The following is a 144,179-nucleotide window of genomic DNA, read 5'->3' as shown; positions in this document are numbered from 1 at the left end:
CATTCCTAGTCTTCGTGTTGCTACTCAAGAGGGTTGGGATGGTAATCCCTTAGCAAAGCGTCTATACATCCTTGAGCGGCTAAACGAAGAAAGACAATTGGCTGTGTACAATGCCCTTGTGGAGAAGGATAGAAGGAAAAAATGGTTTGATCGCCACCTAAAGAACAAGGACATCAAGGTTGGGGATAAAGTCCTAATGTATGGAGTGCGAAACGAAAAGAAGAAGCTCAAATATGCTGGTAATAAGGGACCGTATAGAGTATGTGAAATTACCCCGCAAGGTACCATCCGAGTGGAGACTCTCGACCGAGTTGAAACCATTGGATTCCTTAATGGGAGTAAATTCAAAAGATACTATGACCCCCTAAGCCAAGAGGAGTTACATGCAATCCATCAAAAGAAGGCAGCTAAAGAACAAGCTGAGCTTAAAAAGATACAAGCGAGAGTCGAAGCCAAAGAACGTCAACAGCGTGCTAGGCGACAACGAGAAGCCAACTTGGGAATTACGCAAGTATTCTTTGAGGAGACAGAGGAGGATTCAATGGAATCTGACCCACCTCTAAGATACCCAATTGAGTTAAAGAGTCCTTATGGAGAGGTGCTGTATAATGCATTATTGGATACAGGAGCGCAACACAATTTGCTATCATATGGCGTGTGGTGTCAACTTGGAAAACCACCTTTATCCAAGAGTGCTATCCAAATTCAAGGTATCAACAAGAAGAAAACCCCTGTCTCAGGAATTTTGCACACTCCGGTTGCCTATGATAAGGGGACCGTAATTCAAAGCTTTTTGGTTATGCCTGCTGGTACTATGGAAGGCACTGTAAACTTAGGGCACAAATGGATGATGGCCACCAAGTGCAATATCGATTGGGCAACTAGATGAGTCACAACGCAAGAACCACACTAGGTCTGATTGCTCAAAATCCCGCTCCTAAGCCATCAACCCTGGACAAAATGTTAGATAATGAAAAATCACAAAATCTAGTGGCAAAACCATCTTTGATTGTTTGCCACCCTCTAACGCTTCAACACCAAGAGTGGAAACATGCAGGGTGGTCTCTAAAGCTCCGCTTACTATGCCAAAAAACACATACAAATGGGTCCCAAAAGCTTCGTTAATAGCTACTTCCCCTGCTCAATCTCGTTCAGCCACCAAGAAGCCTCGTAAAAGGAAAGCAGCTACCCACCCGAGAAAGGGCAATGTAACATCGCGATGGATCCCTAAAAAATTATTAGTAGCCCAAGGGTACTACGAGGGGAATGACCAGATTTGGGTCCCTAAACATAAGGTGAATCCCTCTACATCACCTGTAAAAACTTGCAAACCAATTGTTGCCACCCCAATGACAATTCAAGACCGTGGTAAGGGAAAGGTAACAGAGTGCTCCGCACCACTTCTTCCAGAGTTAGTTTGGATTTCCAAACGATATCGATCAATACCACCTAGCTCAGGAAGGGGGGAGCCACATGAAGCTTCTAGCTCCTCATGCTAGGCACACATTGATATAGAAGTGTCTACATGCTCTACACCTACTCTTGTCAACACCCAACAAAAAATCGATGAGTCTACGTCTCCCCTTGTAATAGTATTGTCGGAAACCATTTCCTCCATTCGTCAATGGGAGCGTACACTACCATCTCTACAATTGGATGTGGCCACAAGGGTCATAAAAAGCTATCTACCCACATCACAACCTATGACCCGCTCGACAAATTGGTTCCAAGAGGCTGCAACATCATTGCAAATAATATGATCTACCCAAGGAAAGGGGGAGCATGTACTCACGCTCGACATTCTAATGCTTCCTCCTTATAACCTTCTCCCCCCTGACCATGTAATTGCCAAGTTCAAGGGGATGTATATATATAGCTTCATACATATTTTTTTAAAAAAAACAAAGAAAAGAAAAACAAAAAATAGTAAAAAGAGCAAGAGCACAAAAAGAGGAGAAATATCCGTATATACAATCAAGAACTAGATTGACCTGTCATAAACTTACTGATGCTATATCTGTGTTTGCAGATATGGCAGATGCACGATCATCATACACTTCATCCACTCTCACCTTTGGTGAGAGGTATCATCTATACCTTTCTCAGATATTTCACATGTGCTATCCTGTTATTGAAACTGAATGGGATCATATAGATGTACTAGCCAGAGAGGAAAATGTTGAGGAATTAGAATGGCTAATTCGCCTATTGACCATGACTGACCCCTACTCCGTAGAGGATATATCCCCATTAGCCCAATGCTTTCCTTTTCCACAAGATGACTATCCTCGCATGGTTACATTCTTGATGAGTTTATGTGGATGGGAAAATGAAAAAGAAATATCTGACAATGATGAATGGACGGATGAAACTCATGGCACTACTGAGGTTGACTTTATTTATTTGGATGATGCGGATAGAGGCTTAGTCTTAGGGCTAGAGCCAGGACTCTACAACATCCTCTTACCATATCCTCAGTAGTAGTGTGGTGATTGGTAGGTAGGTTAGTGTTTTCAAGTTGTTTCTAGTTTGGAGTCCTTAAACGAGTCTTGAATTTTTCACACTGATGTGTCTCTCGAGGTATAGTGCTTGTTAGTTGATTGTACAGGTTAAAAAGTTTGAGGTGGGTTCGCTTTCAAGTCCTGAGACTGCCGCAACGTTCATCAAAATATATCTACATCAAATTGCAAGCTGTCTCGTCAAATCAAGGAGATCTCCAATTTCAGGTGTAATTCTTCCATACCCACTCTCTTTAATTTTTTACTCTTCAATTAATTGCATAAACTATAATGCATGACCACATGGAAATTGTCAATGTACTACTTAGTTTTTGAAGTTGCTTGCATGCTAGTGTAAATCATTAATGAGCTTAACTTTATTGGAAATATTTCTAGGCAGCATGACGTCTTTAGTTAACCTTGGAATACGATTGTCTTAGGTCTAGGGTCAAACCATCTTAATGTTTGACACCTGGCCATGTGTGTGTTGACCCCTAGGACATAGCTTTTACCCCTTTGTCGAAAGGATGCAAGACAAAAAAAGTTCAGGAGCGAAGATCAAAAGAAATAAATATAAAAAAAAAAGCCTACAATAAATGGCAATACAAGTCTATGATGTGCTTTAATGTTGGCCTATCGCCTTATTGATACTTGGTAGGCGAGGAGTATTCTACTCCAAACCGATGCCTTGGTTGGTAGGGGGTAGCCTTGCCTAAGGTGAACTAATAGATTCCTGGATAATGCCTTGTGTTAAACATGGTACCAGGATTGATGTTAGTTTTGCCTTAGGAAGGTCGCCATTGTGTGTAAAAATTGTCACGTGCATCAAAAAAAAATAAAGGCAAAAGGCTCCTATAACTCTAATGTTTCTTGTGTCCCTAGACTCGTGGTATTAACTTATTCTTAGAGTAGACACAGTGTGGTCATCTGTTTATTTATTAAGCTTGGTTATTTCCCTTGAACCTTGATTAACCTTTGACACCTTGCTAACTCTAGATTTACTTTCAATAATTATTAAACTCTTGTTAATTTGCTACACTAGCTCATTCATGTGACCCCTTAAACTAAGTTCTCATAGCAATATCCATTGTGGTCTAACATGCTTGAATTTATCACTTTATATCTTTTGAATTCCAGCACACTTTCACCCTACTTCCCTGTTTTGCAGACGGTCTACCACAACAACCCTATCGAGCTTACCATACCATAGCTTCCGAGGACGGAATCTACATCAGGAAGGGGGGCATGTTAACCTATGATGGACATTGAGACGTACTATGTTTTACGTCATTAATTTAAATATTCTGAGTCATGGGCCGGGCTTGTCGGCACCATATGTTAAGGATGAAGGGATTGGGTGATCGCCGATGAGAGGCGCACCTTGAATATCAGTAGGATAAGGGTTAGGGTCGGCCGGCCATACATGGGCGCCCAAGTGTGAACGGCCAAGTCACCTATAAGAGTCAAATGTAACCCTAAAATCCTCATTCTCATGTGTTGTGAATAGAAGAGTGCTCTTGCCTTATCTCCTTGGTTTCCTTCTCTTGCGTGAGAGAGAGAGAGAGAGAGAGAGAGAGAGTGAGAGAGCGATCGAGCACTATGTAGCGGCACGGCGGCGGAGAGGCGGTAGAGCGGTGAGGCGGCTCCTCCTTCACTGCTGCGACGCGGGAATCCTTCACAGCGGCGGTTAGAGCGGTGAGTGACACACCCTTGCATTCTGTTTGAGCTTACTTTTCTGGTTGTATGCTTGTAGTCATTCGTGGCTCGCATACGGTGTTCGGCAAGTCCCTAGCTACGACCTGTGCAGCAAAAGCGCACAGCTGCTATGCCACCAACTTCGTCCTCGTCTGCTACGTCTACCTCCGTCGGCCACCTCAGATGTCGTGGCTTTCTCTGCTTCGTCGGCCGCCTTCACAACTGCCGGCCAGCCTTCGCTTCTTTGCTTTAGGCCTTCAACGGCCAGGTGGCCTTTTTCTCCTTCTCGCCTCCTTCACCTCGCTTACAGTCAGCCACCGCCTCACCTGACTTCTCTTCGCTTCCTTTCTGCTGCATCTACCTCCGCCAGCGACCTCAGATGCAGCCGGCCACCTCTGCTTCGCCGGCCGCCTTCTCTTTCTCCCGCCGACGTGGCCTCCGCCTCCTTCACCCGTGCCTGGTTTACCGCGGACGGGGTCGGCTCGCTGGGCGCTTCCGGCAGCTGCCTCGGCTTCTACGCAGCGGCCTCCGCCTCCTTCACCCCCTCGCTCTCTTTTGCTGCTGCGCCACCGCCGGCCACGTTCGATTCCTTGCGGCCCTTCACAGCTACAGCCGCCGCACCTTCGCTGCCTTCACCTCCTTGCAGCTGCAGCCACCGTAGCTTTACTTCCCTTCTCACCTTCTATAGCAACCGTCACAATGCATGGTTTCTTTGTGTGTTTAAAAAAAATATATAACAAAAAAATAAAAAATAAAATTTGCGACCTTATCCGGCCCCTCCTTTGTCTTTGTAATCTACCTTTTTTCTCTTCTAATCACTAGCTCCGAGATTCCACACTCGTGCTAACCCTAAACCTAAAAACAAAAAGAAATAGTGGTAGTAATGCAAGCTTCTCAACCGGTTTTGAGTCTTCTCCCCGGTGGCAGCGGCGCCAATGGAGAGACGGAAGACTCTCTCACTTGTAGCAAGAGTAGCATGATCCACATATAGCTCAATCCAATGGGATTTGCATCCCTTTCGGAGCTAGGGATTCGACCCGTACCGGTGCACGGAAGCTTATCCCTTTCGGGAGAGAATGCTATGAACACCACTACCTTGACATAGACTTTACACACACAAGCTCAATCTTGCCATAACTCATTCACTCATCATCCCACTCATTCATGCATCCAATACAAGAAGAAAGCTAAGCTAATGCATACACAAGCTCAAAGCATACTTCATTCTCAAGCACTTACTTCCCATGCACACAAACCTTGAAGCTTAATGGAACTTGAAATAAACATGCATTCTCATTCACTACTCAAGCAATGCCTTGCCCATGGATAAGCTACAAGCTATGGAGAAGCTTAAGCTTGAATCCACTACTACACAAAGCCTAATAGAGAATCCACAAGCATCAACAAAGAAGCATGCACACTAGAGAATAGAGATGAGAAGAGAGAAAAACATCATCTCATTGCATTGAAATAGAAGAGCATTGCTCATACAATAGTGTAGATGGGGAGAGAGAAGAGCTTGCACCTCTATGAACAAGAGGGACAGCTAGTCTCAAGAGAGCTCAAGCATGAGTTTAGCCCAATGTGTCCTTAAGCTCTCAAATGAGCCACTTTTTATACTAAAACTCCTAAAACTCCCAAAACTTCCCATGTGGGATTATTCTCAAGCCCACTCCCACACTCACCTACAACTTGGAACTTTTTACAAGAGCCCTAAATAAGAATGTCAAGTCTCTTGTTTTCCTGCTTGCATCTTTGTGTTGCATCCTTGCATTGATCACCATTCGTCATGCAACACATGGCATGCCTTGAGTGTTAGTCATTAGGAAGTGAATGGGGTCTTCTTGGGCCCTTTAATTTGCCCAAACCTAATCAAGGTGATTAAGGAATAGCCAAATGGGGGGTTGCCATGTGGACTGAAATGTTGGGTTTGTAAGAGAGGTGTAAGAGTGGTCAAAGGGTGCACTTTTTCCCCCAAAAAGGGGGGAGGCAATTTTACAATTTTCGGACCTCTATAACTTCTACATACAAGCTCCGATTTGAGCGGAGATTATAGATCCGTGATCTACGCATCAAGAGCTTTCCATAGATATGTTACATGATATGGTTTTGTCCGCTAGATTTTAAATTCCATTTTCCCTCCAAAATTTAAATTCGAATAAAGTAGCCATTTTGAAGCTTCTAATTAGAAAACGTTTCTTCTTAAGAGAAAAGGTTTGACTCCTTAAGCTACCAAATAAAAGGGCCCAAGAAGCCTTCCATTGAGGTCCTAATGCCACGAAATCCATTCATGAACCTGCAAGATAAGCTTGCCTAGACAACGCCATAGCTCATATGTCATGAGATTGTGTTTCCTGTAAGGATGGATTTAAGATTAGATGGTTTGGACTCCCAAGCTCATTTCAAAGCCAATTTCTATTCTAGGAATCCATTGGAATGGTTCAAGTTCTGGAGTCTTAGGTTCCAAAGCTTCACATTGTTGAGCTTTCAGCTGTTTTGACTTTGGCAAGAGATGTTCAGACTCTATTGTCTCACTTTCAGGTAAGGACTCCTCTAGTCATGAGAGCAATGCGAAGGATGTTTTAGGGGCTTCCAAGAAGATGGTTTTATTTCTTTCGTCAATGGAGTACCATGTTGACCAACAAATCACCACCAAGGATAACCTCTTCCAGTTCCTCAGGGGGTAACTTGAAATTCACATTCGATGCTATCATCCTAGGTAAAACATGTGTGAGAAATAACCCAGACTTTGACATCCTAGACATTAGCATGTAGCACATTCATTTATCAAAGAGTGAGCATGGGTTAGTCGTCTAAAGATGCGCAAATTCTTCCCAAAACAGTATTGTGAGTAGTGTTGAGGCTAATGATTGCTTGCTTGTGTTAAATGTTTTTGCCCACTAGGAAATCTGGCCAAATGTTAATTGGATCCTCAAGAGGTAGCATAGATGTTTCAATTATTGATTCTCCCATTCAGTTTCAAATTCATTCATTTGAATTTTTACCTTTTTCTCATATTCTCCTAGGGCATTGTCAAGTCTGTATTTATGCATCGAGGGTTGATCAAGGGTTTAAAGACCATTGTTAGGGTCCATAACACTAAATTTGTACAAAGATGCAGTCACTTGTTTACCCTCCCCATTAGTTGTGTTGACATTTGTGTCTCCTTTGCATGGACACTTTCATTTGCTTCTAGCTTATCATTTTTCCACCTCCTTTACAACATATTGAGTTCTTCCCAATCACCTTATCTTAGAGGTTGAGCTTGATTTAGCAAATCTAGCTCATTTTGAAAGGGAAATTGATAATCCTCTGATTGGTTACATTTCTCTTACGTGAAAATTTGGGAAGTCAATGGGTGACTCAATCCGCCATTGTACCGTCCTTACCATGCTCTCCCACATTTCACTTCCAGAATTTCCAATTGTGACCAATTCTTCTTCATTTTGTTAGAAAGGTTCACATGCTTCTAACCCCTTTTTTTCCCATGTGGTGGCATAGGACAAAAGTTTTATTTGGGTTTTTTATGGATGTCCCTCTATGTAGCACCTGCGTCCTAGTTTCTTTATCTTCTAGCAAAACTTATTTTTTGTTAGCATCATCAATAGTTTCACATGCAGGTTTTGATGTTCCTTATATGCAACGGATGTTCCTACATTCTGAGTTGACTTAAGTCCCGTTGGGAAGATTGTTTTGATTTTCCTATCCTCATTTGAGCTCGTTTCAAGCTCTATCTTTTTCTTGTCCTTGGTTTTTTGTTTCTAAGGTTTTAGATCCCTTTTCTTTGGTTGAGATTTTGGCTGGTTTGAGGCTTGTTTGTCTTTGTTTAATTTTTGTTATTATTCATTGGAATTTATCTTTCAACTTTGGATCCTCGTTGGTTTGATGTGTCACAACATTTTACTCGACCCATTTTGAAGTTTCAACATTGGCAGCTTTTGTTTTGGTTCACACCTTAGTTTGTAGCCTTGTTAACACATTCAATGGTATGGGGTTAATCGTCCATTATGCACACTAACAATGTTAAGTGGTGCAGCTTCTATTGTGTCTGGTTTTAATGTGTTTAGTCTCGAACAATCTTTGAACAAGTGGTGTAACGCACATTGCTCACATAGGGGTTTCAAAGCATTGTTGGATGCTAGAGACGGAATGTTTCAGATAGGACAATCTACTATCTTGTGGGGTTCACGACTAATAATAACACTAGAGTTACGATATTGTCATGTCCTTAACAATTTCTACCCCTTGTTTGTTGGTTTCATTCTAGGCCAAAGGCACGAGACTTTTTAGTGTGAGTTCTTGGATTTACAGGGTTTGAGGGTTTTGTGTCTCATGCTATTTAATTTGTATAGTATTTTGTTGAGTTAAAGATGATTTAACAATCAAACAAGGTTGGTGCATGACTTGTGTTTATGATTTAGTTGGTTCAGTTACGTAAACCTTAGGACAAAGTTTAGTTTTCATGGCCATCCTTGCAATGATTGCAATATAAAAGCATTGACTTTATACCCCAAGTGGGAGAGGTTTCATATTTCGTTGATCTTGGATTTCTCTCCCCATCAAAGTGATGTAAAGTTGTTGAGTGGTGAGTCCCGAAATCAGTTTATTTACAACCCTTTGTTTAGTTGAGGGATTCTCCACTTCTAGGTTTGAGGGATTCTCCACTTCTAGGTCATAATTTAACATGTTGTCATCCAATCGAATAAACTCTTTACAACATTGATCAAAGGTCTTAAGATTTGATACAAGGATCAAATCATGCAAGCCATTTTTCTTTAGCCCCATCATAAAAATATCGTTTCAATTGAGCATCGTTCAAATTTTCCTATGGTTCACACTACCACGAATCCAAAGTTGTTATCCTAGGGATAAAATCTCGTACGGTTTCATCAATTTTCTACTCAATTGAGTAAAGTTCACATGATGCACACCACCAACGACCTTGCCTCGAGAACCCATAGATAAAAGCCACCTTCAAAGTTCTGAAATTGACTTTGATCTTGGGTTGCAGTGTGATAAACCATCAGCTGGCTTTAACCGCGTTAAGCATAATATGAAAGCTTAAACCTTACACGGGCAGTCAAAAGCTCTAAAAGCATCACAACATTGTTTAAACACTTGCATGAACTCATATGGGTCTATGGAACCATCAAATTTATTCATACATTTGGATATTTACCAGGAAACATGTTTAAGGGCATCCCTTGAGCTATGTGTAGCTCCTTCTTGGCCTAGGACATCTTTCAACCCATTTGTGACCCCCCTTCCTAAATTGTTCAACATGTAAAGAGTTTGCTTCTCTAAAGGATAAAGGTGTTTAAGAAGTGATTGGGTTGGGAGTAGTTTTCTACTACAAGGGACTTAAGATTGGTAAAATTAGGGTTACTATAGGTTTGGTGAAACCCAATGGAGCACTCATGTGTATAGTGTTCATCCAATGTGGGGTATAAGTGTGAGGCCTCAATGGGTGGCATGAGTCTCAATGGGGGCTGGCTTAAGGGTCTAAATCAAACATCTCAATGTGTAGGGTTAATATTTGAACTCCTAGACTAGTAATAATTTCCTCTTTTGATCTTGTTCTTACAAGTCTCTTGGCTAAGGAGCGCCCCTTTCTCTCAGGTTTCTAGCATATGGGACCCTAGTTTCAAAGTCACACATGACTTTGAGATACCTCTAGGTGACAGAGTTGAAACTTAAACTTGCATTAATATTTCATAGAAATTTGAATATTTTTAGGTGCAAGTAATTTAGAAGTGTAGCACTTGTTGAAGTGGTCAGTTTGGACCCCTAGATGACAAAAATTGGACTTCTGGTGCAAAACAAGGCCTCTGGAAGCTTTCAAACAGGTTGGGATTCTTGAGCCAAAGTGCAAGATCCTAGCTTATTAAAATCTTCTCCCTACTCCCTTTTTCTATTTTAGGCTTCATCTACCTTCTTTTGACCTTGTTCTCGCACCATGATTTTGTAGGTTTAAGTTTACACGGCCATGATTCTACAAGTTTGCTCGTACACCATGATTATGGTCATGTGACTGTGATCCATGGTCACGCCAATTTTTTTCATGATTGCAGAATCACGTCGCTTGTACACACCGTGATTATGGTCATACAATCATGATCCTTGTGTGATCGCGCCATTTTTTTGTGACTGTGCAGAATCATGTCGCTCTTACACTGTGATTATGGTTGTGAAACCATGATCTATGATCACACCAATTTTTTCCATAACTATAGAATCACACCAAATTTTCATGTAATCACGTCACTTGTACACTATAATTATGGTCATACAACCATGATCTGTGACCACACTAACTTTTTTCGTTTTTACAAAATAATGCCAACTTTTCCCGTGATCATGTTGCTCGTACACCGAGATTATGGTCGTATAACCGTGATCCATAATCACACCAATTTTTTCCATAACTATAGAATCACACCAATTTTTTCCATGATCACGTCGCTTGTATACCATGATTATGGTCATGCAACCATTCATGATCATGCCAATTTTTTTCGTGACTCTAGAATCACATCGATTTTGATAAGATAAGGTTTACTATTTTTTTCGTGACTCTAGAATCGCATCGATTTTGATAAGATAAGGTTTACTATTTTTGGGCCTCATAATCTTGAAAATTGTAGTGGGAATCTCCAGAAGATAATCACAGGTGTGATCGGTTGGAATAACGGTCGTGATTCTACAGGTTTTTCCCAAAACGTGAATTGTAGAAATTTTAAATTTTAAATTTTTGGGCATTTTTTATTTATTTGCTTGACCAAAATGTCCAGTATGGGTCTCCTAAGCAAAAAAAAAAATCATGAATATATGTTCAATGGAGCCTAATCTACCCTCTAAATTTTTATGATTTTTGTCTCAACTTCAATAATTAAAAAAACCAATATATTTATGAAAATTAAAAAAAATCAAGAGTTCATTTTTATTTTTTATGAAATTTTTTATCGATTAAGCTATCTAGTATGAATGCTAACATGTTAATATAATCAAATACGATAAAACCCTACTTATCATGCAAAAATTAAGCATCTAAGGTCTATATTAACAAATAAAAGAGAGCAAAAACCATACCATTTCCACACAAATCTCCATCAATTCCCACTCTCGTTCGTGGCACTCCACTATTCAAGAGTGTGAGCAATGGGTAAACCATAGATTAGAGCAAAATAAATGATAAAGCCAAGGGATTTCTCCCCAACATAATGGTGCCAAAAATGTTAAGGTTAGGAGGTAGCAAAAAGGGAACCACTAACCTCTACTTATCTCAACGTGTTGTGGGGATCTTTCTGATGGCAAACTCATAATCCTTGAGGCCTCCAAGCTTAACACTACCATGGGTAGCTTAGTATTTACCTTCTCATGCGAGCGTTGTCACATCATCGCGTTGCACTATGGGAACTACTTCCTCCTCTCACCTCAAATCACTCACACACACTCACTAGAATGTATTAAACAGAAGATTAGAGAGAGGTTTAGCAAGAGGGAAAGCTTCATTGCACAATGGGAGAGTCCCCTTGCGTTATGAGAGAAATTACCTTGTATACATGGCCAGAAGTATTCACACACACTTAAACTGTGGTGGTTGGGCAAGTGCCCAAAGCTTCTATTTAGCCTATTGCTCATACATCACTTCATCTCATAATACATTGATAAATTATAACACTATGGAGCACATCCTAGCTCATTACCACATGCTCTTAGAGCGGGAATCGCTATTAATAGTCCATCGGACCTTTGCAGGCACCTGTCGTCCAAGTTTGAGATTTGGACACCTTTGCTTCATGGCTTGTTTGTACATGAGTTTGATGTGTCCATCCTTATAGATTACTCATGCTTCGGCATATAATTAGGTGTGTTAGACCTTGTTAACCCTAAAATGGGCTAACAATGAGTTGAGGAATCATTTTAATGGATCATTTTATTGGCTCTTGTGGAGGTGGAGTTGGTGGCATTGCTTGGTATCTTCTCTATCTTTGGCAAATGCCCATCAAGGTGACAGTGTGGTGCCTTCAATGCTAATGTGTGTACCTCTCATGTATCCATTAGTGGTGATCTTCAAGATTTGTTGGATGGTCAACTGTTATGGGCTACCACACCTCCAAGAGGGAACTCAATGCATAACCTAAAGGAAGAGCAATAGAACATAACTGTCATAGGGCACTTACCAATGCTTCGAACTTGAGTCCCTTGAGGCCTCCAAGCTTACTTGTTAAGCTCCACCTCTACGCTATCACCGTAGAGTCGCTTACACCGTCACATAAGGCAATCACTCTCTCTCACTCTCCCACACAAGCATGGATCAAACAAGCCCGTCACATAAGGCAATCACTCTCTCTCACTCTCCCACACAAGCATGGATCAAACAAGCATGGGAGAGGCACAAATGCTAGAATGCTCTCTCTCAATCTCTCTCAAGACACAAAGAAGAGCTCTCAATAGCACAAAGGGGGATTGTGTCTTTTCATTATGAGAAAATGCCTTATATACAATTGGCCCTTATTCACACTTGGGCGCCCATCGTAGAGTCGCTTACACCGTCACATAAGGCAATCACTCTCTCTCACTCTCCCACACAAGCATGGGAGATGCACAAATGCTAGAATTCTCTCTCTCAATCTCTCTCAAGACACAACGAAGAGCTCTCAATCTCTCTCAAGACACAACGAAGAGCTCTCAATAGCACAAAGGGGGATTGTGTCTTTTCATTAACTAAGGTCTTGGGTGGCCAATATCTCATAATGTATAACTTTTATAGTGCCTTTTCATATGACACCTATTAATGTCCTCGATTGGAGGAGCATACTTGTTAATCCAAAATGGGATTACATCCCCCCTACCTGATGTAGGTTCTATCCTCAGAACCTGTTTTACCGAGGTCAAAAGACTTGGTCCTTGAACTCATGACAGTAGAAGTTTCGGCATGATTGAAGCTTTTTGAGGGTTCTTCTGAATGCTGAGTGTGAATGCCAAAACCCTGTGTCCACCATATCCTCGAATGTGACATGCATGTCTGTAGGAAGACACCACAGACGATGATAATACAGCATCATACCCCTGTCATATAGACCTTGATTCATGTCGAATTGTAATTTTTCAACTTCATATCCATCATATGGCTCTTTGGGTTAATCAATCAGGACCACAAACAATTTTAAAAAACTAACACTGGCCACGATTGCTGGGTCCGAGGGATACGGCGCCATGCCTATATCCAAGTGAGCATCTATTTTCTTTGCTCTTGTATGTCTATAAATGTTGCTAGCATGAAGATTGGGAAATTTTAATAGACATGCGAGTCGCGCTGCTTGTCCTGAAACTCTAGTGGAGTCCATCTTCTCTTTAGTGGCATGTATAATGGGTCAACTCGTTGTGTTGGTGGCGCACACATATAGACATGGTTGTATTCTAGAATTGTAAGAATTATAATGGGTCAACTCGTTGTGTTGGTGGCGCACACATATAGACATGGTTGTATTCTAGAATTGTAAGAACTCCTTTCTCTAGTCCGGCTATATTCCAAAATCTTCTAGCTTGGGATGTGCATCATCTCTGTGATAGTGGCATAGCCCCCTTGTGTGTGGAGTGGGGGAACTTTTCTCCACCTGCTGCGAAAGAAATAAGTGATCATGAAGGTAACTATTCGGATTTCCAACAGGTCGGCCAATTGTGGATTGGCTAATTTTGTTTGCCATGCCACATTAGACCACAATGTACCCTCTCCAGCCATAGGGAGTAGTTCTTCTAAATCTGGGCAAGGTGCTCATAGAGGGTATGGTATATAATGTTGTTTTGTTGGCATGACCTTGGACTAGGCCTCGGGTAGAATTCTTCGAGATGGCTCAAATGGTGTTATTTGCATTAACACCTTAAACATCAACTTTGGCTTTAACAGTGGATTGCCAGCTTGAATGAAGCCTTCATATTCTCCTGAGGTTGCTGTTGGGGAGACGGGTGAGGTGCCAGTATCTCCTCGGGGGCGAGAGGGTTAGTGGGAAAATCTATATGTTGAGGAATGAGAGTATAAAAGATGCAGTCGGCTTGAGACTTGTTAGTAGGTGGGGCATTAGGATATGGATTAAGTAGTTTACTAGTGACATTAGAATATACAAGGTAAGTGGAGATGAAAGATGAAGATGGTGTCTCTTCCTGACCCCATGACCTGAGCTTGGGGGTGGGTGGCTAGGTTTGTGAGATTTCATAAAATCTTGAAGGTCAAGGATATCCTTTGGATTTATGTTAGGATATTCAATATGGGTAGCATCAAAAGTGTAAAGTACACTGGTTAACATGCATTCTAAGTGTTTGTAGATATTAGAGTATAGTTTTAGAATTCCAAAAAGGTGATATAAAGAAGACTCACATAAGTTTAAATGCTAGTGAGTATTGTAGATTTCTAGCCACCCATGGCTTATAATCCATTGGATAAGTTTGTTCTACTACCTCGTAGTTGGCCGGTGTCTCGAGAATATCATTTGGAACAAATAGGTCTAATTTTTTGACACTATTGTCTAGAATTTTAGAGTTTGCAGTACCCGACACCAACTACGAAGGTTTAACACAATAGGATGTAATGGATAAAAGTAGATATCCTGTGGATTAGTTAATACTATGTCTCGCCGCCGCAAAATTCCCATTATGATAGTGGGGTGAGCATCACGCTCCGTATTTTGTTTAATGAGGGTTAGTTCACCTAGGCCTAGGTCCTCATACAGATTTATATCGTATTGAATCAAGGAGAGGGTTATTGTAGACAAAAATAGAGTAAGAGTCTGAGGAGGGCCACGAGGGGTTACCAACAACAACGGACCTATCTCCGAGGCTCGCTCAAGGAGTACGTGCATTTCATCCATAGGCTCTTGTCTTTGATTGCGGTCCTGTATTGATAATTGGCATTCCAATTCTTGTAGGCGTGAGTCATTGGTGCTGATATGAGGAGGTTTGATATGGCTGTTTCGCGGACCATCCATGCAACATCCAACTCCTCGAAGTGCCTCGTTGCGTCCTCCTAGGCATGTCTAGTAGTAGCCTATCTTTCTTGAGCCTTTGTGATTCTCTAAAGTCTTTCGGCAGCCAGTCTTTAGCTGTCTTGTAACTATTGAGTGACTTGTGCCATTGCCTCTTGGTGTGCTATCTCCATTCTTTGCATTTCAATTTGATTAACACTAATGGTATCATTAAGGGCTCTCACTTTCTCTGCATGTGCCTTGTTTGCTTGTTCTCTTTCTTGTTGTAATTTAGTAGCCCTACTTCTGCTTCCTTCAAACTTGAGGATAACTACTGGGGCTTTGCAGGTCTTTTTCTTTGGCCATGGACATGTGTTGGAGCTCTTGTACTTGATGGGCATGAATAACTATGAGCACATGGTTGTGGGCAACCTCCTTCTGGAGTTTCTCCTTAGCCTGTTCTAGCTTTCACTTAAGATCTGTATTCTCTTTAATTCTTTGAACAATAGTATGGCTTCGAACCAAATTATTGCTTTCTAGTGACCTTTAAGTTGGCTTGAAATTCTTCATGATTACATCTCGATGCGTGGCCTCTACTACTATCAAGTGTTCCTTTAAGGTCTATAGTTGTGTGTTTGACTCTTGAACTTGCTTCCAAAGTGCAGCATTATGATAATGCAGCATGTGTGTAGTGAGGAGATGGCAGCGCCATACCCTTTGCTCCTGCTCCCATAGTGGTGCACTTGTGCCTGCTGCTGCGGCCCTTCCAGTCCAGCATGTGGCAGGTTTAATAGTCCATCCAAACCTTCCATAGTTTCCTGCATGAACTATTCATAATCTATATTCTATAGGAAGGACAGTTGGGGTAGGCTTTCTTCATCCTGGAGACGCCTTCTTTTGCTCGGAATGGATGTATCTTCATCCCTTGGTCTTTTACCTGTGTCAAGTGGTGCTACTAGATCTGTAAGATTTCTCCCTCCAGCTTTTGAGGTGTACATGTGTAAGAACCTCCCCTTTTGATCTTATAATTATTCCCCTCTCTGAAATAAAAGAAAAATCCTGTCTTACCCTGTTTTAGTCTAGAGAGAGAAAATATCTAGAGGGAGGTAATTCAAAATTGAGATATTTTTGGATATAAAAATCCTCCTAGTGTTTAAAATGATTTTCCCTGAAATAGAAATTCAAAAAGAACTTTCCAATGTGCAATTGGAATTAACTGAAAATAGGTAAAAAGGACCTTATCCTGAGGGTCCAGATTTTCTGAAAATTTTGGATTAAGGTTCCTATGGACCAATAAGATTAATCCAAATGTAGGGAGGAGACAAATTGAAGAATAAAAGAAAATCTCCCAAAAATGAGTAAATACTCACATAAGATGAAGAGTTGACTAAGGACAAGGTTTATTAGTTAAAAAAGAAGAGATATTTAGAGGAAATGATGCATTTTTGACACCTCAGTGTGGGGAATTTTCCTCATGAAGGAGGCACCTATTTCACATGTGTGGATGAGTTTTAAATTCATAAATAATGAGATATTTTCATCTCTCCTCTCTCGTGTTTCAACTAGATCCAAAAAGTAAGCTAAACTGACCTAAAAATGGTCAAAAAGTGACCAAACTGATCTGAAAAATTCTAGAATCAGTTTGCTTAGTTAGAGGCTCACTTTTTCCCATAAATAGAAGCCTCCCCCTTTGTAAAATCTTAACGGTGTTTATGCACTGTTACTCTGCTCTGTCCTGAGCCATTTAACATTGAATTTCTTGATAATTCAATTGTTTTTTGGCCTGATCCTCTCCAAGTGAATTTGGTGGCCACTCTTGCTGCAAACAAGAGTAGAACCCTCAATCCCTCAAGCCAAAGGAAAACTTACAAGCTCTATGTAAGCTTAATTCTTACTTATTGTGAATTTTTAAATCTATGATTTTCTCAAATTTTATGCTTTGTAAATGTTGAATTAAAATCTGATGCTATGCCTTGATGGAAAGGCCACCCCCTCCTTTTCTTTACAATTCGCCCTTCTCAATCCTAGAAAGTTTAATTAAAAGATTGATTAAACTCTTTTCATTGTTTACTCTCTTGATTTTTAGAAAATGGAGTAGATTAGAGATATTAGAATTCAAATTGGATTAGTTCAAGTCATAAATTGAATGATAAAATTGAGAAATGGTCAGCCATACAAAGGAGGTTATGGCAAAATTTTCTTAAATTTTGTGGAACTAAAGTTTATCATTAGGTTATTCTAAAAGAGTAATTCCCTCCGTTTGTGCATTCTAAAAGAATTATTTTTATATCAAAAGTTCTATTCTCATTAAAATCGAATTTATGCATTGAAAGATGCATAAAAGATTTAGAAGTGTCATTCTCATTAAAATTGAATTTATGCATAGAAAGATGCATGAAAGAGTTATTTTTATTTCAAAAGTGTCATTCTCATTAAAATTGAATTTATGCATAGAAAGATGCATGAAAGAGTTATTTTTATTTCAAAAGAGTCATTCTCATTAAAATTGAATTTATTCATAGAAAGATGCATGAAAGAGTTATTTTTATTTCAGAAGTGTCATTCTCATTAAAATTGAATTTATGCATAGAAAGATGCATAAAAGATTTATTTTTATTTCAAAAGAGTTATTCTCATTAAAAATAAATTTATGCATAGAAAGATGCATAAAGGATTTAATTTCATTTCAAAAGTGTTATTTTCCTTAAAATTGAATTATGCATAAATAGATGCGTAAAGAATCTTTATATCAAAAATTAGAATCCTCTTAAATTCTATGTTTAAATTCTGTGAATAGAGGTGATGAGATGTGATGTGAATTAGATAGATGTGAATGAATGGATGGATGGGTGTGATGTGAATAGAGGTGATGAGATGAGAGGTAAATAGATGTGATGAGATGTGATGTGAATGGATGGATGGGTGTGATGTGAATAGAGGTGATGAGATGTGAGGTGAATAGATGTGATGAGATAAGATGTGAATCAGATAGATGATTGGATAGATGGGTGTGATGTGAATAGAGGTGATGAGATGTGAGGTGAATAGATGTGATGAGATAAGATGTGAATCAGATAGATGATTGGATAGATGTGATGTGAATAGAAGTGATGAGAATATGAGGTGAAGAGATGTTATGAGATAAGATGTGAATTAGATAGATGATGATTGGATGGATGGATGTGATGTGAATTAGATAGATGCGAATGGATGGATGGATGTGATGTGAATAGAAGTGACGAGAATATGAGGTGAATAGATGTGATGAGATGTGATGGGAATTAGATAGATGAGAAGAATGGATGGATGGATGTGGTGTGAATAGAGGTGATGAGAATATGAGGTGAATAGATGTGATGAGATAAGATGTGAATCAGATAGATGATGATTGGATCGATGGATGTGATGTGAATTAGATAGATGTGAATGAATGGATGGATGGATGGATGGGTGTGATGTGAATAGAGGTGATGAGATGAGAGGTAAATAAATGTGATGAGATGTGATGTGAATTAGATAGATGTGAATGGATGGATAGATGTGATGTGAATAGAGGTGATGAGATGTGAGGTGAATAGATGTGAGATGTGATGTGAATCAGATAGATAGGAATGAATGAATGGATGGATGTGATGTGAATAGAGATGATGAGAATGTGAGGTGAATAGATGTGATGAGATGTGATGTGAATCAGATAGATGGGAATGAGATGGATGGATGGATGTGATGTGAATAGAGATGATGAGATGTGAGGTGAATAGATGTGATGAGATGTGATGTGAATCAGATAAATGTGAATGAATGGATGAGATGTGATGTCATGTCATGTGAATCAGAATGTAAATGAATGATATGATATGTGAGTGAATGTGTATGTGAAGAATGGATGTGAATGAGTATGTGAAAGAATGGATAAGGATGTTTATGTGAAGAATGGTTGTGAATGTGTATGAGAAGAATGGATGTGAATGAGTATGTGAAAGAATGTATGTGGATGTATGTGAAAGAATGGATATAGATGTGTATGTGAAAGAATGTGATGTGATGTAAAGAGATGAGATGTGACATGAATATATGTGGATGTGAAGTGTACATATGAATGTATGGATAGATTCGAGTAGTCATACATGTGAACGATTGGATGGATGCGGATGAATGAGATGAGATGTGTATGAGTGAGATATGATGTGGATAGAAGTGATGTGATATAATGGTGATGAGAATGAATGTGATGGATACGAATGAAAGTGAATGTGATGGATATGAATGAATATGATGTGATGGGATGTGAATCGGGATAGATGTGAATGAATGAGATGTGAGGTAAAATGAATGAGATGTGATGTGAGTGAGGTAAAATGAATGAGATGTGATGTGAGTGAATGTGATGTGGTCTGAATGGATGAGATGTGAGTGAATGTGATGTGGTCTGAATGGATGAGATGTGAATGAATGTGATGTGATGTGATGAGATGTGTATATGGGTAAATACGAGTGGATGAGATCTGACGAGGATAAATTGAGGAAAGATGTGATGAGATGAAAATGATGTGATTGGATGAGAATAGGAATACTTATAAAATGGTTGTGGAATTAATTAATGTGGTTTGATGTGGAGCAATGTGGAAAGACGAGAGTTTGTTATAGAAACTGTATTTTTAAACTATTTTTAAATGACTGTTTTATGTCGAGAATGCTGGAGAAGCATTTTGACCATCTTGTGAATGAGGTCGTGGAGACCTAATCTGATAAAGTTGCAACAAGTGACGGAGAGTCATTGGAGGACATCTCGTGTAGCAAGGTCGGCCAGCCTCGGTTCGATTAAAATGGTGAGCTTCCGGTACGGTGGATGAGGAGACCAAGGAAGCGGCCTATGAGTGAAGCGCTAGGTCACCTACAAAGGATCCTAGAGGGTGCTGACCATACGCTGCTCGGGCTCTGGGTCGCCGACGATACCCACACGTGCATCATGGAAGATATTAGAACAAGGAGTAAGAGTTGTTTTCTGAATTTGGGCATGGATCTGGTTGATTGACCTTGTTGGTCCTCAACGGATGAGTCCATGGCTCTTTTATATGGATCCGTTGGTTGATCTTGCTGATCTTCAATGGAGATTCCATTTTTGATATGTGAATATATTGCCGGTACTATGAGCTAAGAACTATCGAAAAGGCCCCTGAGTGGATAGGTGGTGAGCATTTTGGTTGCCAATGATGCCATAGGTACACCTATGAAGGAATGTTTGGAAATAAGGATTCAACCAAAGATTTTGAGGATTATGATCAGTGACACAATGGTTTCATTAAAAGATTATTTTTAAAAGATAGCTGATTCTGTTAAAAAGGCAATTTCATATTGGGTGTGTAAGTGGGATGACTAGTTTTAAGTTTGCATGAATATCTGGCTAGGGAGCCTGGGAACTCTTTTCCTTGGTACCCGAGACAAAACCTAACCAAATTCTTAATTAGATCCCATCACTACAATGGTTGGGTGGCTGGCTAACCCATGGGACTGGATGGGGTTAGGCTGGACTGATGGATCCCTAAATTGAGACGACTCAATTCTGTTATAGTACGATAGATGAAGTAAATCCCGGACAAAAATTACTCTATGGAAAAGAATCAACGGCTGTGCCTCTCAATGAGGAAAAAAGCATTGGTCTCTATGATCCAAGTGTGATCTTTTTCCTGATTTGACTATGGGACTTACGAGTTCGGTCAGATCAGTTCAGTTAGTTAAGGCTTTTGACTACGTTAGAGAAAAATTTATCCTGGAGGAATCGCCCATGCTTTCCGGGCAAGGGAAGTTTTTCCGAGTTCGGTTTTGGAAGAACCGATGGATTAGTCTCTTGTTTGGATATCCGTGGGCGAGGACCCGTGTGTGGGACCCTACCCCGTGCAAGAAGTGCTACTTCCGCCTGCTAGCACCCCTGAATTCATTGCACGGTATGGGGACAGGGATCTTACAGGATCTTGCACTGGAATTGATGTTGCTGTCTCAAGTTCTTATGATTCTTCAGTCTCGGCAGCACTAGGATTGATGCTGCTATCTTTGGCTCCATCTCCGCAAGTGTGTCCGCCATGGTAGAATCCTTAAGTGAGGACAAGTTTGTGAATATAAGCTGCGCTGGGCTCTGAGGAGGGAGTAATCTGCTGTGTTTGCTCTTGAGTGGCTTGACTGATAGTGGCTTCTTACAGTGTCAGTACTTCCTGGTATGATCTAATCTCTTGTGCCAGCTCAACCTCTATCCTTTGTGATTCCTCAGCACGTCAGGAATGATGCCCTCATCTTCCTTTCTATTTTCTTTTTCCTTCTTTTCTTTATCTCCTTCATAATGTCGTGTTTTTATGAGTACAGCTTGGCCTTCTTGCATCTCTGTAGTTGTCAGCACTGGTTGCTCTAGAAGTAGTGCTAACTGCATTTGCTCTGCTGGTTCAGGTTCTGGAAGGGTCCTCTTTGCCACATGGTTTAGGACCTGTGTTAGCACAGGTAGGGGTTGCATAGCTTGGACTGATGGGCCTTGAGGTAGTTTTCCATCTCCCGGTGTACGTAGTATGCCCAGTCCTCCTCCTTCTCTTCATGGAATTTTACAATTCTGTTTAGTGGCACCTTGTTATACGGTCCACTGGCTTCACTTGCATTATCAACGACATCGCCCTGCACGCCTTCTCTATGGCCTCATCCCAGATATTCTCATATTCAGCCCCATTGGAGTTATATAAGCTCTTCTTTAGCATAGCATCTAAGGGCATCTTGTCAAAGGCATGGGTATGTACCTTGACTGGTGGAGGGAGCTATAGAGCTTCACGGATTAGATCCTCTGTGATCAGGACTTGCTTTGTTGTGCCATCGTCCTTCGTGACTGTGCCCCGCTTGGTAGCTTTGTCATAAGATTTAATGTACTCAGCACAAAGCTCTGTGTTGATGTTCTTGGGAAGAATCTATGCCATTCTATCGAGGCCCACTTTCTCCAGCTTTTCTTTTACTTCTGCCTCTTTCAAGATTTTGAGGCACTCCAGGCTGTGATGCTGCAGCGCCACCGTTCCATGGGACGTATGGATCTCCTTGCTGATGATGGCACCATGAAAGTCTTGGGCATATGGGCCCAAGTAGTTCATCTTGGGTCCCTACGTCAGCTTCTTCTTCTCACTCATCGAGGAGCCTGTAGCACTGGCCTGTGTTACTACTGCGGGGGTCTCTACGACTTCGGGGTCCGATGTTGATATCTGTACATGTAAATAAAATCAGTCTCCAGACTGGTGGGGCAGGTACCGCTCCTTTTTTTTGGCAAGATGGTTAATCAGGATGAGAAGGGTATTAGTGGTGGGAGTAATAAACCAGGTGTGTTAATTGAATAGGTCAATTATGTAGCATGAAGGTACAGGTTTTTGGTAATTCCGTGAAACTGCAGGTCGTGAGGAGGGATCCCATGAGAGGGATTGGGATTTCTGGTGCGATGGAATCCCGTGAGAGCTAGAAACATGAAAGTTAAAACCGTGAAGGGGATTTTCGTGAAACGGAATCCCGTGAGAGTTAGAAACATGTGAGTTAAAAATGTGAAGGGGATTTCCGTGAAACGGAATCCCATGAGAGTTAGAAACGTGAGAGTTAAAAACGTGAAGGGCATTTCTGTGAGACGGAATCCCATGAGAGTTAAAAACGTGAAGGGGATTTCCATGAAACGGAATCCCATGAGAGGGATTTCCATGAGAGTTAAAGTCATGAGACTCAAAGACGTGAGGGGGATTTCTGTGAAACGAAATCCCGTGAGAAGGATTTCCATGAGATGGAATCCCATGAGAGTTAAAGACGTGAGACTACAGGTTCAGTTCCATGAAACTGCAGGTTTCTAGCAGTTTCGTGAAACTGTAGGTTTTTGGTGGTCATGTTTTTATGTTTTTTTTTAATTTTAAGGGATCAATTAATGCAAGTGATGAGTCTACAAGTCGAGTTTAGAAAAACACAAAACTCGTGTGATGACAATGCAGACGGTTTTACTGTGCAAGACATCAAAATTAAAAGAGGATAAAAATAAAAAAAAGAATACGAAAAGAAAACCAATGAAGGGTCCAAGCTCCCACCTTAATGTGTGAATGTCAATTAGAGTTGGAGTAAGTGGGGATGCGATGCAAGATTGATTGCAAGAGTGCACGATGGAAGGTGGTTTGCGTTGGAGAACACGATGCAAAATGATGAAAAAAGAAAAGATTTTTGAATTTATAGCACAGCCGTCGGACTGGGCGACTGCCTTAATGAAGAATGCCATGTGGCATCTTACGATTGGTCCGTGAGAAGTAAGCGTTTCACGACGTGAAGCATTTTGAACTAGTTCACGGCGTGAACTTTTTTGGATTAGTTCACGGCGTGAACCCTTTAAGATTGGTTCATAACGTGAACCTTTTTAGATTGGTTTACAGCATGAACTCTTTCGAATCATAAGTGTGCAAGATTGATACCTTCTATTTCTCTTCATGCTCAGTCATTCAAACATGCATTAAATGAGTGAATGATACTCAGTTTTACCTTGTATCCATTGTGTGACTAATGGATACCTTCATCTTTTATTGCCATGGGAACCAAGGTGACACCTTGGCACTTCTGGGTAGGTGTTGCTGCAGCAGCAAGCATTTTAGTTCATTGTGGGAGTGTTTGATTATTCCTTCTACCCAACTGAATAATGTTATTACTGATTCCTATGGTTTGGGGATTTTATCATTGTCCCTTTGGTGAAATTCTTTATTTCTCCCTTTAGGGTCCTTGTCCAGCTCCTTGATCGAAGTGGTAACTAGTATTGCTTTGGCAATACTCAACCCATCTTGTTGAGTTGTCTTCTTCATCCATACCAGTGTTTGTGCAGTTTGAGCATTGGTTTTAGTTGGAAGTTGGTTCCACATGCATTTACTACCCTTTCCTTTGTGTTCGAAGTGGTTTGTAACAGCGGCCACTAGGTGGGTTTTGGGCACCCACATTGCCGTATTGGCTTGGTAGTATCCTTGTGCCAGTAGTAAATCCTTTTGGACCCATTGCTTTACGAATGCCTTGTGGGGTGTTGGTTTTGTCTGGAGTACTACTACTAACCTGCTTGTTGTAAAGGCCATTTTTGATTTTTGGCCCCTTTTTGAATCCTTCTTATGGGTTCTGTATTAACCTCCTTCTCCTCCTTGTGGGGCTGGTTTCTGAGTTGAATCTTGGGCACCCATTATTGTGTACCCTATGAATTTGGATATTGTTTGTGTGGGGTTTGCGGAACTGATGCTTTTTTTGCTTCATGAGTTGATGTCACCATGCTTGGTGTTTCTTTCTCCCCAATTATGGCCTGTTTCCATGTGTTTGTCATGCTCCATAAGAGTACAGACATGACATTGTCGCCCCCATTTAGCAGTGCTATCCTCTTCTCCCATTAGATATTACAATTGCTGGTGCAAATCTAGGATCGTCCTAGGATTATTTCCTCTTCCATGGAACCTATGCTACAGGCATGATAAACACCTTTCCAACCAAGGAATTATTTCTGATGGAAATGTTAACACTTAAAAATCCCTCAGCTTTCGTAGTTATCAAGTGCACGCTACGTACTTGTGCATTGGTGGGTTCAAGGTGCGGTCTGTCAAAGGCTACACACCTCTCATATGAGATCAGGTTATAACTTGATCCCGTATCTATTAGTGCAGTGATCGTTGCATGGCATTTAGCCATAGAGAGTTCCACCCTTAGTCGTACTGGCTCAATGTTCAATTCTTGTTCATCCAGGAGAGTCAAGGAAGCCATGTTCATGTGCAACATTCTTTCCTGGAGTAATTGTTTGGCTTTGGCCTCCCTTGCCTTAGCCTCTTCTTGAGCTTGCTGGATTTGTTCCTTTGCAAGCTATTTTTGTTGTTTTAAGAGATGTTCTTGCAAGAGTATCTCTTAGTCAGTGGTCCAAAATATTTTTTGAGTTTGCTCCCATTGACATAACCCTCCATCTGTACGCCATCAATTGTCTCAATTCTAACCGACCCCCCCTGAGGTGTGATCTCAGACACTCAAAACGGTCCCAGGCCTCTGTATTTGAGTTTCTTTTCCCTGGTGCTATCTATACCATACATGAGGACAAGGTCCCCCATTTCTAAAATTTTTTTTCCCTCTTAAGGAGGTTTTTTCCCCCGGCTTGTATATACGCCTATCATTCTAGGGCTAACTTATCTTTTGTACATTGACACAATCTAATACATTGTGTGTTGTGTGCATTCTTGCTTCTTCTTCTCCAAGCTTTGTGTGCTTTCCTGCAACCCTAATTCCAACAATTAGTATCAGAGCAGGCATCGGCTCCCAGGGCTACGTCGCTAGCACCCTCCGACTCACGTTCTCCGATTGAGGTGAGCTTTCACGAGCGGTTGCAAGTCCCTATACTCTGCAGATATGCCCATAGGGCTTTGCGTTCCTAGAAATTGCATCTGAGGTCGTTTCGGGCTCCGTTTTTGCATTACAAGTTCTGTACAGGTGTTTTCGTCATTTTGTGCAGAAATTTCAACAGTGCAGTTTTTTACAAAACAAGCATACGTATTCTATTGTGGACCGTGCTACATAGCACGAGTTATTTTTTGTTCAGTCTTTGCTTCATTACAGGTAGCTTTTGCATCAGTTTCAGTTAGTGGCCCTGGCTGATAACAACAATGATGTATTTCGCATGTTGTCTGTTGATTACAAACTAGATGGAGACAGAACTACCCACTTTGGGCATACATGATGCAGCATGTTTTGGTTGCAAAAGGAGTGTGGAACATTGTGCAGGGTATGGATGTACGTCCAGGTTCTGTGGATGTAGGATCTGTTGAGGATGTTGCATGTTCTAGCAGCTCTACTGTTGCTGCTGTTTTACCCACTGCTGAACAAGCTCGTTGGAATGGTAAAGATGCGCAGGCTCATGCCTTGATTGCATTTTCTGTCAAACGTAACATCACTCCATATATTCGTTCAGCTAAAATAGCAAAACAGGCTTGGGACATTCTAGCTGGTTTGTATGCAGGTCGTAAACGAGGCACAAATCTCTTACCTGCGTAAAGAGCTAGAATCAAAGATTATGCAGGAAGATGATGACATGAATGTTTTTCTTGTTGAGATTAAAGATCTCAAGAAACAGTTGATTTCTGCAGGTGAGATTATTCCCGATCATACTCTTGTGCAGACTGTTCTTGATGCTTTACCTGAGTCATATCAGACTTTTGCTTCCACGTGGAGACTTGTTACTGAGGACAGACCTGATGTTGTCAAGTATGATACTTTAGTCAACAACCTCTTGCAAGAAACGCAATCCAGGCAAAACAAGGCTAGGCAGCATGCAATTGATCAAGCATTTGTTTTTGCTGTCCAACAGAGAATAAGTGGTAAGGCAGCCCCTTCCATTGTTTCTTCTCCTATTAGTAGGTCTGCAACTTCTTCTCCTTCCACAGGTAGCAACAATAGGTCTGAGAAGGCTCTTGATAAAGACAAGAAAAAGATCAGGTGCAACTATTGTAAGGTAATTGATCATGTCATTAAGAATTGCCCTAAGCTAAAGGCTAAAGAGGCAAAGAAGAAAGAGTCAAATGCAGCCACAATAGCGGATGCTTCTACAAATGCAGATTCTGCAAATGTTGTGCAAGATACAGAATGGGTGTTTAGCATGTATTGCCAGTATGACCCATTTGTACATGATGCATGTTTGGCAATTTCTGTTGACTCTGATATATGGTATTTTGACAATGGTGCTACAAAGCACATTACCTCACATCGTGATATGTTCACTTGTCTTGAGGCTGTCTCTAATGGAAATACTGTCACAGGTGCCAATAATGCTTCTTACCCAGTGAAGGGCATTGGTAAAATTATGCTTACTACTGCTGCAAATGGCAGCGCTTTCACACTTTCGGATGCTTTGTATGTGCCAGGGATAAAGAAGAATCTATTGTCTATCTCTGCGCTTGCTAGACTTGGACTTGTAGAGTCAAATTTGTGGATGACAAATGTACTGTTCATGATTTGACTTCTGGTGATACGATTATTGCATCTAGCACCTTGTTTCGTAGGCTGTATAGGCTCAATTCTTATGACAAGTGTGTGGAAGATTCAGCAAATGCAGTTTCTGATGAAAAGGCAGTTTCAGATGCAAAACTATGGCATGCTCATTTTGGTCATCTGAACTTTGCTAGTTTGCTGCATTTGCAGAAATTTGATATGGTTGCTTCATTGCCCCCTCTTGAGGCACCATTGAAACATGCTTGTGAAGGCTGTATTTTGGGCAAAATGCAGCGTTCTGCGTTTCGAAAGGATGGTTCTGTGCAAGCCACTCGCAAATTGCAACTTGTACATAGTGATGTATGTGGGCCTATGCAAACTCCGTCATTTGGTAAACACTTGTACTTCTTGACTTTCATTGATGATTACTCAAGGCATGCAGGGGTATATCCACTGAAGGCAAAGTCCGAAGTGTTTTTGTGCTTCAAGCAGTTTTTGCTTATGGTTGAAAATGTATCCAATTGTACTATGGGCACCCTCCGTTCTGATCGAGGGGGGGAGTACATGTCTAAAGAGTTTGATGCATTTCTGGCTAGTCATGGGATAAAACACCAATGTACAGTGCCGTATACCCCTCAGCAAAATGGTGTTGCTGAGAGGAAAAACAGGTCACTTATGGAGATGGCACGATGTATGGTCAAGAGCCAAGCTTTGCCACATGCGTTTTGGCTTGAGGCTGTCATGTGTGCTGCATATGTACTCAACAGGTGTCCCACTAAGGCCTTGTAGTCTCTTACTCCATATGAAGCTTGGCATGGCAGGAAGCCTTCTATTGGTCACTTGCGTGTCTTTGGTTGCTTGGCCTATGCTTTAGTGCCTGTGCAACAACGTAAAAAATTGGATGATAAGGCTGTCAAATGCATTTTTGTTGGTTACAGTGCTGAGAGCAAGGGTTACAGATTGTATCATCTGCAGCCAAAGCGTATCTTGATTAGTCGAGATGTTGTTTTTGTGGAAGATGCTGTGCAGCCTTTGTTATCATGTACCAAAGAGACAAGTATGAGCCACGGGATGTATTTGATACGTTGTTGCCTCTGTTTACAAGTGGGAATCAAATGTAAGTCCTAATGAGGCAAATATAAGTCTTTGTTGTTTTTGTGGAAGATGTTGTGCAGCCTTTGTTATCATGTACCAAAGAGACAGGTGTGAGCCACGGGATGTATTTGATACGTTGTTGCCTCTGTTTACAGGTGGGAATTCAAATGTAAGTCCTAATGAGGCAAATATTCAGCCTATGCAGATTTCAAACGACATCATAGATCAGCCTATTTCTGATGCGGATTTACAGGATGTAATTTATGAGGATAGGGCTGAAAATGAGCAGGCTAGAGGTATGCCTAAATGGCTGGTGCAAACCTTGCGTGATAGTAAAATTGATGCACCTATTTCTAGTCGTACTCGTTCAGGTTTTCAGCATGCCTCTTATGCATCAGATTGTTATGCTTTGGCTGTGTCGAGTATGTGTGAAGAGGAAGAACCTCTTTCATTTGATGAGGCACAAAAATCAAAAAATTGGTTGGCTGCAATGCAAAGTGAATATGATGCTATAATGAAGAACGGTACATGGTCTTTGTGTGATTTGCCTATTGGTAAAAAGGTCATTGGATGTAAGTGGGTTTTTAAGTTGAAACGAAAACCAAATGGCAGTGTTGATCGTTATAAGGCTAGACTTGTTGCAAAGGGTTATGCTCAAGAAAAGGGCATTGATTTTGATGAGACCTTTGCTCCCACTTGTTGTATGACTACCATTCGTAGCATTTGTGCATTGGCAGCTCACAATGGTTAGAATGTACATCAGTTGGACATAAAGACTGCGTTCTTGAATGGAGATTTGCATGAGGAGGTGTATGTATCGCAGCCTCGTGGTTTTGTTCAAAGAGGGTAGGAAAACAAGTGTACAGGTTAAAAAAGGCTTTATATGGTTTAAAGCAAGCTCCACGAGCTTGGTATGAAAAGATACATGCATATTTGACTGCACATGGTTTTCAGAATAGTCCAACAAAAAGCACCTTGTATGTTAAACGTGTGGATGATGTACATCTAATCATTATTCTCTATGTCGATGACATGCTGCTCACAGGACCAAATGAGAGTCATATTGCTGATTTTAAGGTTGATTTGAATGCCTCTTTTGAGATGTCAGATTTGGAGCATTTGCATCATTATTTGGGGATACAATTTAAGCAGTGTGATGGAGGTATTGCTTTGTGTCAGACAAAGTATATTGAGACATTGTTGCGGAGAATTGGCCTTGAAGACTGCAAGCCTATTGCTACTCCAATGGAGACAGGTTTGAAGTTGTCTTCATGATGCTGGAGATCACTTTGATGTCACACTCTATCAGACAGCTGTTGGTTGCCTCATTTATGTATGCATTATACGAGGCCGGACATTCAGTATGCAGTCTCACAGGTGAGCAGGTTTATGCATAGCCCAGAGTCTCAGTATTGGAAGGCAGTTAAATGCATCTTTCGCTACTTGAGTGGCACCATACATCTTGGGTTGTTTTATCCCAAGGGGGGATCGTTGCCACCAGATTTACATGCTTTTTCGGACTTAGATTGGGCTGGTTGCTATGACACAAGAGTGTCCACAAGTGGTTTTTGTTTCATGCTCGTGGTAGCTCATGCATATCTTGGTTGAGCAACAAGCAACCTACTGTGGCCACTTCTAGTTGTGAAGCTGAGTACAAGGCAGCTTTCACAGCTACGATTGAGTATGTGTGGCTCAGACGGCTTATGGGACTGACTTGGGTGTTGGACAGGAGTCTGCCACCACTATCTACACTGACAGTCAGAGCGCATTGCGAAAAACCCAGTTTTTCATGCTCGCACAAAGCACATTGAGGTGCATTATCACTATGTCAGGGAGGAGAGAGTCTCAGCAGGAGAGATCAGCTTGGCCTATGTGCCAACACAAGACAACCTCGCCGATCTTTTCACAAAGGCGCTTCCTCATGAGAAGTTTGAAGCTTTCCGCAAAGCTTTGGGCTTGCTCCCCTTTGTGGACTGATCTACTTCGGGCATGGCACTTCCCTATACATGAGTGCCAGCTCTCGTTCACACCATCACTCCCAGGGGGGATTTGTTACTATATATATAGGTGATGTGTGTGAACACACTTAGGACCGCCGGGGCACTTTTTCCCTCTTTAGGAGGTTTTTTCCCCCGGCTTGTATATACGCCTATCATTCTAGGGCTAACTTAACTTTTGTACATTGATACAATAATCTAATACATTGTGTGTTGTGTGCATTCTTGCTTCTTCTTCTCCAAGCTTTGTGTGCTTTCCTGCAACCCTAATTCCAACATCAATAACCTCATTAATGAAATGTGAGCCATGACCACTAAAACTAATTCTAATGGGGGCAGCCGAATCTCGAGATAATTTGTTCATATAAGAATTTTGTTGTTGTTCGTGCATTAGCTCGCTTTGAGGCCCTGGCTTCTGCCTATTTTGTGAAATAATCTATGGTCACGATCACATATTAGGCTTGTGTGATGGATGTGCCGCTAGACTAATAGGTCCAACAAAATCTACTCCCATTTTTCGAACGGTTATCTTACAATAATAGGAGTGAGCAGCATCTTGTCCCTTTGTTGTGGGATAGCAAATCGCTAACATTCCTTGCACCTTTTGACAAGTTCTATGGCATCCCAAAACAACATAGGCCACCATAATCCTACTTGAAGTACCTTGCGAGCCATAATCTCTCGAGCAAAATGTCCTCATGTTATTCTTGAATGAGCTTCATCCAATATTGTACGAACTTATCTTCTCTTACACATCTTCTTAGGACATTGTCTAGCCTAGCTTATAGAATTCTCCCACAATTAATTGATAAGGTGCAGTAAGCTTGTAAGCAGCTGCATTTTATCTTTGTTCAAGGGTGTTTCCTGCGAAAAACCATAAGTTGGATAGTCCAATATCTCCTCGCTCCATTCGGGTACCATGTCCAGTTTAAACAAACAAGCATCAAGGAGGTCATCATCAACACCAGTTGTGGTTCCCCATTTGGAATTCTTGACATATGATCGGCTAACACATGTTGTGTCCCTTTTCTTCCCGTAACTGTAAAGTTAAATTCCAACAGTAATAGTAACCAGCGTGTGATTCTTCTCATGGTGCAAGGCTTATTCACTAAGTATAATAAGGCTTGATGATCCACGAAGGATACGAATTTGTTGGCCAATAGGTAATGTCGATACTTCTTGACAGTGTATACCATAGCCAACCCTTATCGCTCGGTGGTGGTGTACTTCACCTCTGCATCATTCAATTGATGACTACCAAAGTAGACTGGATAGTCTAATTTGAACTTACCAGGCTGGGGCTAGTACGTATTTAATAGCAAAGTTTGATACATCAATATGCACATGAAATATGAGGTCATAATTAAGGGGTCTTAGAATTGGCGCGCTAGCCAATTCCTGCTTTCAATCGATCATATGCTTCCTAGCATTCCTCGATCCATTTAAAGACAATGAGTAGCTTGTACAATGGCATGGCGATTTCAGCATAGAAAATTATGAAGCAGTGGTAATACCCAACATGGCCCATAAATCTTTGCACACCTTTGTAATTAGTGGGTGGTGGCAGCTCCAAGATCAACTTGACCTTGCGGTCATCCATGGATATACCATTCTTTGAGACAATGTGTCCCAATATCACACCATTTTTGACCCAAAATTGGCACTTTAAAGGGTTTAGGGATATACGATATAATCGACATTGCTCAAACACCTTCCTTAAGCAAGCCAGATGGTCTATCCATTGAGAGTGTACACATAGATCGTCAATGAATACCTCCAACCACTTCTACAAGTAGTCCTTGAAGGCTGTGCACATCAATCGTTGGAATGTTGTTGGGGCATTGGTGAGACCGAAAGGCATGACTCTATATGCAAACATCTCCCACATTGTATTGAAAGCTGTCTTATGCTGGTCTTCTGGTGCTATTGATACCTGATTATAGCTTGAAAATCCATCCAAGAAGCTATAAGCTTCTTCACCAGCCACTCTCTCCAAAACATGTTCTGTATAGGGAAATGGATAGTGGTCTTTCCTAGTAGCTGCATTGACCTTTTTAAGATCGACACATACCCTAAGTTTCCCATTCTTTTTTGGCACTATTACGATTGGTGATGACAACCAATCCATGTGTTCTATCTCATAGATGAAATCTACAACAATGAGTCTTTCTATTTCCTCCTTCACAATTGCCGCATACGTAGGATTCATCTGGTATGGTTTCTGCCTGGTTGGTCTTGATCCTTCCATGATTGGAATCGTATGTTGCACTACCTCAGGTGGTACACCCTTCATCTCCTTGTAATTCCAGGTGAAACAGTCCTTAAATTCCTTAAGAAGGTAACGAGCTCATCTTCTTCAGCTGAAGTCAAGTCCTTAGCAATATATACGAGTCTGGCTTCCTCCCCTGGTCTCGCAATATCAACTTCCTTGACTTCAGTCGGTGGGCCATCATATGATGTGGACAACCCATCCTCCTTAACCCTTTTTTGCGTCAATCGGACCACTTTCCGTTCATCAACAGTGTATGTTTTGAAGTGGTCTGGTACTGAGAGCAAGTCTGGTTTATCCTCATTCTCACTTTTTGTTTTAGCCATGACTTTTTTAGACTCACGCTCGGCTTCAGATCTTTGTTCCATTTTCGATACCCAGATTTCATAAGCTTAGGTGTTTCTAGCTCTTGAAGGATGACTTTATCCTTATGTTTCCCCTCCAGTGATATCTTACTCAATTCCTCACCCCAATCCTTAGAAAACTCATCGTGTACCTTAGTGGCTTCGAGGTATCTTAGCCACTGGGCATCCATGGGCTTTCTTCGAGCATTTCGTCAGGCAATATATTGTTTCTGCTTTCTCCATCTTCTGAGGCATTGAGCATTGGTACGGCCTTGTGTTACAGTCCCTTCTATGCTAGAGGCCTCCTCTTCTGATTCTCCATCAATAGTTTGCCAATTAACCATATAAACAAAGGTCATGGAACAGTTCCAGATTTTACTTATTTGGTCCCTCTGGGTTGCATTGCATCTATGGTAGCATCTAGCACATGCATCCAGTTTTCACTGAAATCCGGAGGAGGAAGTGATGCATATATTTTCATTTCCTCTTCCTCTTTGGAATTTTCCACCATGGGCTGGCATATTTGTACGGATGTGGTCCGCTCCGTTGTGACCGAATCATTACCAAACAGCTGCCCTTCCATGGGGAGTGTGCTCTCCACGTTCTCAGATCTATCTTTAAAATTTGTAAATCCCTATGCACATACATGTGACCTAATGCCCAATCGTGCACCAATTTGGACTCCCTCATGAAGGGTCTTCCCAATATTATATCATATGAGTCGGGTTGGCACACAGGAAGTCCATTACCACAAATGTATAATGGTAGCGAAACGTAAAGACCTTAAGTTTCACATTCTCCAAAAGTCCAATGCGTCTTGAAGATGTTTCGTCTACCATTTTAACGATTAGATCTGCTCTTTTTCGATCGGGTTTTCCCCAGTTTTCCCAACAACATTTTGTGATGATGATAACCCCCGCCCCACCATCCAGGATAGCCAGCGCCGCCTGGTACCCGTCATGATGAATCGGGATTGTATCATTTGTGTCGTCACTTTCGTAATAATAACATCCCAATTGATTAACTGGTATCTTGGCAACTCGGGTTTCCCTTGTGTGTTTTAGGGTTCTTTCTGCCAGAGGTGGCAGAACCTCCTTTGTAGTGTCGATTGGCCTTAGTCCGCACCTTCTACCCATTCCTTTATGTCTATCCATAGGGTTGGTGAACTGCGTAGTAGTTTTTTCCCCAATGGCATTTACACAGGCGTGGACAGTACAGCTTGAGGCTTCCTATGTCCCTAGGTTCTCTGGCGACTGAGGGTTCCCTCCATGTGTGTGTCTCATATTCATCCCTAGGGAAGGAATGGATGGACTCACTTTGCGCATTTTCCTCAAATAGCCTGGACATTGTGTTAGCTTAAGATCCCTCTTCCATTTCTTCTGGAATTGGAGTATGTACATCCAATTCTCTTTCCCTTGTTGGCTCGTTTCTTGGATACCTTGGTTAGCCCTTATCTTGGCTTCATGAAGCCATTGATATTATTTTACTAAGGCCCTAGCGTCTTCGAGCTTCCTTGCCTCCTCTTCGGCATTTGGGTACTCATTGACTCCTTTAAGGGTTGATGGTCTTTCCCTTTGCTCCTCTAGATCAGGCTCTTTGTGATTGATTGCTTGAACCCCTTCTTCTCTCGATTGGGTGGATCTGGTGTGTGTCGATCGTATCTTCTTCGGATCCATCTTGGATTGTGACCCTTGTGTCACCCTTACCTACTTTTTTCACTCTTCTCTTGCGGGCCAGTTCTGGAAATGGTTGCATCTGCTCGTTTCTTGGATTGTGACCCTTGTGTCACCCTTACCTACTTTTTTCACTCTTCTCTTGCGGGCCAGTTTTGGAAATGGTTGCATCTGCTTGTTTCTTTCCTTGTCTCCCAATTGGGCCTGGGCTCGTGTCAGGACATTGAGTGGTGTGATATTTCCAGGCTACACACTAAGGGTTCAGATGGTGGCCTGATTAGAACTGGAAGTCGAACCACTTGTGCGGTATGGACAATCCTTGATCAAATGATCAATACCACATTTAGTATAAGTAAGTATTGGCATGTCATTGGGTGAAGCAGTCAATTGTTGGGGTTGGTGCGTATGAACCACATTCTTGTTTAGGCACTCTCAGTAATTCTTGTTTAGGCATTCTTGTTTAGGCACTCTCAGTAATTCTTGTTTAGGCATTCTCAGTAATTCTTGTTTAGGCATTCTTGTTTAGGCACTCTCAGTAATTTGATGCGGCCCACCACAACCAAAACATTATAGCGGTCCTCTCCTCATGTTTGAGTTCATGTCCTTACCCCTCCAATGTACCATGGTTTGAAACACAGGTACTAGCATGTTATTCTGTAGGACATAGAATTCAGATGTGAGTGACCTCTGCAACTTCCTCATAGTACTTTCCACAAAGTTCTACTTCACGTACCAAATCAATATCTTATGATGGCTCTTCAATCAATACTTGGTTGATTTTAGCCTGCGATGGTAGAACATGTGGTGGTAGAGGTGAAGTGTCATGTACCCGGAACATCCCCCTAGGCAAATAGGAAGAGTTGGGTTGTCCTACAGCTACAATGATTTGTCTAAGTAGTGCTAGTAAGCCCAATAGAGTTCTAGGTGCCAGCAGCTGTGCAACTATTTGGAACCTTGGATATCTGCACATTGAAGTGTCATGATTCCCTAATTCTACACAGTGTGCACAATAGAGTAGTAGCCTTACTCTTAACTGTGGACATTTGGTGGTAGTGTGATTCAATCTGCACATCAAGCACCACACCGATTCCCTATGGGGGGATAAAGATGGTTATGCCCATGCCCAGATATTTCTCTTCCCTCCTTTACCTTTGATTTCTCTAGTATTGCATTACTGAACTCGTCCATAGTCATGTTTCTGACTTGCTTGCTCCAAGTTCCAATCTCTTGGTGACTCGAAACACACAAAGGCATTGTTGCCGAAGATATTCTGACATCTTCCGATTGTGGTAATTCTTGCACATTATATCTTCACATATTCAATTGCCAGCTTGCAACATGCATCTAGTGTGGCTGGCGGGCAAGTACCAGATAAGCATGCATCTTGTGGTCTCTAACTCCGCTTTGGAAGCAAGGCAATAACTAATCGTCAGTTAACCTCTCCCGTAGTTTGCACCTTGAATTTAAGTACTTTAATCGAGACACATAGTCTCTCATCGACTCCATTTCCTTTTGTTTGATATTGTGTAGTTGTGCCATAGGGCTCCATCTGTCATCACCACTTCTGGCAAAGATGGGCACAAACACATTCTTGAGTTGTGTGTGAAGTTAACCTTATCCTCGGGTTTGAGGGTTTGGAACCATTGATGCGCTTTCCCTTCTAGGGTCAGTGAGAAAGCATGAATCATTGTCACATCGCTAACCGGCCCGCAGGTTTCGCATGTGGATTAAAAAATCTCTACATGTTGAATAGGATCCCCGTCCCGAGAGAATTTTTGGACGAACTTAAAAATGATGTGTGGCTTCATCTGGGAGGGCCAAGATTCTAGAGCAGTGCCTAGTTCCCTGACCATTCCTCGGCCCATTTATGTGGCCATATTCAACAGATCCATCCTTATGGCTGCATTAAGATCAATGGTTGGATCTACCCTTGGTCTTTGAGGAATTGCTCCCCCCCTACCTAGCCCTTGTCCTCTTCCTGTGTTGGCTCTTCTAGGTATCTTCGGTCTATGGGATGGTCCTGCCACCACTGCACCTTGGAGTGGCTCATCATTAGTTACCTCTGTACGCCTTTGTAGACTCAAAAGTTCCATATCCTATAGGAACGTAGGATGATTGATCATCTGCTCGATGTCCTTTTTAGTGTACAGTCGGTCCTCCACTTCACCCGCCGCTCTTGCTAGATTATCCTCTTCTTCTAGGGTTACAAACCCTTCCTCAGCTCTGGGCTCTTCATTTATGGGTTTTGAGTTTGGAATTTCTCCTTCACTTCTTCGCATGACTATTTTCGGCTCCTTACCCCGTGATTGGAGTAAGTTTAAACTTCCCATCTCCTTTTGTTCAGCTCTCTCCCTTCGAGTATCGAGCTCTTGTTTCCTTAAGCTCAACTCTCATAGAGCTGTCGTTCCACGTCGATCCTTTTTAGATCTAACTCTACTTCTTCTAAGGTTGGGAAGAATACTTGACCCATCTTGGCTACACTTTCCATGTCCCATCTCATTCAGGGGGGTGCCGATGTTTGACAATCTCGAATTTGACGTTTCGATGGGAACTTCTTGCCTTGGGCCAAGTCCAGTGCTGGTTGACGGACCCATGCCCACAAATTGCGCTTCTTCGCCATGACTTGTTTGCAGACCAAAAAATCCCTGGGCGATATCAATAATACCACTAGATCTGGTTGGGGAGGGTGGTTTCTCCTCTTCCCCAAACCCAGAGTACCTCAGCCCCTCTTCCATGGATTCTTCACTACTAGTTTCAATGGTGGTCAGATTACTTAAGCCACTCAAGTGAGTGCTTACTGAATGGCCTGAACCCACACTTTTTTAATAGGAAGATCCTGGGTGATTTGTCTCTAATGAGCTTTCCAGACCTTAAATGCATGTATGTATGATTTGATGCACTATTGTCAGGTGCAAGATTGTCTCTAATGAGCTTTCCAGACCTTAAGTGCATGTATGTATGATTTGATAAGCTATTTTGCTATCCCAATTAAGTTTTAATCAGATTCGATCGACCTATTTCTGAGGCCGTGAGATTGCAGAGAATAGTTCATGGCATGAAGTGTTAGAAAACAATTCAATCGTAAACGATTTTCTACACTTTCACGTACTTAAAATTTTTTATCCTTGGGATCAGAATTCCACGTTACCTTATTATGGGTGTCAATTTTTAACTTAATGTGACTATACCAAGCTCGTGAGTTTAATTTGATTTGATTAAGGTGTGAGATTGCAGAAAAAGTTCACGTCGTGATTGAATAGATAACGTTTCACGTCGTGAAAAATAATGGGTTCACGTCGTGAAGGTTTCTAAAATGGTTCATGTCATGAACAAAAATTGGTTCACGTCAAGAGTTCTGAAATAGTTCACGTCGAACGTTTTTCTACACATTCTTCATTCTTAATTTTGTCATACCTCATGGTGTCAGGATAAGGCTACCTATTTTTGGTGAGGTAATCTCGTGAATTGTGGTGTTAATTGTGGCGTTGATGTCAGAAGTGATTCACGGCGTGAAGTTGCAGAAAACGGTTCACGACGTAAACGATTTTCCTGCAGTTTCACGTGGGAACTTCTTGCGTCGACTAATGTGATTTTGGGTGCAAAATACTTATCCAACTATTTCCAAAATAATTGTGCCCCACCTAAGGAGTGTAATACAAGTTCAAGGCATAGTCAATGGCTCCTTATTTTTTTAATTTTTATGAATTTTTGAAAAGAAGGAAAAACAGAACACCAACCTGCTCATTCACGTTGATGATTCCAGTGATGCAAATATCAAAAACAGTGAAGCTCTCTTCCAAGACCACTCCACCACACACATACACAACAAACACAACCAATTTCTCATGATTTTTTACTACCACACAAATCTTATCCATTCATTTTCGACACAATGCACTACCAGAATGCAAAGGAAATCATGAATCTTATGCAATGGGAGCTGAAACTCCAAGAGGAAGGAAGAAACAAAGGTGTTTCCCTGGCAGTGGCGCCAAAAATATTATGGGCTACCACACCACCAAGAGGGAACTCAATGCATTCACCTAAAGGAAGAGCAAGAGAACACAACTGTCATAGGGCACTTACCAATGCTTCAAACTTGAGACCCTTGAGGCCTCCAAGCTCACTTGTTAAGCTCCAAACCTCCAAGCCTAATTCATATAAAAAAAGTGTGAGCCTATAGACGTGAGCCTACATACATGAACCTACAAATGTGAACCTGCATACATGAGCATACATGAGCATACATGAGTCTAGAGATGTAAGCATGCAAACATGAACCTGGACATGTGAGTTTAGAGGTGTGAACCTAGAGAAGTGAGCCTGGCAAAAAAAAAGGTTTAAAATTTTAAAAGAACTTCACAAAATGTTTTTTGTAGCTAAAGTAGAATAGACATATTAGCTCCAGACCTACTTCAGGAAGAACTAGAGACCGTTTCACAAAAGTGAAACCCTTGATGCAAACTCGATCTAGACTAACTATTGGAAACAATAATTATACAGTCAACTATAGTTCCAGACCTATTAGACATATTAGCTCCAGACCTATTAGACATATTAGCTCCAGACCTACTTTAGGAAGAACTAGAGACCATTTCACAAAAGTGAAACCCTTGATGCAAACTTGATCTAGACTAACTATTGGAAACAATTAACTATATAGTCAACTATAGTTCATCAAACCACACTTCCTCAAACCCACCCTACCTTCCATCCCAGAGAAAATGACCAGCATTATTTAACAAAGCACTTCCTTGTTAAAAAGGAAAAACTCCTTTAGATCCACATCAACTGAGGAGCTTTGGGAAGAACAAATAAGCCAACTGAACGACCATGAAGGGAAGAACAACTCAGAGGCCTACCCCCACTGTAGGGCCTTATGTATAAATCCTATTCTATTAGGTTTAGGGCCTCAATATGTGGTCCCCAATCCAAATATTTATCAAAACAAAGGTCAATACTAATTATGCTTGCACAACTAGTTTGAATAATAAGCAAAGACTTAAACTTGTTGGCAAGACTAATGGAAGGGGCTTTGGGTTTGGGAAGCTCAAGAATCTCAACAAAGTAGACACTTTAATCACTCTCAACTATTATTATAGTTCCACGTGCATTCCCTTCATAGAAAACCATTGGATAGCATCATCATTTGAAGAGTTAAGGCAGTACTATCATATGCATAGAAGCCACATAGAGCCCTTTGTTGGGAGACACTAAAAATTATAGAATCTAACTTTATCCCTCGTGTTTCTTCTTATGGTAACACATTGGTGGTGGACGTATAAATGTTGTTGGTTTAGCAACATATAGGCCAGCATCAAGTTGGTGGTGGAAATATTTCCATCATGCAATTTCAAGGGATTACAAAACTTCATGGGACATGTGATATATATCAGCTTGAATTCATCTTGGAGTTTGCCAAATTGCAAGAACTTTGAGTGGAACAAGGATTGTAAGAATTCTAATAATGAATTAGAGCAAATGCATCAATACTTAGGCCACCATAGTGAGGAGTTCAAATCCTTGTTCAGTGTTGCAATTTTGCTGGCATGCTTGCTATGGGTCTCGCAATGTCTTTCTTGTAGTTAAGTGTTTTCTTTCTCTCACCAAGAAGAATGAGACTTTGTTGATCCTTGGAGTTTCCATTTTACAAATTTTAAGGGATTTATCTAAGGTCTCTTGTCTCCATACTTTACCAAACATTTTCCATAATTTAGATTTCCCAACGCAGCTATGAGCTATATTAAAATGTGATGGGTGGCACACCAAACATGGAATTGGTTTTGTAAAATTTTGGACTTTTTTTAAATAGTTGTATAATGTATTTTGCAGTCTAGGAGTTTTTTTAAACCAATTGGAGCATTGTGTCTCACGTTCTGCATATAGTGTAGCTGGAGCATGCTTTTCACGGGGTTAAAAGCATCCCTCCACTCCCACTCACTGGGGTCCCAATGTAAGTATTTGATAGGACATCCATCATAAAACCAGAGGCTCCTAGAGTCTGTAATCATCCCTTTAGATGGATCAATATAAATGTGCTTTCTTACCCTACCCACCACTCTCACCAACCAGACCACCAGATCCTCAATGAGATCTTGCTCAACACTTCTCTCCAAGAGCCATCTATCCTGAATGGAGTAGAAGACTGGTACATCATCCTCACCCAAAGTGGCGAGGCACTTGACCTAAATAGGTACCCCTATTCCTGAGAACACTCCAAATGATAAGTGATGAGGCCCTTCCATGAAGTTCCCAGTGATCCAATGGTTAGGTATGGATGCATTCACTTGCATAATCCTCTGAATAGTTCCTCTCAAGTGTTGGGTGCCTCTAACTAGTGCCTATCAAGTGCATGATCCTCTGACTAGGTGCATGTGTCCCTGCTTCTAGATTGTATTTGGAGGCTTATGGGATCACCCCTTTTTGGCGGAGGTTGTGGCACTCATACATGGAAACGAAGATTTCCTCCTTTATTTGGCTCTCTACATGGCGGACGTGCCACCAATCAGTGGAGATTGGTCATTGGCGCTAGCCTAGCTTGTCTCAGATGTGCAACAACTTTAGACACATTTTACTATTGCTTATGGGAGTGCAGGGAGGCGTAGAGGATCTAGATTGCAATAACACACCTTTTTGGAAGGACGAGGAGAGACACCTACATTTGTTTTGGTGCTATTGTTTGGTTGACATAGTCGAGCCCACAAATCAAGTTTGAAGAGAGTGAAAGAGATATGATCTTGCGGGTTACCCAGGGAGTGGGTTGACAGTGTCTACTTCAGGACATGCTGAAGTTAGGCACCTCCAGGGAGTGGGTTGACGGTGTCTACTTCAGGACGACATGCTGGAGTTAGGCACCTCCAGCACAAAGGTTGGACACTGCATGGGAGATTATTGTTAGCATCATAGCGTGGCACATCTGGAAGGTTGGAGGGCACTTTGGTTTATGATACCCAATGGATATCCACACGCTCATGGCCACTTGGGCTAGGATTCAAGGATCTTCAAGGGCCGCAAAGAGAAAACGTGGCCAATTTATGAGAGAATGGGATCATGGCATTTTTTTCACTCGATCTCATATGGGGCCTTGCCAGTAGGACAAGGAACCCGACTAGTTGAGATTTCCCCCTTGCTTGGTCTCAAATCTCTCTTTTTTGTTAATTTTTTTCATATTTAATAGAAGTCTCTTTTTTGGGAGAAAAAAAAGGTGGTTTTAGTCTTAAACGTTTACTCTGCATTCTCCCGACGTTAATACCTCTCTCTCTCTCTCTCTCTCTCTCTCTCTCTCTCTCTCTGCAAAAAGCTTCGTTCTCCTCAACTCTTTCAATTTTTGACAACTAATTCAAAAAGTATTAGCCTAGGCACAAATTTGTGGGCTAGTCCTGTGATGTCTTAAAATCTCATTTGAAAAATGTTACAATTCTATGTATCGGCACCACGTAAACTTTTTGGTACAACTTGGGAAGCATTGTCCCACTTATTGACTTCCCTAGCTATTGTAGCATCTCTTTAACTCCATGCAAGTTCTTTACACGTGAATCCAATGTAATTCAATCATCAAGTATAAGGAGACGGTTAAAGGGGATTTACATCTTTGACACATCAAATGAAAGAATCAGCACAGCACAGGATTTGGATAGGGATAGCCATCGCATGGATAAGATATTGAATGCTTTCTTTTACATAATCAAATGTCTTTTAAAGGAGAGTCCTTACACAAGCTGCATCAACACCTTTATTTTTCTTAACTTTAGAATTGATCACATTAGATGCCGATGCCTTAATATGTAGTTTAGTCTATGGTTAACATGGGTTTACCTTGTTGGTATCATGCTTGCTCTCATGGTTCAAGGAACATCGGGTGATCCATGGACATTACAATGGGTGATTTATGGACATTACAACCTAGTCTCCCTAGTTTATCATCCTTGGTACTTTGTAAGCTGTAACTGCAGCCTGAGAAATGCTCTTTCCAGGCTTGTAGTAGTGTAGACAGGGGGCCATCAATCAATTTTTGTAGAACTTCTTTACAACCATATTTTCTGTCAAGCTCTCAGAGAAACATCAGGATTTTCAAGGACTAAAGCTCTTCAAACATTCATAATTGCTAACATCAATTACATTTACATGAGCAAGGTGATTTCGGCAAGCGCTTTACTTGGATCATTCATTACATTATCTGATGGCTTATTGAAACATGATCCCCTAAAGCAACGATTGGACACCCGCATGGTCGTGATGTGTGGTGACCTTCATGATAAACCATCTGGCCTCTCACAAACGTTGCTATGACTCTCCCATAAAGCCTGTTTCCTGCATACGGCGTAATCTGCAATACATAGCATCAATATCAAGGGTCTACACATCGTAATCTGCAAGACATAGCTTCAATATCAAGGGTGTATACATCTTACATACATGCATGAATGGATTTATAGATACATCCATACACACAATCATATTGCTGAAATGTTTCATGTAAACGTAAAGACAGCCATACTTTGTGTTTGTGATAGATGACAAAATCTTCATTGACATCAAAGGACGTCTCTGGATCCCATACTACAAAATCTGCATCTTTTCCAATATCTATGGATCCCTGAAAACAACTAAATGAAGCTTACTTTGCGAATGTTCATCATTAGCCACTTTGTGCACCTACGAATATCACAAGATACTCTGGGCACTCAAATTTCCATGTTTTATGACAAATCACAGTAAAACTAAGATGTCCCATTTTATGGATTGAACTGTGTGACAATTTTTACCTTGCTATGGAGACCAGCAAACTTGGCTGGCCTTGAGCTCCACCACTGTGAAATGAGGTCTAGAGAAACATCGTGTTCTTTGCCATACGTCCACGTTATAGGAAGCACAAGCTGCAGTCATTGAAGAGCTTAATTCAATATTTCAAGCCATGACACAAGTATTACAGTGGGAACTTCTCTTCTAGTGCTCCTATCCTGATCTAGAGAATCCCTTACTCTGGTATAACAAGCTCTTAAGGTATTATTAGGGCAATCAGTAAATTTTAACCAAGATAGAATACCCCGTACATTTAAGTTGAAAAATATTTCATAAGATTTGAAAATTAAAGAAAGTGCAAGTTAAAAATGTCTCCTCCATAATCTCTTGATAGCCTGGCCTCCTGACATGCCAAGCTGCCAGGCTGCTTAGTGCTCCCATGAAGAGGATGCTAAGGCAATCCTCAGTGAACAAACCTGCTGTGCCAAAGGCACCTCATCTCATCTGAGCTACATGCTGCATACATACTCAACATGGCCATCTGCAAGGCTAAGATGAACTGTCAAGCATAGAAGGAACATGATCTTAGTGGCTCCATAGGCATCTCCTAAATTCCACGAGTATGGCTTAGCCTACCCCACGGCAGCAAGTGCTGCTGTGTGCATGGAGTGTAACCTATCTGGTGGACTTGGATCCATCGCCTGATGAAGTAAACAAGGGATACCTGGAGTCGGCTGGTCATGTTGTTTGATCACTTTCCTGGGTTTCACTGCAATCTACCAGAGCCTCCAAAAGGGATCTATGATGACTACAATCCTTTTACAAGGTCTGCTAAAGAAATGGAGTCGTTGCATGGGGGCATAAAGGTCTCAGTGGCCTTCTAGGTAAGGAGAGAGCCCAGCTGTCCAAGTGAGAAGGGAAAATGTGAGAGGGGGGTGTGCCGTCGTTATCGCGGAGCCAATGTGAACGAATGTCATGATGAGGATGTAATCCTAGCTACTGTGCAGCCTTTTGAAGCCACAAGCAACCATGCTGAAAGGCTCTGCCTGTCCAAATCAGACTCATGGAGAGTCATACACAGGAAATGCCTCTAAATTGGAGTTAGTTACCCCGAGAGATGGGCACTGTGGAGCTCCTACAAATTAAACTCACAAACAGCTGGAGAGTGCCTGCTGACTCATAAAGGGTTTGACGCCCCCAGCTGCATAGCCACAGTCTCGGAGGGAACCCACAATGCCATCCACACCCCTTGCTAAGGATCTCTCAGTACAGGCATCCCCTCATAACCAGCTTGCTCTCCAGATGGCCCCTGGAGCTGTTGAGATGCTCCTCCCTGCCTTCTGCCCACTTCAGAAACGAGGACAATGCCTCAACACTCTGCCCCAACTGAACCACACCCCCACTAACCACCCCCCCCCCGCCCCCCGCCCCCCAACCCCTCACCAATGTTCCCGTTCTCCCTCCCACCCACCACCCCTTATCTGCACTCTGTTAGGTGCCGCTCCATTGAAGGGTTTTCGAGCTCAATAGAGACCATCATAGCTACACTCTCCCTCCAGAGTCCAAGGTAGTCCCCATTCACCATGATGTAGAGCCCGCTGTCTTCACCTTGAATGTGGCTCTGGACAGTACGTAAGACTGTTCCTTCCTCACCACCACAATTGGCGACTAGGCCATCTTCATCTCCGAGATCCTCAAAAGATATTTCAATCACAAACAAGACCAGCCATGCCAGGCATAAGGCGAGGATGGAGCTTGATTGATCTAACTATTGAGATGGATGGATCCTACTCGCTGGAGTCACCTCTTCATCTTCTTCCACATGGGATTTGCTGCTGAGCGCGGTGTCTACAGGAGGATCACCTGCATGTACTGCGGGATAGGGCATGGGCCCAAGTGGTCCTGTCATAATCCTCTCATTCCAAGGGAGACTTAAGCAGAGCATGAAACCTCCTCTTCTCCTAGTCATTTGCATTCTCTCTTGGAATGTGCATGGACTAGCAGGGTGTGCAGCCTCCTGCAAGATGATTGTTGGAGGGGGGCTTCAGAGAGTGCTAGTTGATGCACTTAGGATACCAGAGCACCACCTTACCACAGGGGAGATCTGCATTTCCGTCAATATCCAGCTACTGTCCCTAGTGGGTGTCCTTGCCAATGGCCAAATGCAGTGGGTGATAGTTCTATCGGATGAGAGACGTATTGGCCTCCTCAACATTTATGTTCCCAATTGGACACAAACCACACAAGTTTCCCCAAATAAGTGAGATATGGGCTTCCCCAAGAGGATGTTAGGGGCATGGGAGACAACTTTAAGAGGATTGTCAAAGAGGCAGCATGGACTCTACCATCTCAGGGCAGGAATGTGTGGCCTAGGAGTCAGTCTTCTCTATTAGCGAACAAGATGCCTAGCATTTTCTAGAGTTTAGCTGCATCCACCACAACCTCCTCTTCTCCAGATTTGACCACTGCAGCATAGATACCAATCTTGCCACACTCGACCGATTTTACCTCAACAAGTGGGCCTATGATGAGGGAGGCTCAGTTTGACATCTTGACAAGCACCATCTTCTTCAACCACGCCCCTATGTCTCTTCACTTCGGAGACCTGTAGCAACAAGATAGTCACCAGATAGCCAGACTCTAATTGCATTACCCAGGGCCCCAATATTTGCCGACGTGTAATGTACCTAACGTGAATCCTTGGGATTAGGTCCTAACCTGGGCAGGGTTGGGGAGCCCTAAGATTAATCCATGGTTACTATTGGATGATTATTTATGGCAGCAGATAAAATAGACCATCCTTAAGCTGCAACCATAGCAATTATTGCTTTCACGATTGCCATCCTAGCAACCAAGCTGAAAGTCTCCTCATACAATGCCATAGATCTGTGCATATCCCTCGGCTACCAATCTAGCCTTGTACCTATGCACAGACCCATCTTATTATGCTTTACTTTGTAGACCCACTTGCATCCAATTGCCTTCTTCTCCTTGGGCAAAGACACCAAATCCCATGTCTCATTTGCAATCCAATGCAGCCATCTCTTCATCCATGGCATCTTCCCAATGAACGTCCAAGCGCCTCCTCAAAACATGTGGGATCTATCTCTTTTATTGCTTTGATCATATATGCATATCCAATGTACATAGGGAACACACCCAAGCACTTTAAAGTGTGCCAAATCTGGTTTTCTACAAATAAACTTCTGTTCACACGTCATGCCATGAATTGCTATAGTGAGGGTTTTGTTCATAATATTAATTGTAGTTGCTACTACTTCAGTCCAAAAATAGTGAGGCATTCCTTTCTCATTCATCAATGCATGAGCAACTTCTACAATGTGCCTGTTCTTCCTTTCTGCAACCTCATTTTATTGCGGGATGTACATCCCAAGCTCTCTTAGATAATCTTTGAATTCATTGGAGAAATATTCTCTCCCACCATCTGAACTTAGGCATTTTATGTGTAAACCAAGCTTTGAAAGTGCGTAAACACTTCCACTTTTCTCTTTCACAAAGTATACCCACACCTACCTAGTGTGGTCATGTGTAATCCTCATACGCTACCATATTATTACCCGCCTCCTTTGGGTATTTTGAACTCATATTTCAATTGCTTCATTAGTCTGTTAATGAGATCCGGGTCCTCCTTTTTCCCTTCAGACTTCCATCCATCAGATCTCTCACTACCTGATCCAGCTTTGAATGAAGCTTCAGAGCCAAATATTTCTCTGGGTGGATCCATGAAATTGTCACTATAATCAATGGTGTCTAGAGCACATTCATTGAAGGTCCTATATCTTCTAGCATAAAGTGCATCATGCGATTTCTCGCTTTGTAAGCCTTTTAAGAAAAGAGAGATCAATCTGGTTTGGCTAGGTTGCTCGTTAGGCTAACACCTGCTATCAAGTTACTTGGCCCTTGTTAATGTATTCTTTGATCATCTTCATCTATTCTTGCCAAAAGAGTGTTCAGTAGGTTTACTAAACTCCATTTGGCTCTCGTCTTAGCATAAGCAATCAAGAAGGATTGTTTCAAATCTTCGTATGTTGCTTTGCCATCTGGTTCGAAAGTTCTAAACCACTTGGCAACCTCATGCTCTAGGGTAAAACCTAATGCTCCGACCTTGGTGGGGTCATCATTCACTTCCAAAGCTTCACAGGCTTGCTCAAAGGTTTCCAAATGTCCGTGAGCATCCCCAAGCCCCCACTAAACCTTTGCACTGCCTTAGACACACTCCAAACTCAAGAGTTTCGTCTCTCTCATTCCTTTTTCCGAGGACCATGGGGTGCAGTAGCAACTGCAGGAACTGGATGTTCTCTTGTTTTGCAACTGCTCTGGCAATAGCTTCTGCCATTCTGATCAGTGATAGCATCATCTGCAAACACCATTTCTATCGGGGGATGTAGGATGAATAGGCGGTTCAACTGGAATGGATCTTTACAATGGTGTTGGAGTAGGTACTCCCATAGCTGCTGCTCCTCCTACTGGAACAGCATGCACTCTTGAAGGAGTGTAGGTAGGAGCAGGATGATATAATCCTACCATCAGTTCAGGACTTCTAGTAGTGTACATTGTGCCGATAGAAGTTGTTGCTATTGTAGATAGCATTGGCATGCTTCTCACAAAAGGATGAGCATAGGTGTGTTCCCCTGTGGGAAATAGGTGGAACAATTGTATTAACGTAACTATAAGGCACATATCCAAGATACCCATCATCATAGGTTCCAGTGAGAGAGTCAGGCACTATGTAATCATGAGGAGGTGGGGCCATGCCACAAGGGAGATGCACATAAAAATTTGTGGAGGCTCTTGAGTGGAAGTTGACTTGGGCAGGTTGTTGCAAAGATGGATGCAAGGTAGCTGTTTGCCACGAATTCTGTCAACCAAAGTAAAAGATTCCAGTAATCTGCTTTAAAAGGAGCTGAATTTCTCCCACCAAAAGGTGGTTTTTTGTGGCAGTATATTTATTCCAACAAAGTTTGTAAATAAAAGAGTAGAGAAAAAGCATGTTCTCAAATGATAGAATGATTGGTATGATGAGTCCTATTGGGCTGCAAGTTATTCATAAATCGTTTTGCAAGTAACCCTTAAATGTTTTTTTTTTTTTTCAAGGGGCAGGGACATTACTTTTTTAAACCCTTAATATGTATTACATGTTACACAAATAGATTTTAAACCTGCACTACAATGAATCCTTCCAATTCTGCATCATATTCTTTATCAAAAAAAGATATATCCAACAAGACAAAAAATCCAAACATTTGTTTCATGCAAAAAAAGTCGGTTGTATTTTCTTTTTAAAAGGCATCTGCATAGGTTAGTTATAAGCCATACCTGAAGGGACGAAATACCCCCCCATGCTTTTAGAAAATCGCCCTCATCAAGCAATTTTAACTCTGGCGGTGCAGGCGAGTGATCTGAGCTAAGGAAGTCTATGTCACCCCCCTGAAAATAAACCAAAAAAGACAATTAGCAAACTTATCTCGCTCATAAAGAAAAAATTTGAACAAGCGTATTGAAAACTTCCTCTTATTTTTATAAGAGTGAATACAAGGTATCTAGCTAATGCCGATGCCGATTTCAAAATATGGATCTTGCGGCACTGCTTTGTCCTGCCCCCACCTGCCCCTCTGCTGCCCTCACCTGATCTGCAGCCCCCTGCCTGCCCCTCTACTGCCCTCGCCTGAATTCTGCAGCCCCCGCCTGCCCTTCTGCTGCCCCCGCCTGCCCATCTGCCTTTGCTACCCCAGCTGCTCTCGCCCTTCTGCTCCCGCCTCTGCCGCCCTTCTTCTGCACCCGTCTCTTTTTCAGCAGCAATTTTATCTGGATACAAGTCGGCTGCCCACTTTTTTTTATTGGCTTTATGGCTTCTTATGCCGCAGCCAATCTTTCGTCACCCCCACTGGCCGGGAGAATCATCAATTTTTCACAAGACGAGCTCACCTCTCTTCAGCACGACATTGACCTTGAGGTCCAGACCACCCTTGTTGCGAGAGTTTATGGTTCCCACCCCTCTCGTTCGCATGCCCGTGAATGGCTTCTAGCAGCTCTCCCTTCGAAGCTGATTGTGCACTTCCAGGATACTCGTTTGCTTGGTCGAGGCTTCTTCCAGGTGGACTTTCATTCTTCAGAAGCTACTTCTCACGTTTGGCTGGCAGCCCCTTCCCTCTTGGTCCTAGGAAGATTTTCTTCTTTCAGTACCAGGTGGGCTTTGATCCAGTGGCGGAGGATCAGCGCCTTACCTTGGTCTCACTACGGTTCCCTGCTCTTCCTCGGTCCTATTGGAAGCTTTTAGCTTCCATAGGGGCATCCCTTGGCCAGGTTCTAGAGGTACCAGTCCTTTCGAGCTCTCCTGCACCTGCCCCTTCACCCACACCCCTTGTGGAGCACCCTAACCCCTATGCACCTCTTGCCTCACAGGATGTTGATCCTTCTTTGGAGGATGAGGCTTTGCAAGCACATGATCTGGATCCTTCACAGGAAGATGCTGCATTACAGTTACAGGATGATTGTACCCTTGAGGATGATGTTGCACATTCACATTGTTAGGGTACCTCTCCAGTTCTGAGGACTAGCCTGGCTTTTCCCCGGAGTGGGAGAGAGAGGTAAGGTTTACATCGTCAGATTTTCCCTCCCTTACCTATGCGAAACGTACTTCCGCCTCTAAAGGGGGTGCTTCGTCGATCATGAGATCTGGTCGTTCCTACTCTGAGTCCTTATGAGGATTGTCTCTTGGAACATTTAGGGTCTTGGGGGTTTTTTTCCACATCGGCGGAAACAAATTGTAAAAACCCAGCTTCATTGTGCAGTCACAGGTGGACCTATGGATGTATTGCTCTTGCAAGAGCATAAACTGGATGCTAGCCAGTGTGGGAGATCGGGCAAGCTTCTCTCGGGACACACCTTTTGGTCACTAGCTGTTGGTACCAAGGGTGGTGTCTCTATCTCTGTTTCAGCTTTGATCTTGCCTTGCATCATTGGACATGGTGTCATTTTGCCTGCGAGAAAGAAAGAAAGAAAGAAAGAGATATATTAACGTCTGCAAAAGGCCAAAATTGGCCTATGAGACAAACAAGTAGTACAATGATGTTCCTCCAGTCATCAAGAGGAAAATGTGGAGTGAGAATAAAATGTACAAGTATGACAACACGACCATAGGGGACTCAATGGTGGTGTACAAACGAGAGGGTGTGGATGGAGTACTAGGGCTACTAATGCATCTCTATATGCTGAAGGGGTGATACAAGTATGATATGTTATCTACTCCTAACTCCATCCAGTCCCATAGTCTGGGTACAATATGTCATACATCCGATCTGAGGATGCCGTAAATGTCTAGAACATGCGTCTTGGATCAGAGCGAAAATGTGCCAGCTGCTCCTGGACCTCCTGCTGGGTGGTGTCGAGACCAGATGGCCGCGATCTCTCTATGGTGTAGCCGTGGTGTCTGGTAGCCGGCTAGTCTGGATCGTCGCCTAGCTCGAATCTCCTCCGCTCGCTGAGATGTCACTCCCAATGTGTGTGGCTGGGCTACTGGTGCCAATCTCTGGAAGAAGTCAGTCAACTGGGACTGTCTTCCTCCGCTATGATGTGCGGGTGTCTGAAGTAAAATCTCCCTGTGTCTCTGTAGTGCTAGTAGTAGTCTGCCTAGCTGTCTCTGGTCCGATCTCTCCCAAATCTGTCTAAGTGATGTGGTCCCTCTAAAAACCTCAGGATAGCATGCCCTGATCTCCTGCAAAGCACCACACTGGCAAACAAAATGCTCCTCTGTCCCCAGTGACTTTCATCACACATGTGCCCTGTCTAAGAGGCAAGAGGCCTTGGATTTAGAAAGGGCTATTAGACGTAGATTGGCTGCCTTGCAAAAAGAGCATGAGAAACATCCTCATGCTCAATGGGTTGCAGCTTCTTTATGTATTATTAGGGCAGAACTTCATCACTCTCTTGAGCAGCGCGCGGAGTACCGTTTCCATGCCCAGGAATCCTTTTGGACACAAATGGGTGGCAGATATAACAAACATTTCTTTGCTACTCATCACGGCCCATCTCATACCAGAGAGTGTGTCAGACAGTTGCAGGATTCACATGGCACTCTTCACTCAGATCCTCTTATGGTTAGGCAGATTGCCACTGATTTCTATCGTCAACTTCTTAGTGCTGAGCCGCACTCTGATTTGAGACACAGGGCACAGAGGAAGGTTTGGAATGCATTGCCACATTTGTTCACTGAGGAGATGTGTGCCGCTCTGGATGCCCCTTTTTCTATGTAGGAATTGAGTCATGCTCTTCATGCCTTACCTCATGGTAAGTGTCTAGGGGAGGATGGCCTCTCCCCTGTTTTTTTCATTACTTTTTCGGATGAGATTGGGGCTGAGATCACATCGGCTCTGCAGGAGATGTGGGACACAGGTTATATGCCTTCTTCTCTCACTGAGGGTCTTATTTATCTTATTCCTAAGAGTAGGGATAAGACATTGATTGGCCAATGGAGACCTATCACCTTACTTGGGACTTCATATAAGATTCTTGCTAAGGCAGTGAGCATCAAATTGCAGCCAATTTTGCAGGATGTCATTCATGATACTCAGAATGGATTCTTACACGGCAGGAGCATCTTTGGCAACATTTTCTCGTTTTGGGAGACCATTGAATGGGCTAAAGCAAGCAATCAGCCCTTAGCCATTTTGCTCTTGGATTTTGAGAAGGCCTATGATAGTGATCGGGACTTCCTTGAGGGTACTCTTAGCCATATGGGCTTCTCATAGATGGATCAAGGGAGTTTCATGCATGTATCGTGATGCCCACAATAGAGTGCTCGCTTGCGGTGATAGAGGAGAGTGGTTTCAGATTTCTCGCTCAGTACGACAGGGCTGCCCTTTAGCCCCATTATTATATATCATAGTTGCAGAGGCCATGACCATCTTTCTCCGCTCCATTGCTGGTATTTTGGGATTGAGGTTGCCTCTTTGTAGTCAAGAGGAATTGGTTGACTCTGAGTTAGTTGATGACACAACCATGTTCTTGGAGGCTTCACAGATATGCTTATGTTCCTTCCGGGTAGCACTAGAGGAGTTCTGTTTGGCAGCAGGGGCACTCATTAATCGGCACAAATCTGTTGGTTTTTGGGTTAGTGATTCACCGAGAGTTGCTTGGGGTGTAGAGCTTGGTTTTACTTGGATCAGCAGAGGATGCACTGCTAGATATTTGGGATGCCAAGTTGGGATTGATATTTCTCCTGCACTGTAGTTTGCTCTGGTACTTATGAGTATCCGGAAGAAGCTCCTCCATTGGAGCTCTAGGAGATTAGATTTAGCTTCCAGAGCTTTGGTGGCTAATCAGGTATTGCTTGCCTCAGCTTCGTTTATTGCCTCAAGGTAGCTTGGCTCAGTTATTTAGCCCAAACGAGAGGGGGGCTTGAATATTATCGATCCGGATGTTTAGTGCAAGGAGTTGCTTTGCAAAGTTGTGGTCAAAGGTTTCTTACTAGGCACTGAGCCTTGGAAGGATTTTTTCTTGTCTCAGATTTCCGGATGTACACCCAGGGTCGGGAGAGACTGGATGCCCAGCACACATTTTTTGTTCACAGAGGCTGATATCAAGGCACCATCTTCCCCTCTTATTACAGCCATTGTCATCAGAGCATGGAGAAGCATGAGATCTTTTTTGCGACAAAGGCTTCCTAGGTCTTTGGATGAGGCTGACGGACAACCTATTATGTGGAACGAGCTCATTAGGGATGAGGCTGGTCGGCCACTTGGTGCATCTCGTTATATGCAGTGGTCAGGATGGGAGAGATGTGCATACAAAGTTCTTGCTTGGAAGACCTTTAAGAGTCTTCCGGAGGATCGGAGAGGTGCATCCATTCAGCATCTTAGGGGCTCTCGCATTCATATTTATCAGATTGATGCACCTATTCCGCATGCGTGGCTTTCTGGGACCTTTCATGGAGACTATCATCCGAGTTGCCTGGGAGTTTTTTCGAGGATAGGCATACCTCTACAGGTCATTGCTCTCCCGGGCCAGGAGGCTACAGATTGCATACTCTATCATGCCTGGAGGGAGATTGAGGAGATCATCCCAGATACTAGGCTTAGTCCACTGAGGATTGTTGGTCGTTCGGGGAAGCATTGGTTCATTGACCCTTCTCCTAAGATAGTGACTCATGGCTCTTGGTGTTTGTGGTTATATGGTGGCAGTCTGATCAGATATCTTCAGTGGGATCCAGGAGAGTGGGAGTGGATTGATGCCTTTGATCCTTTGAAAAGCCTTCCTTTTTTCAGTTTCACCGTCCGGAATGCCAGGCTTCTCCTCACTCGACATATGCATAGGATCCCTACTCTCAGGCCTCATTGGGAGAGCTATGATATTTCTCCAATGATACAGCGCAAATATTGGCATAGACTTTGGCACTCATATAGAAGGAGCCAGATCTCTCATTTCTTTTGGTTATTCTTACATGGTGGTCTCCCCACTAATCAGTGGAGATCGGTTTTTGGTGTAGCACCTTCCTGTCCTAGGTGTGCGGCAGATTCTGAGACTGTACAACATTGTTTATGGGGATGCAGTAGTGCACAACAGATTTGGGATTCTGTAGCCCAACTTATGGGCAAATTGAGTAGCCAAGCCATGCATGTGACTTCGGGGGCAGTTGCTTGGCTCTCCCAGTCTGGTCCGCAGCTTTTGTATGAGGGCAGTGGTACAGATTCTGCTATTTTCATTCGTAGAGGTATTGCCCAACATGGTTTATTGCAGGATGTTCCTCACTCTCATTATACACTCCCCAGATAGAGGATTGACACCAGTTGGGAGATTGTTGCCAGTATTACAGCATGGCAGATCTGGAGAGCTAGATGCACAAAGGCTATTGAGGGTGTCCAGATTTTTGGATCTCAGTGCATTAGTACTATATGGGGTGATATCATCCATACTCTTATGGCTACTTGGGCTCGCATTTAGGGGCCCTCTCGTTTTGCACAGGCGAAGCGTGTGATATTTATGCTGGAGTGGGACCCTGGCATAATTCTATTCTTTTCCGGCTTATAGCTATGATTGTTCTATGTTTTTTCATACTTAATAGAAGTCTCTTTCTGAAAAAAATAAAATAAAAAAAAATATGGATCTTGCATTTGAAAATTTATACTTTCCAAGTGAGCATATAGTTATTTAACGGATGATAAGGCTGTCCTCACCTTCATGTGAAGTGCATCCAGTGTACATTTGGTTGATAAAGAGAAAGGCATGCTACAAGCATATAGGGATTATAATTTGGCGGCAAGTTTGCAACCACCTTGCTTTTGTAGATGCATGGGTCCCTAAAGGGGACTTTGATATGGTTGAGAAACCCATAGAAAAAGAGGAGGAAGAGTTGGTTCTACCCTTGACAAATGACTTCTTGGGAGACTCTTGGTACAAGGATGACTTCCAGAGACATGCAGCCAGATTTCAGCCATACCCAACCACTGGATACAGGGAACTTCGTGGGAAGGGCCTCATCACTCATGGTTGGGGGTGTTTTCAGGGACAAGGGTACCCCTTCAGGTCATGTGCCTTCCCTCTTTGGGTAAGGACGATGTACCAGTTTTTTACTACATTCAGGATAAGCGGGTCTTGGAGAGAAGTCTTGAGCAGGATATCATCGAGGGTTCGATAGTCCGGCCAGTGAGAGTGGTGGGCAGAGCAAGGAAGCACTTCTATATTGATCCCCCTCAGGGATGATTACAGATTCTTGGAGCCTCTCGTTATATGATGGGTGTCCCATCAGATACCTGCACTGGACCCTGCTGAGTGGGAGTGGATGGATGTTTTTAACCCCATGAAAAGCATGCCCTTCTTTAGTTACACTGTGCGGAACGCTAGACACTTGGTTCTAGGACACATCCAGAGAGTCCCTACTCTTAGACCTCAATGGGAGGCTTATGGGATCACCCTTGACATTCAAATAGCTTTTTGGCAGAGGTTGTGGCACTCGTACAGGGAAATGAAGATTTCCTCTTTTATTTGGCTCTCTACATGGTGGTCTTGCCACCAACCAGTGGACATCGGTCGTTGGTGCTACCCTAGCTTGCCCAAGACGCACAGGAGCTTCAGAGACAGTCTACCATTGCTTATGGGAGTGCAGGGAGGTATAGAGGATTTGGATTGCAATAGCACACCTTTTTGGAAGGATAAGGAACGATTCCTACATTTGTTTTGGTGCTATTGCTTGGTTGACACAGTCAGGCCCTCAACTTAGGTTTGAGGGGAATGTCAGAGGTATGGTCATGAGGATTAGCCAAGGAGTCGGTCGGCAGTGCACCTGCCAGAGTCAGGCTACGTATCACCAACACAAAGGTTGGACACTGCATGAGAGATCATTGCTAGCATCAAGGCTAGATGCACTGAGGCCATGGAGGGCACTTTGGTTTATGAGACACACTGCATTTGCAAGATTCGGTGTGATACTATCCACACTCATGGTCACTTGGGCCATGATTCAGGGATCCTCAAGGGCCGCAGAAAGAAAGCGTGGCCAGTTCATGAGAGAGTGGGATCATGTCATCTTTTTCACTCCCACTCATATGGGACCTTTCTGGCAGCACAAGGCACCAGATTGGTTGAAATTTCCCCCCTGCTTGATCTGAAATCTCCAGTTTTCCTTGTTTGATCGGAGGACGTTGGGGGGGACCCATGCCAAGATGCATGCAGATGAGTGGGCATACTCTTGATACAATACATGCCTCTGAGGATGCATTCTATGTGTAGTGCCAGGCACCACCAATGTAGGCCACCATCCTTTCTCTTCTCTCCTCCATAAAACCAGTGATTGTCATTCCGTTAGAGAGTTAGAAAAGCAGGTGGCCATGTGTCTGGAGGAACTATTTAGAGGAAGATTGGGAGAGCCCCTAAAGCAGTGAGAGGTAGGCCCTCGCTTGAGAGGAACAGAAGTAATGGTTGGCGTATAGGTAGCCATCTGCTTGTATCATGACCTTGCACCCCTTTAGTTTGAAGAGCAGTTGCTTTAGCTTATACAATCCTAGCACTAGCACAACATAGACCTCCTTGTGGTTCACATAGTGGGAAGTAGAGTTCACATCCAAAAGGCATACAACTTATTCTAACGATACCATGACAAAATATATAAGTTCTTATCACCTGGCTATAGGTGCACATCTCCTGGAAGTTGATTGATTTGACCAGTTCAAAGTCCTTGGAGACAAGCCTTGCTTTGTAATTTTCCATGGCCTGTCAAACTTGTTTCTTTCTTTGTAGTATCACTTGGGGTCAATGGCCTTATGGGGATCCACGCAGTTTGAATTATAGTCCTTTATTTTATTTTCATGGCCATCACCCTTTGATTCTTTTTGTAAGTCTTTAAGATTAGAACATAATTGACTAGGTTGTCTTGAACCACTTTTAGCTCTTGTAACCTATGCAGTCGGAAGCGTTGCATCAATAGAAATCAGTTCTCCTCCATTCACAAGTTTTATGTATATCGAGGTAATATGCCTGTCGTGATGCAAAAGGATCCTTCAGAATCCCCTCATAGGGACATGCCACTAGTCACTCTCACTACATCAGCAAATGAGCTTTCTTTTTGTCTTGACAATGTAGCTCATCATCTTCTGCATTGATCTCCGCTCGTACAGGTTTGTAAGGCTCCCTTCATAACGATAAGACATGTTTTGAGCAACTTAAGACTTCTGATTTGTTCAGCTAACGGGGTAACAAATGTAAAATTTACAGATGCGATTTTTGCTTTTATCTCTGCAGTTTCTACATTTTTTGGCTTTAAGAAAGGAACCTCATCTTTGCAATTATTTATTCAAATACCAAAAAGAGTTAGGGATTACTAACTACAAGCTACAAACGCCACTCTACTAGTACTTCCTTTGGCAGCCAACCTACATCTCAAAAGAAGCTCAAGCTATGATAGTAGGAATGAAATCCTTTATGAAAATATGGAGACGCATCAAAAAGTACATTAGGCATCATAAGATATAGACGATACATTATGAGACCAAATAGACAAGTAAACTGACTTTTAGAGCACCCCAAAGATGTTTCCTGTTTTCCTCCATTCGAACAGGTGGAGCACACTTGAAGCGAGTATCACCATCAGGTATCTTCTCCAAAGAAAAAGCAAGGTAGTGTGGACACGTTTCTACACTTAAGCTTAAACCCTTAGCCTTTCCTTCCTGCAAAAAAGTTGTAACAAAAGAGTTTGTGAATCCACAAGGATAAACTTCCAGACTATACACTGTACATATTTTTAAAAACCCAAGTCAAATAAGGGGCCTTGTTGTCTATTTCCTTATGAAGCAGACAAAAATCAAGCTGGTCAAGACCACAAAAGGTGCTTTTCCCACTATATTTTCCCAAGATCAGCCAGCAAAGGTGCTCAAAACTTTCGAGTATCTACAAATAGAAAGTGGACAAGGGTCACTCCAAGCATTGATACTTGCAAGCTTTATCTCCTCTCACAAGGGTGAGAAGGTGGCATAGAACTTTTAAGCCCTCCAAGAATTCATGCGTGTTTTACTTTTACAAACAGCTTGTGAATTTGTATCACACTTTGCTCGCTACTGATGCACACTGAACAAACCACATTAGATCAAGGCTAAATGCATGGCAGCATGCTCCTTCCATCATAGAATTGCATTTACCTTTATCAGCTCCAAAGTATCACCCGAATCAGATAAATGTACAATGTGAATATGGGCACCTTCAGCTAACCCCCCTCTAGCAGTATCTTTGGCTAGATTCACCAGCTGCTGAACAGCCTCTTTTTCCCTAATAAAAACGTTACACAGCATGAGTAACCACAGACATTAGCCCTACAATATGATAACTTAACAATTCAGGAAATCAAGATCGACCAAGTCGAAGGAATATGGGCTAGATTGAAGACTCATTTAAGAAGTTAGTAGATATGCAGATTTTTTTAAAATTTCCAAAAAAAAGATCCTTCTATAGGTTTTAAAAAAATTCCTCTAAGAGGCGTAATACAACCCTGTCCAGGACATTAAAAAAACTGGAAAAAGGAGGAAGTTTGCCCGTTGTCTCTGCATACACAGTAAGTCCCCTCCCTGGCATCCCAGCAGGGTGTGGCAGCGCATATAGCTCGAATGGTCTATGTTGGGGGAGTGGACTCCTTTGCAATCATTGAGCCTAGCCCCGTCCAATCACCATGGGTCTAGCCAACCGCTTGACCAATCAAGCTATATGCTTTCACTCATGCACCCCCTGCCAACGAAAGCAAGAGTACAACACACGCCTCATCACAGTTTACGAGAGCAGTCATCACAACAAAATCATATATGAAAATCTAAATCCAAGGCCAGTTATTTTAGGCCAAATCATCAAACTCAGTATCTCCCTCCTAATTTTGTCTATCAAGGATCCGTTAGCCTATCTGCCTTGGAGCTACTTCAGCTAGCATGGAAATCACAACCGACCCTGTCTACTCATGTTCCCATTAGGAGCCGCATCTGCTGGCCAGCAGCACGCTCGCCAAATGTGCCAGGCGCCCAGAGCTCCCAACGCTGGGATGTGTCACTCTCCGGGTCCAATTGTGGCCAGTGTCGCCACAGATATGTGGCGGTGTAAGGGTACCAGAGCTAGGTCTCTTCCGTCATCCTCATAGAACAGTACTAGGCTAGCTTCCGCGCCTGCCAGGTAACAGTACGGGCATGTGGCACCCTTAATGGCTACAGGTCCGTGAGTATTGAGGACTCCGGACATACTGTCCAGAGAAGAACCACCATTTTAGAGCGCCGGGCAACCAATCTCTGCTACAGACCAGTGGTAGGGTCGGAAGTGAAGAGGCGGAGAATGCGCCACCAAACCTATTGGGCCTCCAGGTAATCCAAAAGGCAGTGTTACTCGGACTCAGTAGGGCTGTCAAATCTATGACAAACTGCTGGCCATCCCAAAATTGCTCGCCAAGTGCCCACCGCAAGACTCAGGTGAGCCAACAACCACAAGAAGTATGAAACCTTGGGGGGGTGGAAGTGCTAGAGGTGCTACTAGAATCCTCTAGGAAGGTGGTTGGGATCCCCTAACCCTGCCAGTGGTGGGGGGAGGCAATGGGGGCTGTTGTAGAAGGATCCGACGCCCCAGAAGCATTGGAGGCAGTATTGAGAGCTATTATTGAGGAGGCTCATTTATGGAAGCAGCTAGTTTATTGCTCTATACCCTGAGCCCACCTTCTCAGAAAACTCTCGGAACTCGGTCTACCTTCATAGTTGATATGGGAGGTCATGTATATATGAGTCAGTTGCAAGAAGGGTCAGAGCACCAAGAGGCCTGTCAGCGGGATTGATGTGAAGTAGAGATGCCCTCTCTTCCCAACACTGTTTGGGCTCTACCAGTGAGTCCGTTGTTGAAGTTTGTAGGCACAAATCAGCATTTGCAGAAATCTGACGGCGGTAAAAGGTTCCACAATCACTCCCAGCAAGTACATGTCCATAAGCAGCTGCACGGTTGTTCACATGTGCATTGCAGGTACAGTAGGCTTGAATGCCTGTATGGCCAGCAGCTTCATGTGCTCGACAAGTGGAAAAGGGTACAAGGGTCACTCCGTGTTGGGAGAGATTGGCTGCCCAGCACACAGTTTTTGTTCACAGAGGCTGATATCAGGGCACCATCTTCCCCTCTTATTGCAGCCACTGTCAGAGCATGGAGAAGCATGAGACCATTTTTGCGACAAAGGCTTCCTAGGTCTTTGGATGAGGCTGACCGACAACCATTATGTGGAATGAGCTCATCAGGGATGAGGCCACTTGGTGCATCTCGTTACATGCAGTGGTCAGGATGGGAGATATGTGCATACATAGTTCTTGCTTGGAAGACCCTTAAGAGTCTTTTGGAGGATCGGAGCGTTGCATCCATTCAGCATCTTAGGGGCTCTCGCATACATATTGATCAGATTGATGTAGCTATTCCGCATGAGTGGCTCTTTGGCTACTGCTGTGGTCCATCTGGCGCAGTGATGGCTGGACTAAAGAAGTCTGTAATGTGCCTCTGAGTCTGGCTCTCTGTGCGCCTAAGCAAGCTATCTCTATATCTCCGCAGCTCAAGCAAGAACAATCCCAAACACCTTTGGTCCTGGTACCCCATGACTCTAGAAAGTGGTCCAAAACCCTCTCTGATAAACAGTGGAAACGACCACATATCTCATAGTATGCAGTACAATGGCATATATAATGCAGCTCTGTCTCTAGCTCCCTATATAGTATGTAAAGATTGTGCAAGTATGTGTCCTTTGGCCTTCCAAAAGAGGAAACATAAAGACCCTAAAAGCTCTAACACTTGACCTTCTCCAAAAGGGGAAAGATAATTACAAATGAACCTTGAACTTGCCTTTTATAGGCCCTTGGAAGTTCTCCCCAAACTGGTCAGCCAGTTCCATGGGAGAAATAAATACATCAAATGCTGTCAAATGCATATGATTGGATGTGGATTAAGCAATGTGAATTGATGTAGAAGAATGTGGAATAACGAGAAATGATGTGGAACAATGTGGAAAGATGAGAGTTTGTTAGAAACTGTATTTATGACCTGTTTTTAAATGACTGTTTTATGTCAAGAATGCTGGGGAAGCATTTTGATCATCTTGTGAATGACGTCGTGGAGACCTAAGTGATAAAGTTGCAACAGCTGATGGAGAGTCAACGGATCATAAGCTTGGCTGACAAGGTCTATGTCCCAAAGAATACCTTCCAATGCCTGTCAAGGCCTAGTTGTTGCGTAAAATGTTATTTATATGCTGCCCAAATCAGGGATTAGCCTGGAGATTGACCATGTCCATGTGTGCACATGGCATCCCCTCTTGCTTAACTTGATGCTTAACTTGATGATGGGATTCCAACCTTTGACCTTGGATCACTGTCATCATCCCCTTGTCTCCTCACCGACTCCCAAATCTGTCATCCTTCCTTCCTGGCAACCTTTTCACTGAAAACCTTGCCATTTCACTGATTCCACTCCAGATATGGCGTTGAGACCTGTGCATCTGTCCCACTTTATCCCCTTGCCTTCATGCCTTATCCATGAAAACTACAATGGTCTCCTTCCCAAGGTTGATCTTGGCATCTTTGCTCCACCCCCTTGGAACTGTTTTCACAAGAGCCTTCATTGGTATGCCCCAAATGGCATACCGACCCTGAACCTTGGTCTTGCCTTTTATAGGCTCTTGGAAGCTCTCCTCAACTGGCTGACTGGTCGGCCAGTTCCATGGGACAAATAAATACATCAAATGCTGTCAAATGCTGCTGACACCTCATAAGCTTGGCTAACAAGGTCTACATCCCAAAGAATACCTTCCACTGCCTGTCAAGGCCCAGTTACTACCTAAAATGTTAATTATCTACTGCCCAAATCAGGGATTAGCCTGGAGATAGACCATGTCCATGTGTGCACATGACAAAGGGTGCCCATATAGGTGCCCGGCTGCCCACACAAGTGTCCATACTGTAAAGGGCACCTGTTTATTAGTGGCTCATTGGCCCGAAGTTAATCAAATGCCCAAACTTGCTTATAGCCTATTCGTGTACACTTTAATTAAGTGTGGATGCCCAAACTCACTTATAACTTGTCCAGCCACACTATAATGCAGTGTGAACCTGCAAAATAGAAAAGTAAGCAATAACTCTAGCAAGTTTAAACAAGGCATTTAGAGTCACACTTACCACCTGTGTCAGCATCCCAAAAGCAAGGTCAGAATACAGATTCACGCGGACACATACAGATTTTGCAAGTAGTAAAACATTGCACGCAATAAAAGTTCTAGGCATGTAGGTATGCCATACAATGCACAAAATGTATCAGACAATCTCGGTTTCATTTAGCTTGTAGAGCAGGCGGTCATTTAGCTTGAGCAAGCGGTCATTTTGGGCACAGATATTACATCCCAGGCGAACCGGAATACCGTACTCTGAATTGAGCATGGACCAAAGTCTCCAGCCTAGTAGATCCAGGCTACTGGCCCTTGGTGTAGACACAAGTCCCCGACCATGAGATGCCAGTCCACATGACCCTCGGCATAGATGTAAGTTCCTTGCTATGAGGTGTCATGTCAACACTAAAGAGCCCCTGTCTATAGGTCAGAAGCACAAACTTAGCATCCATAGGTAGATAGTTCTTGAACTTCACAAGGTGGCATCTTTGAAGTTTGCCACCTGCAAGCATATACTACTTGTGAAACATAATTTGCTCTAGCGGTAACACCTCTTCCAGCTCATCCACTTCATGTGAATCTTCCATAACTGGCTCTTTAGGCTCCAATCCCATATTTATGCAATAGGCTGGCATGGAATACATTGTGTATTCTCCAGTGATCCAGTAAATCCAACCAAAAAGCCACCTCATTGATCTTGTGAATGCCCTTAAACAGGCTTGCATGGAATGCATTGTGTATCCTCTAATGATCCAATAATCCAACTGAAAAGCCACGTCATTGATCTTGTGAATGCCCTTAAACGGTCCATAGTACCTGCTAGAAAGCATTGGACACACCCCCCTCTCCCACGCCTCCAAGATAATTTCTAGATCCCTAACATACTCATCGGTGGCAAATATCTCATTCTTTGAGCAAGATGGGTGGCAATACAACTTTGCCATACATGATCTTAAACAGGGCCTTTCTTGAAGAAGCAGGCACAATGCTTTTGTATGCAAATTCCATGAGTGGCACATACTTCTCTTTTGATTTGCCACACAACATTTAAGAAAATCTAACACAGCTGAATTTGTAGGTTCATTTTGCCCATCCGTTTGAGGATGATTAACTGACGAAAATTTCAGCTTAGTGTCCATATTGTCAAAGGGAGCTCTCCAAAAGAGACTCGTTGTTCTGGGATCTCTTTCGCCCCCAATTGACTTGGGCATCCCATGATGCTTAAACACCTGTGACATGAAGATTCTGACCATATGCTTGGGCTAGAGGGACCTTGAATATGAGCCCAAGTAGCCATAAGAGTATGGATGATATCACCCCATATAGTACTAATGCACTGAGACCCAAAAATTTGGACACCCTCAATAGCCTCCGTGCATCTAGCTCTCTAGATCTGCCATGCTGTAATACTGGCAACAATCTCCCAATTGGTGTCAATCCTATGTCTGGGGGGTGTATAATCAGAGTGAGGGACATCCTGCAATAAACATTGCTGGGCAATACCTCTACGAATGTAAATAGCAGAATCTGTACCACTGCCCTCGTAAAAAAGTTGCGGACCAGACTGGGAGAGCCAAGCAACTGCCCCCAAGTCACATGCATGGCTCGGCCACTCAATTTGCCCATAAGTTGGGCTACAGAACCCCAAATCTGCTGTGCACTACTGCATCCCCATAAACAATGTTGTACAGTCTCAGAATCTGCCGCACACCTAGGGCAGGAAGGTGCTACACCGAAAACTGATCTCCACTGATTGATGGGGAGACCACCATGTAAGAATCACCAAAAGAAATGAGAGATCTGGCTCCTTCTGTATGAGTGCCAAAGTCTATGCCAATATCTGCTTTGTATCACTGGAGAAATATCATAGCTCTCCCAATGAGGCGTGAGAGTAGGGATTCTATGCATCTGTCGAGTGAGGAGAAGCCTGGCATTCCGGATGGTGAAACTGAAAAAAGGAAGGCTTTTCAAAGGATTGAAGGAATCAATCCACTCGCACTCTCTTGGATCCCACTGAAGATATCTGATCGGCGGACTGCCACCATATAACCACAAACACCAAGAGCCATGAGCCACTATCTGAGGAGAAGGGTCAATGAACCAATGCTTCCGCGAATGACCAACAATCCTCACTGGACTAAGCCTAGTATCTCGGATGATCTCCTCGATACTACATCTCCTCAATCTCCCTCCAGGCATGATAGAGTAAATGATGCAATCTATAGCCTCCTGGCCCGGGAGAGCAATGACCTGCAGAGGTATGCCTATTCTCGAAAAAAATCCCAGCCAACTCGGATGATAGTCTCCATGAAAGGTCCCAGAAGGATACTCATGCGGCATAGCTGCATCAATCTGATCAATACGAATGCAAGAGCCCCTAAAATGCTGAATGGATGCAGCTCTCCGATCCTCCGGAAGACTCTTAAAGGTCTTCCAAGCAAGAACTGTGTATGCACCTCTCCCATCCTAACCACTGCATATAACGAGATGCACCAAGTGGCTGACCGGCCTCGTCCTTGATGAGCTCGTTCCACATAATAGGTTGTCGGTCAACCTCATCCAAAGACCTAGGAAGCCTTTGCCACAAAAAGATCTCATGCTTCTCCATGAACTGACAATGGCTGCAATAAGAGGGAAAGATGGTGCCCTGATATCAGCCTCTGTGAACAAAAAACGTGTGTCGGGCATCCTGTCTCTCCCGACCCAGGGTGTACATCCGGAAATCTGAGACAAGAAAAAATCCTTCCAAGGCACAGTGCCTAGTAGGAAATCTCTGACCACAAGTTTGCAGAGCAACGCCCTGCACTGAACATCCGGATCGATAATATTCAAGCCTCCCTGTCGTTTGGGCTGAATAATTGTGAGCCAAGCTACCCTGGCACGAGTGTCTGAGGCGCCATCCAAACCCGACCAAAGAAAATTGTGGATCAATCTCTGCAATTGACCAATGCACGCACGAGAGAAGCACCAACAAGAGGCAATAAACCAAGCTGAGGCAAGCAATACCTGATTAGCCACCAAAACTCTGGAAGCTAAATCTAATCTCCTAGAGCTCCAATGAAGGAGCTTCTTGCGGATACTCATAAGTACCAGAGCAAACTGCTGTGTTGGAGAAATATCAATCCCAACCTGGCATCCCAAATATCTAGCAGTCCATCCTCTACTGATCCAAGTAAAACCAAGCTCTGCACCCCAAGAAACTCTCAGTGAATCACTAACCCAAAAACCAATAGATTTGTGCCAATTAATGAGTGAACCTGCTGCCAAACAGAACTCCTCTAGTGCTACCCGGAAGGAACATAAGCATATATGTGAAGCCTCCAAGAACATGGCTGTGTCATCAGCTAACTCAGAGTCAACCAATTCCTCTTGACTACGAAGAGGCAACCTCAATTTAGAAATACCAGCAGTGGAGCGGAGAAAGATGCTCATGGCCCCTGCAACTATGATATATAATAATGGGGCTAAAGGGCAACCCTGCCGTACTGAGCGAGAAATCTGAAACCGCTCTCCTCTATCACCACAAGCAAGCACTCTACTGTGGGCAGCATGATACATGTATGAAACTCCCTTGATCCATCTCTGAGAGAAGCCCATATGGCTAAGAGTACCCTCAAGGAAGTCCCAATCCACTCTATCATAGGCCTTCTCAGAATCCAAGAGCAGAATGGCTAAGGGTTGATTGCTCGCTTTAGCCAATTCAACGGCCTCCCAAAACGAGAAAATGTTATCAAAGATGCTCCTGCCGTGTAAGAATCCATTCTGAGTATCATGAATGACATCTTATATGTAATTTGATGCTCACTGCCTTAGCAAGAATCTTATATGTAGTCCCAAGTAAGGTAATAGGTCTCCACTGGCCAATCAATGTCTTATCCCCACTCTTAGAAATAAGATAAATAAGCCCCTTAGTAAGAGAAGAAAACATAGAACCTGTGTCCCACATCTCCTCGAGAGCCGATGTGATCTCAGTCCCAATCTCATCCCAAAAAGTACTGAAAAAAACAGGGGAGAGGCCATCATCCTCTGGACATTTACCATGAGGTAAGGCATGAAGAGCATCACTGAATTCCTGCATAGAAAAAGGGGCATCCAGAGCGGCACACATCTCCTCAGTGATCAAATGTGGCAATGCATTCCAAACCTTCCTCTGTGCCATGTGTCTCAAATCAGAGTGCGGCTCGGCACTAAGAAGCTGGCGATAGAAATTAGTGGCAATCTGTCTAACCATAAGAGGATCTGAGTGAAGAGTGCCATGTGAATCCTGCAACTGCTTGACACTATCTCTGGCATGAGATGGGCCGTGAGTAGCAAAGAAATGTTTGTTGCATCTGCCACCCATCTGTGTCCAAAAGGATTCCTGTGCATGGAAACGGTACTCCGCACGCTGCTCAAGAGAGTGATGAAGTTCTGCCCTAACAATACATAAAGAAGCTGCAACCCATTGAGCATGAGGAGGTTTCTCGTGCTCTTTCTGCAAGGCAGCCAATCTATGTCTAATAGCCCTTTCTAAATCCAAGGCCTCTTGCCTCTTAGACAGGGCACATGTGTGATAAAAGTCACTAATATCACAGAGAGCACAGGCTAGGCTTTGAGAGGCCTGCGAGAAATCATGAGATCTCCAAATATTAAGCATACAACGTGATAGCTCTGCTGTAATATGCGGAAGCTTCGGAGAAGGATCGGTACTTCAAAACTCAGAAATCAGCACTCTTTTCGCGACGGAATTAACGCACAAACTGAAAGGAGATGTGCAGAAAAATAGAGAGAGAAGGTAGAGATGGAGAGGACACAGTATTGGTTCCCAATTACCCTCTGTAGGGCCCCCACCACGGATGGTGTATTTGCTTTATTAGAATGATGTAAATCTGAAAACAAATACAGAGTACTTGACCTTTTCTTGGCTGGAAAACCTGCCCTTGACCTTCAGTCCTTCACCCCTTTGCGTTAGCAACCTCTTGGCTGTCCTGGCCCTTGTTTGCTTGATGCACTTGGTGAATTATGAGATGCCCTCATTGATTTCTTGGCTGGGCTTTTATACCCCCTTTTGCATCCAGTCGGCCAGCTTCAGGAAGCTCCACGACTGGGTCTTATTTAATAAAATGCTTTCATACTATAATAAATGCTGGCCACTCTACGCCTGCCTGCTGGACAGTTTCCAGGCTGCTGGGTACTATGCGCAGAGGTGTGGGACTGCCCCTACACCTGGCCGACCTGCTGGATAGGGCTTTTGTCCCTGTCGCGGCTGCCTGTCCAGAAGCTCTAGAGCTGGCCGACAGCCCTTCCAGCCCATGCCATGGCTGGTGGGCACAGCTTGGGCCCTCCTGGCCCCTTGGGGGTGGTTCTATACCTCCCCAATGCCCACACTAAGGGTGCAAACCTTCGCACTGGGGTAGCCCTATGGGCTGGCCCCATCTCTACATGCAAACCTACATGCCTACAGAGGTCTGGCATCCAGTTGCAAACCAGATACACAGAACATCTGACATCATTCTAGAGGGAGACTCACAGCGCGGACTGGCACTGCTTCATGTGCAGGACAGTGCACACCTGACCTCGGACGACTGAGATGGATCCCTGGCTGACTCGTCCCGGACTGGGCTCACATGGGACCAGTTCACCATCCCAGGTCCTGCACCTTCTGTAAAGAAATGTCTACGTGGCATCCAAGTGCGGGATGCACGTGACATCCCCTTCTGCTTAACTTGACGGAAGCTGCATAGCCTCCAAATAATCCATCAATAATGCCGGATAGTCTTCGAAAAATTCTTTGTCGAGCCATACAGCTTCATGAGTTCCTCGGTCCTGAAACTTCGTGAGAAACTATCGTAGTCTTCGGCCTGAGCCATGCTTGAAACGGTGCAGAAGGATCTGTTCTGGAACCATTACCTCTGCTTCATCAATAATGTCTGGTTCCGCTTCGTCTTGGACCTCTGAAGGGGTTGGACCTGCATATGGCTTTAACCAACTGACATGAAATACATCGTGCATAGTCCAACTCGGAGGTAGCTTTAACTGCATAGACACCTCATTAATCTTTTTCCGGATGGGAAATGGTCCGAAGCTCCTGAAAGACAACTTTGGGCATCGCTTGCCCACCTGCTTCAATCTTTGCTTCATAATCCGAAGATACACCCAATCCCCTTCCGAAAACTTCATGTCCCTTCGATCTTTATTGGCCTGTCGAGTGTAGGCCTCTTGCGCTTTAGCCAATCTGTCTTTAACGGACTCTAGGATCTCCTGGTAAGACTCCGTCACTCTGTTCGCCTCCGGTACTGAAGACGAAGTCCTGGTTAACACTAGGAATCCCGCCAATCGGGTACCAATGCCGAATGAATAGCTGGGCAACATCCTCGGCGGTCACATTGGCCCTGCAAGGAATAAGCATAAAATTTGCTGAACCTATCAACAATAGTTAAACACTGCGTATTACGCTTACTCGGACTGGGAGGCAGATTTGTGACAAAGTCCATCGAAATGTCCTGGAAAGGACCCTCAGGAATTGGCAAAGGCTGTAACAACCCTATCTTCTTTCCACGAGGAGCTTTCACCTTTTGACAAATGTCACAGCGTTGTACATATGTAAACACATCACGCCTGATCTTTGGCCAATAGTATTGCCGTTCTAATTTCTCCAGAGTCGAATTCATGCCCCCTATGACCACCTGTAATGGCGTCATGGGCATCATGGAGAAGAGCTGCCCGGAATGATTTCATGACACATAGTCGGCCTTTGTAGAAAAGCCAACCATCGCGTATCAGAAAATGGCATGGTCCTGTGGCATCCAATGCCTGTTCCCACTGTGTACCGAATTCCTCGGAATCCGCGTACGTGTGCTTCATGTCTTCTAGTCCTGTACCAACAAGGTCAAGTCTAGTGGTCTGAATCGCAGATACTTGTCCCTTCCTGCTTAAAGCATCAGCCACTGGATTGGCCTTTCCTGGAAGGTACTCAATCATGCCACCGAACTGCTGGAATATCTGACTCCAGCGGTGTTGTCGATCACTCCACTGTGCACTTGGCATCGTCTGAATCCAGCACAATGCCTGATGGTCAGTGCGAACCTCGAAGTCACGGCCATACAAGAAATGTTTCCAATGTTTCAAGGCCTGTATAACTGCTAGGAGTTCACGATCATAGACTGAGTAGTTCTTTTCGGCAGGCAGTAACTTATGAGACATGTAAGCTACCAGATGACCATTCTGTTGCAATACACCTCCAATTGCGATGTTACTCGCATCGGTGATCACTTGAAATGGTTCGTCCCACGAGGCAAGGGCTAAACAAGGCGCTTCTGACAAAGCCACCTTGAGGTTTTGGAATGCCTCCAACGCTCATGGAGTCATTCGAATCTTTTGCCTCCTTGTTTTCACTCCCTTTAGTAGATCGGTGAGGTCTGCCGAGAGATCAAAAAACTTGTCAATGTGGGTGGAATATGCCTGGCATATACCCACAAATGATCTAATGTCATAAGCGGTCTGAGGTACTTCCCAGTTAACAATCTCGGCCACTTTAGCCGGATCAAGTCGAATGCCTTCGGCACTAATTATATATCCCAAGTAATGTACCTGGAACAGATAAAATTCTGACTTCTTTTCATTGACATAGAGCTCGTTGCTTTCCAGCAACTTAAGGACTTTCTCCACATCAATGTCATGCTGCTCAACTGTAGCTGAAAATATGAGTATGTCGTCCAGAAATATGAACACACACACTCCAATCAACTCCCGGAAAATACGCATCATCATGCGGTTAAATGTAGCTGGGGCGTTCGTCAAACCAAATGGCATGACCACAAATTCATAGTGGGCCCGTTCTGTACGGAAGGCTGTCTTGGGGATGTCCCCCTCTACAATCCGTACCTGGTGGTACCCACTCTTTAAATCCAATTTAGAGAACACCTTAGCTCCATTCAGCCTCTCGAGAATATAGTCAATTCGAGGCATCGGGAATCTGCTCTTGATAGTCAGCTTGTTGAGTGCACGATAATCGACACACAACCGAGAAGACCCATCTTTCTTCTTGACAAACAAGATCGGTGCTGCAAATGGCGACACGCTGGGGCGGATGAAGCCAGCTTGCAACAATTCTTGCAGTTGGCGGTCCAACTCCGATTCCATTGCCTTAGAAAGGCGATACGGAAACTTGCTCGGGGGTTCCTAGCCTGGGAGGAGGTCAATCTTGTGATCCTCCGGTCTGGACGGGGGAAGCTGGGGAGGGAAACTGTCCCGAAGAAAAATCTTCTGAAACTTTTCATGGAGAACCGAGTACTTCTCGAAAGCACTGGCCACCGTCTGGGCTGTCTGGATGTAAATCATCGCACACTGTGCGCCTTTCCTGACTGCTCGCTTAGCCTGCAAGTGACTTATGAGCGGAAAGTTTGGAATACCTGGCTCACACTTAATGGTCACCGGGGTGTTTGACACATTCCGATCAATCTGGAACGTGTGCTTGTCTCACTTGACATCAGGAAGAAACTTGTGAAACCACTGGATACCCAAAATTATGTCTGCTCCTACAAGAGGGGCAACCATAAAGTCACGCACAAACTCTATGCCCTGAATCACTAACTAAGCACCTAGAGCTTCATACTTGACGCTCGTTGTCATACCTGTGCTAAAACCCTCAACCTGTTTGTCCACCGGAGTCAGCTCGAAACGGGCACGCCTAGCGGCCTCTTCCGTGATCACATCCTCCGTGCTGCCGCTGTCAAACAAGACAACGACTCTCTGGCCACCTATGTAGCCAAAGGACTTGAGCAATTCGTTGCGCTCATACTCCTGGTCATGGGCGCCCTTCTGCTTATCTTCAAGCTCCCGGCTAATAATTGCTCCAACTAAAGCACCGGGGGTTGAAGAACTAGGGGTAGCCGCTGGGGTCTGTGTGGGAGCTGTGCTCACCACGGAAGCTGTGGAGGCGGCGGCGGCCTTTCGAGGCTTCTTCGGACAATCCCGAGAAGTATGTCCTTTTGTGTGACAAAAGTAACATCTACCCTCCTTCCTGTACTGAGAAAGCTCCTCGGCACTCAACTTGCCACCTGTCTTGCCTGCCTCCGCTTTTTGGTCTGGAGTAAGCTTAGACGCATTGTTCGAGTTCTTGGAGCCAGAGGCTCCCGGGCTCTGTCCTGGGGAAGACCCCGTCTGGTTCTGGCTTTTGCCCCCCGAGGCGTTAGCCTTGGGAGAAGCCGGCTGGGAAGTCTTGGGCTTGCCACCATTGTGTTTCATTTCTGCACTCTGCGCAAGCGAGAGTGCGTCCTCAAAGGTGGCTGGCCTAAACATACGCACCTCCCATTGGATTTGCGTGTCCAGGCCATACAAAAACTGCCCTTTCTTGTCCGTATCAAATAAGCCTAATTGCAAACACAAGGTCGAAATTTTATTGGCAAACTGAAGGACTGGTTGCGCGTTCTGACGTGCTCCCCTGAACTCGTCTTCGAGTCGCTCAAGGTAGTGGGGCGGTAGAAACCGCTGCTTAAGGTTGCGGACGAACTCGTCCCACACATAAGCTGCCATACCTGCTCTGGTGTGGGCATGAGCCCACTGAGTCCACCAAGGAATGGCCTCACCTTCCAAGTACCAACTAGCTAAGATCACTTTGTCAATATCTGTTTTCCTAACTGCGGCAAAGTAAGCTTCAAATTGATGTAACCATGAATAAAGAGTAGTGGGATCGAGTTTACCATTATACTTACTGAAATTCATTTTCTCGGGAAAATGATTCGAGTGCGCCGCTGGTGTCAATCTGGCGTCCAAAGCTCTGAGGTAACGCTCGTGTTCCACTCGTCGCATGGCGTCGTCTTCTCGTTGTCGAATCTCCAATGCACGCATCTGCATCTCAAGCAAGGAGCTTGGCTGCGGCTGTGACCCCGCGAGAGGGTCCCTGTGACAAGGATCTGGTATCTGGGATACGGAAGGAGAGGGAGGAGGAGATGGAAAACGCGACGCTGGAAAGCGAGAACGCTCCTCCAGAGCCAAAATCCGCGCCTTCTGCTCATCCAACTTGGTTGTCTGGTCTGCGATTGCTCGCATCATCTGCTGGAACATGTCTGTGACACTCAAGCCGGGTGCCCTAGCTGGGCTGCCTGGTGCACTCTGGTCCCATGGTTCTGGTTCTCTCTTGTCGCCGAAACTCGCCATAGCGGGAAAATGCAATTCCTTTCCGGAACGCAATCTGACCATCCACTATCTGTGTGGGAGACTTCCGGAGACTTCCGGAGGCTAAAAACCAACCGTCCTTCGAGGGACAGGAGTCACTCCGAAAGGGGTAGTCCACCGGCGTCTAAAAACCAACCACACAAGCGAAAAAATTTTCTGGTTTTCTTTGCTAAATCTTTGTCCTTGAAGTGAGCTCTGATACCACTGTAATATGCGGAAGCTTCGGAGAAGGATCGGTACTTCAAAACTCAGAAATCAGCACTCTTTTCGCGACGGAATTAACGCACAAACTGAAAGGAGATGTGCAGAAAAATAGAGAGAGAAGGTAGAGATGGAGAGGACACAGTATTGGGTCCCAATTACCCTCTGTAGGGCCCCCACCACGGATGGTGTATTTGCTTTATTAGAATGATGTAAATCTAAAAACAAATACAGAGTACTTGATCTTTTCTTGGCTGGAAAACCTGCCCTTGACCTTCAGTCCTTCACCCCTTTGCGTTAGCAACCTCTTGGCTGTCCTGGCCCTTGTTTGCTTGATGCACTTGGTGAATTATGAGATGCCCTCATTGATTTCTTGGCTGGGCTTTTATACCCCCTTTTGCATCCAGTCGGCCAGCTTCAGGAAGCTCCACGACCGGGTCTTATTTAATAAAATGCTTTCACACTATAATAAATGCTGGCCACTCTACGCCTGCCTGCTGGACAGTTTCCAGGCTGCTGGGTACTATGCGCAGAGGTGTGGGACTGCCCCTACACCTGGCCGACCTGCTGGATAGGGCTTTTGTCCCTGTCGGCTGCCTGTCCAAAAGCTCTAGAGCTGGCCGACAGCCCTTCCAGCCCATGCCATGGCTGGTGGGCACAGCTTGGGCCCTCCTGGCCCCTTGGGGGTGGTTCTACACCTCCCCCATGCCCACACTAAGGGTGCAGACCTTCGCACTGGGGTAGCCCTATGGGCTGGCCCCATCTCTACATGCAAACCTACATGCCTACAGAGGTCTGGCATCCAGTTGCAAACCAGATACACAGAACATCTGACATCATTCCAGAGGGAGACTCACAGCGCGGACTGGCACTGCTTCATGTGCAGGACAGTGCACACCTGACCTCGGACAACTGAGATGGATCCCTGGCTGACTCGTCCCGGACTGGGCTCACATGGGACCAGTTTACCATCCCAGGTCCTGCACCTTCTATAAAGAAATGTCTACGTGGCATCCAAGTGCGGGATGCACGTGACATCTGCATCTAAAAACAAATGATCACGGATGCGTACATGGGGTGCTGATCCATGGCAATTCGGATCTCTAATACATAGAACCACTCCCCTCTGTCAAGCACCCAATCACATAAAATCTGTCTAACCGCGTGCATAAATACATCCTGCATCCCTTTTCCTGTTAGACCATGAATAAAGAAGAGTGGATGGTCTCCTCGAAATGTCATCCTCACGCCAACAATCTTTGCCATGAATGGAGAGTATAAACCTCTCCCAAGACGCTCTTTCAAGAGGATGCACCAAGCCCTCATGTCCACCTCTTTTATCCATTGGCATCTCAACCATGTTAAAATCCCCACCAATAATCCAATGGTCAGCAAGAGGCATCACTGTAGTGAGAGATTTCCAGAAGGCAATCCTCTCTCCTCTATGGTTAGGAGCATAGAGGTTGAGAATACCAATGCGTGTAGTACTTTGTATAAGAAGGATCCATTGCGTTCTCGCAGGCAAAATGATACCATGTCCAATGATGCAAGGCAAGATCAAAGCTGAAACAGAGATACAGACACCACCCTTGGTACCAACAGCTGGTGACCAAAAGGTGTGTCCCAAGAGAAGCTTGCCTGATCTCCCACACTGGCTAGCATCTAGTTTATGCTCTTGCAAGAGCAGTACATCCATAGGTCCACCTGTGACTGCACAAGGAAGTTGGGTTTTTACAATTTGTTTCCGCCGACGCGAAAAAAACCCCAAGACCCTGAATGTTCCAAGAGACAATCCTCATAAAGACTCAGAGTAGGAACGACCAAATCTCGTGGTCGACGAAGGACCCCCTTTAGAGGCGGAAGTACACATAGGTCCGATGTAAACCTTACCTCTCTCTCCCACTCCGGGGAAAAGCCAGGGCTAGTACATGACAATGCGAATGCACAACATTATCGTCAAGGGTACAATCATCCAGTAACTGTAATGCAGCATCCTCCTGGGAAGGATCCAGATCATGTGCCTGCAAAGCCTCATCCTCCAAAGAAGGATCAACATCCTGTGAGGCAAGAGCTGCATAAGCCTGCCATCCCTAACCACAACCCAATGCTGTGTGGTCTACTGTGGCAAAGGAGCAACTGGAGTCTCGGCAACCGCAGAAGGCATCTGATGGGTAGGACCACGCTGCCTCCTAGCATGGCCCCTCGATTTGGGACAATCTCTAGCAATGTGGCCCTGTCTCGACAACAAATCCGACACTGGTCAGGTCTACCTGCAATCTCCATCCTCTGGCTGAAATGAGATCCGTCAGGTCTCTGAAGCATAATATGATCGTCAGTAATCGATGGATCAGGAACAAGCACAAGGACCCGGGGTACACCATCAAGAGTGGCGGTAACAGCCGCAGAAGCTAAGGCAGGAGAGCTCGGAAGGACTGGTACCTCTAGAACCTGGCCAAAGGATGCCCCTATGGAAGCTAAAAGCTTCCAATAGGACCGAGGAAGAGCAGGGAACCGCAGCGAGACCAGGGTAAGGCGCTGATCCTCCGCCACTGGATCAAAGCCCACTTGGTACTGAAAGAAGAAAATCTTCCTAGGACCAAGAGGGAAGGGGCTGCTAGACAAAACCTGAGAAGTAGCTTCTGAAGAATGAAAGTCCACCTAGAAGAAGCCTTGACCAAGCAAATGAGTATCCTGGAAGTGCACAATTAGCTCCGAAGGGAGAGTTGCTAGAAGCCATTCACGGGTGGGAACCATAAACTCTCGCAACAAGGGTGGTCTGGACCTCAAGGTCAATGTCGTGCTGAAGAGAGGTGAGCTCGTCTTGTGAAAAATTGATGATTCTCCCGGCCAATGGGGGTGACGAAAGATTGGCTGCGGCAGAAGAAGCCATAAAGCCAATCGAGAAAGTGTGGGCGGCCGACTTGAATCCAAATAAAAATGCTGCTGAAATAAAAGGGAAACGGGGGAGGACAAGGCGGGTGCAGCAAGGTGGGAGCAGAATGCAGGAGCAATAGAGGCGGGTGCAGAAGAAGGGGGGCAGAGGCAGGAGCAGAAGGGCGGGAGCAGCTGGGGCAGTAGTGGGGCAGGCGGGGGCTGCAGAGGGGCAGGCGGGGGCAGCAGAGGGGCAGATGGAGGCAGGAAACAGCAGTGCAAGCTCACCTCTCCAGCAGCCCAAATTCCCTTTGATTTGGCTTGTAGCTAGCGGTAATTCCGAGCTTTGATTTGGCTTGTAGCTAGCGGTAATTCCGAGCATAGACATTATGTCCCCAAGCCGACTGGAATACTATACTCTGGCGTAGACCGAAGTCCCCAGCCTACCACATCCAACCTACTAGCCCAACCAGATTGCGGGGTGCCAGCAACCAAAGTCCCATGGCCACACACACTGCTCAGCCATCTGTCACAAACAGAGATACATACTCCACTACTCTCTGTCTCCGCCTGCAACCATCTGGCTGCCAGCCACCCTCCTCCGGATCTCCAACTGGCACTGACTGTGAAGCTACGGGTCTGGACCAGTGCTGTTGTCGAGGAAACCGGGGTACTCCTTTGCCAAATGACCATGCTGATGACACCGCAAGCACTGGCCACTCTGCCTAGTCACCACCATCCACACCGGCCATGTGCTGCCATGGGCTCATACCTCGACTACTTGCGATCAGCAACTGCCACCCTGACCTGTGGAACACCAGGCTCAGCAAGAGCACCCTCCACTATAGAAGTAAAGGCTTGTGGTAAGCTTCAGAGAAAGACCAGGGAATTGAAGGGTGACAGCGTGGCATGGGATCTTAAGGCGCTGGTCAAAGTCGGCTTGCGAAACGCCCTGATACCAGTGAATGAGGCATATCAGCCTATCAGCAATCACCAATGGAGAGCGACTGCGAAGATGAGTCGCATCCTCTGCATCAGCAAGGTGAAGCATGAAGATCCTGCGACCTAACAGAAGAACCTTGACAATCTGGCCAGTGGTGATGGTGAGAGAAGCTTGCAACCAAGTCTGAATTTCTGAGCAGGATGGAGAAAGGCCCATTATACGACCATAAACTGCAAACCGCGAAAATGTGTCGATGCGGGAGTAAACTACTGCGCTCCACCCCTCCAAGAGAATGACCTGGAAGGCAGAGGGAGAAGGAGTACCCGAAGTAGAACAGAAAAAGGGGCAACAGGAATGCACAACCATAAAGGCGGGCAGCATGAAGGAGAGCTGCATGCCGACAGTAGCGAAGCGAGACCCATCAGAGGTTCCCACACCTGAGAATAGGCACGCTGCCAATGTAGACACAGAGGGTCGATGGTGCTGCAAAGAGAGGTCTTACACATTGGCTCAGAGCAAAGGGTGACAACACAGCTGAAGCCCTAAACACACAATAGAAACCCTAAAAACACGCGAAACCCTAAAAGAGAAGAATAGGGAAACCCTAAACAGCAGGGAGAAATCCTAATCACAGGAGAAACCCTAAAAACAGGCAAAACCCTAGAATTGCAGGCAGAACCACTATCTCACCACCCATTCGCTTCTCAGAGAGGATCCTAGCACTCTTGTGTGGGCTGGGCACATAGTTGGGACTCCCACCACAAAATCACCATGAAGGCCCTGTGCAACCCTAGCTAGAGCTTGGTCGTCACCATTGGTATTTTGAATAAGCATGCTAAGGAAGCGCTGCGGGTAGGGGTGAAGGGCCATGGAGTAGGGAGCTGGGGATGCAGGTGACCAGGGTCGTGGCAGGAGGAGGTGGTCATCTAGGTTTTGCCAAGCTAATTTAAAAATACATAGTTAGCATGTTACACCTAGGTGGACTTGCCCACAGCCCTTTTGCCTTGGCCTCCATGCATTCCCTTGCTCCACATGCCTCCTAGCTGATATTAGTCGCTCCACAGAGAGTGTTCATACATGACTCTTGGCTTGGGTTGTCCAGTAATAAGCGTGCGCCTACACCCTATACATCATTACATCTTGCTAGTGGGTCACATGGATTGTGCTGGACTGAGCATGATAGGACCCTGTGGAACTTGCCCTACGTAACTTGATCATACTTGGTACACTCTAGCAACTCATCCCTTGAAAAGGGCTCACAAAATGCTTATCATCCAGTCTTAAGTCCTTGCACTTGTCTATAAAGTCTCTTCATGTAGCATCAAAGGTCTCGTGAATACCCAATTTTTCTAAAAACCTTGTGCAAGTAGCAGCAATCGAGAAAAAACATGAAGGTGCACTATCAAAAAACATGAAGGTGCACTATCAAATGAGATGTCACCTTAAGTGCTCTCAATAGGGTGGTTGTAAAGGCATCTGAAGTATTTACAAGCTCATGGCATATGTTGCTCATGCCTGCATAGGTTTAAGAAATATATGGTACGAGAAGTTTTTACATTTCTGTGTCTGCACAAGAGCTGTCATCTCGGACAAAAGCAACAAGGTGGTTGGATGAAGCCACACCTCATACTGCTAGGAAATTTCGATCACGGTCTAGAACATAGCGATAAGCGAGATGTCTGGAACATGTTTCACCACATCCTTCCTTCACCCACTCAATAGGGAAGTAGAGGTGGTGAAGGGAATCATGCCACGTCAGGCTTCCATTGGTCTAAAACCCTTATCACTGCATTTCTAGATGTGGATGCACTTCCATTGGTGAATATATCAACTTCTAAGAGAAGTGGCTTTAAGGCTACATGCACTTGATGCCTGAGAGATAAAAGAGGAGATAGCAGAAAACCCACGCACATATAGAAAACACCTTAATTTACTCATGTATTGCTGACGTGCCTTACAAAAGCTACATATTCTTGCTCAAGGCAAAATGCAAAGTAGCTATAGAAACCTCTACAGAAATCTGGTCTTCTCTTACCGCAGAAAACAACCAATGGATGATCCACCTGGATAGGGCCCACATAATCCACCTGGGTCCTGGGTATCCTCATTGTGACTGCTCTTTGCTGCTGCCAGCACTCCTGCATGCAGCCCACAACTGGTACAGGCTGCCCGCCTGTATCCCACTCTATGGTAGCCTAGTTTAAGTTTAATTTTCTCTCATAAACCACAAAGCTGGCACTAAGGTTGTGTCTCTAATTTTTCCGCATTGAGACTGCAGCTACCCTCACATGCATAGCTTACTAATAAGCTTACAGCAACACAATTGACTCGTCAATAGCAGGATTACATTAAACCAAACCATTTGATGTACAGAATCTCCATTGACTTTCAACAAAAACTGCACAACACCCCCCCACCGCCCCCCCTCTTCCCTTTTTGGTTTGTTTCTGGGACCAATAGATCACCCAGCCCTAAAGGCCTTCATCGTCCACTAACTCCCACTTATTATCATCCAATCGTTAAATTAACTCTTCAACATGATAGTGCACAAAGTGCTCATGCATGCACAAATGGCTTGATAGCTCTACCTTAACTGAACTTGGACCCTTTTTTGGTGGAGCTTGGCAAAATCCTGCCACATATATTGACGTCCATCTCAAGGAAACCAGATTGCCTTGTGTATGCATTCCAACAAATCTTAACAGTGCTAACATGTTGGAGGGTGTAAAACCATCTCGGAGGGCCTATCTCACTTCATCTGTTATACCTATCCATGTTTGGAAAGGGAAATTGATGGGCCAAGCCATGGGCATTCAATATCTTCCATAAGGGGAAGCCTTTAAGAAAGTAATGTTAGCCTTTGGCCTCCGGGAAGTCTTGGTGTGAACAGTATTACACACAGGGACTTTTTACCTTGTGCTGGCGTGGGTTTTTTCCCGTGTGAACACACTCTAGTGTGTTGGGCACTTTAGCCCGAGGACTATTAATACTTTGTACTCTACACATTATTATTAACATAGAGTACTTCCAGCTATCACCTCACGTCTCTCTCTCTGAGCTTTATATGACTGTGTTTGTGTATGTGTGCATGCGCCGCTCAGCTCCGCCCATCTCCGCCCCTGTGCAGCTGCTGCCGCTACCACTGTGCTGCTTTGCTCTGCCTAGCGCTGCTCTCAGCTGCCAGCACTCAAGTTTTTTTGAGCTTTCTAGCAGAAGACCTCCTAACAGGTTCAGAAAATCCGCCATCTGGGACTTACTGTTATTTTGGTGTTTGCTTTCGTGAGGAGCTTCTTGAGGATTTTCTACAAATTGGGTATTGAGTTTACTTGGACTTGGACTTGGAACTCGGATTTGGACTTGGACTTGGACGTGAACTTGGACCTTGGATTTGGACTTGGACTTGGACTTGGACTTGGATTTGAACTTGGATTTGAACTCGGACTCGGACTCGGAACTTGGACTTGGACTTGGACTTGGATCTGGATTTAGGACATTGGATCTGGTACTAGCCCAGTGAGAGATTCTCGTGGGTCATTCCTGTGGTGTGCTCGGCATAAGAGATCTCGTGCCTTAACATCGACATCGACTTTGATATACTACATCGGCATATTTGTTTGCTTTTGTATTCATTGTTGTATTGATTCTGGCCAGCGTGCCCATGGATTGTTCCTGAATAAATTCTTGAAAGGAAGCGGGGCATGTTCCCCGTGCAGTTGGTGTACTGTGCAAGATCCCTATTCCCTTCTCTCTCCCCTCTCTCTCTATATCCTTATTTCTTGGACACGTGGTAGAATTTGTCACGGTACGCCCCACTGGCTTACAGTGGTATTAGAGCCAAGTTTTCTCTTGAAGAAACTTTCTTGGGGTGACAGAGCCATGTCGAGTGAAACCGATCCCGTCAAGTGGGAAGACTCCGTTGGACACCCACACACTTAATAGCACAACTTTAAAACCACAAATTTGAAATGGACAACTTAATACACTTGAAATTGAATGAAATGGAAAGATGGACACCAGCACTGGGGCCGGAACGGGCCGACCCCCCCCTCAATATATGATATATTTATTGGGAGTATTTAACAAATACAATGCTCCATGGGTTCCAAGAACCAGATGATGTCCATGTACATATGAAAACAGTACCAAACAAATATGCTCGAAGTCGACATTCGAAGTAGATACTCGAAACAGAACGACCACTAGCGTGGTCCAATCTCTACGGTCCTGTGCTTTCACTGGACTCCGCGGAGAGCGCCTCACTGGTGTTCCGAGACCACGCACAAACAGGCGCTCTCGTACTAACGCCTGGCTCTCCCGATCTCAGCACCTTTGGACCGAGGTTCTCCAATAGAGCTTGGACAACCCGGCACCGAACAGGTGTTGGCCGTATAGGGAGTCGGGAATCCCTTACCAGTTTTAACACAAAATTCTTTTACTTAAATCTGAAATTCACTTACTTGTTTGAAGAGGCAGCCGCCTGTAGAAAGTGGGGCAATACTTGCTGCGCAACACGTGTAGATTTGCAGCCACCAGAGGCAGCACGCTGAGGTTCTGCAGGTTTTGCTGCCGCCTGTAGGAGCAGCCGCCAGAGACAGAGAGTACAGCCTGTTGAAGGAGGATATAGTAGCCTGCGCAGCATACAGTTGGCTGTATGAGCAGGAGCGCAGCAGTTCGAGAAGTGTGGCTGCCTGGTCATACAGGTACGCAGCAGCCTGAGTAGAAATGAAACAACTGGCTGTAGAGGTGTGAGAAAAGGGACGCCTGTAGAAGAGCAGGCGCAGCCAGCAGCAGCATAAACAGTCGCCTGCAAGGTTCAAGCAGCCAGCTGGAGATTTAGCGCAGCCACCAGCACCCGCCTTGGAGCAGAAGCACATACAATTCAGCAGCCGCCTGGGGCATGGGGTGGTGTTTGGTTGCAGCCTGTAGTGCAGAGGAAACAGTCGCCTGAGAGAGAGAATGCGCAAAAAGGGATGGTCGCCTGTTCTCTCACGTAAGAAGGTGGAAGCGAATCATGTCCACGCTCAAGGGGGAAGCCTCTTTTTTATAAAAAATAGAGTGGAGTTTCTCTACGCTTGCATGTGGGTGAGGAGTGTGGGTAGGTGACCTTGCCCACCCCCACACTCACTTAAGTGGGGCTCCCCACCTTGGCCCCTAAGTGGGTGCCCAAAGGGGGTGCCCACTTTTAAATGAATGTGAACACTTAACCTTATAAAACAAAAGGTTAGAAATAAAATATTAAAAACAACATGTGCGACATACTTACCACCTGTTCACATGCACCAAAACTCGTCAGAATACAAAGTAGACTTCACGACTCACTGCCAGGCGTCCCCGCTCAGTAAGTAACACGTCAAACAGGCAAACACACAAATACATGTCATGCGAAAACAGTTTCAAGCATGCAAAACATGTGTGCATGTGCAAATAGTAACATGGACATATCTCCCGTTCATGGAACAAGTACAAAATATCTGTCGGCACAAAACTGGCACGACATAAAACCATAAAAACCTGGTCTTCCTATGGAGTGACAGTCCCATAGGTAAGACACAGTTCCAGGCACGAGTCTCCCTATGGTGTGACAGTCCCATAGGCAAAACACGGCACGAATACTGGCTCTTCCATGGCGTGACAATCCCATGGGTCGAACACTGTCCAGGTCATACACGGGTGGCACCCATCTGGCTCCCGTCCATACGACACCATCCTGCTAACACACGGGTGGCACCAGTCTGGCTCCCGTCCATGTCAACAAAATACTGGCCTCTTCACATGAGACACCGGCCTGGCCTCAAGTGAACGAGACTCAAAATCTGGAGATGGACCAAATGGTCGGCCAATTGGTGACATCCCCCGGGCTTCTAAAGAGTTGACCTCAACTAAAAAGCCTCAAGATATGCCTGCAACAACTGTGGGTAATCAACAAAATAATCCTCATTTACCCACTTGGCATCAATAGGCAAATAATTCTTAAACTTCACAAGGTATCCCCTGAAAAGCTTTCCTGCAGGTAGCTTTCGCTCCTTGTGAAAAACAATCTGTTCTGGCTGGAGGATCTCCTCAAGCTCTTCAATCTCTGGCGGATCTTCTGTGACAGGCTCATCAGGATCTGGCCCCACATATTTCTGAAATAGACTCACATGAAAAGCATTGTGAATCTTCCACCAGTGACTAGGTAATGCAAGCCTGTATGACACTTCATTGATCTTGTGAATCACCTTGAAGGGTCCATAATAGCGAGGAGAAAGCTTAGGATATGATCCTTCTCGTCCTGGCCTCTTCCGAAGCCTAGCCTTCTCAAATTTCAGCAATACCCAATCACCTTCTTTGACTTCCATGTCCCTTCTGTGCTTGTCAGCAGCCATTTTATGCTTATCCTGAGTTGCAATGGCTGTCCGCACCTGACCAAAGGCAACATCCAAGTCACGAACATATTCATCAGCTGCAAATATCTCATCCATTGTTCGAAGGATGGGTGGCAATACCACTTTGCCATAGATAATCTCAAACGGAGCCTTTCCCGTGGAAGCATGGATCGTATTGTTGTAGGCAAACTCAACAAGTGAAAGATACTTCTCCCATGCACTCTTGATCTGCCACATAACACTTCAATAAATCCAACACGGCTGAATTTGCAGCTTCACTTTGGCCATCCGTTTGGGGATGATAAGCTGATGAAAACTCAAGCTTAGTACCCATGTTATCAAATAAAGCCCTCCAGAAGAGGCTTGTAGTCCTGGGATCTCTATCCCCAACAATGGATTTAGGCATACCATGATGAAAATATTACCAAGAAAAAGCTTTACCATATGATCAGCTTTAATGGTTTTCTTGACGGGCAAGAAATGAGCTTGCTTGCTAAACCTGTCCACAATAGTCCAAATAGCATCATTCCCATGCTGGGATCTAGGCAAGTCCATAATAAAATCCATAGTAATGCTTTCCCAAGGTTGCGAGGGAATAGGCAATGGCTGAAGCAAACCTGGAGGTTTTTGCCTGTCAAATTTCACCTTTTGGCAAGTAATACATGCACGTACAAAAGCTTCAATGTCTTTACGCATGCTCGGCCAAAAGAAATACCTCTGAATCATACGAGTAGTAGGCATAATACCTCTATGACCAGCATAAGGTGGAGCGTGACATTCGTCCATAACCTTTGGACGCAAATCCTTTACCACACATAGGCAATTATCCTTCATGAGATAACCCTCGTTGATAACATAAGAGGCATGTGAATGACCAGCCATCAAATCAGTCCATATATGGCAAAAATCAGCATCCAAATGGTACAAATCTCACATAGCAGATAGGTCTCCATGAGAGGCCACTGAGACTGCAGCAACATAAGGCCTCCTAGATAGTGCATCGGCCACCACATTTTTCTTTCCTGGGGTATGCACAATCTGAAAATGAAACATGGAAAGAAAGTTTGCCATTCTCATCTGCTTCTCTGAAAGCTTGGTTTGAGATAGAAAGTATCTCAAGCTTTGATGATCTGTCTTGACTACAAATTCAGCCCCAAGAAGGTAATGTTTCCAAATCTTTAAGGCGTGAATTACAGCCAAGAGCTCTTTCTCATAGATATCCATATGAAGCTCAGCATCATGCAAACAACGGCTCTCGTATGCAACTGCATGCCCTTCTTGATTTAGGACAGCTCCTATGCAATCACCACAAGCATCACATTCAACCACGAATGACTTGTGTAAGTCAGGAACAATCAATACTGGGCCACATATGATCGCATGCTTGAGCTGCAAGAAAGCATCCTGTTCCTTTGAAGTCCATTTGAAAGCAGTTTTCTTCTTCGTGAGATCATGTAGAGGAGTGGCAATCATAGCAAAATGCCTTATGAAACGCCTATAGTACGAACATAATCCCAGAAAACTACGTACTTGATGTACGTTTTGCAATTCGGACCAATTCCGAATGGTCTCTATCTTTGCAGGATCCATTGTAACTCCATCTTTGGATACAATATGACCCAGATAATGAATCTCTGAAAGGAAAAACTCACTTTTCTTGACATTGACGAAAAGTTTATGCTTCCGCAACTCTTCGAACACTGTGACCAAATGAGTTCTGTGTTCCTGCTCATTCTTGGAGAAAACCAAGATATCATCAAAGAAGACTCCTGTGAACTTGCGATGGGATCGGAATATCCTATCCATCATACAATTAAAAGTAGCAGGAGCATTGGTGAGACCAAAAGGCATTACCAAGAATTCATATAATCCGAAGGCTGTCCTGAATGCAGTCTTATGGACATTTTGTGGCACCACGCGTATCTGGTGATAACCACTCTTCAAATCAAGTCTGCTAAAGCAAGCTGAGCCATCAAGCTTATCCAAGATATCATCAATACGTGGAATTAGGAATCTGTTCTTGATGGTAAGCTTGTTCAAAGCTCTATAGTCCACACACATACGGAATGATCCGTCTTTCTTTTGAACAAGAAGCACAGGAGAGCAGTAAGGTGAGGAACTGGGCTGAACCAAACCTTTCTCTAAAAGCTCGTTTACCTGCTTCATGATTTCTTCTTGTTGTGCAGCACTCACTCGGTATGCGGGTTTGTTAGGTGGAGAACTACCTGGCACAAGATCTATGCGATGATCTTCGGGCCTTTGGGGAGGTAATTCACCTGGCAACGAGTCAGCAAAACAGTCGTTGAATGCATTAAGAAAATTCAGCCTATCATTAGACATAGCATCCACATTTTGCTGATTCGGCACAAGACTATCACGCACAAAAACCAAGTACGCTGAAAGACTCTTTTTCATTACTTTATTAATTTGGATGTGTGATACAAGTGGGATGGAATCCCCTTCTTTGCCAGCATCAATAAAATGCATGCGGCCTTTATGCATAAAAGAAATCATATTAGACTTGTAGTCTTTGCGGGGCTCAAGCCTATGGTGCCACGGCTTGCCCAACAATACATCACATCCATTCAGTGGAGCAACTAGGAAATGCTCATTATCAAGGTAGCCCTGGATATGGATGCGCAACTTCCCTATCAAAGGGGTAACCTGCACCTCTTTACCAATAAATGCAGCTTCGGCTTCAATCTGAGGTCCCATGTTCTGAACCTCAATACCCAATGCAGCTGCCATTTGCATAGAGATGAAGTTGTCAGTTGCACAGTCATCAAACATGAATAGTGCGGGCTGATCCTTGATTTGCCCCCAAGCCTTGCAAACCATTCGCTCTTTTGCATCATGACCTGTATTTCCTTACACATCAGGAACTGCATGTACATTAGCTTTGGTGTGCTTGTCCTCGTGCTTTGATTTGCGATCTGGGCATTGTCGAAACATGTGGTCTTTGCTACCACAATAAAAGCATTTTCCATCCTTGGCATATTGCTCTCTTTGCTCCGGAGTTAAGCCGAATTTGTTCTTTCTTGGGCCCTGATCTTTAGATGTGTTATTTTCAGCTTTACCACCCTTGTAGGTGTCCCGGAAGTTCTTTTTAGGTGGCTGTCCACCCTTTTGCTGATTTGGGACAGCCTTGTCTTTCCCCTTGGAACCTCCTTGATCCTGCTTAATCTTGAGCACCAATTGCTCCGTAGCAAGAGCAGAAGCTGTGAGCTGTTGCAACGTATGTTTCGGGTGCAATTCAATGCCCGATCGATATGCTGGTTGCAGTCCAGAACGAAACTTCCTCTTTCTTTCATCCTCAGTGATTTGCATAAAGGGAGTCACTTCCAGCAACACTTTCCAGAATTTGTTAACATACTGTTGCACGCTTTCATTATCTCTTTGTTCCAGCCTGTCCCACTTTTGAGTGAGAGTTTGCTCTGCATTTGGTGGCAAAAACTGAGCATAGAATCTGTCTTTGAATTCCTTCCAAGTGGAGATGGGATCCTTGGTGATCTTTTCAGTGATCCACCAATGAGCAGCAGTCCCTTTCAAAAACATGCTAGCATGGCGCACTTTAGACTTTTCTGTAAAGTCCTCATCGCTAAAAGCAATGTCGAACTGTGCCACAAATGCTAACACCTTAGAAGCATCATGTTCACCATGAAAAGCATCAAATTTAACAGATTTGTCACCTGCTTTGAATTCCTTGAGCTTCCTGGCATGAGGCTCATGGTCTTCTCTTTTTCTTTTCCCCTTATCCAATGGGATAGCCCTATCTGCATGGGCTCCATGGGCCGTCATAGAAGTTTCATGGGGCACGGTGGCATGTGCTCCACGAACTCGAAACTCAGATGCATGTGACTTACTATGTCTCTCCATGAGACAACTCAGAAGGCAAAAATTTTCTGGAAGCAGACCTGTCACCATGAGATACATGTCTTGCATGCATGTGACTTTCATGCCCTCCATGAGCACTGGCATACATATATCTGTCAGGCTTTGTGCCTTGTGGAGAAGATGCATGTCGAGAGGTGACTGTCAGCTCTTCCTTGTGCATAAAAGATTTCAGCCTTTGAGATGCGGGATCTCCATGCTTCAAACGAGGTGGATTTCTGAATTTCAGCTCTCCGTCATCCCCCTCTTTAATATCACCTTTGTGGAGGAGATAGGCAAGTGCCAACTCCCTTGGTTTCTTGCCCACTTCCCGTGCCATTGATTCAAAAGTTACATCTACCATAGCATCAACCTTCCTGGCTTCAATAGCACTTTCTAGATGGGAATCTTCATGTAAAAACTTTAACTCTTGCTCTTGAGCCTGCAAAAGTTTTCTCATATGTTCCATTTCAGCCCTCATAGCATCAGGCTCTTGTTCAAGCATAACTGTCTTTCCTGGAGACAGTTGACCCTTTGATTCACTATCAATAACCCTTTCAAGGGGCTTGTGTCTTCCTCGCAGGGCATCAGACCCACGAGAGGCACTAGATGGACCCCTCGAATTTGGCACTTCCAAAGGGTTGCCTTGGCTGTCCATTGTGTTTTAAGTTTGCTAAAAGCGGGATGTCCAGTACACAGGTTCGTTTCCCTACTAGGAAGAGGGAAACAACCGTGCTCTGATACCAATGAAACCGATCCCGTCAAGTGGGAAGACTCCGTTGGACACCCACACACTTAATAGCACAACTTTAAAACCACAAATTTGAAATGGACAACTTAATACACTTGAAATTGAAATGAAAAATGAAATGGAAAGATGGACACCAGCACTGGGGCCGGAACGGGCCGACCCCCCCCCCTCAATATATGATATATTTATTGGGAGTATTTAACAAATACAATGCTCCATGGGTTCCAAGAACCAGATGATGTCCATGTACATATGAAAACAGTACCAAACAAATATGCTCGAAGTCGACGTTCGAAGTAGATACTCGAAGCAGAACGACCACTAGCGTGGTCCAATCTCTACGGTCCTATGCTTTCACTGGACTCCGCGGAGAGCGCCTCACTGGTGTTCCGAGACCACGCACAAACAGGCACTCTCGTACTAACGCCTGGCTCTCCCGATCTCAGCACCTTTGGACCGAGGTTCTCCAATAGAGCTTGGACAACCCGGCACCGAACGGGTGTTGGCCGTATAGGGAGTCGGGAATCCCTTACCAGTTTTAACACAAAATTCTTTTACTTAAATCTGAAATTCACTTACTTGTGGGTTGAAAACCAATACCCGCGGTATTCGTGTAGAAGATGTAACCACCCAGGACAGGTGAATTCCTCTTGTAGTCGCCCGTGTAGAAGATGGGCAACCTCTTTCAAAGTACAAAATAGAGAGGCAGCCTTAGGAGATTTAACACTTACAAAGGAAGAGATGCCTGGCTGCAGTGTAGAGGAACCGACTGGTTTGAAGAGGCAGCCGCCTGTAGAAAGTGGGGCAATACTTGCTGGAAGACGGGCGCAACACGTGTAGATTTGCAGCCACCAGAGGCAGCACGCTGAGGTTCTGCAGGTTTTGCTGCCGCCTGTAGGAGCAGCCGCCAGAGACAGAGAGTACAGCCCGTTGAAGGAGGATATAGTAGCCTGCGCAGCATACAGTTGGCTGTATGAGCAGGAGCGCAGCAGTTCGAGTAGTGTGGCTGCCTGGTCATACAGGTACGCAGCAGCCTGAGTAGAAATGAAACGACTGGCTGTAGAGGTGCACACAGCCGCCTGTGAGAAAAGGGACGCCTGTAGAAGAGCAGGCGCAGGCAGCAGCAGCATAAACAGTCGCCTGCAAGGTTCAAGCAGCCAGCTGGAGATTTAGCGCAGCCACCAGCACCCGCCTTGGAGCAGAAGCACATACAATTCAGCAGCCGCCTGGGGGATGGGGTGGTGTTTGGTTGCAGCCTGTAGTGCAGAGGAAACAGTCGCCTAAGAGAGAGAATGCGCAAAAAGGGATGGTCGCCTGTTGTCTCACGTAAGAAGGTGGAAGCGAATCATGTCCACGCTGAAGGGGGAAACCTCTTTTTTATAAAAATTAGAGTGAAGTTTCTCTACGCTTGCATGTGGGTGAGGAGTGTGGGTAGGTGACCTTGCCCACCCCCACACTCACTTAAGTGGGGCTCCCCACCTTGGCCCCTAAGTGGGTGCCCAAAGGGGGTGCCCACTTTTAAATGAATGTGAACACTTAACCTTATAAAACAAAAGGTTAGAAATAAAATATTAAAAACAACATGTGCGACATACTTACCACCTGTTCACATGCACCAAAACTCGTCAGAATACAGAGCAGACTTCACGACTCACTGGCAGGCGTCCCCGCTCAGTAAGTAACACGTCAAACAGGCAAACACACAAATACATGTCATGCGAAAACAGTTTCAAACATGCAAAACATGTGTGCATGTGCAAATAGTAACATGGACATATCTCCCGTTCATGGAACAAGTACAAAATATCTGTCGGCACAAAACTGGCACGACATAAAAACATAAAAACCTGGTCTTCCTATGGAGTGACAGTCCCATAGGTAAGACACAGTTCTAGGCACGAGTCTCCCTATGGTGTGACAGTCCCATAGGCAAAACACGGCACGAATACTGGCTCTTCCATGGCGTGACAATCCCATGGGTCGAACACAGTCCAGGTCATACACGGGTGGCACCAGTCTGGCTCCCGTCCATACGACACCATCCTGCTAACACACGGGTAGCACCAGTCTGGCTCCCGTCCATGTCAGCAAAATACTGGCCTCTTCACATGAGACACCGGCCTGGCCTCAAGTGAACGAGACTCAAAATCTGGAGATGGACCAAATGGTCGGCCAATTGGTGACATCGAGAGTAGAGGGACATGCTGTGTGGCCTATGAACGTCAAAGACAAGGTAGCAGATGCATTATCTCAGAGAGCCCTGAGCCATGCAGTTTCTATTGGTTACCATATGGATTTCACTTTGATGAAGGATCTTTATGCTACCAAAGAGGATTTCAAACATGTGTTAGAACACATTGCAAAATAGAGATTTGATGACTTCTTATGTCATCAAGACGGGTTTTCTTATGATGCAAACTCGTTTATGTAAAACAGAGGATTTGAGGCCAAAAGTGAACAAAGAAAATCCATGCTCCACCTTACATAGGGCAAAGAAGCATATTGACTACAAGTCAAGCTTTGGAAAGCTACTTTTATTAGGCCTTGTATGAGAAAGAACATTGAGTTATATGTTCGAGAATGTTTGGTTTTGTCAGATGGTCAAGTTTTGATTGATAAGAGCTACAGGATTATTGCACCCATTGAATGTTCTATGGGAGAGTATTGTTATGGATTTTATCTTTGGATTGCCAAAGTCAGGGAATGATGGTATATGGACCTCTTTAGGAAACCAAGAAGATCTACCATGTATGTCATCGGTTGGACCTTTCAGATCATTGGACGACACATAATGCCTTCTTTGACAGTTTATTTGATTATTATTATACATATATGATAGTTACTTGGACATGCTCTAGTTTATTTGATTATTATTATACCTGCTTTGGTTGTCGTTTTGGGATAGTGGATGACCAAGGAAAACACTTTATAAATGATGTAATCTAGCACCATTGGAAACAGGAGACTGAGCTGGATCAAAAAGCTAAAAGCCACTTTTCCAAAAAGCAGCTCTAGGGCCAAAAAGTAAGGAATACCAATGCGAATGATGCATACTTGTTTGTTGACTAGCTTCTGTCTAGTTTTTGCAGGAGGTAAGTATGCATTTATTTTAACTAACACATGTGACAGGCCATGAAGAAGTACCATCAAGAACAAAGACATTGGTCAAAGATAAGGCATAGAGATGTTGCCAAATGAGCAGATGACACAGATATGGGGAAAGACCAGATTCACAAGCCCACCCGATAGGGCTAGTACTGGGAAATATTTGAAACATATGGATGTACTTGATGTACTTGGAACACATGGATATACACGGAACATACAAATGTGCTTGGAACACTTGCAGTCCGCAGTTAAGAACAACTGTGATATAAGAGCGAAGGAATGTAACTATTTGGCCCTCCTAGCTCTATTTCACATGATGGAACACATGCCCGGACACATGGACAGGTTGATGAAAGCATGGGAACAAGGATCATGAAGTTGGCTTAGGAAAAAGCACCACTTTTGGACAAAAAGCAGGAAAAAGCAAAAAGTCAAACAAAGTTGGACCACGAACTAAGGACACCATTGGAAAGAGGAGACTGAGCTGGATCAAAAAGCTAAAGGCCACTTTTCCAAAAAGTAAGGCCCTGAAGATAGAAAAGCAAAGCTAAAGAACTTTGACAAAAGTTGAGTAATATTCTATTATTAAAAGAATAAAGAGGAAAGTATAGTGAAAAAGTAAAAGCAAAGCATGGTAGCTTTTGGCAAAAAGCAGGACCCCCCCCCCCCCCCCCCTTTGGGTATAAAAGAAGGATGAACCTCTCCCTTCTCCTCATTCATTGAAGCTTGGAGATTATCCTCACCTTCATCAACATCATCATCAAGTGTGTGGAGAGCAAGGAGATCATCATCAACATCTTTATCATCACTCTTAACCTCATCATCCTCCCCATCCGTTGGGCCCAGGGTTGCTCCTCCATCGCCGCCATTGTGCGCCGCCCTTTTTTACTTTGCACACCCATCTTTGCGCCTGTGCAGCCGCGCCGCCACCACCGCCCTATGTTGCTTTGCTCCGCTTGGCGCCACCCAATGGCGTTGCTCTCAGCCGCCGGCACTACTCAAGTTTTTCTTAGCTTTCCAGCATAAGACCTCCTAAATAATAGGTTCATAAAATCTGCCATCTGGGATTTACTGCTATTTTGGTGTTTGCTTTTGTGAGGAGCCTCTTGAGGATTTTTTACAGATTGGGTATTGAGTTTACTTGGACTTGGACTTGGAACTTGGATTTGGATTTGGACTTGGATTTGGATTTGGACTCGGACTTGGACTTGGACTTGGACTTGGATTTGGATTTGGACTTGGACTTGGACTTGGACTTGGACTTGGAACTTGGACTTGGATCTGGATTTAGGATATTGGATATGGTACTAGCCCAGAGTGAGAGATTCTTGTGGGTCATTCCTGTGGTGTGCTCAGCATCAGAGATCTCGTGCCTCGACATCGACATCGACATCAACATCGGCTTATCGGCATATTTGTTTGATTTTGTATTCCATTGTTGTATTTATCCTAGCCAGCGTGCCCGTGGATTGTTCCTGAATAAATTCTCGAAAGGGGGCGGGGCCTGTTCCACGCTTAGTGTGGTGTATGGTGCAAGATCCCTATTCCCTTGTCTCTCCCCTCTCTCTATATCTTTATCTCTTGGACATGTGGTAGAATCTGTCAGGGCACGCCCCGCTGGGCTTACACCATCCGTGCCACATGCTATGCATAGTATTGACCAAGTTTGGTTCAGCCCCTCTCATCATAGACACCATGTTCCAAGCTGTCACAAACATATAGCAAGCCAACACACTGCACAGAGATGTCTCCCCAGCTCTGGAGTCCTAGACAGTTGGCACATGAAGGGCATAGAAATTGCTGGTATACATGCACCACCAGTTAGTTTGAGTCACACGGTCTTCAAATGCCTCCCTTTTGAGTGCAGCCTCGACTCCCCCTTTCTTGATCTCTCACAGCAGGAGATCAATCACATCATCTGCCTCCATTGAGCTAGTCTTCATGCAGACGAGACATGGATGTCCCCAACCAAGCTCTCTCCAAAGCTCTGGTTCTACAGAGAGCAGGATTGAGACAGGGAGAGTAGAGGGCATACCATGGGACAAACAGGTATGCAGGCGATGTAGCACTAGGGAGACAGAATCAAAGGAGGACTACACACCATGCCCAGATATAGGATCGAGATATGACACCGCTACCCTTGTCTAGAGGTGAGGCACCGCCGAGTTCCAGTTTTGAGGCAGCAGTCTAAGAGGCAGGACACCACACAGACATCTATCACCAACTTCTTTGGCCCTCATCAACAAGTCCCCGTCGACACTCAACCCCCATGAGATCCACCGGGACATATGGACCATGACAAAGCCGGGCGAACCCACCAAGTCAGCATCTCCTAGGCTCGCATCATGCTCGCACCACACCCAGAGTACTCCGAGAGAGAGCACAGGTTCACTTGAAAGCACTCATGCATCAAATGTAACATCTTTTTGGTCTCATAGGCCCTTCGAGTCTTTTGTAGACGTTAATAACATCTTTCTGTCTTTCTGATAATTGACTTGCTCAAAATGCAACGGTAAATATTACCAAGATGGGGGTCTTGTCTTGAGATAGGTTAAGTACTTTCTCCTTTCTTCCAAATTAAAATCTATGTCTTCTGATGGTTGAGGAACTTCAGCGTGCACCAATAATGGGCGCCTGTGTTTTGCTAGAATAGGAAGAGCTGCCTGTAAAAGAAAAAGCATACATGAAGCTAACGCTTTGCAGCATACAAGCATACACCGAGATTTGTGAATGCAAATGAGTTCATGAAAGGTACCTTTATATGACTTGCATCTGTCATTGGGAAATCGTTAATTCCTGAAGGACACATGAAAGACTTCAAAAAAAATGGTATCAGTTCCTTTGAACACATCCAAAGCTCATTGCTGTTACAAGATTTACAAGGTGTATTTCTCGAGAATTGCTTGTATGGAGCTAGTAGCTCAATTATACTTAAAACATATGAAACAAGAGCATCAAGATGGTTTCACCTTCAAACCAAGGGCACCAGCAGTTAAAAGCTCCTCCAGAGCTGATGAATTGAAAGCATTTTCAGGGACTAACCCTCCCCAAAAGCCTGCAAGGTTTACTTACAATGCAAAATAAATAGGCTTACCTTCAAAAGGAAAGGTAAAAGATCCTAAATAGACAGCCTTAAAAATACTTACATACATACAAAAGGTAAGAAAGAAAGTTATATTAACGTCTTCAAAAGACCCAAAGGGTCTATGAGACCAAAACAATGTATACACAGTGTCCATGAAATCTTGTCATGGATGAAATAAGAAAAAGACACAGTAAACTAAAACTGAAAACTGAAAGAAAGAAAGTTGTATTGAACATCTTCATAAGACCCAATGGGTCTATAAGACCAATAGTGATACAAATGTCCCATGTGGAACCAAGCCATGGAGAGAAAGAATGAAAGAATGTTGTATTGAACATCTTCATAAGACCCAATGGGTCTATGAGACCAATAGTGATACAAATGTTCCATGTGGTACTGAGCCATGGAAAAACTAAAAAGAACTCATACAAAGAATAGACTAGCTATATGTCTATCCCCTTATCATCATGGAAGTACTTGTGAATACATGTAACATGTGAGAGCGAGAGGGGAAAAAAGAGAGAGATGTTGCGTGCATGTGGCGTGTGTGCGCAAGCATATGCGAATGCAGTCAAATAGTATATTTGTTTCAAGGCTTTGGAAATCATACCGACGTCAATAGCAAGCTTATCTTTTGCGGCATGTAGCTGTACAAGTGAAAACCAGCAATGTTAAGACAAAACAAATGAGTTTAAAAAGTACGTATAGTGAAAATAAAACAACATTCACTATCCATTTGCGCAAGGTTAAGAGTGTGATGCAGGAAATTTCAAGAAACGTAAGTAACCTCACAAGGGCCATACAGTGCCATAAACCACTTTAAACGACCTCTAATTGCATACCTTCATCTCAAAAGATTCCTTGCTAGTTGTTGTTGGCAAGCTATTGAGGGGCATGTCAATAATCGTTGTTAAGCCACCTGCCAAATGTTAACATCTTTTACATGAGGCTTTTCCTTGGTGAACCTTGGAGCATAGGAGTGGCTAAGGGTGTGATCAAGAAGGGAAAAGACTCCAAAGATCTGCAAAGTTCTAAAAAAACTCACCTGCAGCAGCTGCCTTTGTGCCAGTCTCAAATCCCTCCCAATCAGCTCGTCCAGGTTCATTCAAGTGCACATGCCTGTAAATCAAAAAACAGAAAACGAGGAAGGAAATCATCCATCGTAGACCTCTGCCGACAAAAAAGAAAAGAAACCATTTCCCTCCCCTCCCTTTCGCCTAGCCTGCACCCTGCCTCGCGATTGCTCCTGCTCACTGCCCCCTTTGCTCACCCTCCACCCTTCACACAGCTCGTGTTCCCGCCGGCGGCTTCTCCCCCTTCATGCACAGCCACCTGTGTGCCACCCCCCATCCCCCCCCTTTTCAAGGTTGCAGCGAAAGGGCAAGAAAGAGGACCAAACGCACCACCTAAAGGACAAACGGAGAAAGCAAGCAAGGCGGCATGTTGGTGCTTCAAACACAGCCAGACAGGGATGGAAGAATGCGCATCAAGGGGGTCTCATGGTGGGCACTCAAAGGCCAAATCAGGGAGACCACAAGGGCAGCCAGATTCAGCAAAAATGCAGCCCTATTCAGGGTACATGACAGCACACTGCAGGCTGCCATCCACAACAGCAAAACGCATCAAAAGGGCACCTCCAAGGGGGTGCTACAAGCCGGCCAGTTTGTGGATGGAGGAGGCAGATAGGGTAGCATTTATAGACGGAGGGGGCAGATAGGGTAGCGTTTATAATTCCCTGCCCAAGCCAATTGGCTACACCCACCCTTCATCACAAAAAGATGAAACCTTCGCTAAGTCCTTGACCACAAAGGTGTGTTTGTTTTTATTTTCAAGTACATACGCGGCAGGTACACATGCGTAGAACATGGCATTTCGGCATATGTCAAAGAGCTCTTTGTTTTTTGGGAGAAAACATGGTCCACCAACATCAATCTCTACCAGAGCATAGTGGAAACATATAGGATAGAGAGGGGTCAGAGACTATCCAACAGTTGGAGTGCCAGTTGCTACCAGCTTGTCGACCAAGAGATCCAAGCAAGAAAGGCAGCACATACAGTGGTAAGTCCATCCATAGATGAAGTTCAACAGGAGAGACTGTCCGAGGATGCCAAAAGCTTTCAAAAGGGGTGACAGAGTTCCCCAATAAGGAGCAAATTCTTGAGGATGAGCCCAAGCACGCTAGCTGAGCATCCAGAGCCACAAGGGCTAGTTCCAATGCCCGCACTTCCCAAGGAGGCAGTGGCAGAAACATCATTAAAGAAAGCACGTCTAGTAGCCATGCTATTGGAGTTCAGACCGGTGTGTGGATCCGAAAGCAAGTTCGCTAGAAGATCCATACCATGTTGGAGCGGTGGAGCATGAATTGCACCCGTGCTCTAAGTTAAGCAAGAGGGGATGTCACGTGCACACTCTCACGAGTGTGACGTGGACATACTTCTACCCAGTGGCCATGGCTGGATTCATGTGTTTGTAAGGGATATTGTGCAAATTCATCATAATATTGTCCAGGTGCCCAATGAGCAGCCGAGTGTGGACATTTTTTGGGTTATTGTGTGAACATACTTACTTGGCCATTATTATTAGGATTGGTAGGGGTGGTAACCAACTCACCAACATTATACACTATAATAGGAGTCTAGGCCTTGGAGATATTTATTCATTGATCAGCCAGTCATCATTGAGCCATTGAGAGCTTAGGAGCAGTGCTACCATTGAGTAACTCTAGATGTGACGGTCCCAATAAGTCCCAGCAACACTACCTTTGGGATTGCCTGAAGGCCCAACAGGTTTGGTAGTGCATTCTCTCGGAAAGGTCAGAAACTCTTGAAAGATAGCTTTAGGCATGTTTGCGCACTTGCTTCAGTCTTTGCCTCATGATTTGGAGATGAGCCCTCACAAAACTTCACACCTCTCATGTTCTTCTTGGCCTCGCAACAAGTGTAAGACTCTTGTGCTTTGGCCAAATGATCCTTGACAGCATCCAAGACTTCTTGGTAGGATTCAGTGACCCTATTTGCTTCCCTCTTCACTTCTGACCCTGCCACTGCCCGCACCATTACTTGGGGGCAGTTTCCTGGCAAGCGGAGAGACCGTCCCAACACTCTTCCATGAGGATGACAAGGAGACCAGCTCTCGTGCTCTCACACCACTCCATCTCAGCAGCGATAGTGGCCATAGCCCCCGGCCAATAGGACCCCGGAGACTAGCACATGCCCTGCCGCCTGGCACATTTGGCAAGAGCATTGCCACGGGACTGTCACAAGTGAGTTCATTCCCCCAGTGGATATCATTTGAGATATATGGATTGATTTCATTCATGCTTTGGGAGGGGACTCACTGCCCTTGCAGAGGCAACGGGCAGGCTTCTTCTGCACCTCAAGCATGAGACCCTTCTTCATCAGAAAGGAGGGCACGATCATCTCGCATTACAAGCCACCTATTTGGCTCCTCCCCCCCCTCCAAATGTAGCCTCCCTTCGAGAATGGCCAGCCATGGAGGGAGCCCCCACTTCATTTTTTTCAGTTCTCTTATTATCATGGGCAGGGTAGTATTACGCCTCTTGGCGGATTTTCCTTTAACTAATAGAAGGATATATTCTTTGTTTGGAGTGTGGGGGGGGGGGGTGGCGGGGTGGGGGTGGGGGTTGTTGAAACCAAGTAGTTCTCTTCTCAATCAAAAAAAGTAAACGAACTTACACATCAATGAGACCTGGCATGATCACAGCATTCTCAAAGTTCAAGACAGGCGCAGCGTGTGTCTCTAGTGCCGAACCACCCATAGAGATTGATATGATTCGTCCATCACGCACTTCCACTAATACATACACAGGCACCATAAAGGCGATTCAATTATTGAAAGTATGTGAGTAAGATGATTGTATCCCAAGTACTCAGCAATCTACAAGGTTATGTAGCATATAGAACTATTTTAAAAATTGAAGGTAAATGATAAATATCTCACTAACCTGCACCAGTAATGACACCCTTAGGAGTGATAATACGTTTACTGTAGATTAAATAATGTTCTTCTGAAAGCAAGCTGCATTTTCCTTCCACCTGTTTGTGAGTGCAAGATAGCACATAAGTTGGATACAAGGGTCATCGCATATAACTTGATGTGACCATAAAAGAGAAAGCATTCAGCATAATATATTTTCAAAAGGTGATAAACATTTCACAACGAAAGGCATACCTTCAATAACTATGCATAACTTGAAAAAGAAAAAGACTAAAAAGTGACGTCTTCAGCCTTGGGCAGACTTCCTAAATGTTACTCCAAATGTTTCTAAGCCTGGTCAAACCTTGCCAGGAAGATATGCAAATGCATTCAGACTATGGGCAGTAGCATGGGCCATCTACATGTAGGCTGTATTCAAATATGGGGCATTTGTAGTCACATGCATCATCTCTACACAAAGCTGCATATGCCATGACTCCTGAAGACCTTCAGGTTAATATTACCGAGCATTCTTGATAATTACATTTCCTACTCTAAAAAAGGAAAGCGTCAAGAAAGAGAGATGCACAAAGGTAGTGCAGGTGCACAACATAAAAGGTTTCCAAGCCCTTATACAACGTGGCATGCTGGGAACAAGTGGACCAAGTTGTAAGAGGATACAACGTGCCACATATACAAGAGACCAGTCAGAAGAAGTAGGATCTTTCACAATACAAAACTTTAAAACTCAAATTGCACAATAATAGAGATAGAGAAGAATACTGTCTTACACTAGCAGCAAAACTAATGTTTGGTCTAGTATTACATAAGAAGATAAGACTACCTCGTACCAACCAGTTTCCTTTATAAGGTCTCATCCACAAGGTATGAAGTGTCTTCAACAGATAGCTTCAGATCAACCTCCATTGGGGTACCAACTAGGGTGTCAGAGTTAGTGCATGCGGAAGCCACACTCATACACACGTAGAGAGAAGGAGAGAGAAGTTGACGCAGAGAGAGAGAGAGAGAGAGAGAGAGAGGTTGGCGAACAAGTCTGACGTACGAACAGCTAACTTTAGCAATGAATAGTTGAATAATACAATGGGTGGGCATGGGTATATATACCCTCACAAGTGAAATGGCCGACTACCACCCCACTTTGAGATACTACTTTTAACACCCTCTCTGTAGCTCATAGTGGACATAGATGAAGAAACCAAGTTGATGTAGATACAACCATGGACACCTCAGTACCGGCCGGATACCGAATACACCTCGAAAAATGCACCAAAAAACCTATCTCCTCAAGGAATGCCATCTTGAGCTTCAGCTGCCACATAGAATAATGAATTGCAGACAACTCCACATTCATGATCCCCCATTCGTTGAACTGAGAACACACACGTCCAAAAGATCTCCTGAACATTGAACTATCGACACATGACGCCCAAAATTCTCTGACAATGAACTAGGAACTCATCCCATCCATAGTCTGCTACCAATGAACTACGAACACATCACGTCCATAGATTTGTCAAGCTGTTCCATGCCAGATGCATGTGCCTTGAACTCCGACACACGGGTCCAAATCACCAAAACGGGAGCACAAACTGCCCCTCTCTACCACTCACATGCCTCTCTCTGGCTGAAGCACGTGGTAGCATCCATCCACCAAGCTAGAATGCTGGAGCATGTGCCAGTGTAGTCCTCGCCACACCAGCAGACGCCGTAGCATCCCTCTTAGAACCACTGTCACTGTCATCCTCGTCAGCTTTGCCTTTGCCTTTGTCATTCGTCGAGCCTTGAGCTTTAGCTTTGGATTTGCAATCCCGAGCCAAATGCCCTCGCTTTCCGCACTTATAAGAACGGCTCCTAGACTTCTTATTGGATTCCGATGCAGCATGTGCCGATTCTACATCCTTCGGAACTCGAATCTTGCCTTGGGAAATGAGCACTGCTTCCTCCTCAATGAGAAAAAAACTGAGATCATCAAATTCCAGCTTTTCCTTCGTGACTTGTAAGCGTAATGCCCTCGAGACCATCTCGTACTCCTCAGGCAACTTCGTAAGAACCAAGGCAGCTAACTGGGTACTAGTTAACGCACTATTCATAGCCGAAAGTTGATCTGGCGAAAGCATTCTTCCTCCTGATGGAAGTTGGAAAGTCGATTGTATGGCCTGTGGCACAGCAGATGTTGACCGCTCAATGTGAGTTGAGAGTAGTTTGGGAATACTTGCACCAGAAGTAGCCAAAACAGTTGATTTCGAGCTGTCCTTTTGCAACCGTAGAATAGAAGCATAGGACTTCTTTGGTGCCTCCTCGACTGTTGCTTCTTCAACTATATTTATGGGTGAAGCCTCCATCGCACATTGTGCTGAACTTGCCTCAAACTCAATAAATGCGAAACATACTCCTCTCCTCTAGTTGCGAAGATTAACCTCCCCCATGCTTCGTGCCTACTCGCCTTGCTTGGCTGACCTGCTTCACCAAACAAAACGCAAGCTTCTCCTTACCTCTTGCTCACTGCAGCCGCTTGTGGTGTGCAACCTTGCGCCACCAAGCGCTACTGGAACAAAAGCGCAGGGGTCTCCCCGTTAGCCTCTTCCTAGCATCGAACCGGAGCCTGTACTCTCGGCCGTCACCTGCAGGCTCCACGACGTCGGCAGCAACCCGCACTCTCTTCCTCTTCTCCACCTCTCTATGCGCTTGTCCAACCTCAGCTCTGATACCATGTCAGAGTTAGTGCATGCGGAAGCCACACTCATACACACAGAGAGAAGGAGAGAGAAGTTGACGCAGAGAGAGAGAGAGAGAGAGAGGTTGGCGAACAAGTCTGACGTACGAACAGCTAACTTTAGCAATGAATAGTTGAATAATACAATGGGTGGGCATGGGTATATATACCCTCACAAGTGAAATGGCCGACTACCACCCCACTTTGAGATACTACTTTTAACATAGGGATACCAACTTACCTTACATTCGGTCATGCTAAATGCCTTGAGTATCTCACCTGCATACATTTGCTGAGAGATGGAAATTCTTCCATACCTCAATCCCCAAACAATAATGTATGAGCCCAAGATTTGTTATCTCAAACTCTGCACTAAGCATCTGCTGTTGTGTTTGTGAGATCTTTTACTTGTGATCCCTTGTCAAGCTAAGGTCATCTACTTGGAGAACAATGATCATATACTTTCCCTACTTAGTGCTCACAAAAGACATACAAATTTGCATCTGAAGGGTTGTAGAAGAGACCAATACTCACAAAATAAACATCACTCCTCTGGTACCTTGCTCATGGGGCCTGTTTCAACCTGTAGAGTGCCTTACGTAACCTACAAACTTTGCGTTTGCGCTGTTAATGCAAGAACGGTGCGGGTGGAAGAGGTGGAAGGGATAGAAATAAAACATGGCTGTAGGGAATTAGGTTAGGACAATGGCAATGATATTTTGGGGTGGAATGAAAAGCGGCGGCAATGAAATAGACGAGTCCTTTTTTTTGCACGTCACTATTGTGCAACAAAAAATAAAAAAAAAGGACTCATTGTCTAGTAGCGAAATTTCGATGCTAAATTTGCTGCTTAGCAACGAAATAACGCTGATGAGCACTGACAAAAAGCCCCGACATCCTCACTGCCTCAACGCTGCTAGAAAACACTGCTATGCCCTTGACGTGTTGTAGTGAATGGAATGCCACATGACATTTTGTCAACGATGGGTAGGCGATCCAAAAGATGTTTCCAAGGGGGGTTTTGTGTCACGTGCATCCCACACTTGGATGCCACATAGACATATCTGAACAAGAAGGTGGAAGACCTGGAGTGGAAACTGGTCCCATGTGAGCCCAGTCCGTGACGAGTCAGGTGTGCATTGTCTTGCACATGAAGTAGTGCCGGTCCGTATTGTGAGTCTCCCTCTGGAAATGATGTTAGATGATCTGTGTGTTGGGTTTGCAATCGGGCACTAGGTGTGTGTAGAAGCAAGTAGGAATTTCAAGTAGAAAAGGGGTCCAACCCATAGGGCTACCCTAGAAGAGAGCATTATGCTCTTGCATTGGGATTTGGGTAGGCTTAGGCTACCCAAGAGGGGCCAGGCAGGCCCCAGGACTTGCCCACCAGCCCAAGAGGGCTTGGCCAGGCAACCAACTGGCCTATGAGCCAGCCCAGCCAGGTGGCCAGGCTTGGGTGCTGCCCAGCACCCAATCGGCCAGGCCAAAAGGCTGCCTAGCACCTAATTGACCAGGCTCAGGCGCTGCCCAGCAGCATGCGCAGGGTGGCCAGGGTAGCATAGCATGAAACAATTATATTAAAAAGCATTTTATTGCTGGACCAGGTCGTGGAGGGAAAAGAGAACAGGTCGACCAACAGTTTTCAGGGGTATAAATGCCCAGACCAGAATTCAGTCCCTCCATCTCATTATTCACAAAGGGTTTGTGCAATCCAAGGGCTAGGGCAGCCAAGGGGAGGTGCTCAGCCAAGGTGAAGAAGTGCAGGTCAAGAACCAGTCCTTATTTCAGATTTACATCATTCTAATAAATCAAATACACCATTTAAGGTGGGGGCCCTATAGAGGGTATTCAAGACCCAATATTGTGTCCGACGCTGCCCTCTCTCATGCCATCTTGCACACATCTCCATTTCTCTCTCTACGTCCGCCATCTTCTCTGTCCGCCGCCCGTTCCACCTGTGCTCTGCGCCCACCATCTTGTTTGTCCGTCGCCGCCCTCTCTCCTGCCTGGGCTGGCTTTGTTCTGTTTGCCTGCCACCGCCCTCTCTCCTGCCATCTTGCACATGTCTCCATCTCTCTCTCTCTACGCCCATGTTTAAGGGCTGAATATTGGATGATATTTTTGTCTAAAACCTTAGTGTTTTAAATTGTCATAATCGGATGTAGTGTGAAGTGTCCTTTAAAATCTAGTTGGAAGTTAGAAAGTAGCGTGAAGTAGTTTTTGGGGATATATAGTTATTTTGGCGTAGAAGTTGATACACATGTAATCGCTGAGGAAGAAGAATGATGTTTGTAAGCAGTTGGCAGTTTTTTGGCAGTAACAGGGATGAGTGCCAAGAAGATGCCGAGCAGCAGTTATGGTGGCGGTTACAATGGCAGTTATGGTTCTTGGAAGTCAGATGCTGAAAGACAAATGTGAGTTATAGATGGAATCTGAGTTGCGGACAAAATTTGATTTGCAGACAGTCTGATTGATTTGTGGAGAAATTGATTGGCAAACAGCAGAGAAATTGTCAGCAACAACCTGATTTGGAGAAATTGACAAGACAGAAGTCACCATAGCAGCAACAAGAAGTCCAGATTGTGACTATTATTCAACATGCACAAAGTTGAAGGGAGTAACTTTTTATGGCAAATCTTTCAAGAATGATTAAAGTATCATCAACTTAAAATATTTCAATCAGTTTAAGCAACCAATTAAATGAACTTTGCGGATCCCGGTATAGCATCCCCGTGGCTCTCCGTTTAGCAAATTTAATGGGTCTCGGATTGGTGTGGTGCATCTTTCTTGAGGGCTGAATATGATTGTTGTATTTTAATTATGTGAGTGTGTCATGGGGGGTAAGAAGAAGAAGAAAAAATGTGAGGTTTGCATGAGTCGGAAGCATGAGGTAGAGGATTGTCCGTGTGCAATTGATGAGTGCTCAAAGGGAGATGCATGTAGGAAATGGTGTATGGTTGACCTATGCACAAAGTTTCATAAAATTATCCATAAAGTGCATACAGCATCAGCTTGGGAGGAAATGAAGAATGCATTGGGAAGGTTAGATGACTTTGAGGATGTCTTGGAGAGTGCATATGAATGGTTAGCTGATCACAAAGGAGACAGGCGAAAGTCATGTTCCAGTAGGAAAGGCACTACCGCCGCAAGTTACAGGTGGGAGAAAAGAAGAAGAAGAATTGGGGTATGGCTGAAAATTTGGGTGGATGGGAGCCGAATGTTGAGGCTTAGCTTCTTCTCAGACCCCTGCCTCCATGGTTTGGAATCAACTTTGAAGTTTCGTGGAAAACGCGAGTCCTTCGCGAGTTCCATTAATCCCTCCATCAAACTCTACATCTTTGCTTCATAGGTGGCATCATCATCTTCAAGTTCTGGCATATCGGAAGGTATTTCTTGCTCACTTTCCTCGTCTTCATCGAAGTAGTAGTCGTCCTCTTCCGAAGATAAATCCTTCATCTCCGTACTAGTTCCAGCCATAGAATTAAATGTGTCGACCACATTCCGTAGTACAGCATTCAGCATTCAGTCAAAGCCAGCATCAACATCACCATAGTCTTTTTAGATCTCAATTGTAACCATTGCATTTAATATAGTTGCATTGCATTGCATTGAAACCATCCTATGTATCTTAAGTGTTCCAAGTGCAGTTTAGTTCAGGCTAAGGTGGTTTCACTACGATCAATCCCGCTCATGTCACATCGGATCGCTCCCCCACTCCACTATGACCCAAACTCCCCATTCATTAGGCTCTCTCAAGATGACAAGAACAGGGTGATCAGATATGATTTATTGGGACTACACATACAGGATACCTGGATCACAACACATGAGCCACACTCACACAAATGGAAGTACTACATGGATACTTTCATGAGGCTTACAGAGGATGGTTTCATACTGAGGGCCAGATATCTCGACATATACATGTCACATGCCATGCGCATTGCAGTGGGCCAGTTACAGGTGTCATCGCACCGTCTGAGGATAGAGACAGGGAGAGCCATGCACATACCTCGTAAGGAGAGGATATGCACTATGTGCCAGCAGGAGGTCGAGATAGAGGAGCACTTCATATGCAGATGCTCCGTATATTATGAGATTCGAGGGAGGTTCCACTGTCTCTTCAGAGAGGGGTTTGGACCCTTATCCAAGATCATGGTTTACCCGGATCAACGGTGCTTGGGCCTCTTCCTACTAGAGCTTCATCGCCACAGAGACTCATTGATTAGGGAGTCGAGACCCCATGGGAGACATTCACCCCGGCCCCAGGCGACCATCACTTGGTTCTTCCGACCACGAGAGGACGCCCTACCAGCCATGGATGACATACCCACAACCTCATCCAGCCACACTCTCGAGTGACGGACCCCCCGCCAGACCCCACTTTCGCGTGACTTTGGACCGGGCCACAACATTACAGCGAGCCCGACACCCCAAACTCCCCGGACCTCACCAACAACACAGACATCAGCCCCATCTTGAGGAGATCTTGGAGAGGGACAGAGCCACCTTCCCATGCCTGGCGGATCTGCAGAGCCTTCTATAGGCTAACCCCATGCTCGATATCCTTGACGGCCCCCTCCCCCTACCAGGGGGTTAGCGCCATAGGTTGTATGATGATGATGTTCCCACTTTGTATCATATGGCTCGGATTTGACATTCCACGCTCATAGCTCTCGTCTTTGTTTTCTTTTGTACCATGATGAGATTACATGGACACTTATGTATCACTTTTGGTCTCATAGACCCACTGGGTCTTTTGAAGGCGTTTAATATAACTTTCTTTCTTTCTCCCTTTTGTATGTGTTTTGCATCAACATGTTCCAGGATGGTGTTTAGGGTTGAATGAAGACTCCCAGAGCTTTCGCATGTGACATCTCCACCCACAAGTAGGAGTATTTGCTTGTATTTCTTTGGAGAACGTTGTACAATGATAATGAATGATGACTCACCATCAGCATCTTCATCATCATCATCATCAACATCATCATCAGCAATAGCATGGCGGGCTTTGGTGTCCTGTCAGCAACCAGGCATTAGTGTGAAGGCCAGCAAGTGTGGGCAGGCATTGAAGCGACATTCTCTCCTACTTAGCTCGGCGGCAGGTTCATGGCTTCCAAGTAGTCCGACAATATCTGCAAGTACTCCTTGAAGAATTCTTCATCTAGCCATACGGCTTCATGGGTGCCTCAATCCTTGAACTTCGTATAGAACTGTCTTTGTCTACGACCAAAACCATGCTTCCATCTGTGGAGGAGAACTTGCTCGGGCTCGATGACTTCGGCTTCATCAAACATCTCTCGCTCTTCCTCGTTGGAGACCACCTGCAATAATGATGGTCCAATATAGGGCTTCAACCAAAAAACATGGAAGACATTATGCATAGTCCACCTGTCTGGTAGCTTCAACTTCATGGTGGAGACATCACTGAGCTTTTGGATGATCCGAAAAGAGCCAAAGCTTCAAAACGACAGCTTGGGACAACGCTTGCCCACTTGCTTCAATCTCTGCTTCATGATCAAGAGATACACCCAATCCCCTTCTTTATAATTGACATCTCTACGAGACTTGTTGGCTTGCCTAGTATATGCTTCTTGTGCTTTGGCGTGGCACTCCTTTATTGACTCAATGATTTTTGAAAATGTTTCTATGGTCTTGTTGGCCTCCAAGGAAGGCGACACCATCCTCGTAATAAGAAGTGATGAGAAACAATGGCTAAATGCTACTATTGCCTCATAAGGAGCCCAACCAATACTCAATGAGTGAGTATCATTCAGGATTGCCTGTACCAAAGGAAGATGATGTTCCCACTTCAATTGTTGATCATGGCAATACAACTTGAAAACATCAAATGCCAACTGATTATATATTTCTGTCTCGCCATCTATCCGAGGATGGAATGTGCTGGACAACTGTAACTTGGTTCCAAAGTTATCGAATAATGCTCTCTAAAAATGTGAAGTAAACTTTAGGCCCCTATCAGATATAATTGTCCTTGGCAATTCATATAAACAAAGAAACAAGCAAGCAAGCGATGTCTTCTACTGTGGCCATTTGCTTGCACAGAATGAACATGCAAAACTTACTGAATCGGTCAACAATAGTCATGCATTGTGTGTTCTTGGATCCAAAGGCTACTGGAAGGGGCCCTACAAAGTCCATGCTGATATCCTAGGAATGTCCTTCTGGAACTCGCAAAGGCTGTAGCAACCCTGCCTACTTCGTATCAGGAAACTTTATCGTTTGGCAAATTTGACATGATTGGACATGTTGATAGACATCCCTTCTCATTTTTGGCTAGTAAAATGAACGCTCTAACTTCTCCAATGTATTGTTGATGCCACGATGACCTTCGACAATAGAGTCATGGGCATCATGAAGAAGTGCCCGTCGCTTTTCTCGTAGTATGCATAGCCGTTTCTTGTAAAACAACCAGCCAGATGGTATAGTGACCCGGTTCTGATTGAAGGGCCAATCTATACTGAGTCCCAAATTCCAAGGAATCCTCATACTATGCCTTCATACTATCTAAATTTTTCCATGTATTTCAAGCACAATGGACTCCTGCAGAGTTTGAATAGTACCTTTGCAACTTAGAGCATCGACAACAGGATTATTCTTGCCAGGAATGTATTCAATCATACCTCCAAACTGCTGGGAGATCTGACTCCATCTAGCTTATCTGTCACTCCATTGGGCACTAGGCATTGATTTGTCTTAACTGTGAACTCACTCCCGTAGAGGAAAGGTTTCCAATGCTTAAGAGCCGTCATCACCCCCAATAACTCTGTCATACACTCAATAATTCTTCTCTACATCATTTAATTTTCGGCTTCCTGTTGGAAGACAGCTCCTATGGCTAAATTGCTAGCATTGGTAATCGTCTCAAAAAGATCATTCCATGAAGCCAACTTGAGAACCCGAGACTCAAAGGCAAATTTCTTCATTGCATAGAATGCCTCGAGTGCTTTACCCATAACGACACTTTTGCCGACGCGTCTTCACGCCCTTGAGCAAATCTGTAAGAGATGCTGCAAGGTCGGAAAATTTATCCATGTGGGAACCGTATGCTTGACAGAGACCTACAAAAGAGCGGATCTCCTCAACATTCTTAGGAACTTCCCATTCAAGAATTGCCCTTACCTTTTCAGGGTCAAGGCTAATCATGTCTACACTGATGACATCCCAGATAGTGGATTTCTTCTACTCCAAATTCGCTCTTTTTTGCATTGATATAGAGCTCATTGTCTCGCAATAGTTGCAAGACCTTTTCAACATTCCACTCATGTTGCTATGCGGTAGTAGAAAAGGTGAGTATATCATCTAAAAAGATGAACACACACTTTTCTATGAGTTCCACAAAAACGGATGTGAAATGATGTGAATGGATGTGAATGGATGTGAAATAATGTGATGATGTGGAAATGATGTGAATGAATGTGGAAATAAATTTATCATTTATCTGAATATTTCAATCTCGATAGATCTCTTGAATTTTCTTTTTACAATCTCGGTGAATATAAAACGATAGAAATTTCTTTCTTTTAATAATAAATCCTTTATGAATCTTTTTATGCATAAAATCAAAATTAATGAGAATAACACTTTTGAAATCCCTAGGCGGTGAACAGCCGTCTCAGAACTGGTACGGACAAGGGGAATCCGACTGTTTAATTAAAACAAAGCATTGCGATGGTCCCCACGGATGCTGACGCAATGTGATTTCTGCCCAGTGCTCTGAATGTCAAAGTGAAGAAATTCAACCAAGCGCGGGTAAACGACAGGAGTAACTATGACTCTCTTAAGGTAGCCAAATGCCTCGTCATCTAATTAGTGGCGCGCATGAATGGATTAACGAGATGTCCAAATGGCATCACCATAAACTCGTAGTGGCCGCATCCAGTCCTAAAGGTTGTTTTTGGAATGTCAGCCGTAAAGATCCGAACCAGATGATAGCCACTTTTAAGATCTATCTTTGAAAAGAACTTCACACCATTTAGTCGCTCCAGAATATACTCAATCCTGGGAATTGGGAACCTGTTTTCAACTGTGAGCTTATTGAGTGACCTGTAGTCCACGCATAATCATGTGGACTTGTCTTTCTTTTGCACAAATAAAATAAGTGCAGCAAAGAGCGAGGATAAGGGCCAGATAAATCCAACTCAGAGTAACTGGGAAAGCTCCTAGTCCAATTCGCCCTCCAATGCCTTAGATAGGCGATAAGAAAACTTACTACGCGGTTTTGTCCCAAGGACCAACTCAATGCGATGATCCTCAGGGCGACTGGGTGGGAGCTGAGGCGGAAGATCATCCTTTAGCATAATATCTTGAAACTGTGGAAGAAGACCATCCAACCTTTGTGTCAAAGGAGTTGTTGGTTGAACAGCGAACTGCTGGCTACGGACATAAATCAAAGCACATTCGGCTCCTTTTCTAATGGCTCTTTAGACCTGGATATGAGATAAGTAGAATGCCGGGAATGCTCCTATCCCCGTGAATCAAGACATGCTCAGGAACACCATCAACAATTGTGAAAGTATCTTGCCTCCAATCAAGAATGGGTGCATAATCCCTAAACCACTAAATGCCAAGAATCATATCACACCCCAAAAGAGGTGAGACAAAGAAGTCTCGCTAAAATGTAGCCTTTTGAACCTTGAATTCAAACATTGAGCCTTATGAGGTATGTGAGTGCGAAGACCGGGTGTGAACCCGTCTACGTCCAGATGATGGGGTACAAGTGTACAACTCATCTTTTTAGCCAAATGAGGAGAAATGGTATCCTCATAGCTGCCCATATCAAAGATGACAATGAATTGTTGTCCCTTCGTTGTGCCATAAGCACGAATGAGGGCTTTCTTTTACCCCTCAACCTCACCATCTTATCGTCAAATATCACTGTGGGTGCTGAGTCTAAGGCCGGTAAGAGTTGGAAAGTATTAGTGGCCGATGTTGGAGAGAGGTGGATGCAGCTATAGCGGTTGGTTCTTGTGGAGGCTTAGGTCTTGGAGGCTTGTGCAGCGTGCCACTTGGTACAACCTTTCTTACCAATGCCCCACAGTGTGGCAGAAGAAACATCGGTTGGAGATATCCACCGGTAATGTCCTCCTTGGCCTTTTCCTCGTGTGTCTTCTTAGGCTTGAATTCCCTATCTTTCTTGCCTCCTTAGGTGCTCTAGGAATCTTTCTTTGTATCCTTGCTACTCTAAGCTCCCTTCCTCGGCTCGGATGATGACTGTTGGGTGGTGGATGATGGTTGTTGGCCCTGGGCTCTACACATACGTTATGGAAGGCAACAAGGTGAGTCACCTTTCACTAAGCTCTAATGATAAACAATGAGACCAACAGTTAGTGCGCATGCTTTGGCAATCTACGACAAATTCACACATGCAGGTCGCAACTAGGCAACCCACTGCCATTATTTTCATGCTTCTTCTTTTATGTGCAGACAAAGGCATGCTGGAACCAGTTACGCCTTTACCCTCACACAAAAGTTCCCCTTCACCGCCACAGGTCCATGAGAGGGCAGTGCCAAAACTTGAAGTTACACCTTTGCCAGCAAATAAGATTGCCTTTCACTGCCATTCTTCTTCTCTGCCACGATCAACTGAGATAACTCGTACACTTAACCTCTGACATTCTCAGGGTGAATCTGTTGTCTTCAAACTACATGCTAATCTACATCAGTACAATGCATGCCAGAAGGACACAATAATTAACAATTAAAAAAACAAGAAATTTGCGCTTGAAACGTCATCATTTTAGTCTCTCTAAAGAATACTTGCAGCACTTAGCACGGGTTTCATGAATCCGATTTTGATTCTTTTCGAAAGCTTCACAAGTACGAGGAGTAAGAGCACCTTAGTAGTGGTGGTGGTGGTGTTGGTTTGGGCGTGAAGGGCGATGCTGCAGCACAGGAGCAACAGAAGCGTTGCCAGCACATCTGCAAAAGACCTCGTCATCCTTCTGATCGTGAGAAAGCCGAGCTCACGCGTGCTATATATAATTCTACTGCCACGTGGAACCATTAAGGAAGAAATTTCAGATCAGATTTTTGGACATGTGTAGATACGTGGAAAAAGAAGAAACGATAAAGTTTGTTGCTATTTTTGGCTTGTTCATATCGCACCCTAACCTTCAATTTGAAGGCCATCAACTAGGTTGACCTTCAAATATATATGTTTGTCTAAAATTTAGAAAAACTTTCAAGATAGTGGTCATCTATGGCCTCCTTTTGCAACCCTTAGCGCTTCAAATTTCAGCTCTAGTACGCTAAGGCCTATCCACCATCGGAGGAGGCCAACAAAGCTCGTCGTGTGTGTGTGGGAAGGGGAGAGGACAAATCATATTATATATATATATTATGTCTAAGAAAAAACTATAAAGACAAAGGTTCCACAAAAAGAGAGAGAAAGAGATCCAAATTCTTAAGACATGGAGGAAAGCTTTTTTTCTAAAGGCCTTTTTTAAAGAAATTATGCACAAAATTTTGAGTCAAGAAAGTGAGACTTAAAATATTCTTTTGCTATGATCATTGGGGAATCAATACCCCTACACAAAATTTGAAATTACATTCTCTTTTGATAAAGTGGTGTTTGGCAGGTGGTTACTTGTTATAACTAACATGCTACCTTGGAAGAAAATGTTGAGCTTCACCCATCTAAGTAAAGAAGTATGTTAGCACATAATTATATTACGAAGGTATATATAGGCTTCAAAAAGTATTACCGAGATTGTTATCCCCATAAAGGTGCCTAAATTTGGTTTCTTTCCCTCACTCATGTTGTGCTCCATTATGATAGAAAAAGAGTACAATGCCTCTCTTTAGTGCTTAAAAGACTAAGCCATGTCACATTCATGTTCGAGAAAAGTGATCTTATAATCCTCCATACATGATAGAAAAAGAGTACAATGCCTCTCTTTAGTGCTTAAAAGACTAAGCCATGTCACATTCATGTTAGAGAAAAGTGATCTTATAATCCTCCATACATGAACGAGCAGCATAACTCTTGGGGGGTGGGTTGGGTGTGCGGGCGTGTGTATGTACGTGTGTGTGTGTGCACGCGCACATATTAAAGGTCAATTATATGGTGTGTGTCAAAAGGTTAAGTGGAAAAGGTTAAATTCTCTCTTAAAAAGTTGAGGTATATAATGGAAATAATCAAGGGAGTTATTCAAGGAAAAGGTGGAGATATTTTAAGGTCAGTGATTGTAGGAGATTATGGAGATAATCATGAAGATGATTGTGGATCTATATGCTCCCCCCAATAAGCTATAAATTATGTGTTCAAGTGATTTTGAAATGAGATTATAGTTTTATTTATGCTTACTTTATGTTGTTTTAATCCTCATTAGTTAGTGTTAATTACTTCTTTTAATCAAGTATGGGTTTAATCATTTTCTATGAACCTACTGAGCTTTGCATTTTTAAATTTGATATCTGAGCTCATAGGGCTAGTCATAGAAAATGATTAAAGGGTTTATAATCTTGTTTAGTTTAGTTTAATAAAGTGATAAAGTGATTAAAGGGATTATAATCTTGTTTAGTTTAGTTTAATAAAGGGTTTATAATCTTGTTTAGCTTAGTTTAATAAAGTGATTATATTTTCTTTCATTCCACCATTAGGGTAAGCTTAGTTGTTCTCTTAAAAAGAGGGAGTATTTTTCTCGGAAGAGAGAAATAACTTTTAAATTTATCAAGCAAATCCAAAGTGTAACTTCAAATAACCATCTCTCCACATTAGGATAAAAGTGTAACTTCAAATAATCATCTTTCTTGTGGCAATCCCTCCACATTAGGATAAGAGAGAGAGAGAGAGAGAGTGAGTGAGAGAGTGCACTTTAAAAAACCATCTCTCCTATGAAAATCCCTCCACATTAGCATCGAAGAGAGAGAGAGAGAGAGAGGGAGAGGGAGAGGAGGGCGAGGGCGAGGGCGAGGGGGGGAGAGGGAGGGAAGGGGGGAGGGGTGACCCGTCTATTTACCCGTAATGAAGCAACAACTTTAGATTAGGTTTAGAACCTTGGTCATGGGCTCAAATATAAAAGGGCCAGGGCTCATGGACTACTATTGTACTTTTTGATATCTTTTGACCTCTTGACTCTTGGAGCCTCATGGCTTTCAAACCTTGGCTTATGATGGAAGGCTATTTCCATCTTTTGGTGAAAGGCTAAATGATTTTTTGTTGCTAATTGCATGTTAATAAACATAATGATTGTCTCTAATCTCAGCTTTATGATCACTCCATTCCAATTGATATCAAAGCTCTTGGCTTAAATCTTTATTTAGGGAGTGATTAGATAATAATTATTTTTGAATTATTCTTAATCTATTTTTTAGAATGCATTTTATTAATCATGATTAGTGATAATCAATTTTAGATTACTGTTATTCAAATTTTTTAGAATGCATCTTCTTGATCATCATTAGTGTTAATCGTTTTTGAAAGTGACTTTTACACAGTTTTCAGATTTTTAAAATTACGGTTTACAAAAGTTTCAGCAACCAATTTTGAATGATTTCTTGCATTATCTTACTTAGGGAGCCCTTATTTCTTCAAGATTGAAACCCTAGATTACTAAATCTTTGAGTTCTTGAAGGAATATTGCAAGAAGGAGATTGTTGTGCAGAATCTTGTAGATTCACAGAAATTTCAGATTACTATGTAGAGTTTTGCAGACTGCTATGTAGAGATTTGGTTCTTGTGCAAAGTTTTTGGGAGTAGTTTACAGTTTTTAAAGATTGTTATGCTCTAGTTTTCAAATATTTTTATGTGGAACAATGGAGACTATTGAAGATTGTGCAAAAATCAGTTTACTACAAAGATTTTTTGTGTGGAACAGTGCAGAGTATTGAAGATTGTGCAAAAATCAATTTACTGCAAAGATTTATGTGCAGATTGCTAGAAGTAATTGTAAGCATCTAATCCCTACTCTCTACTATCAATCTTCTTTTGTGCAAAGTTCATAAGATCTCTATCAAGATTAAGGCACAGAAAACAAAACATGGAAGTGTTGCAAGATTTCTGAATCTTGCTAAAATTAAAGCAAAAAGGGATATTTACATGTAAATTTGGTGCATGCAAAGCAAAAGAATTGAATCAGTGCAAGAGTTTCATGCAACATTGATGTATGTAATGCAATCTTATGCATTCTCGATTAAGTTTGATCAGATTTGATATATTACAAGAGAAGATAACAAAAAGTGTTGAGAAAAAAAAATGTCTCAGAAAGCATTATGGCCCTTCTACTTCAATTGGATTTTATATAGGGGACAGGTTGATCACAGAGTAACAAAGCTAGGAAAGCCAAATACAATTCATCTCTACACAACCTTTTGAGGATCCTAATCCAACTCCCATTCTTGCTCTTGCTCCTTGATTGGAGCTTCGTCTAAAAATAGGGCAGTTTAACGACCTTTTTATAAAGTTTATGATGTTGTTTTATAAAGGCAATTGGTGAATCTGAGGCTAGAAGGACCGTGTGGCGATTCCTATTTCCAGGTGTGCTAGGAAAGCCAAATACAATTCATCTCTACACAACCTTTTGAGGATCCTAATCCAACTCCCATTCTTGCTCTTGCTCCTTGATTGGAGCTTCGTCTAAAAATAGGGCAGTTTAACGACCTTTTTATAAAGTTTATGATGTTGTTTTATAAAGGCTAGAAGGATCGTGTGGCGATTCCTATTTCCAGGTGGTCCGTTGTTCTTCCACTCATGCCCGTTCAGTTGGCTTATTTATTCCCAAAGCTCCTCAGTTGGTGTGGATCTAAAGGAGTTTTTCCTTTTTAACAAGGAAGTGCTTTGTTGAATGATGCTGGTCATTTTCTCTGGGATGGAAGGTAGGGTGGGTTTGAGGAAGTGTGGTTTGATGAACTACACTTAACTGTATAATTATTGTTTCCAATAGTTAGTCTAGATCGAGTTTGCATCAACATCATAGCTTAGATCACTCTATCAATGACAAATTAACCTTTTACGGCTACTCTCATGATTAATTCTTAACACCCCCCTCAATACGAGAAATATTGCACTACATCAAAGTTGACACTATACAGGAAAGAGAAGCCTTATATCATCTGCTTAGCAAAGGCCTGGTGATATTCCTTGATGGTTTTGCTCTCCTGCTTTAGCTCTAAGAATTCGTTCATTTTGATTTCTAAAAATCCAGGGGGACAAAATCTCTTTCTTAGATAGGTTTTTGGGTCGTTCCAGGACTGAGTATTTCTGTCAAGTTTGAAACTAATACGTCTATTATACTTTAGCTACAAAAAATTTTGTGAAGCTCTTTTATATTTTTAAACCTTTTTTTTGCTAGGCTCACTTCTTTAGGTTCACACCTCTAAACTCACGTGTCCAGGTTCATGTTTGCATGCTTACATCTCTAGACTCATGTATGCAGGTTCACGTCTCTAGACTCATGTATGCTCATGTATGCTTACATCTCTAGACTCATGTATGCTCATGTATGCAGGTTCACGTCTGTACGTTCATGTATGTAGGCTCATGTCTATAGGCTCACACTTTTTTTATATGAATTAGACTCATGTATTATATTTTTTGAAATAGGCCTACCTAGGACGTGTAATTTTATGCAATTGGTCTATAACAAGGTTGGTGTGCTATTATTGGGTAGTTTACTGTAATAGTTATAAAGGATAAGAATTTTCCTAGGAAATTATAGTGGCTACGAATTGTATGACAAGAAAATTCTTAATGAACATGAGTAGGTATGTCCTTTTACAAGTCTTTAAGGTATTAATTATTGGTTTCGTAAACTAAGGATAACAAACCTAAGTGGTTTTGTAAACTAAGGATAAGAAACCCATGTGGTTTCTCAAACATAAACCTCCTCCTTAAAATCCCATTCAGAACAACACACTTCACATCCATCTGCATCATTACCCACCACGACCCTTCTTGTGTTGCTAATGTGCAGCCATCAAGGGTGCCCACATTAGATTGCCTTGACCATCCCGTTCGGACCATCTTAGTTGATGTTAATCCCATTTTAGATTAACAAGTATGCTCTTCCAATTGAGGACATTAGTAAGTGTCATGAAAAGGCACTATAAAAGTTGCACATTATGATATATTAGCCATCCAAGGCCTTAGTTAAGTAAGTTTTGGGTACCCAAGTGTGAATAAGGGCCAATTGTATATAAAGCATTTTCTTATAATGAAAAGACACAATCCCCCTTTGTACTATTGAGAGCTCTTCTTTGTGTCTTGAGATAGATTGAGAGAGAGCATTCTAGCATTTGTGCCTCTCCTATGCTTGTATGATCCATGCTTGTGTGGGAGAGTGAGAGAGAGTGATTGCCTTATGCAACGGTGTGAGCGACTCTATGATGACAGCGTGGAGGTGGAGCTTGGAGGTTTGGAGCTTAACAAGTGAGCTTGGAGGCCTCAAGGGACTCAAGTTCAAAGCATTGGTAAGTGCCCTATGACAGTTGTGTTCTATTGCTCTTCCTTTAGGTGAATGCATTGAGTTCCTTCTTGGAGATGTGGTAGCCCATAATATTTTTGACGTCGTTGCCAGGGAAACACCTTTGTTTCTTTCTTCCTCTTGGAGTTTTAGCTCCCATTGCATAAGATTCATGATTGCCTTTGCATTATGGTAATGCATTATGTAAGAAATGAATGGATAAGATTTGTGTGGTAGTAAAAAATCATGAGAAATTGATTGTGTTTGTTGTGTATGTGTGTGGTAGAGTGATCTTGGAAGAGAGCTTCACTGTTTTTTTCTAGTTAATTTTGATATTTGCATCACTGGAATCATTAACGTGAACGAGCAGGTTGGTATTATGTTTTTCCTTCTTTTCAAAAATTCACAAAAATTAAAAAATTAAAGAACCATTGACTGTGCCTTGAACTTGTATTACACTCCTTAGGCATGGCACAATCATTTTGAAAACAGTTGGATAAGTATGTTGCACACAGAATTCGAATTAGTCGACGCAAGAAACTCACGTGAAACTGCAAGAAAATCGTTCACGTCGTGAATCGTTTTCTACAACTTCATGCCACGAATCACTTCTGACATCAATGCCACGATTAACGCCGCAATTGACGGGATTACCTTGCCAAAATAGGTAGCCTTATCTTGACACCTCTGACACCACGAGGTTTGACAAAAATAAGAATCGTGAACGTGCAGAAAAACATTCACAACGTTTCAACAAAGCAACATTTCAATTCAATGTTTCACTAGTACTTACAGGCCTACACGTGGTGTTCATTGCAGTAAGCAAATAACAAACAATAACAATGCTTCTTACTCATCCACCTCACCTCAACACAATTTGTCATCTCCGTCCACCCTTGAGTCTTGCTCATCCACCTCACCTCAACACAGTTTGTCATCTCCGTACACCCTTGAGTAAGCCCGGAGCTAGACACTGGAGGTCCATTTCCTGTCTTTTTACTTTTGTTACCTACAGTGCTGAGGTTTCACCATCTTATTGTGAAGGCTCAGTCTTCTTGTTATGAAACACACATCATAGGCTATATCTAAGTTAACGCTCGCTGAAGCTACGCCCCGTCTCCTGCCTACGCGACCTGCACTCCAGCGCCCCCCCGCCATTGCGCTTGCTCTTGCCCCCCCCGCCTGCTGCTGTTCCTGCGCCCCCCGCCTTCACCCTTCGCCTGCTTGCTGCTGCGCCCCCCCCCTCGCTGCTGCGCACCCTCCTCGCCCCCTCCCTCCTCGCCTCCTCGCCTTCTCGCCCCATCCCCTTCTTCGCGCCCATCTCACCTCTGCATCGCCCCAACCCCCCCTCCGCCAGCATTCTCCTCCCCGCCCCTCATTCACGCAGCTGCCGCCCCCCCGGGCTTTTCCTTCGCCGTTTTTACCCCCTCCCTTTTCGTGCTGTGACTTCCACCCCCTGGGGGTTTTGCTTCTTTTTTTCCTCCGGTCTTCCGCCTCTCTGTGTGCAGCCCGTTTCTTGCAGGATTTCTGCTTTCACCTCGCCTTCGCCTGAGCTTCAGACTCTGATGGAGACTCCTCCCGCCTCGCCTCAGAGGGACTCATCCGCAGCCCCCTCGCCCGCCCCCGAGGACACCCCCATCAGGCTTTCTCTTTCGCTGGAAGAGAAAGCGAGCCTCACCGCCGCAGAGGTGGAACGCCTTCAGGCCCATTCCACCATCTGCCGTATAGTCGGCACTCGCCCCAACAGAGGGGAGATCCGGGATCTTCTCCAGGCCCGCCTTCTTGCAGATGTGGGCAAGATCCTGGACGTACAGCTTCTGGGCCGGAGACATTATCAGATCGAGTTCGAGACCGCCCAGAGTGTGGCCAAGGTCCTTGCCATGAGTCCCCTTGACATCAGGGGTGCTCGGACTTTCTTCAGACCTTGGCAGCATGGCTTTGATCCAGCAGCGGCGGCTGAGCAAGGAGAGCACCTTTTTCATGTTACAGTTTGCTTCCCTGGACTCCGCCGGGAGTATCTTCCGCTTCTCTCTCGGCTAGGAGCATTGGTGGGCTCAGTACTCGAGACTGGCCCCACAGCAGCTTCAGTGGTGGCCAGAGCAGCTGGGCTACCCTCTGTCAGAGTTTTGGTGTCTGACATCTCCTCCCTCCCTAAGGTCATTCAGCTACCTAGGATAGGGGGGGGATGGATTGATCAGAGAGTGGAGTTCTCGGGGCTCCCGAACCAGTGCTTCATATGTAGGCAGGTCGGCCATCTGGCCAAGGCCTGCCCTCGTAGGAGACCTCGACCCTCACCACAGCACAGCAGGCCCCTGATGGCCCGCCCACAGATGTGGCACGGCAGGCTGCCTCCGGGACACCTACTCAGGCCACAGAGACCTCGGAGTGGCAGCCTGGACAGGGGCGCCACCGAGGGAGACAGTCACAGCAGCACGCACAGAGACCGCTGCAGCAGCAGCCACAGGCTCAGCCTCACTGGGTTCCCGTGAGGAACAGCTTTGCTCCCCTCTAAGAGGAGACCCCCTGCAGCGACTAAGGACCAGGAGATGCCAGCACCCCCTCCTTCACTCCCCCCACCCCCACCCCCATCCCCTCCCTTTGCCTCGCTTCCACCTTCGCCTCCTCCCGCCCCCGCTCCGGTCTCGGCAGCGGCTCCCTCTCCGCCCCCCTCACCCCCCCTCCTCCCCCCCCACCCGCCTCGCCTTCCCGGGAGACCCTGGCAGTCCCCTGGCGCTCGCCCGCAGTCCAGAGGGCGCTAAGCACCAATCTCGCTCGAGCACCACAGAGGAGACCTGCCATGCCGATCCGGGCTTCACGGATATCTTCTATCCGCAGTCGGCTGAGTTGCCTCGGTGTTAGATGTTACCATATTATAGTAGTGATGTGTGTGAACACACTTAGGACCGCCGGGGCACTTTTTCCCTCACTAGGAGGTTTTTTCCCCCGTGCATTGTATATACGCCCATTATCTTCTAGGGCTGGTTATCTTTCATTTTTGGCACTCATAATACACTACTGTGTTGTGCTCAAGCTTCCTCATCTTCTTGAAGTTGTGTGTGCATTCCTGCAACCCTAATTCCAACAATTGGTATCAGAGCAGGCTTCCTCCTCCCGGGCAGCATCACCGGCACCTGCCGCTTCATCTCCTCCGATTGCGACGAGGTTTCACGAGCGTCTGCAGGTTAGTATATGCCGTGGGAAAGCCCGTAGGGCTTGGTCGTTTCAGAATTTTGATCTGAAGTCATTTCGCCCTCCGTTTTTGCATTCCAAGTACTGCGCAGGCAAAATCGTCCTACTGTGCAGATTTTCTGTCAAGATTAAAATCTGCAGGACAGGTGCCCATTCGTCTGTTTTGGGCTGTGCTACATAGCACAGGTCGATTTTATACAGGTTTACCTCTTACAGACAGCATTTACATCTAGTAGTACAGTCATTGGCCATGGCTGACAACAATGATGTATTCCGCATGTTGGCTGCTGAGGATAAGTTGGATGGCACCAACTATCCATTGTGGGCATATATGATGCGACATGTATTGGTAGCAAAGGGGTTATGGAACATTGTGCAGGGTATTGATGCACGTCCTATTGTGGCTGGGAATGCTGCAAACACATCAGAAACAGGTACTGTAGATGATGGTGCAGGCACAAGTGCTGTAGCAGCTGTTCGAGAACCACCACTTTCAGCAGAGCAGATTCGTTGGGATGGTAGAGATGCGCAGGCTCATGCCTTGATTGCGCTGTCTGTCAAACGTACCATTATCCCACATATTCGCTCCTGCAGGACTTCTAAGGATGCTTGGGATGTACTTGCCACATTGTATCAGGCAAGAAATGAGGCTCGTGTTGCTTATCTCCGAAAACAGTTGGAGAGTGAGCATATGAACGAAGGTGATTCTATGGATAGCTTTTTGACAAAGATCAAGGATTTCAAAGAGCAGCTCATTTCTGCAGATGAAATCCTGTCAGACAGTTCACTTGTGCAGACTGTTTTGAATGGTCTACCAGATTCTTATCAGGGTTTTGCTTCCACTCTTCGCTTGATGATGAAAGGCAATCCCAATGCCTTATCATTTGAGGAGTTAGTTTCTGTTTTGCTGCAAGAAGACCAGTCAAGGCAAAACAGGAATATTATGCGTGTCGCAGATCAAGCTTTCGTTGCTAGTCAGAGAAGCGGGAAAGGTAAAGCTGGCTTTTCTTCTAGTAAGCAGAAATCTGCAAATGCTGCGCAACCAAAGAAGGAAGACAAAGATGAGAAGAAGGGTGACAAACAGAAGACATTTTGCAAGTACTGTAAGGGAAATGATCATGTCATCAAAGCGTGTCCTAAGCTGGCTGCGAAAGAGGCTAAGAAGAAAGAGGCTGGTATGGCTGTTGCAGATGCCTCTCCTTCTAACAATGAATCTGCTAATGTTGTGCTAGATACAGAATGGGCATTCAATGCGCAGTGCAGTTATGACCCATCTTTGCATGACACATGTATGTCTGCAGTAGATTCAGATGTATGGTACTTTGACAGTGGTGCCACTAAGCATATCACCTCGCAGCGCAGTTTATTCACTTTCCTTGAGTCTGCTCCCACAGGGAATACTGTCACTTGTGCCAATAACTCCTCTTATCCCGTTGAAGGAGTTGGACAGATTGTGCTGAATGTTGCAAATGGCAACACCTTTACACTTTTTGATGCATTGTATGTGCCAGGGATCAAAAAGAATCTGCTGTCAGTCTCCGCATTTGCCAAAACAGGTTTGGTTGTAAAATTTGTGGATGACAGATGTACTGTTCATGATCTCTCTTGTGGTGACATCATTGTAGCATCTGGTTCACTATGTCGAGGGCTGTATAAGCTCAATATGGATGGCAAATGTGTAGAGGATTCAGCATGTGCTATTATGGATACGCAGGCTATTTCAGATGCAAAACTGTGGCATGCACGTTTTGGTCATCTGAATTTTGCAAGTTTGCTGCGCCTGCAGAAATCTGAAATGGTGTCTTCTTTGCCTAATCTTGAGGCACCTGTCAAGCATGTTTGTGAGGGCTGCATATTGGGTAAAATGCAGCGTGCTTCCTTTCCCAAAGATGGATCAGTGAGAGCTGAACGCAGATTGCAGCTTGTTCACAGTGATGTTTGTGGTCCCATGCAAACTCCATCATTTGGAAACTACCTTTACTTCGTGACTTTCATTGATGATTTTACCAGGCATGCATGGGTATATCCTTTGAAGGCAAAGTCCGAAGTGTTTTTGTGCTTCAAACAGTTTTTGGTTATGGCTGAAAATGTGTCAGAAAGTAAGATGGGCACCCTCCGTTCAGATCGAGGGGGGGAGTATATGTCTTCAGAATTTAATGCATTTCTGGCTGAGCGTGGGATAAAACACCAATGTACAGTGCCGTATACACCACAGCAAAATGGTGTGGCTGAGAGAAAAAACAGGTCTCTCATGGAAATGGCAAGATGTATGGTTAAGAGTCAAAGTCTACCACATGGTTTTTGGCTTGAGGCTGTCATGTGTGCCACTTATGTACTAAACAGGTGTCCCACCAAAGCATTACAGGTTGTCACTCCATATGAGGCTTGGCATAGCCGCAAGCCATCTGTTGGCCATTTACGTGTTTTTGGTTGCCTGGCATATGCATTAGTGCCTGTGCAACATCGCAGAAAATTGGATGACAAAGCTGTCAAATGTATTTTTGTTGGATATAGTGCTGAGAGCAAAGGCTATCGTTTGTATCATCCACAGACAAAGCGCATTTTGGTTAGCCGTGATGTTGTATTTGTGGAAGATGCAGTTCAGCCCTTGGTTTCATGTACTAAGGAGACAGATATCAGCTCACGTGATGTCTATGATACATTGTTGCCTCTTTTCAGTGGTGCACAGTCAAGTGCAATACCTCATGAGGCAGTTTTTCAGCCTATGCAGGTTTTAAATGATGGCACAGATCAGCCTATATCTGATGCAGATGTGCATGATGCACTTGAGGATGAGAGACAAGAGATTGAGGGCGCTAGGAATATGCCTAGATGGCTGGTGCAGACTTTGCGTGACAGCAAGTTGGATGCCCCTTTGTCTAGTCGCACTCGTTCTGGCTCTCATGGTGCCTCTTATGCGTCAGATTGTTATGCATTGGCTGTTTCTAGTATGTGCGATGAAAGTGAGCCTGTTTCATTTGATGAGGCACAAAGTTCAGAAAATTGGATGGCTGCTATGCAAGCAGAATACGATGCTATTATGAAGAATGGTACATGGTCTTTATGTGACTTGCCCCCTGGCAAGAAGGCCATTGGCACTAAGTGGGTTTACAAATTGAAGCGTAAGCCTGATGGCACAGTGGATCGCCATAAGGCTAGGCTTGTTGCAAAAGGTTATGCTCAAGAGAAGGGCATTGATTTTGATGAGACTTTTGCTCCCACATGTCGTATGACCACTGTTCGTAGCATCTGTGCATTAGCAGCTCATAATGGTTGGAATGTACATCAGCTGGACATAAAGACTGCGTTCTTAAATGGAAATTTGCATGAGGAGGTGTATGTATCGCAGCCTCGTGGTTTTGTTCAAAGAGGGCAGGAAAACGAAGTGTGCAGGTTAAAAAGGGCTTTATATGGTTTAAAGCAAGCTCCACGAGCTTGGTATGAAAAAATACATGCATATTTGACTGCACATGGGTTTCAGAATAGTCCAACAGAAAGCACTTTGTATGTTAAACGTGTGGATGGTGTACATCTAATCATTGCTCTCTATGTCGATGACATGCTGCTCACAGGACCAAATGAGAGTCATATTGCTGATTTTAAGGCTGATTTGAATGCCTCTTTTGAGATGTCAGATTTGGGGCATTTGCATCATTATTTGGGGATACAATTTAAGCAGTGTGATGGAGGTATTGCTTTGTGTCAGACAAAGTATATTGAAACATTGTTGCGGAGATTTGGCCTTGAAGACTGCAAGCCTATTGCTACTCCAATGGAGACAGGTTTGAAGTTGAGTCTTCATGATGCTGGAGATCACTTTGATGTCACACTCTATCAGACAGCTGTTGGTTGCCTCATTTATGTATGCATTACGAGGCCAGACATTCAGTTTGCAGTCTCACAGGTGAGCAGATTTATGCATAGCCCAGGCATTAAGCATTGGCAGGCAGTGAAGCGTATCTTTCGCTATTTGAGTGGTACTCGGCATCTTGGGTTGTTTTATCCCAAGGGGGGATCATTGCCGCCAGATTTACATGCTTTTTCAGATTCTGACTGGGCTGGTTGTTTTGACACACGCGTGTCCACGAGTGGTTTTTGCTTCATGCTTGGAAGCTCATGCATATCATGGTTGAGCAAGAAGCAGCCTACTGTGGCCACTTCTAGTTGTGAAGCTGAGTACAGGGCAGCTTTCACAGCTACGGTTGAGTGTGTGTGGCTCAGACGCCTTATGGCTGATTTGGGTGTTGGGCAGCCATCTGCCACCACCATCTTCACTGACAGTCAGAGCGCATTGGCAGTTGCGCGGAACCCAGTGTTCCATGCTCGTACGAAGCACATTGAGGTGCACTACCATTATGTCAGGGAGAGACTCTCTGCAGGAGAGATCAGTTTGGCTTATGTGCCAACACAGGATAACCTTGCAGACCTTTTCACAAAGGCTCTGCCTCGTGAGAAGTTCGAAGCTTTTCGCAAAGCTTTGGGCTTACTCCCTTTTGTGGATTCGTCCACATAGCTAGACACTTCCCTATACATGAGTGCTAGCTCTTGTTCACCGCATCACTCCAGGGGGGATTTGTTACCATATTATAGTAGTGATGTGTGTGAACACACTTAGGACCGCCGGGGCACTTTTTCCCTCACTAGGAGGTTTTTTCCCCCGTGCATTGTATATACGCCCATTATCTTCTAGGGCTGGTTATCTTTCATTTTTGGCACTCATAATACACTACTGTGTTGTGCTCAAGCTTTCTCATCTTCTTGAAGTTGTGTGTGCATTCCTGCAACCCTAATTCCAACATTAGACAGCGATCGGAGGCTTTTTGGTTACGCCTTCACTCGGCTTTTTGGAGCAGAGGGCCCCCATGAGCCAGCACCCATCCGCGTTCATGTAGTGATACCTCCGGCCCGCGGGGAGGAGGCACTTGATTCAGCAGTGGCCTTCTCGTTCCCTCTCTGTGGCCCTTGCGACCGGGAGTGGACTCTAGAGCTCGCTATTAGCACTTTGAAGACTCAGGCAGTTGAGTTTTCTCATCATGTGAGCGACCTGGAGGTGACAGATGTGATAGGCCGGCTCTGGGAGTTGGCTCATTTTTTCTTGGATCCCGGGAGTGTGGATGCCTCAGGGATTCGTCATTTGGTCGTGCGTATAGTGGCAGACTTAGCACGCGACCCTGGATATGTATGTATACACGAGGTTGCTCTGTCAGAGCGGGAGGCAGTCGCCATGGGCCACAGCCACTGGCGCCTGATCCGGGATTCTTGCAGTACACCGGGTGGGCAGATTCGCAGCGCTCGGATGGGGACTACTCTCCATCCAAGCCGCTTGCGAAGGCCCGCCGCACGGCTGAGACAGCATCTACCTCAGCAGGTCATCCATGAGGATCATCTCATGGAATGTACAGGGCCTGGGCGGAGCACATTTTATACGCTATCGAGGTTGCTTGAGGCAGGAGCTTCAGAGATGCCTGGTTGGTGGCAGCATTGATATTTTGATGATGCAGGAGCACCACTTGGGTGAGAGCAGGATCCGGAGATATGGTTCGGTGATGCCTGGTAGATGGGATACCTTTTGGTCTGCAGGGTTTGGTCCTTTGGGTAGACAGGGAGGAGTTTGCATGGTCATTGCAGATGTATGGCGGCGGCAGGCCATTGTGGATCGAGAGATCATTGTGCCTGGTAGAGCACAGTATGTCATTCTGAGGATGCATGATGAGCTATTGGGCGTGCTCAACGTCTATGCGCCTAATCATGTTAGTGCCAGAGCAGAGTTCTGGACCCAGGTTATGGATGCATTGCCAGAGGCCGCACATTGGTGTGTCGGGGGAGACTTCAACATGCTTGAGGACCCGGCCGATAGGGTGGGAGGCAGTCATGTTACAGTGCATGGCACGGAGCTTGCAGCTTGGGATTGGTTTTGCATGACACTGAGGATCATTGATGCATGGCAGCATGGGGCCTTCTCCCGTTCTCAGGACAGTCTTAGTTTCTCTCGGTCGGATCGTCGACAGGGAAGGACTAATCTATCACGGATTGATCGCTTTATGTGGGCGACTGGTTAGGGAAGCGAGGGGGCTCCGTCGGCATTCTCGCTGGCACCTCATTTTCAGATCATGCGCCAGTTATCCTGACATGGAAGGAGAGGACACGGGAGCCCAGCTTGCAGTTGAGGATCCCAGAGAGGGTACTTACAGATCCCAGTCTCGCTGAGGACATTGAGAGGATCTGGCATGATAGTCAGTGCTCTGACCAGGATGCAGCAGGCCAGTGTGCCCAGGGACTCATCGAGCTTAGCTCTTTTCTGCATGCTGCAGCTTTGACACGGCTGGGAGAGATTCGCGAGAGGGAGCATCGGCTGAGACGCAGCCTTGCCTTATTACAGCGCCTCCAGGAGCAGCAGCCGGCATGTGAGTGGTTGGCGTCCCAGCTGAGCCAGGCACGCCAGGAGGTTAGAGAGGCAGAGGAGAAGAGACATGAGTTTTACTATCGTCGTCAGGCCTCTCAGTGGACGCAGCTTGGTGATAGAGTAACTGGTGAGTTTTTTGAGATCACTGGACCTCGCCATGCTCCGGCAGGAGTCCGTCAGCTTGGTAGACCGGATGGTTCGGTAGCTACTGAGCCCGCGGAGATCAGAGCCATAGCCACTGCATTTTATAGAGACCTGCTTTCAGCGGAGCCAGCCCCACTGAGGACAGAGATGCTTGCAGACAGACTGTGTGGGCCCATGTGCAGAGGAGGGTCACAGATCGTATGCGTTCAGTTCTTGGTGCACCTCTTTCAGAGATTGAGCTTGCCGAGGCCTTGAGGGTCCTGCCGCGACATAGTTGCCCAGGGGAGGACGGACTGACGCCTTTTTTTATGCGCTATTGGGACCTTTTGGGGCCAGGCCTCTGCAGGGGCTTTCAGCATGTTTTGGACACTGGGGTGATGCCGCAGAGCTTTTCAGAGGGCTTGATCTATCTTATCCCCAAGGGGGAGGGAGTATCAGATGATATTCGGCATTGGAGGCCTATTACGATCCTCAATACTGTCTACAAGGTCTTAGCAAAGGCCTTGAGTTTGAGGATCCAGCCCTTCCTGGGGGAGTTGATTCATGCTACTCAGACAGGATTTGTCAAGGAGCGCAGTATCCTTGACAACATCTTTACTTTCTGGGAGGTGACGACCAGAGCTAGATTTCTTGGCGAGGACTTGGTCGTGATGCTTCTCGATTTTGAGAAGGCATACGATAGAGTTGATTGGGGTTTCTTAGAGGACACTATGCTTTGCCTGGGCTTTGAGCCAAGATGGATCAGAGGGGTGGCGGCTCTGTATTCCACAGCTCGCAGCCAGGTGTTGATTGCAGGAGGACGGGGGCCGAGTTTTGAGCTGACCAGATCAGTCCGTCAGGGGTGTCCCCTCGCCCCCTTTCTTTTTCTCTTCTTTGCGGAGGCTATGAGCATGTATTTGACGGCAGAGAAGGTTGGTTTGAGAGGACTTCAGCTCCCAGTCCGGGGGGAGGACTTGCTTGATGCTGAGTTTGCAGACGACACGGGCTTATTTTTGCATGGCCAAGAGGCCAATCTTCTTCGGGCAAAGCAGTCGCTCCAGGTTTTTAGTGCAGCTTCGGGAGCATTGATCAATTGGCGCAAGACAGTGGCCTTTTGGATCAGTAGTGCTCCCACTCCGGCATGGAGCCCGGACCCCGGTTTTAGATGGATTCCTCCAGGCACAGCAGTGCGGTATTTGGGATGCCAGATTGGCCTAGATTTGTCACCTGAGCAGCAGATTGCCCCGCTTCTTCTGAGCATTCGGAAGAAGCTTTTGTATTGGAGTACAGCTCGACTATCCTTGGCTGGGAGGGTGGTGGTGGCAAATCAGGTGCTGTTAGCGACCATGTGGTACATTACGTCTTGCTGGATCTTCTCGAGCTCTTGCATCAACCAAGTACAGAGGCTGATCAGGAACTTTCTGTGGTCTGGGCGCGGGACGGTCAGCCAGCTCGGGCAAAGGTTGCATGGGCAGTTATTACACTTCCGTTGGCTCAGGGAGGTTTGGGCATTATAGATCCAGTCGATCAGAGCAGAGCCTTATTGGGGAAGCTTATTGTTCGGGGGTTGCTTCCAGGCAGTGAGCCTTGGAAAGAGCTCCTCTTGCAGCGGCTGTAGGCTCAGGCGCCCCCAGCAGGGGGCACTTGGGCACCAGAGATTCGCTAGATCTTCATAGAGATAAGGAGGACAGGCCTCAGTAGAGGATGAGAGGACAGATTTGCTTTGAGTATCCTGAGAGCTTGGGAGCTGCTGAGACCAGGGCTCTCTCAGCGACCTCCTTCTTATGTTGAGGAGCGGGCCAGACAGCCGCTCATCTGGAGCCCAGCGGTTCGCACAGAGCAGGGTCATATGCTCGGTTCTTGGCCTCATTTAGCCTAGGGGCCTTTAGCGCGACAGGCCCAGCTCGTAGTTTTGGAGACTGGCAGGCCTTCTGCAGTCTCCCAGAGGAGATCCAGGTGGAGAGGCTAAGTCACTTCAGAGGGGGCTTGATTATGAGAGATGATATTCAGGAGGCACTCACAGAGGAGTGGTTCACGCCTCTCGAGCCAGTGACCCCACGGTGGATGGGAGCCTTTACACAGTTGGAGATCTTGATTGCTGTCAAAGCTTGCACTGAGGATGGCAGTTGCCTCTACTATGAGATTCAGGATGAGGGCAGACTCCAGCGAGTGGAGGAGGAGTCGCCTTTGGTTGCAGAGTGCACCTTTCAGAGGATTCGGGTAGTGGCCGCCGCTTCTCGAAAGTGGCATATAGACCCCGATCCTGCTGATGTGCTCCCGGATTGGCGCATATGGGCATATGCAGCGCGCCCCTTGGCCCGGCTACAGTGGGACCCCGGGGAGTATGAGTGGCACGATCCTTATGCATCCCTTGAGGCCACAGAGATCACCTTTTTCCAGTATACTGTTCGGCTGGGGCGGCATATTTTGACGGCGAGGAGGACGGTCTCTCCAGCGGCAGCGGGGCATTGGCGGTTACTACAGGGACTCTCACAGGAGTTCCTGGAGGATTTTTGGGCTCGACTCTGGGCTAGCCGACAGGCCTGCAGGATCTCGACTTTTCAATGGTGGCTGGTCGCCCATAGGGGCTCAGCAGTTGGCACTTGGCTTGTTTACAGCGGTCTTCCGGCGGCCTGCGCCCGATGCGGCCACCCTATGGAGACACAGAGACACTGCCTTTGGGATTGCCCTCAGGCGCAGCAGATTTGGCTGCGGGGCGGATGCTGCGTATTCTGGCTCCCCTCTCTCCAGAGGGTATGTTTACGTGGGGTGCCGCTGCTTGGTCGACTTCGTCAGGGCCTGCTATGGGCTATGAGATGGAGTAGGACAGTCAGGCCATCAAATTTATTAGGGGCCAGCCTCGCCTGGTTCCAGCACTGGATTTCTCGTCCGCCAGCTGGACACAGGAGCGAGATTTACGATGGGAGCTCCTCAGCAGCCTCACCATCTGGTTCACCTGGAGGGCCCGGTGCTTTACGGCCTTTGAGGGAAGATTGGAGCCACCAACAGAGACTGTACGTGGGATTTGGCAGGAGTTGATCCACACCCTGCGAGGACAGTACGACCGCATCCGCCGGATGAGGCGATCTTGCGGCGCCAGGCCTTTCACACCACTTGGCGTTGTGGCCTCTTCTACACCTTACACACGGGATCCCCCCGCCATTAGCATTTCTGATTGTGATGGTAGGAGAGCCGCTCATACACCATCACACGGCTTTACAATTGCTATCGTGATTTGTCTTCTTGTGTCATGTGTTGCATATATTTTACCGCATTCGCACGTCTTTGGCATTTCGAGGCTTAGACCTCTACATCTTCACTCATTAATTTCTTGCTATCATCAGGTAACATATTCATACCAGTATTGGATGTTTGAGCTTCACAGTTTGATGCCTAGTCATTTTTGGCATTTGTTCGATGAGGAGGAGATATTTGCTAGATGGTCTAGGTGGTCTACACACGATGATTTCATCACTTCATTGCTTGGTTATAGCGGCACAGATGGTTCAGTCTTATTTGCGTGGGATGATTCTTCTTTTGGTGACTTCATTGAGTTTCCAACACTCTCGTTTGATCGTGATTATGTTTCTGATGAGGGTGTGGAATACACTGACACGGATACTTCTAAGGATGATGATGATGTTCGTGATGTGGCCATAGATGATTATATGGGTAATGATGATCATTCATGGAGTATATTTGGTAAGCTATGGCATGACAGGATTGGATCCTTGGAGGACGTGTATTGAGCATGTTTACACTTTGGCCTCTCTATCGGCGGTAGTGGTGTTTGCATGAGCCTCAATAGCTTCTACGACTTGCCCACGACATTGAGTAGCCATCATCTCATTAATTCTCATTTACTTAGACTGACTCATTCATTGTATCATGATGGGAATGATGAGGATGATGTTGTATTGTACACACACACACATATGATAACATTGATGTATCACACACACATACATATGATCATAGTGATATATGTGCACATGATGCCACTGACACATCTGCGCATGATGATGATGTATATGATAGTGATGTGTGTGAGTGAGATCATGTGGGCATGATCTCGAGGGTAGAGATGACAGTGAGCATATCGAGCATAGACATTTCTATGCTTATTATCTTTCCTATGGATCATGTGGATACTCTAGTTGATTGTGGTGACATTCTAAAGGATAGTGTGCATTTGATTAGTGATGTATCCATTAGCACACTTGAGGTTCGTGATACTCTGCATATATGAGTGATAGAGACACCTATGAGCGTAGACCTAAGTCCCTAGTGTTGAATGCATCAGGCTATTCTTCTAGAATTTCTATTTGTGAAGATATCACTAATACGACTACTCCTAGTATTCATAGCATTCTTGGCAGCATTTGTGTGGATAGAGTTCATGTATTTGAGTAGTCAAGGATAGTGCATGAGAGTAGTGAATTTCATTGATATTAGACATCATAGTAGGATTATGCATATTGATCATATCCATTGTAGATCATATGGCATAGATCTTGAGAGATTTGCATTTGATCTAGACATCTCCTTAGATCCTATATTGCTGGAGATAGATTTATCATGGGATGTAGGGAGGATGTAGGACACATAAGGGCATCATTGATGGAGATATACCATGTTTATGAGAATGACCTTGGAGGCCTCAGGGATGCCACAGATGATGATTTAGGAGATGATACCATTTATCTTTTATGTGAGGATACCTCTTCATTTTTTAGTGATGACTATGATGATGCTGATGATTATATTGATATCCTAGATCATCATACATGCATAGAGGTTTTTGCATATGAGGATGTAGTGCATGGTTTGGTTCATGCCCATATACCTATTAAAGTAGTGGATCATTTCTTTGACTTTTTGGGTGATGCTACATGGGATGACGGTATTGATTCACACTTATTCTCGCATGATGTTAACCTTGAGATATGCTCTTTTGGCTTCTATGGGTGTCGACGCAATCCTATTTTCTTATGTGTATTTATTTTATCTATTCAACCTAGGAGGATTCTTACCTAGCCTCGTCATCGACATTGGCTTCTTGCACTTTACTTTCGACCCTGGAGGATATCCGACTGCTTTCATAATTGACAGTGGTCTCTCACGCTTTCCAGGTGGGAGATTGCTTAGCTTCATCATTGACGGGAGGCCCTCATTCTTTCCATTCGACCCTAGGGGTCATACTTTCCATGTTATGATATTTGGGTCTTCCATGACAGTGCCTTGGTCATAATTTTTAGCTTTTATAGATAGCCTTTTGTATATATTTAATTTTTGCATGACCACCCTTTTGATTTTGAGGGTGAAATTGTTATAGGTGGGGATGGTTTGCAATGAATCAACAACAACTTTAGATTAGCTTTAGGACCTTGCTTATGGGCTCAAGTATAAAAGGGGGCTCATGGACTACTATTCTACCTTTTGATATCTTTTAACCTCTTGACTCTTGGAGCCTCATGGCTTTCAAACCTTGGCTTATGGAAGGCTTTTTCCAATGGCACCCTAAGACTCTACCTGTGTCCGTGTAGAAGACTTGCTCTTGCATATTTTTAGAAGATGATTTACTCTCAACATTCATCTTCCTTAGAAGATGTTTTACTCTCGACATTCATCTCCTTAGTGATAAGAAGGGCTCTAAGATCTTTGAAGTTTAGGAAGTTTTCCAAAGTTTGGATAGATTTTTTAAACTGGTCATACTCTTTGCCAAGCGCATTCATTTGTGATCGACACCAAGTCTCGTCACATCAATAGCTGCTGAAAGAATTTGCAAGCCCTTTAACTTTCAATGTGAGGAATCACTAATACTTATATTATTCCTCTGCACATTGTTGTTTAGAGGAAAGCTCTTGTGCTTTAACTACATCTTCCTTTCCTCTTCTGCAATACAACTTAACCAAGGTATCCCATTCATCCTTAGGTGTCGTTATGCATCCTATATATAACCAATTATAGCATGTGACAAATTAATACATAGCTAATATATCACTTTGCTAGATCTCTCATGCCATGATTTGAAGGCCTACGCATGTTAAGGAGTAACAATTTCTTTCAGGAGCATTGACTCCTCATCACCTCAAATAAAGTCCCAGTATCCTTTTCTCACCATGATAAATTTTCTCATCTTGAACTTCCATGCTTGGAAATTGTTCTTATCTAGCTTCTCGCTCACAATCTAGGATAGATTAACATGATTACCAGCAAAAACAACTTATAACACAGTGCTTACAAAAACTTCTATACTTACAGCAAACCTGCAATCTCCAACACAGTGGTATTGTAAACTTATTGTACTAAAACTTTATGTGAAGTAGTCACATAAGCATGCATCCATATAACAGGTTTATATAGCGGTATTGTAAACTTATCATCCTATAACTTTATATGAAGTAGTCACATAAACATACAGCCACCAATAACCTGCAAATCTCAAATTCTCTGCATAGATTGTCCTACACCTAAATTTATGCTGCAACTTTGCACCGAACCAAAAATTAGGCATACATAGTCGGAATTAACACTTTCACAGAGTGACAATGAAAAACTTGTATGGCCAAAACGGGGACCTAAAATGGCCTTGAATCCAAATTCTTAAATCACAATACAATGCCCCTTTGAAGGGCAACTCTAGATGTGATAGTGTACCTCACTATTGTTCCTGCCTAGCAGCTACCTGTAGAGATTTTCTTTTAAGGAAATACATAAAGTTACCCTTACCCATGTACCACTTTCTTTGCTATCCTGTTGAGGTCTTCACACAACCACTCTAATACCGTGAGAAGAATGTAGGGGAGATGGTGAGCTTGAGCTCCTTATTACTACAAGAAAACACACACACACACACACACGCGAGTAGACAAGCACACAAGAAAGATGGATGGCTAAATTTTCTTATATTTGCTTCTCTTCTCTACAACCATAACATAACATAAAGATATATTCTATTCTCCTCTCTTTGCTTCTCTTCTCTACAACCATAACATAACATAAAGATAACATAATCTATTCTCCTCTCTTTGCTTCTCTTCTCTACAACCATAACATAACATAAAGATATACTCTATTATCTTCTCTTCGCTTCTCTTCTCTACTCTTCTCTATAACCATAGCATAACGTAAAGATATACTGCATTATCTTCTCTTTGCTTCTCTTCTCTACTCTTCTCTATGACTATAACATAAAGATAAGATATGTACTACATGGGGAAGTACTCTCCTACTATAACATATAGATGGTCTACCCCACAGGGTGAACCCAACTACTAAGCTAGCATTATAACTATGCTATAACTGCACCAAAATGGTTGTCACATAGCCTATAAAGCACTGGCCACATATCACCCATAATCTCACCAAGCATACTAGTTGCATAGGTGCCAAAGTTGTCATCTTGGTGTGTCATCTATATGTGCACTAGTTATGCCACATGGACATTATTTTCCTAACTATGGGAAATTATGGTCCTTTTACATAAGGCTTTCTATGTAGGCACTTACGCATAGGTTTTTTTTTGCTTTGTTGCTATGCATAGGGCCTTTTGCATTAGCTTTTTGATGGTTCACATGCCTATTAGTCAAAGCACGTTGAAGCGCACCTCAAAGTGGTGTCTCGGACACGTGTGCCATATAGTGTAAAAAGCAAAGTTTAATTTTTAATGAGAAATTCAGGCGGGATAATTTTGTTTCAGAGCTAAATTGTACCACCAACTCCTTTTTAGCATTAGCCTATAATTCATCACTATTAACTATAGAGCATTGTGCAATGTGGCTATCTGGATTTTAATTACTTCTCTAATGTGGCCCTGAATAGCCTGCAATTCATCACCGTTACTATTTTTTGAGGCTTCTTTTCTTGTGTTCTTGTGTTTAAAGCCTTTCTTTCCTCTTTGCTTGGCAACTTATTGCTCTCACCATTTCTTCTGGCTCAACAACCATTGTTACATTTCTTTCAGGTGACCTAGCATGTCTTTCTACAAGCCAAGCATTTCTTTTAGGTGGCCTAGCATGTCTTGCTCTACAGGCCAAGCATTTTTTAACTATAGACATCTAGAGGTAATATAATTGAAAGTCCTCCTTGTACACTCAACAAGTTCAAGTTCATTAAAGTGGTGGTTGATGCTTCTCTACCACTGGTGCAATGTCACTTTGTTGGGACTATCCTTATAAGTATGCTCGATGTTCACGGGCTTTCACCATCTCGCGAACTGGAAAACAAGACACATGGGGACAAGTGAAAAAACATTATATTCCATTCCATATTATAGGAAAAATATATTGAAAAACACACGCAAAGCATGGTGTATCATCGCCTTTTGAAGGAATCCCACCTACTCCTTAAACAGCCATATCTAGGCTACTTAAATAGAACAATAAAAAGACATTTCAGTTTTCTAACTACTACCTCCAATCTCTGTAACCTCTTACACGTGTTTTTACACGTGTTATAATGGCTTGATCTTGCTATAACATTTCATATCCACTTAGCCACCTTCAAACTAAGGATAACATGTTTAGATTGTTCTAGATGGCCAAATGCTGGGGAATGGGATAGCCATCGTTCCGAATGACACAGATTCATGGTATACTAGTTGCATTTGCATAAGAGGTATAGAGTGTGCCATATAAGACCATATCATATGAATAGGACATGGTAACCCAAAATGAAGAAGTGGAGCCTAGAATGAAGTAGTGGAGAGCATGTTTGCTATTTTCCACATGAAGGGGGAGTAATGAAAAGCCTAGCTCTCCGCAAGCGAGGGTTGCTCTACTGAGTAGCTAGAGGTGCAAGCCGGTAAGGGCCCTTGCATCCTTTCTTTTCTTCTCTCTATATTGCAAGGCTTAAGTGTTTTCAAATAGGTGAACATCTTTGGCACCGTTCAGGTCCTCACTTAGGACTCCTTTTCTATACTTTGCATTTGGAGTATGGACATAGCCCAAATCCATCAGTTTTGGTAGTATTTAATTCTTATTTTACTATTTTCTTTTTGGTTTAATTAGGGTGAGATTTAATAAAGAAAGAGCATGTTCCACAAGTCAAACATAGACTAAACACTTAAAAAATATTGCTGAATCTAGAATTTCCAGAGACACCATGCGACTTGTATCACGGAAGGGTGTGCTCTAAGTTGATCACCCTTTCATGTACACGAGATCAAGAAGGATATTTGTACTCAATCCTCCACCTCCTGTGATAATGTCTCCAATCACATTCATGAAACTCCTTTGAGTGGTGGTAGGGGAGTCAAGCACTCTTGGTCCACACGAGGCTCAGAAGAGATAGTCTCCTAGTAATAGGCCTCACTTAAGCTAGCGCCTTCTCGGTATCACTTGAATACTCGGTCACTAAGATTGCCACTGCATTCATGATTGGCTATTCCCATCAGGGAACCTGTTGAACCCCTAGTTGATCAATTATACCATGTCAAAATAACAAGAGAAAGAAATTAATCAAAGACTACATAGTGAGACACCTCCAATCTCGATGTTCTGACAATGACAAGTTCTTTGATAAATAGCTAATTGGGAGATTCCTTGAAGGAATCCTTGATTCAACCTTGCATAATGCCTTATACTCAGAAAAACATAAAAAAAACTTTGAGCCATGTTGTAAGAGTGCCATAGATTTTGATGATATCTTTATGGGAACTTCTTCTTCAAGGAATCTCACTGAAGGTACCCCATTACAAGCACCTTTAAGGAATCCTTGATTCCACCTTGCAATAATGCCTTATACTCAAAAAAAACATAAAAACTTTGAGCCATGTTGTAGGAGTGCCATAGATTTTGACAATATCTTTATGGGAACTTCTTCAAGGAATCTCACTAAAGGGACCCCATTAGAAGCACCTTTTGGCACAGTGCCTTCAAAGAAGATCCGTGAAAAAAGGAAAAGAGCCACATGCTACACCAGTAGGCTATACCCATAGAAGACCTAGTGGCACTTAGGCAACAAATGACTAAGCAATAAAAAGTTGGGTAAATGTTCAGGGGAGTTATAGTTTGTCGTAACAACACGCATTAGCTAGAAGTATGAACCTGTAAAAGTTTATTCACAGGAAATGGAAGCCTCAAGGGGTGTCAAATCCTTGAGCTCTATCAAGCCTATTGCTTGGACTCTTTGTAATACACAACCATAATGAGAGGGAAGCTAGAAAGCTTTCTCTTCACGTACACTATCTCTCTCTCTCTCTCTCTCTCTCTCTCAAGTTCTCCTTCTCCAGAACTAGCAATCACAAGACGAACAATGTAAGCTTCAAGCTCTCAACATGCACTCACACACACTCACTCACCTAAGCATGCAAGCAAGTAAGCAAGATTCCTAGCCATAGACATGCAACAAAATGGAAGTAGTAAGAGACATGAGATCACAAGATAATGCAAGTAGAGTAGCTCTCCAAGCTCGAGCTCAAGATAGATTTTGTATTACCCAAAATATGTTTACAAACCTCCATAAGTCACTTATATATAATAGGGCTAGCGTGGCCACACCCACACTTTTGGGGTTACCAGTTCTCTTCTATTTACAAAAGCCTTATATGGCTAGATTTTATTACTATGTGGGGCCCTCAACCATATATAGAGTGAGAGTCCTAAGCTAGGGTAGGGATTATATCATGTGTATGGAAAAAGTAGTAGCAACCCCTTGCCTAGATTAGCTTCAATCCTCGGAAGCATTTTTATTAGTAGACCATCGAGTTGGCCGCAAAATTACGGAGAGCTTCAAATTGGAGGAGTGGGTTAATGGAGAATGGTTGGAAATTTCTTGACATTTTTGCTGCTTGGAAAAATTCAATCGAGAAACACTCCTCGAAGGTCAGCATGTGATGGGTGGGGAGGTACGAACCCACTAGTAGTATCCATATATCTCGCAGCCGGCGGCGGCGATGGGTTGGGCCGATGGTGAAGTCAAACACCAGTTGTTGGCAAGGGTGCTCATAATTAATATGCAAGCTTTTGTTTATCTTCACATCCTTAAAATTCTTTAAGCAAATCAAAAGAGTTGTAAAGATCTTGCGAGTCATTTGCACATGAAAATCCTCTTGTGCTCTTCCAAAAAAAATCTCATCACCTGTTGCATCCAATCCTCCATCTGTTCTCCTTGGGGTAGTGATGGAAGCTTCAAAAAGTTAACAAGATTTTATTGTATTGTAGCTTATCCAAGTACTCATGTCGGTTGTAGATACTCAGTATTGGCATATATTGTCGATCAATCCTTTGGGCTGTGGGGTCATGCCTATAAGTATCTCGGTAAAATCCGGCCCTTGCAACACTACATAAGTTGCCATTTTGGTTGATTTTGGACTGTGCCTTGAGTAAAGAAGTTTACCTTTGAGGGAAGCTCTAGATTGGCATCTCTCCACTCTTTCCATTTGGATAACATCTACCTAACATCACATCAACTTGTCAGGTATCTTCATAAGCTCCGCTAAATATTTCAACAAACAATATCCAAACAAATATCAAACATGATCAAGCCACCATGCATCACTCATGCATCGTGAAACGGGGTAAATCATTGCAAGCTCCGATATGATAGAGTCTTAGTCCTCCATTAAATATCCAAATGTGTTTCCCTAATCAGATCGAACTCTATCCAAGATTTTGAATAATATTTATGTGACTCTATTTTCCCTTAAGTCTAAAGGTCTCTAAGGGTCAACTTATTGTATCCTTTGATTTCTCAATTTCTAGGCTTATCCTTTAGTTAGACCAATAATGCCAGGTTTATAAAGGACACATAATCTTAATTTAGACTAAAAGCACTTGTCTTTAAAGTCAAAGATTTATAGAATATGACAATGCTGTTTCACTCATCCTTTTTGGGATCACAACTAAACACTCTAAGTCGTACACCTAGCCTTCTATTAAGGTTTTAGTCATAGCACAATTCTTTAATGATAATTTCCAATATCTCACATAAAATCTTATTACTTAAAGTAGTTTACCACATATAGGTACTTTATCAAGTAGAGTGTGTAAGAAGGGTATTTATGATGGGAAATACTAGAAAAAGGAGCTCATTTACTAGGCATGGAAAAAAAATGAGAGAGGGGACTACTTTTTTATACAGGTGATGGCTCCTTCACATGTATGGGATTCACTTATTTTGGCATGTATGAGTTCCAACCACCATGCACTTCACATTAGATGAGTTAACTCCAAGGCAAAGGCGCTAGACTAAGGCTTACTAAATCAAGATCCCACCATGCACTAATGTAACTAGAGTTGAGGGAGCCCGACACCACTCATCATGTAACAACCCACTAGCTAACCTATAGTTTACTAAAACTATTTAGCAAAAAACTATATGTATAATTTCAATTACCATTTTCCACTTACCACCTCCTTAATTCCACTTGGCTTCCTCAAACCATGGTTTTCACCCAAAAACCTTAGAACCTTAGAACCTTATATCATTTAATTAATTTTTTCCAAGGGTACACACACTTAAGCTAACCCAATTTAATTTATTTTCTTGAATGTGCTAATAATAATTTTACACATGCTCCTGGTCCTAGGATAGACCCCACATTCTAGATTTAATTACAAACTCGTATTTTTTCAAAAAAAAGTGCTTTTTCATGGGGGTACACACGTGCACAAGCGCACCTTTATAGTTTTTCTAGGCATGTGAACCACCTTAGGTTGCCACCAAAAATTAATTTTTCAAAGGCTTTTACTCATCTTTTAGCAATTTCCCCATGTGCACATTCCATTACGCATATACACAATCTATTACTTTTGAGCAAAAAAACTTTTATTTAACAGTTTCTTTTTTGCACGAGTAGGAGGACCTTACATTCTCCCCCACTTAGGCATCAAGATGTCCTCATCTCGCAAAATGAAGATAATATTTAGCTAGGTCCTCCTCTTTTTCCTAAGTTGCATTTTCAAGTGGGAAAAACTTTCATTTAACCAAGCCTTTCCTCAGAATCTTATTTTATAAAGGTTTTTCATGAACATCCAAGATCTCTTCAAGTTCCAACTCCATATATCCTTGAGATTGCATGATGATATGATCATCCTCTAAAATTTGCTAAGGGGGTCCAAATGATACTTCTTCCGTAGGTTGACATGAAAGACATTGTGAACCTTAACATGTGGAGGAAGAAGCAACTCACAAGCTTAATCTCCAACCTTCCTTGTTATATAACATAAGGCCCATAGTATTTTGGTGATAACTTCTTGTACTTCCCCAAGGATAAAGAACTCCTCTTGGGTTGTTCACGAAGAAAAACCATGTCTCCTACTTCAAAATCGTGACTCGACCTCTTTGGATCTACATAATGCTTATCTCTGTCTTGAGTAGCTTTGATATCTCTTCTTATCTACATCTAGTTGTCCATTTCATCAAGCATTTGCCTTGAAATCTTTACCTTAATCAAAGGATCAGACCAAGTCAAAGATGTAAGGCAATCTTGACCATACAGAGCCTTGAAAGGACTCATATCAATACTTCAATAATAGGAGGCATTATACAAAAATTCTACCAAATGTAGGTAGTTCAACCATCTTTTTGGCTCACGTCCATAGAAAGCTCTAAGGGTGTCTTTGATAAGTTCATTAACCCTTTCAATTTGACCATTGGACTTGGGATGATAAGCTATGCTAAGATCAAGAGACGTCCCAACTTCTTTGAACAACAATGTCTAGAATCGAGAAGTAATTTCATATCTCTATCACTCAATTGGGGTATTAGGACATTCACTCATAATGTGCTCTAGGGCAGGAGACATCTTTAACATCTTCGTTCCCTTTTAAGTTATTGCAAAGATCCGTCGACGGAACTCTCTCTTCTTGGCCCTACATTCTTGAAAATTTGGGCCAAATTTTGAGTTTTCTTCTTTAACTTGAGCAGATTTTGATTCTCGACAAGGGCTGATGGTCTCTTTAGAGCAATCGAGGGCATCCTTCTAGACAAAAGGTTCTCCCTCTCTTTGGAGAAATCGGGGGCACACTTCTAGACAAAAGGTTCTCCTTCTCAAAAAAACTTTGGCAAAGTCTTTTGCCATATACACTACTTCCATGCTAGATTCTGGCTTAACATTCTTAACCAGCTTATCTGCTGCTGCTGCTGCAAGTGAATCAAGCTTTCTTACAAATTTGTTAAGTAACGTGTTATCATCCATAAATGGACCGAGTCACATCACATTAGCATAAGCTTGATGATATAATGCATTGATAGATTTACCATCCTAGGATACTAAAAACTCGTTCATCTTGTCCTCTTTATATCTTGGCGACATGGCGGCCCAAAGCCATCTTTCTTCGTTTATTGTAACCGGTAATATAAGAATATCCATCCATTGCATCAATCCAGTTATGAACAATTTCATCCACATTATTTTCTTCACCCATTGAAAGGTCTTGGGGCTGAGATTTGTGCATGGCTTCATGAATATCACTATCAAGTTCTTCCACAGGATGTGAAAATTTCCCCACATGACTCATGGTGGGAGTTTTGAAAAAAATTATCACACAATTAAAGCTTAGAGATAAACATCTTGAGTAAAGGTGAAGATATCTTTATTTACTCAAAAGTTCTTATTGCATTGCAATAGGTAAATCTAATCCCCTCTTCCAAACAAGAAATTTTTTTGCTATTGTCCCGTAATTATAAATTTTGATGGGGAAGATACAAACTCAGATGATTTAACCTAGACAAATATTCATCTAGGGAGTATTGACTTCTTCCTCTGATTCTATATTCCTTAACTAAATCAAGTTTCTCTGTAATCATAGCTAAATTCAAAATTGAAGCATAGAAAGGAAGAAAATCTAAGCTAATCTCAATGATGAAACCCAACGATGAGGCTGCATAAAGAGTTCCTGGTAAGACTGTGAAGTAATATTCTCCAAACCCGAGATTCTTTATAGCCATCCTTGCTTTATCACATCATATACTATAAGACAACACCAATAGCTTGGTATTCACGATCAATGATATGTTAACGCTAACATCTTGGTATTCACGATCAATGATCTAGTATTAATGCTAGGCCATTAGCTATACGTTTCAACATTCTGAATTTTGAATTTAAAGACAATCCTCAAAAGAAAAGGGAAATCATTATTTATATATCAATCTTATTCTTGTACAACACTAACACTGTCTCTTTGCTTTCTTAAATGTCTTAGTTTTAATACTCTATTTCTTACATGATAAATCCTATGATGTCATCAATGGTTATTCAAATTTGGAGAGAGAAGGATCTTAATAGCCCTAAAAATTTAGGCATCTAGGCACATACCCATATATCTAGAGCCTATTTATTATCCCAAATCTACAATAAATCATGGCTACACAAATATTTTCTCTGAGTATCCCTGCCTGCTGATGGCAATAGTAAGCATAGACGTTGCTAAAGTAGGTGCCATTAATGGCATACCAAAGATAAAGAATGTTCAAATGCAAATGCTATCATATCATCTTCTTAGGGCAATTATCACTATACTGATGGGTCATCTGCCCCTATACTATACTATAATTATTAAATTACTTATTTTAAATTAATAAGAGAATTTGAAAACAAGGTAGAAGACAAAATGAAGATAATTTTTGCAACTAGAAAAACATCATGTGTGTGTGTGTGTGTGTGTGTGTATCAAGATTATTTATGTGGAATGTAGAGTTAGCTATAGACTCAATAATCTACTCGTATGACATCGTATGTATATATATATATATATATATATATATATATATATATATAAAGATTATTTATATAAAATGTAGAGATGACTATAGACTCAATAATCTACCCATACAAAATTTGTATCTTTTCCAAGAATAGCTATCCTATCTGGGGTATATAATCCCTAAGCAATCCATATAATCTACACTAAAGGACAAGATCTAGAGTAAGGGTAGAGCACAACACTATCTTGTAAATAACTCCGATCCCAAAACCTCTAAGTCAAACTACAATAGGCATGGACTCTCCCCTCACTTGTTGTAGTACCATAAATAACATTAGTTCTCCCTGAAAGATGAGATCTAGAGTAAGGGTAGAGCACAACACTAGCTTGCAAATTAATGGGTAAAAATCCAACAAAGTATATATTGAGAGCTTGGCTCTAAGCTTTGGGAATGATTAAGAAGGTGATTAACACAAGAAAATACACAAAAATCACACACACAGCTAAGCTATGGTGCTTTCTTAATCTTGTTCCATCTCTCCACCACCTAATATTGAAACATTTTAATACTCTTCAATATGATAGAATAATACTAATATGAGACACACAATATCGTGGCATGCTACTACATACCTGTACAAGAGCCGTCATGCTATGCACAGCAAGTGTGGGTTGGTCAAGATCCAGGGTGGCATGCATTTCCCCTTTCCACCTTATGAGCACCTTTTCAAAGTGCATCTTCCTAAAAGCTTTGAGGTTATCCGTGATACTCACACCAAAGTCTAGTGTGGCTCTTTTCATGAGAAAGGAGTTGTGCACTTCTCCAACCACCCAAACCACCTTTTCTTGATATTTATTCATTTTTAAAAAGTATACAACTTTTACTTCTTCTAAGGTTCTAAATTGAGGCTTTATCTTCCTAGTTGACTAAGGTTCTCATACTACCAAAGAAAGGAGAAAATTTAAATGTGCATTGGCTTTTACAAATTTGTGGAGCCATTATTAAAGCCAATCACTTACAAAGTGGTCATAATATATTTCAATGTAATTAATTTTGTCGTTGTAGAACACTTTGTTGATACTATTTTGGTCCAGAAATAAGGGTTATCAGGTAAAGGCAAAGCCTTTTCTTAGGGTGGCTATAAGTCAAAGGCAGAATTAGTCCAATGTTCTGGAAAGGATGCCAAGAATAGGGGTGATAAGTCGAAGAAGAAAGGCAAATGCAACTCCTATCAGAAGCCAAGCCATTATATGAATGAATGCAGAAAAATGCTAGAGAAGGAGAAGAAGAAAGAGTCATACATGGCTGTTGGCTAATGCATCAGCACCAAGTGCTGAAAAGAAAAAGTCAACAAACTATGCACATGATGATTTGGCATTCATTGTATATTACAGTTATAAGCCTTTTGTCTATGATGTATGCATGTCAGTGAGACAGATCATCATGTTTGGTATATTGATAGTGATCATTTGTCAGTGAGATAGATCATCACGTTTAGTATGTTGATAGTGGTGCTCACAAAGCACATGACTTCTAAGCATAATTTGTTTTCTCCCTTAAGTATGCTCCTCAAGGAGGCACAATCACATGTGCAAAAAATAACTTCTCAATGAAAGGAGTTAGTAAGGTTGTTCTCACTGTTGTAAATGGTAGGAGACTCTTTCACAAGTCTTATTTATTCCAAGTATTAAAAAGAACTTGTTATTTTCCAGACTTTGCCATTGTTAGGGCAGGCCTAGTGGTTAGATTTGTTGGATAAAAAGTGTGCAGTACATGATCAGAGTGATGGAGGCATTACTGTGGTATCTAGTACTCTAAGCCATGATCTTTATGGGTTGGACATGTATGAGATATTAGAAAATATTGCTTGTTCAGTTTTACTGGTACATGTGCTATGAGTGATGCAAAGCTATGGCATGCCCGCTTTGGTCACCTAAATTTTGGTAGTTTGTTATGCCTTAAAAACTAAGGGATGGTATTAGAGTTACCAAAGCTTGAGGATTTGGTCAAACATGTATGTGTGAGTGGTGCATTTTGGGCAAGATGCAACGTCATTCCTAAAAGATGAATCAATAAAGGAATGTCCAAAAATTACATCTATTACATAGGGATATATGTGGTCCTCCTATGAGGACACCACTTTTATTAATGACTACTCCATGCACACCTGGGTGTATCCCCGTTGAAAGAAAAGTCATCAGAGGTTTTTACATACTTTAAAGATTTTTGTTCCTATGGCTGAAAATGTGTCTATATGTAAAGTTGGCACCCTTCGTAGATCAAGGGGCGGAGAGTATATGTCAAAGGAGTTTCATGTATATATGGCTGAAAGATACATAAAACGTCAATGCACAATACCTTACCTCAACAAAATGGTGTGGCTAAGAGGAAGAATAGATCTCTCATGGAAGCTGAAGGGTTTCAAGAAAACACGGAATTCTCATATATAATGGTGCCTATCATCATTCATCGTAATGGAATTTCTACGAAGCATCTCCTTTAAATATAATTACCTCAAATATGCAGACATAGCTACCTTGTGTGTAGAGATCAAGTTTCAAGCTCCTAAGCAAAAGGTGCTAATTTCATGAGCTATTCTCCCATGCCACTTACATTTTTCTTAAATCTAAAGTTTGAGATTAAGCCTCTGTTTTAGCCTTTGTGCTCATAAGGCTTTTAAAAAAGAGACTTTCTACATTATTTTATAGTCTCCATGTTGCCAAACAAATAAGAGAAAATATATTTTCAAAAAACTACCAAATCATCTCGACTTCCAATGACCATTTGAAAGTTAGTTTCTTACATCATATTAGTTTTACACCCATCTATCTTATCTTGCGAACGAAGAGTGAGAACCCAACTTTTTGGGGGAAAATTAACTCAAGATAGGGCAACAACTCTTTCTAAGATACCACTTGTTTGCTCATCTAACATGCCAATTGGAGAAATAGTCTATGTCCACCTTTTTCATGACAGTGAGTTTTTCACACTGTGAATATCTTTGAGAAATTCACACCATGAAAAGGTCCCAAAAATCACACTGAGACTTTAGAGGTTGCATTGCTGAGACTTATGATATGTGTGGGTGACCGTTTTCGCCCCTTACATCAATGGCGTGTTTGGTAGGATGCTGACATGATAGATCTTCTTTAGTGATTCTATAGCTGGACTACACTAGCTGCTAGTCCACCATTGAGTTATGCCATACTTATCATTCAGCTCACTCAACTCCAAGCATAGTTCGGAATCTGTGGAGCTTCTCTATTTCCAGGTGAAAATGTCAACTACCTGCTCCGCTATGCTAACATACATGAGATCAATGTCTCCTGCTACTAATACCCTCTCTCTGATGAAGTGATAGTGGGGACACCTCTATGTGTTTGGTCCACGCATAAAAAATCAAGTTCCTCGCCAACTGTATACTGCTAAGGTTGTCACAATAGATGATATCCTATCTGTCAACC

General features: G+C 43.8%; 1 protein-coding gene across 1 annotated transcript; it reads right to left on the bottom strand.

Annotated features, from left to right (window-relative positions):
* Positions 1–42,156: 42,156 nt before the first annotated feature.
* Positions 42,157–109,923, bottom strand: ALN (allantoinase). The gene is made up of 15 exons (XM_086805909.1): positions 109,781–109,923; positions 97,219–97,309; positions 96,950–97,067; positions 94,300–94,373; positions 94,097–94,173; positions 93,865–93,901; positions 93,139–93,224; positions 92,925–92,984; positions 92,693–92,832; positions 57,893–58,019; positions 57,269–57,424; positions 48,585–48,695; positions 43,271–43,381; positions 43,003–43,101; positions 42,157–42,831 (listed from the first exon to the last, which is right to left on the bottom strand). Exons 1-15 carry the CDS (start codon positions 109,880–109,882, stop codon positions 42,673–42,675), a joined length of 1,548 nt encoding a protein of 515 aa, XP_086662035.1. The 5' UTR covers positions 109,883–109,923; the 3' UTR covers positions 42,157–42,672.
* Positions 109,924–144,179: the final 34,256 nt, after the last annotated feature.

Source organism: Cibotium barometz, chromosome 12, assembly GCF_041138505.1.
Source record: "Cibotium barometz isolate CiBa-2024 chromosome 12, ASM4113850v1, whole genome shotgun sequence".
Taxonomy (NCBI): Eukaryota; Viridiplantae; Streptophyta; class Polypodiopsida; order Cyatheales; family Cibotiaceae; genus Cibotium; species Cibotium barometz.
Note: the sequence above shows the minus strand (reverse complement) of the source record. Positions and strands in the feature narration are given on the sequence as shown.

Bases quoted from the DNA above. Each gene is read 5' to 3' on its own strand.
- ALN (XM_086805909.1), bottom strand. From the start codon at position 109,882: ATGACGAGGTCTTTTGCAGATGTGCTGGCAACGCTTCTGTTGCTCCTG. The intron at 92,833-92,924 runs GTACCTTTCATG...TTTCTTTTACAG, and splicing joins CAGATGCAAGTCATATAAAG to GCAGCTCTTCCTATTCTAGC. The intron at 42,832-43,002 runs GTATGGCTGTCT...TATGTATTGCAG, and splicing joins TCATCTATCACAAACACAAA to ATTACGCCGTATGCAGGAAA.